Raw genomic sequence first — 144,179 nt, 5'->3', positions numbered from 1 at the left:
TTGGACTTTGCCCCATTCACCACCACTCTCTGGGCTCGGCCATCCAGCCACTTTTTAACCCATTGAAGAGTCCACCCACCCAAGCCCCGGGCAGCCAGTTTGTCTAGGAGGATGCTGTGGGAGACAGTGTCGAATGCCTTACTGAAGTCTAGATAGACTACATCCACAGCCCTGCCCTCATCTACTAAGCGGGTCACTTGGTCATAGAAGGAGACCAGGTTGGTCAAGCAGGACCTGCCTTTCATAAATCCATGTTGGCTGGCCCCAATGCCCCGGTTGTCCTGCATGTGCCGTGTAATGGCACTCAGGATGATCTGTTCCATCACCTTGCCTGGCACCGAGGTCAGGCTGACAGGCCTATAGTTCCCTGGATCATCCTTCCAACCCTTCTTGTAGATGAGTGTTACATTTGCTAATTTCCAGTCAGCTGGAACTTCTCCAGTTAACCAGGACTGCCGGTAGATAATCGAGAGTGGTTTGGCAAGTTCATTTGCCAGTTCCTTCATTACTCTGGGGTGAATCCCATCTGAGCCCATAGTCTTGTGGGTGTCCAACTGGCACAGCAGGTCACTAACCGTCTCCTCCTGGATTACGGGGGGTTCACACAGCCCCCCACCCCTAACTTCAGGCTCTGGGGGCCGAGTCTCCTGAGGACAGCCGGTCTTAACATTAAAAACCGAGGTAAAGTAGGCATTGAGCACCTCTGCCTTTTCCTCATCCCCTGACACTACACTACCCTCCTCATTCAGCGAGTGGTGGAGGCTCTCCTTGACCCTCCTTTTGCTGTTGATGTATTTGTAGAAACTTTTTTTGTTATCTTTGACTGTAGCAGCCAAATCAAACTCTAACTGAGCTTTGGCCCTTCTAATTTTCTCCCTACACGATCTGACAACACCCCTGTAGACCTCCCAAGTTACCCGACCCTTCTTCCAAAGTAAATAGGCTCTCTTTTTTTCCTTAAGTTCTAGCCTAAGTTCTCTGTTTAACCAGGCCAGTCTTTTCCCCCGACGTCTTGTCTTCCTCCACACCGGGACAGCCTGCTCCTGAATATTTAGCAATTCCCTTTTGAAGCATGTCCAGCCTTCCTGGACTCCTTTGCCCTTCAGGACCGACTCCCAAGGGACTCTGTCCACCAACCTCTTAAACAGGCTAAAGTCTGCCCACCGGAAATCTAAGGCAGAAGTTCTGCTCTTGCCGCTCCTTACTTCCCCCACTATTGAACACTAACATTTCATCATCACTATTCCCAAGATGGCCACTGACCCTCACATCTCCCACTAGTCCTCTGTTCACAAACAACAGGTCAAGTAGGGCCCCTCCTCTAGTGGGCTCATTTACCACTTGCATGAGGAAGTTGTCCTCCACACATTCGAGGAACCTCCTACAAAACCCAGAACGGGATGCACAAGAAGAGGCTGTACTCTGTGTCCTGATCCCAACATCCACACAAATACAGCTCAGTCCTGCAGGATGCTACCAGATGGAGACTATGGTAATTTTAAAGAAAAAAAATACAAATACCATTCTGCAAGGTGGGGGGTGTGCGTTTAAGTTTGCATTTGGCAGAGCAACAGACCTTCTCTATCTACAATACACCACCTAGAGTGGCACTCCACAAAAATAAGCCTTTGCTTCTACCTCCCCCACTGCCCACTCTTTTTACTGGAGCTCAGAGCTTGCACAGGGTTTTGGGCGGTGGAACCATCCACCTCCTGTAGCATCCAGAAGAGGAGAATAATTTTTCCAACAGAAAGAGGAAATTCAAGGAAGTTGACAGGAACGAGGACAGAGCAGTGAGGTCCCAACATCCATCATTTCATGGAAAAGACAAAAGACTGGTCAGTAACTGCCAGTGGGTGGGGCAGCAGCTTTAAGCCATACTTTAAAGAAAATGTCCGACTTCACCCTAGTACTGTGCAGGACATACCACTCCAAGCCCCACGCTCACCCAGCTAACCCAGTGTTTTCCTTGGTTGTCCCACCCCAATGCTGACCAGGTCTGGTCCTGTTCAACCATTCATAACATCTCTGTTGGTCTAAAATAGAAAGCAAAGGTCTTCTGTTACCAACTCTTCCAGCATAAGCTTTCACAGTGGATCACATCCATCTGCATTCACACAGACACTCATTTCTGTAATCTGATAGAGGCATTTTTCTCCCAAAGCTAAAACATAAAAAACAAAACAGCATGAAGAAAGATTATTTCTATAACTAAACACTCTGGAGTGTCTCAGATGTTACACTCAGTACCTGGCAAGACAGGTAGGCTGCATCCAAAGTTGTCCTGACACCAGGCCCACCACAATGACTTCAAGCTCAAATTTCCCAGCCATTTTCACCACTTGGCCCTTGGGTCCAGCTGTGCCCCTCTCCTGCATGCACTCCATCCAGGCCACCAAGGAAAGCATCAGCAATGGTCATCCTTACCTGGTTGGCCCCTGCTGAGACCCTTGACACAGCAAGACAATGCCAGATTGCAGCCTGCACCCCACATCCTCACCCTGCAGCCCCCACAAAGCACCTCACAGAATCACAGAATCACAGAATGTTAGGGATTGGAAGGGACCTCGAAAGATCATCTAGTCCAATCCCCCTGCCGGGGCAGGATTGCCTAGACCTCCTCAGGCATGATGCTCAGCCTCCCAACATAGAGGATGGTGCCACTGTTGCAAGCCCATGGTTTGTCACCTCTGGGGCACACTGGATTCAGAGGACACTTGTGCACTTGTTTTGTGTATGGACAGAGTAGAGGATGTGCAGAATACAGTTCAGGCAGACCACTGGCAACAGCCATGTCTGTAAGGACACTGCAGGTATGATACTTTATGTAGTCAAAAAAAGAGGGAGCAATTCCACAGGACTAAGGGCAGTGGTGTGGGGAAAAGAAGTGCATCGCTGCCTTGGGCAGAAGGTGCTTCAAGAAGTCCTCAGCAGTGAGGTCCCATGCAGCTTTGCTTGGCCAAGTTTAATTTCTGTCCTTGTGAAAACAGTGTCAACTCTTACTAGGAAAACAAAGGGGAAGGAGCACTGTAGCATCCTCTTGGTCAGGTATACCAGTAATGAGCAGCCTTCCTGCAAGGACAATCTGTGAGACCCCATCAAGGAAGGCCCTCTGGCACTGACAGCCTGCAGTGACAAATCACTAGCTCATCTGTATCTCCTGTGCTCAGCCACAGGCCACCTCCCTGGCACTGTACACTGTACTGTCCAAAATGTGGGAAGGCAAGAACTTAATATAAGAAAGAAAAACCTGGTCAGCCTGATTAGGAAATATTTCTTAACACAGTAAAATGAGCTGCTGGCAAAAAAGACCATGAAAAAAAAAGAGTCACTCAGAGATTGGTATGAGTCAAAAGCAGACAAGAAAGAACACCTGCCTCGGGTTTTAGTGCAGAGTCAGCCTATATGTCAAAAAAGGTTGGGGTCCTGAACTCTGTATTACAATGTCTGTGACCTTCCACTGCTCTGAGACATGAAAGATCACAAGAGCTCATGTCACAGCCAGTTCCTTCCAAGGGCATTCAGACAACTGCTGGATACCCACATTGACCTGAGGATTATCACACCTGAGCACCACAGAGCCTCCATCACTCTAAACCCCACAAGCACCCAAAACCCCTGTGCAGAAACAAGACAGTCTTGTCAATCTCTCACATATTCTTTCATGCCCAGTGTGACAGTCACAGAATCACAGAATCACAGAATCACAGAATGTTAGGGATTGGAAGGGACCTCGAAAGATCATCTAGTCCAATCCCCCTGCCGGAGCAGGATTACCTAGACCATATCACACAGGAACGCGTCCAGGTGGGTTTTGAATGTCTCCAGAGAAGGAGACTCCACAACCTCTCTGGGCAGCCTGTTCCAGTGTTCAGTCACCCTCACCGTAAAGAAGTTTTTCCTCAAATTTAAGTGGAACCTCCTGTGTTCCAGCTTGCACCCATTGCCCCTTGTCCTGTCAAGGGATGTCACTGAGAAGAGCCTGGCTCCATCCTCATGACACTTGCCCTTTACATATTTATAAACATTAATGAGGTCACCCCTCAGCCTCCTCTTCTCCAAGCTAAAGAGACCCAGCTCCCTCAGCCTCTCCTCAGAAGGGAGATGTTCCACTCCCTTAATCATCTTCGTGGCTCTGCGCTGGACTCTCTCTAGCAGTTGCCTGTCCTTCTTGAACTGAGGGGCCCAGAACTGGACACAATATTCCAGATGCGGCCTCACCAGGGCAGAGTAGAGGGGGAGGAGAACCTCTCTCGACCTGCTGACCACACCTCTTCTAATACAGCCCAGGACGCCATTGGCCTTCTTGGCCACAAGGGCACACTGCTGGCTCATGGTCATCCTGTTGTCCACTAGGACCCCCAGGTCCCTTTCCCCTACGCTGCTCTCCAACAGCTCTGCCCCCAACTTGTACTGGTACATGGGGTTGTTCTTGCCCAGATGCAGGACTCTACACTTGCCCTTATTATATTTCATTAAATTTCTCCCCGCCCAACTCTCCAGCCTGTCCAGGTCCCTCTGAATGGCTGCGCAGCCTTCCGGCGTGTCAGCCACTCCTCCCAGTTTTGTGTCATCAGCGAACTTGCTGACAGCGCACTCTAATCCCTCATCCAAGTCATTAATGAATATATTGAATAGAACTGGTCCCAGTACCGACCCTTGCGGGACTCCGCTAGACACAGACCTCCAACTGGACTCTGTCCCATTGACCACCACTCTCTGGCTTCTTTCCTTCAGCCAGTTCACAATCCACCTCACTACCCGATCATCCAGACCACACTTCCCCAGTTTAGCTGCGAGGATGCTGTGGGAGACCGTGTCAAACGCTTTACTGAAATCAAGATAGACCACATCCACAGCTTTACCATCATCTATCCACCGGGTAACATCCTCATAAAAGGCTATCAAGTTGGTTGAGCATGACTTCCCATTGGTGAAGCCATGCTGAGTGCCCCTAATGATCCCCCTATCCTTGATGTGCCTAGAGACAGCACCAAGAACAAGTTGTTCCATCACCTTTCCAGGGATGGAGGTGAGGCTGACCGGTCTATAGTTACCCGGGTCCTCCTTCTTGCCCTTTTTGAAGACTGGAGTGACATTCGCTTTCCTCCAGTCCTCAGGCACCTCTCCCGTTGCCCACGACTTAGCAAAGATGATGGACAGTGGCCTAGCAATGACTTCCGCCAGCTCCCTCAGCACCCGCGGATGCATCCCATCAGGGCCCATGGATTTATGGACGTCCAGTGGTCCCTGACCCAGCCCTCATCAACCAAGACAGTCATGTGGCTGGGTCTATCTGACAGGTCGTGCTGCACTTCTCACCATGTTCAGCATTAATCCAGCCCTCTGACTGTACTCAGAGACTATGGGTATGGCAAAGGGGGTTACCTGCATGGATGCCCCTAGCCAGCTTCTGCAGCTTTATTAAAAGAGAAAGCATTGCTGCCTTCAAATATGAAATTGCCCAAACAAAATCCAACTGTGGGTCTCCAGTGGTATAACTGTACAGGGTTACTTTATGACTAGAAGTGTAAACACAGTGTCTGATTCAAAGATTTTTCAGTTTAGGTGAGGCACGCTGAGATGCCTTCATTCATACATGACGCTTCATGGTAAGACAGAGACAGGAGCTGGGGGTCTGATATGACAACAGGGAAAAGCTCATCTCCACCAGTGGCTTCTAACCACAGAGTCCACAGCCACTTTTTCCTTCCTTCTCTACATTGGGAACCTTCTGTGAGGTGGTAAGGGCATTATACCAGTGTGGTGGAAGGTATACTTTGAGCTGCAAGGCTTTCAAGGTGCATGAAGAAACCCAGCTGTCTGAGCAGGTGAGGTTTGCAAAGCTGGGATTTGCAGAAATAATCTGTTAGGAAAAGCAGAAAAAGGAAAATGCTTTCTACTTTTAATCTGAACCTGTATGAAATGGAAACACTGGGACACAATGACCCAGATTCATAAAAGATCACAAAGGAGCAGGAAGGCGATTTCAGTTATTCCTTTTCCTGATAAGGTACACCTCTGAATCCAAGCACAGCCCTTCTCATCACAAAAGAGCACTTTGCCTGGGAGAGAGGGCTACTGAGAGCAGATCTGGGACAACATGGGTCAGTGTTGGAGACTAGTTACAACCAAACATGTTCATCACGCTGGCCGTTGAAAATCACCTTGAAATTCCCAAAACAATTGTTAAAAACCCACCTGCTGAAATCTCCTCTTTCACCTCTCCTGGAGGCCATTCCTACTCCTCTTCCCATCACCTGCCCTTCATCTTCATGCCATGAGTTTGGCAGTAGGATGCAGCCTGGCTTTTCCATCCAGTCCTGCTGTGTGTCATTGCGATGATCCCTCCAGGGGAGAACCAGCTCCAAACTCAGACAAACGCGGCTTGATTCAGTTGCCCACACAGAAGCACCAATTGTCATTTTTACATGCCCTGAGCTATGTGGAGCATCCCTATGGGGCTGCTATGTATGGTTCAAGACCAAACAGAGGCACGTGCCCTTCTGCAGTGGCAGAGCAAGGCCAGAGATGAGACTCCAAGGAACTCCAGTGGCACTAGGTGCTCATGTTTAGGTGGGTGAATCACATCACACATCGGCATTGCTTATAATAGGTGGTTAGGTTCCCAGCCACATGTAGGCAGATGCATTTAAGCCCCTGAATCCAGAGACAATTCCAACCTTCTCTGAGCACCCCAGTTTCCCCATCTATACAGATGGGATGATGACACTCTTTATGTAGCACCTTGGAGAAGGAGATGAAAAAGATGTTATCATCAGACTGAAACAAAAGTAATCTCAGTGTGGGTTGTCTCACTTTCTTCACCGGGTTTCCCTCCTTCTACCTTGTATCTGAGGAACACAGCAGGTCCCCTCTGTGTGCACAGGTCTGCTCCAAAGCCCTCCGGACAGTTAAAGGTGTCTCATGCAAACAAAGGTGATTTTCTTGAGCAAGATCATAAAGAACTGTCCTATTTACCATGTGTGTAGGAGAAATGTTATGATCCCCTGCATAAACTGCAACAGCAAAGATTTCATTCAGGTTTTTTTTTCTCACAGTATGACATTGTTCTTGTATGTTGCTGCTAAACTGTGAGCTGATGAGACTACGAGATGACAACGAAGCTTCACTGAATTTCAGCACTACAAAATGGATTTCCTATTGCTGGCTTCTCGGCTGCTACCCTCCTGTGGCACGTCTTCACCAAATGCTACACTTTTAGACATCTAATGCTAAAAATCCTTATTTTCTTCCTAAATCTTGGTTTCTTCCATTATATTTCTGTTTACTAAGGGGAGCTGCCTTACACACTTGAAAAGCAGTAGAAGAACCACACAAAGGGGTAGCTGTTTCTTCCATGTTATCTCCAAGCTGGACCTCTGAGCTGCTCACCATTGCCTCCATTACCCACATTCACCCTCATTTTCCTCCTGAACTGGGAGAAAAACTCATTTTACTGCTATCAGTCTCACCCTCCCAGTAGAGTGGAAGATTTCTCTGTGTGTCCATATTTTCTGTGTTCATCTAGTTGCAGTCAAGGAGCACCCTGCTTTTTTGAGTAAGGACTCAGATAACAAACTTTTTCCTTCGGGCAATGGTTTAAAGTTCACAGCAGAGTAGATCTCCCCCTAGCCTGAAATTAGAACATCTCTGAGCTAGAAGCAACTTTTTTAAGAGTAAAAGAAACTTTCTTTTGCTACTTTTTGAAAAATATATTTTTTTTCCTGACATTTTTTGTCCAGTTGTATCAGCTCTTTGTAATTCTTAAAGCTTTGCAGCTTGCTAAGCCTAGGAGTCCCCTTTCTGGCTCTGCATGAAAGCAGATATAGATATGGACAGCTCCAAAGTAGTGTTTCTGGGTAACGCTTTTGCCTAGACATTTTCCACCCCAGAGGAAAATGTTTCTAAGGAAGGAGTGTTACAGCAAGAGACACAAACTGTGATGTCTGGAATGAAACGTTACATTTTATTAACCTCAAACATAAAGCCTCCCTGTGCTGGCAAGGAAATTATACCATTCTAACCAAAAGGAGTTTTTAATAATTGTTGTCAGAGAAGCAGTAGCTGTAGGAAGGTGAAATAATCTCCCAGTAAAACTCTACTGGTGTTAATAAATTGTAAATGAGATACTGTGAGCACCTGCCCATCGTTGTAAATTGTTTCCTTTTGAAACAGTCTGGACCTTCTTCCTCTGAGTAAAAAGATAATGAGACTTGATGTTACAGTCCTATTAAAAGAAAAAGTAGGATCTAGTAGAATAATTGCATGAAACTGGAGACAAACGTCATGGCAATGGCCACGAAGTGGGAAGCTGGGAGGTGCTGTCAGGGGGCTACAGGTCACCTTGGCAAGAAAAGACCTCACGGTTTGGTGATGTGATACTGCGCTGGGATGAAATGAGGCTCCTCCATCAGCAAACCATTCATACAGCAGAAACGGGAGAGCTTGAAGACTTGCACGGGGCACAGGGAACAGGCTTGGGGGCAGGAATCAGCCATCTCAGGAGCAAAGCAATTAAACATCCCGCTGAACGGATGGGCAGGGAGTGCTGCGAACAGGCAGCCAAAGTGCAATGCTGCCAAAGGCTGGGGACTTCACAGGCAAATGAGTGATTTGAATTATACTGCTGGGTTATTACTCAGCCACGTTTCCAGTTTCACTTAAAAGTACATTGCTGCAGGTTCTTTGCTAGTGCCCTGCAGTAGTCCAAAAACAAAAAGGCAAACAAGATATTCAGCTGAGTCAAAAAATAGCAGAAAAATCTAATTCTCTTTATACAACCTGATGCACACCCTCACCTCAAACACTGTTCTTTTCCAGCTCTGCTCTTGCAGAGAATGCAGCAGAAAGGAGAGCAACTGGGGACAAGCAATGCAAATGCTTAATGGCACGTAGGAAAAGAGCTGAGAGGATCGGGACGGCTGGGTTAGGGAGAAGACAGTGTGTACACAACATGATGTAGTTGAAATGATGACTCAGACTCGAGCAGGTAAATTTATCCCCAGAGTGCCATAAACTGGAAGAAGGGAATGTCTGATGACATTTATGGAGCACATCTGAGGAATGGGCTTCTAGTGGCACAAAGCAAAATTAGATAAAGTTAAATATCCTGGGAGAAACAGCTCATCAGGATTTTCGTATGCTATCAACCACACTTATATTAAATTATAAAAGTAAAAATAGAAGGATAGAAGATAAAAATAGAAATAAATTAGAAGGAATTAAAAGTTAAAATAAATAATAAAATAAAAATAGAAGAAAAGAAATCTTACCCATTTAGGGTACAAACCTCTCTCAGGATGGAAAGATTAGGCAGAAAACAGTGTATTGAGTAATTATTTCCACGTTTTCCAATAATGGGTTTCAGTGATAAAATTAAGGACAATTTTTCTTCAAGAAGAAAGTAATTACAACATGCAGGGTCAGTACTATTAACATACACCATCAAGCTTGGCTGTAGAAGACAATGCTGGGTAGTTAGCTGTGGTGCCATTTGAGGTGTGGCTTTCAGTAGTCATTCTGTACTGTCTGAGCCTCGCTGTGTACAGCCCTTTTTTACACAAAAGCAGCCATATGCAGGATACCTGCACAGCCATGGAAAAGAACCCCTCATCCAAGGTGATTCCTTCAATTGCAATGAGATGTGCTGAAAACAACTGCTCTGCTCTGCTATCTGGAAGCTCAGCAAGAGCAAATCTGCCCACACTCCTCCTTCCCCAGGGCACCAGGACTCCTAAAGACCTCACACTCCTGCCCCTGCATATTGCAGTTGCTTCTCACATAGTGACAGCACTGCCCATCCTATGGACAGAACAATGTCCATCAGCCTTGTCATTGCTGTGTTTCTGAGCTGTGACCTGTGTCACCGTACTTCCATCCACAGATGCAGCGGATGAGCGGCATCGTTCCTTAGGTTCCTTAGGACCCTTTTGGATGGGGCCACTTCAGAGAGCCACCAGACTGCAATTAACAGTAGCAACGATAATACTAAGAAAGCTAAAAGCAATTGTCATTGGAAATACAGCCTATCAGTATATCAAAGTGCAAGCAGCAACACTCATCAAAGCAACAAGCCATCACGATACTGATGCATAATGAGCTGCTGCTTATGACTCAGCCACAGACTGATGGATGGCTCTCAGCCCATTAGAAAATATGAAGTTAAAAGTGTTTTCTTACATAAAAACAGGAGATCTGTGCTAATGGAGTTTATCTCACAGTCACGATGGCCTGAGAGTACACATTTTCTGCAGTTAATCAGATGAGCAAATCAGAGTCACCCAGTGCCTTGTGACAGACCAGGCACACTATGCAGATCCAGACCTGCTCTGGGTATTGGACATCCCAAAGTCCCCTGATGGCTCACTCTACATTTTGAGACTAGTTCCAACCCAAAATCAAGCAGAACTTGATCCAGATTTGGACTGAATACTCCTCTCTCACTGAATACTCCTCACTCAGCCTTTGAAGATGTTCAGATCCAAGGTTCTGGTTCAGGTCCATTTGGGAGAAAAAATGAGGAAGGATTTCTTGAGAGCTGCTATTAGAGGAACCGGCAGCAAGACTGGCAGGATCCTTCTGCTGTCACCAAGCTTTGACAAGCTGGCAGGAAGCAAGCGTAGCTGTGATCAAATGACAAAACAGAGAAGCTCCTTTTATCTTTTAATCACTGAATTTTGTATTATAGGCCCGAAAGACACCAAAAGAACAGTTCCTCTCTGAAGTCCACTGCTTTAACTGATCATGCAGCTTTGTGCCAGTAGAGGCTGCAATAGGGAGAAAAGTCCCTTCCCATCCCACCCCAGCAACCCTGTGCCACGGGACTTTCAGGAATCGATGGTGTATGAATGTTTGGAAGCCAACTGCCTTGGTTGGAACCCCCAAGCTTAATGTTTCTGAGACAGGGAGATCAACACACTGGGAGTTGCTTTCTGAGGCTCTGTTGTGAGAGTTAATTCCAGCCCCAGGAGCAGGATGGTCTTTCCACCAGGGTCTGCCTTTCTTCATTGGGAGCCACCAGCTTGGCTGTGCAGCTGTTTGTGCGGCTCTTCAGGGGCTGCACAGGCTTTCTGAGCTCCAATGCTCTTCCCCTCATCCTGGCCTGCTCCTCCCCAGCCTTCATGTCTTCTCTCATCTGCCCACCTCCCAGATCCTCCTCCACTCTCCCAGTTCCTATCCCTCTGACACACACCCCACCCAAGCTGCTGCTTTTTGAGGGCCCTTCTCTCAGTAGCATGGAAAAAAACACAGATTTGTGGGCAGCAGAGCAGCTAGCCTGGCTCCTGGCTCCTGTCCTTAATTGCTGCTGCCATTTATCTACCTTTGCTGCACTGCACAACCATGCAACCACACCATAAAATCCCTTCTACAAATAAGGGTACCAAGGTTTGACAGTCTGCACATGTGTGAAAAGTTGGGTGAGTTGTTCTCTGCCATTGCGTTCTGGGCTCCCATTCCACAACTTAGACAGTTTAGTCTTAACTCCCAAGTAGCTCCATAGCCTGGCTCATGCTTCTGTTTCCTCTTCTTGTCTTTTAGATAATCTAATCACGGCCTCTTGGCAATCTCCTCTCTCTCTGTCCTACATCTCCAGGTTGTTGAGTAGTTAATTGTTACGCCAGAGGCTTCAAAATCTGCTTCTTGCTGCATTAACCTCTGTGGCATCTCCTGCTTTCGTCACCTACAGAGACAGTGCAGAGTCCCAGGGGCTGAAACCAGCGTCACCTTTTCTAGTTCAACCATGAAGAGAGGCACTGCAGTGCACAGAGGAGCACTTCTCTTTGAGCTTACCTGCCTTTTCAGAGCTGCTGCATACTGCATTAAGTGCAACAAAATGTATAAATTGAAGTCTAGCTTGACCTTATTTTTTCCCTTTCAGGTGATCTAGCCTTCTCCTTGCCAGTGCTCCCCTCCCTCTCCTATCTCTTCCTCTGCCTTGTCTTTTTAGATGTAAATACTTTGGGGATTGAGACTTGCCGTCAAGATGTGTCTGATCTTAACAAGGCTCTTGAGACATACTTGTGATTAAACCGTGCATCAATCTGAGAAAATCATATAGTTTCTCACAAATGCTAAATAAAAAAGGGTCAGGGGGACAGCTCAAACACCAGACCCTGGACCCTCGCCACTGCTCATCTATTGCCTCTAACCCTGGCCCTGTTTTGGACTATCTCTGTTGTCTCCAAAACATAACTCCTGTAGACGGCCACTAAAATTTTGAGTCTGTTTTATAACCTGGTTCTTTCTCACAATGCCAATTACTCAGCCAGTGTGTCCTTCCAGGAGCCATGAGCAAGAATTCGCAGGAGGGATAGGCAAGTTACAGGTCTAGGCTTAAACAAACAGATTATATTCATTTAAATTTGTATGCAAATGGTTGGGGAAGACTCCAGGCAAAACCTCTACATGGAAGCAGACACTCGCAAAGTGGCTATTACAATGACAAGACATTTCTTACTCCAGCAGAGCTCCTCCTTCAGCACAACTCTTTCTGTGATGTGCTGTGTTTGTTACCAGACAGTGGTGACACTGCTTTGAAGCTCCTGCCTTCAAACACAGGCGGCTGCTGTCTGAGGGAGATAATGGCACAAATCAGATCACATTTGATTACAGTACCTACCTTTAGCTCACTGCACAGGCTACTAAAATCAGAAGGATTAGGTCATAAACTTTCCATCACGGTATCCATGTAATATCAGAAAGCTGCCTTCAGGTAAATGCACAAACATCTGCCGGTAACCCCATACTTCAGAAGGCTGTGGCAAACCTCTTATTTGCTCTGAAGAACTTAGAAACTCTGGATTAGTAACAGCATGGTGATATCTATTTTAACAGTCTGTAGAAAATATTCTGCAATTTGGATGAGAAAGAGAAGGTGAAAGTCTCTGCGTATCTCAAAGGCACAAATAATACAGCAGATTGATCAGCTCATGAGCAATAATTTCCAAAAATCACCAAAAGTGCCAAGGCAGATTAATCAGTTTTGTTTCACTCAGAGATGTTTCAGAAAGAACTTGATGTGAAGGCAACCATGTGAAGCCAGCAAGACTTCCAGGAGCCTAGGAGAAAAATGGAGTGGTTTTTTTCAGGATGGGAAGGGAAAAGAGGACACGTCATATTTATGCTCTATATGTCTCCATGTTACTTGACTACATAACAGATTCAGTGATGTGAGGTGGAAATTTTAGTATGGGCCTCTCCCAGGAGGTTCCTGTCTGTTTTGGCAACATGTGCAACACATTGCCAATGAAGTGTCCCCCACACTAATCTCATCGCTTTGTTTCCTTGAGTAACACTGACCATTCCTGGAGGCTTTTGCACTTACAGAGGCATTTCTGAATTACCCATAGCTGGACCATCTGGGCTGCACGTTATCCATGCCATGAATGCCAAGCCAGGGTACACTGAAGAGTATATATTAGCTCAGACATTGCTCCACAGAAATAAAGGCTGGTTTTGGTGATCTGCTTCCTTGTGGTGCACTGTTGGCATTAATACACCTGTTGGACCCAAGCTGGTCTCACACAGGGCTCCTTGGCTTTTGAAACGGGATCATGGTGCAGACAGCCTAGGTGGAGTCAGCTGTTGGCTGTAACACATGCTTGCATGTCAGATCCAACACCTCTGGAGCATTGGGCTCATCTCCAAAGCTCTTCCTGACCTCCGAGGTCTCCAATGGTCACTAAGACCACCAAAGGTACATTTTGCAGATGTTTCAGAGCTCAAAATACAAGGTCGAGAGCTTGCAGGAGAGTGTGAATGTTGATGCCTTTCTTCCAGCATGACATTAAGTAAGAAACAATGCAAAATCACATTCTGCATTGTTTCTTACTCAATGCATACATGTTATACTGGACTATTACCATGATTCATTTCCTTTGTCACCTCTTCCTCTCTCATTTGATGTATTTTATTTTGTGCTACACAGTGGCATGTAGCAAGCATAAAAAGCCCCCCATGAACACAGGCTGACTGATTAGGTGGAAGAAGAAGGTTATTACAAGGACTCGTAGAAATTTAGGCTGTAACTGCTGTGTTGATGGCTCCTGTCTCTGCAAAACAGTATGGACAATAATAAGGAATAAATAAATGTAGCTGCTAAACAAGATGGGCAGTTCAGAATTGTTTGTGTCCCACAAAAATAAATGAAATTGTTTGGAAACAGCGTGAAGAGATATGATGGAAGACAGCTAATGAACTATGAGCTACTTCTTAAATAGCTTACTGGACTCCTTCAGCTCTGGCAGCAAATTCAGCTGCCAGACTGAGCTAAAAAGGCAAGCTGAACTGCTTAGAAATAGCTATGATTAATGTCAAGTGGGATTTTATCTAGTCGTCAGGGCAAGGGAAAGAGAGGCAGAACGACAGCTTTATGCTTCCTATTCTGCCTGACAAATTTGGTGGCCTTCTACGATGGGGTTACAGCGCTGGTGGATAGGGGAAGAGCAACTGATGTCATCTACCTGGACTCGTGCAAAGCATTTTACACTGTCCTGCATGACATCCTTGCCTCTAAACTGGAGAGACATGGACTTGATGGATGGACCACTCGGTGGATAAGATATTGGCTGGATGGTCACACTCAAAGAGTTGCAGTCAATGGCTCGATGTCCAAGTGGACACCAGTGAGGAGTGGTGTTCCTCAGGGGTCGGTATTGGGACTGGTGCTGTTTAACATCTTTGTCAGTGACACGGACAGTGGGATTGAGTGCGCCCTCAGCAAGTTTGCCGACGACACCAAGCTGTGCGGTGTGGTCGACACACTGGAGGGAAGGGATGCCATCCAGAGGGACCTTGACAGGCTTGAGAAGGGGGCCCGTGAGAACCACATGAAGTTCAACAAGGCCAAGTGCAAGGTCCTGCATGTGGGTTGGGGCAATCCCAAGCACAAATACAGGCTGAGCGGAGAATGGATTGAGAGCAGCCCTGAGGAGAAGGTCTTGGGGGTGATGGTTGATGAGAAGCTCAACATGAGCCAGCAATGTGTGCTTGCAGCCCAGAAGGCCAACCGGATCCTGGGCTGCATCACAAGCAGCGTGGCCAGCAGGTCGAGGGAGGGGATTCTGCCCCTCTACTCCGCTCTCGTGAGACCCCACCTGCAGTGCTGCATCCAGCTCTGGGGCCCCCAACATAAGAAGGACTTGAAGCTGTTGGAGTGAGTCCAGAGGAGGGCCACAAAGATGATCAGGGGGCTGGAGCACTTCTCCTATGAAGACAGGCTGAGAGAGTTGGGGCTGTTCAGCCTGGAGAAGAGAAGGCTCCAGGGAGACCTCCTAGCAGCCTTCCAGTACCTGAAGGGCCTCCAGGAAAGCGGGAGAGGGGCTTTTTACAAGGGCTTGTAGTGATAGGATGAGGGGTCATGGTTTTAAACTGAAAGATGGTAGATTTACATGAGATGTTAGGAAGAAATTCTTTACTGTGAGGGTGGTGAGACACTGGCACAGGTTGCCCAGAGAAGCTGTGGCTACCCCCTCCCTGGCAGTGTTTAAGACCAGGTTGGATGAGTCGTTGAGCAACCTGATCTAATGGAAGGTGTCCCTGCCCGTGGCAGGGAGGTTGGAACTAGATGATCTTTAAGGTCATTTCCAACCCAAACCATCCTACGATTTTATGATTCTATGATGAATTGCTGTGCGAAAATTGAAAGGTATGCACCGGCAGAGCTATCTTGGCACAGCCAGTCCTGGAGACAAGCAAGATTTCCTTCTGGCTCACCTTAATGAAGGATTCAGTCATGAACACAGAAATCCAAAAGCTTGGTGACTGTATTCAGCAAAGATGTAGACCTCCAGACTTACTAAAGAACCACCGTGAGCTTGTGAAGTCTAAGGAGAAGGCAGAGCTCACTAGGAGTGTGAGCTCACTGTCCATCAGTCTCCAGTACGTGATAAGGTACAGACTATCAGCTATCATGTGCTAATCATCTCTGTAATTATTAAGTCAGGGTGAATGCTCCTAATGCTTTCTTCCTGAGGGGCAATTTCTCTACAGCTACCTGAAAGTAGGTTGTAGTGAGGCAGGTGTCAGTCTCTTCTCCCATGTCTGTGGCATGTAACAAATGATAGGATGAGAGGAAATGGCCTCAAGTTGCACCAGGGGAGGTTTAGACTGGATAGCAGGAAAAATTTCTTCACTGAAAGGGTTATCAAGCATTGGAACAGGTTGCCCAGGGAAGTGGTGGAGTCACCATCCCTGGAGGTATTTAAAAGCCGTGTAGATGTGGTGCTTAGGGATATGGTTTAGTGGTGGACTTGGTAGTGCTGGGTTAATGGTTGGACTTGATGATCTTAAAGGTCCTTTCCAACCAAAACGATTCTATGATAATTATCTCTTGGACCTGGCTTGTTGTTTACACAAATAGTTTTATTTTTGGTAAGAAAAGGACTAACCTGTTTTGTGCTTAAAAAAATGACATGTGCCATTCAGCATGCTAAGCACGAGCCCTGGAACGCAACAAATTTATGATTTACATAGATGTCTCTTATTTATTCAAAGTTAGTCACTGGCTGTGCAAAAATGTAGCTCAGAATCCACTTTTTTTTCAAATAATTCTTATAATTGGATTATTCCCTGTGTGAATTACTCACTAAAAGGCTCCCTCCCTTGCATGAGAGTACATTTTTATTCTGCTTACTGCCAGTGAATAAGCCTCAGGAAAATGTATGAATCTTAAAGAGAGTGAAAGAAAATGAAAAAGAAGCTCTAGCCAGCTATTTTGGATCCAGAATTCAAACAGCCTGAATTCCAAGAATGTATGGATCCAGGATTTTTATGCGTGCTTATATTTGTTGTAGGCAGTATTCCTTTATCTGAAAAAGAATAGAGGCAATTTGGACTAGAAAATGCCTTCTTGGAAACTATTTTTGAAATGACCCTTAAGGAAGAGCGAATTCTTGCTGTGCAATTTGCAAGGTAAGTGCATTTGAAGCAATCCACTGATAAAGCAGCATGATGAGAGGTGGCAGTGAGTGATTGACTTCACACTAGCCCGCAATGTCAGAAGCAGCTCAGGTAACTATAAATATATAATTCTAGAAAAATAAATATAAGACAGAATTATTTTGTAGAGACGCCATTGTTTCTCCAGTTGTGCACATGCACACAAAACTAAGAAATACTTGGAAAGAGAGTCAGGAGAGGAGAACCCCTCCAGGGGAGAACTGTTCTGAGCAAACTTGCCCAAGCCATCTCACTTTGGCCAAGGTGGGAGCAGTCAATGAAGAGATCACAAGAGACCAACAAAAATAAGGGCTGGTGCATGTGGCTTCACATGTCCCAGCTCACTACATCACTACAACGGGTTGGCTCCAGCCATACAGTAGCTCTTGGGAGAGAGTAACCTCACAACTGGGCAGGCGACACTGGTTACAAGGGCTATCAAAAATGGTGCAAGGTTTACTGATCACATCTCATGTGGGAAACAGGTAGGCTCCACTTGTGGAAGGTTTCTGTAAGGAATCAGCAGGGTCATTGCTGCTTCCCTCTGGCAGGGAGGGAGTGCTGCTGCTCTCTGGCTGCCGCAGCAGGATGGCACCAGAACAGGAGGAGACCGACTCATGCCACTCTCTTAAAACCAGAAAGGCACTTATCTAAACTCAAGTTTCGATGAGGAGTGACTTTGGGTATTTGGGGATTTGTTTAGCTATATACCACTTGCCTGGTGAGTTCCTTTAAGTGTTACTCATGCCACTGGGTGATCTGCAGAGGTGTCACAGCCCACAACCACATCTAAAGAGTTGGGACACAGGATGGTCACCCTTCACAGAGGGAAGCTGTGGCTACCACTTGTCTGCTATTATATAAGAAGACTGTGATTTGACATGTTTGGCTTTCATACCTTGCTCACAAGGTCACACTTCCTTCTGAGTCACTGAATTTCTGGAGCTGATTGATTTTTCTAAAGTGCAGCCTTGCACTAAGCAAGTCGGTTTGATTTTGTTTATTTTGAACTTTTTGCCTATTTGGGAGTTGCCTCCATTCAAGCTGAAGCCCGGTGACCTTTAAAAACACCCCATGCTATGCAGAATGAGATCCTTGTTTTTCCTCTCAATGCCTTAGTGGAGACAATCCCACATCATTTTTTCCACAGTGTCATTGCTGGTCTAAGCATACTGTGACCCTGACTCCTCATTCATGTCTCCAAGGCACCCCTTCATTTGTGTCAATACGTCGAGTAAGGGCTGTCTGGGAAATCCAGCCAGTGAGCTGAACTCCCACCACTGAAGTTTTGTGGCCCCACAAAAAATTGTGAGCACAATGCAGAGGTAAGGGTGGGGAAAGCAGCTCCGCCAGCTTGCACGGCAGCTCAGAAATCTGTAGCAGCAATAGATCCTGAGAGATCAGAAGCTCTTTTCATGCTTTTCAGGAATACCATCCTATGCTGGACGGTGTGTGCCACACCTAACTGTAACACCACCATCTCATCAAACAGCTGGGCCCTACTGAATCTAAATTTTAAATCCACCAAGAGATGTGCTGCTGAGTTACCACCTTATTAAGTCTAAAGTGTTTGTCAAGTTTCTGTCTCTGGAAGCTAAAAGATTACCAAGTCTACAATTCCTTGGAGTTTCAGCCCAACATAGGAGGTATGAGGGTAACAGACAGACCTGTGCACCAAATGGAGCTATGCAGTATGCCACAGACATGGAAAAAAAAATCCCCTATGTCCAAAAGAATAAAGAAGTTCTATGCAGACAGTCCCAAAATTGTCATACAAGTTAGAGGAACCTTTCTGTTTGACTAATTTCCAGAATTAGAAAGCAAAGCTCTGATTCCACCCTGGAGGATTTGTTCAAAAGACAGAGAATGTCAAAATCAAACTGATTTACTAGGTAGGAGATTAATGGGTAAAGACCACGGATAACAGATAGGGGAGTTCATCGATCAGACAAGGGGAAAAAAATACACTGCTGAAGGAATCCTTTCTTGTGCTGAGGACAGGAAGAAAGACAGACCTTGCAGCTATTATTCGCTCCTTTAAGTACAAATACTGCAGTGTCAAGATATGTGAGCAGGGTAGTTTTCAGCCACGGGCCTCTCCAGAGAACTGAAAGCTGTTTTAGGAGATGACTCTCAAACTCCTCCTTGTTTGTCTAACACAACAGAATACAGAACAAATAGAGCCATGCAAATTTTAACAGAAGACTAATTCTATACAGCACCTTATAGTCCTGTGTGTGCAACAGCAACTTTCTCTTACAAATTCCTACTTTCAAACTCTTTCTGTGATCGTTTTTTTTATTTTTTACCACCTATGACTTGGTAGATTTGTGTGTGCTGATTTGCCCTTGTGTGTACATACATGTGTATATACATACACACATATTTATAGAGGAAAACTTCACATTCATCACGCATGTACTGTGATGGAATAGTAACAAGTACATCATATTCCTGGAAACCACTTCCAAACACGTATACGAATGACAAGAATGTGACTGGGAGTAGTCGGCATGGATTTAGAAAGAGGAAGTCATGCTTGACAAATCTGACAGCCTTCTGTGATGAAAGGACTAGCTTGGTGGATGGGGAGAAGGAGTTGCCAATGTTCAATCTTGACTTTAGTTAGACTTTCAACACTGTCTCTCATAACATCCTCAGACAAACAGGTGAAGTACAGGCTAGATAATTGGATGGTGAGGTGGACTGAAAACTGGCTAAACAACTGGGCTCAGAGGGTTCTGATCAGCAGCACAAAGTCCAGTTGGAGGCCAGTCACTAGTGGTGTACCCCAGGGATTGGCACTGGGATAATAGAATCATAGAATCATAGAATGGTTTGGGTGGGAAGGGACCTTAAAGATCATCTAGTTCTAACCCCTGCCGTGGGCAGGGACACCTTCCACTAGACCAGGTTGCTCCAAGCCCCATCCAACCTGACCTTGAACACTTCCAGGGAGGGGGCATCCACAGCATCTCTGAGCAAATAATACTGTTTAACACCTTCATCAACGACCTGGATGATGGGACAGGCTGCACTCTGAGCAAGTTTGCAGATGATAAAGAGGGAGGAGTTGTTGATAACACCAACAGTTGCACTGCCATCCATAGAGGGACCTTGGCAGGCTGGGGAAATGCAACAGAAATCTCACAGTTTAACACAGGGAAACAGGAAGTCCTGTCCCTGGGGTGGGATAGTCCCAGGCACCAGTACATGCTGGGGGCCAACTGGCTGGAAAGCACAACACTTCTGAAAGGTGACTAAATATTATGCCCATAGTAAAGACAGAAAAGCTGAAGAAGAGCAAGGACAGCAAAAGGGCACCTGGAGACTCCAAAACAGGACAAGTCTTGATTCTCCTGCTTTAATTTCCTTCCATTAACTGGATATCAAAGAGACTTCTGTTTTTTCTTTAAATGTGTTATCTAATCAGTTAAAGAATGACAGCGACTGCTCAAAAATTCTAAAACAGACTGGTAGGAACGAGAGGGTGACATGACCTGAATTTCTGCTGAATTTATTGGTCTCTCAAAGGGCCTTAATCTAGCATTGCCTCTCTTGCCATTAATTGGACTTTTGCTATTGACTCTGTTCTGACCAGGCTACTTTAATTAGGAAAATCATCTTTTATTCTTTCCTTTCCTATAGATGAAGACTGGGATATATCAGAAGGGATATTTCACAAGGACACAGAAAGCATTCAAATTAATAATTTTATTTCTGTTAAGGAGAATAACTGCTTTTGAACTGGATTGGTGTAATATACAAGACAGGTATGACAACATTTGTCTCTGCTTTCTAAGGTATCGAGTTACTTCAGAGATTGCTATTATGGCTTAGATTAGAGAAACATTAACAGAGCTCAAACCATCCAAATGGCTGATTTCTTTTTGATACAACAATTGATTTTTCTTGAACTATCAAGAGTCCAGTTGCAGTTTGCATTTTCCTAATTTTGTTTGCACCTCAGAGGTAGCTGTAGCAAATCATTGAGGAGTTTGCTGGATGAAAATCTATCTTAAACACAAAAAAATCAGCATAGCAGACTTTCAGTGACATAAAATATACACAAATCCAAACACTTGACTTGTACTGGTGGAGGGACCCATATCACAAGTGTCTTTGAAAATCTCCCAGAGTTTGCTGTATTTGCTGGTGTAAATCCAGAATTTACAGGGTGTCTTCTACTTGCTGCATATTTGAGTGAGCAGTACGAACAAGCAGCAGAATAATAACCTTCATAGATGGCTTTAACTGCTCTCCTGTTGTGGTCCTCTGAGCTTTGTTTGTTATGATTCGCATGTTTTCCCATTTGCTTCGCTCTTGGATTCCCAGGAGAATCCACATTCCTCTATGAAAAAGCACAATGCACTAGAACCCGGGGGCAATGCTAGGTTAGCCATTACATTCACATCTTTGCCAGTATACGGAATTTACTGGTTTGCGTAATGCTTCCCCTAAAGCCCTTGAAGCCTGATGCTGCTCTGAGTCGCAGAGGGCTCGGCAGGCACAGAAGGGCTGGGCTTTGCTAACTCAGCCTTCGGAACGCAGGACTCAAGTGGTCCTTCAAACCATGAAGCAGATGCTTAAAAAAGGAGGCAATGAAAGAAGAAATAGCTACCCGAGCCAGACAGAAGCACTTCCTCTACAAAGGAAGGCGTCATTTATATTGGAAAGCGGCCTGGTGGAAAAGGACCTGGGGGTATTGGTAGACAGCTGGCTGAATATGAGCCAGCAGTGTGCCCAGGTGGCCAAGAAGGCCAACAGCATCCTGGCTTGTATCAGAAATAGTGTGGCCAGCAGGACTAGGGAAGTGATTGTCCCCCTGTACTCGGCACTGATGAGGCCGCACTTTGAATACTGTGTTCAGGTTTGGGCCCCTCACTACAAGACAGACATTGAGGTGCTGGAGCGAGTCCAAAGGAGGACAACAAAGCTGGTGAAGGGTCTAGAGGGTATGTCCTATGAGGAGAAGCTGGGGGAACTGGGGTGTTTAGCCTGGAGAAAAGGAGGCTCAGGGGAGACCTTATCGCTCTCTACAACTACCTGAAAGGAGGCTGTAGCGGGGAGGAGGTCAGCCTCTTCTCCCAGGCAACTAGCAACAGCACTAGAGGACATAGCCTCAAGCTGTGCCAGGGGAGGTTTAGATTGGATTTCAGGAAAAATTTCTTCACAGAAAGGGTTATTAGGCATTGGAATGTGCTACCCAAGGAGGTGTTGGAGTCACCATCCCTGAAGGTGTTTAAGAGAAGACCAGATGTGGCACTTAGTGCCATGGTCTAGCTGACACAGTGGTGTTAGGTCAAAGGTTGGACTCAATGATCCCAGAGGTCTCTTCCAACCTAGTTTATTCTGTGATTCTGTGATAACCAGGTCAGACCTGGCAGCTAAAGGTTGCAAAAGGGAGGGACTGTTTTTCTATGGATCTTCGGATCATCCAACATTTTGGTTCCTGGTCTGACTAGGTCTTTTATGGTCATAAAACGCTGTAGCTGTATTGTGAGAATTTGTATGAACATGTCACCACATTAAATGGTATTGTGTTTTTATGTATTTCTATTCTGAATGCAGTTGACTTGTGAAAAGGCTTAAGAGTCCTTTAGGGACTTATCCTTGTTGATTTTGCAGAGAAATACAATGAGAGATTTCATACAACTCTTTTGAGTGCAGCTTTTTCTCAATACTGTGATATGGTCAATTAATTTTTAAAGCAGTCACTAATAGAGCTTGCCTGTAAACTCGATGTTAGTCTTAGGAGAATAAATAGTGACAGAGTTTTTTCAATTAACCCAAGAGCAGAATAGCAACGAGTGTATCAGTATTTGCTGTTGTATTCCACGTCCTCTGATGTCTGAATCATTCTTCTGCTTTTCAGTTTGGATGTCTGCAGAAGATTTCCAAGCACTCCCTGCTCCAGATAATAAACAGAATATTAGCTCGGAAGGAAAAGTTGGATTTTCTTCAAAGTCCCATGTCTGCTCTGTTGTGCTATTAAGCTCTCCTTTCGGTTTTCAAAGACATAGTCACTAATGGATATTATTACCTGCTGACATTTCTGAGTAAGAAGAATTTTTTAGTATAAAAGCGTTATTACAGTAAATGCAGGAAAGTATACTGATTAACATTATCTTCAGTAGATTCGAGAAGTAAAGGTGCTGGTAAGAAAGCTACCAAGTAATTTAGCCAATCCTCAATACTATTCCCACTAGTATTACTGTCTAATTAGGGGCCTATCAGTTCCGAAGAAATAAAAAGACCCTAATTCTGATCTTGAACATGCATTTTTGAATTGGCATAATTCTATAAATCTCCTTGTTATCCCTTACTTAGTGTACACCAGCATCAAGTAAATTAGGAGAATGTTATCTGCTGTGTCTCATGTTGTATGGCGAAGACTGTTAAATTGCAGAGAAGAAGGTGAAGGAAATATATCTCTAGACACTATTTAGCTGGTGGTGCATCTGTTGCATGCACTACAATGAATACAGTAGATATTATTGAAACTACACAGTGGACAGGTTCATTATAAACCATTATAGCCATTAGTATACAAGTATTATGCAACTTTTGTGCCAAAAGTGTTTTAAACGCTTGTGTAATTGGAAAAAAACACATACATCCCTTTATGAAAAGTTCATGACAGCAATTTCAGAGCACACAAGAAAAACACGAACAGAAACCTAAGCAGCCAATCTCAATACCAAAGGTCTGGCCAAACATTGCCAGGACAGGTCCTAGGGTCTTAATCTAGACTTAGACATCCACAGTATCAATATCTGTATCTGAAATACTTCCCATATGCTCCCTTTTTACTCTACAGGGAGAAACAGTCACTTGTAAGTTGTGACACATCTGGCATATTTTCAGTACCTATTTTAGAATAGCTGAAGTGCCCATTACTCTCCCATTGATTACTAAAGCAGATTAGATGATGAGATCATATGTGTAGGTGTCTCCCATTTGGTCAGATGAGGCCCATCTTTTAATATTATTTTTTAAAGGGGAATGTGGAGAAGTAACAGTAGTGAACTTGTTTGAATCTATAACAGTAACTCATTACTATGGGGAGCAGTCTAAGTTGTCCTTCACCAGGAAACATCAGTCATAACATTTCTCTGTACAAATACAAAGAATTTTGTGGACAGTCTGTTCCACCAACCCACCATTTGACTTCTCCAGGCATACATATCTGCTGCCTCACTTATAATATACAGCTGGCAAGATGCTAATATGAGATGCAAGGGAGGTTTGCTGCATCTTCCTTGATTCTGTTCCAGGGTCAAGAATAGCCAAGACCAAAGAATTACAAATCCTAAAACAGTTCAGAAATGCAATTCAGTGGGTAAGAGTCATAGTATTTTGATGGCCACCATATAAAACTGCTGAGTAGCCTCAAACATCCAACCCAACCACCTCTTACACTGTCCTGGAGATAATGGATGTAGGAAGAAGTCCTGCATCACTGACAACATAAGGTTTAATATCTTGTGATTCTACTGGACTAGAAAAACAAGATTCCAGCTCTCCAGCAGGGAACTGATCAATTCCTTCTAACACTTCGACACTAAAAACGTGGCATTGTAGATGTAATTTCTATTTTAGGCCTTTTTTCATGGGTTTCTAAAATGTGTTAGTTATAAATTATCACTCCCTCAATGGCTTACACAGTTAGACCCAGGGTAGTTAAGGCAATCATATCACCAGCAGAGGACAAAATCTTATAACTTCTAGAATTTTGTGTAGCCTTTTCTTGTCCAAATATATGGCACAGTGTGACGTGTTCAGAGCGATCCCAGAGTCTCATCTCTTCTCCCTACTCTCCAGCTAAGAGTTAGAGATGAGAAATGACGAGGGAAAACTTTTGCCCCAGATTTGGCACCAGATCAGCAATCTACAGCCTGGCCCTTGCAGCGCTGTTGAAGAGCAGCCAGCAACCCCAAAGAATGGTAAGCTCAGCACCCTCAGAGCAGTCCTGTTCTCGCTAACAATGTTCACCACTTGCTAGGAATGGTGCTCCCTTGTTTTAACCAAGTCCCTATATTTTATTCAGAGAAGATTTAGGGTAAAAAGACAACTTATTCTATTAACCAGAAGATTAAAATGGATTAAAATCATGATAATTGGAAGAGTTATACAGGAAAAGTCCTGTGTGACCCACCCTGGATGGTTCTTAGATAGATAGATGTCTTGTTTTTATAGTTATCTGGATCTCTCTTGTCCTGGGGATACTGTGAGGTAGAGACCAAGATCTCCAACTGCTTAATTTCTTAGCAGGGGTCTCAAACTTCTATTAATTTTTCCATTCTAAAAAGTCCCAGCCATTGATTTTCCAGAAAAAAAGACAACGTGGGAGTATGTAACATAGGCGATTAGTTCTTTTCCTCACCATCATTTTGATCTTTTGCAGCTTTGTGAGGAAAAAATGGTATAAAATTGCTTTTCAAGGAATGTATCAGTCTATACCTACCTGAAGCTGAGAATGGAATGCTTCAGTTCAGTGCCAGTTCCTACTTTCATCTCCATCTACTACATAATTAACCCAAGGGTGGGAGGAAAGATTGAGAATAATATGGAGCTGATTCACCTTCTACATGCACTAGCGAAAACAGAGAGTATTACTGCATGCATCAGTGGAATTAAAGAAGAAATTAGTCCAAGATGACTCGTAAACAGATCCAGTCAGACATGACTGTTGCACAAATGGGAATGCATAAATTAAGGTTTGCCAAAGGTTACCAGTAATTTATAGTTTCGCCTTTTTGGAAGCTCCCAGCACGACGCTATTTACTTGCATTGTTTATTGAACGAGTGTGCTTAACAGGGCAGCCACAGTATCTAAATGCTACATTGCCTCTCAAATATATCTTGATCGATGAGCAAGTCTGAGATGTCATAGGCCAAACACTGTCTTTGAAGTTGGAAAACATCTATTGATTTATGCTTGCCTGAAGAGCTGTCATAGGGAACATGGAAGAAAGAATAATTGTCATAACATGCCTAATATTGAAATGTGATGTGTTTCTTTTTCATCATTTTGAAAACAGAGTAAACTGAATGATTCTTGATGACAAAGCGTTTAAATATGGATAGACTTTTTTGACATGAGTGTGTGGAAATAACCGATGACTTTGATTTAAAGAACACTGTAAATAAGTAAAAGAACTAAAAGAAAGAACTAAAAGAAATGCAAAATAAATACGTTTGCATCCCTTTGATCCCTGGTAGTCACTGTGGAATTCCACAGTTCTGCCCTGTGTGGGGTGCTGATTAAGAGAGTAGCTCTAATTATTCCTTGAATATGAAGCCATATCATGTTGGAATGCGACTTTTTTTATAGCTTAGGAGATTTGCAAATCAAAATCATTATCTTATCAGGATCTGGACGGAAGACCTATTTAGTGGAAGCAGATGGCATTCTTCCCTCACACCTACAAATGCCTCAGCTTTGGTCTGAGGAGGCCCTGTGCTTTCTTAAAGATAAGGAGAAACAAATTGTGATCATTTGTTAGCCCCATCAAGTCATGATGATCAGCCCTCTTCCAACTTGAGCAACACATTGACTGTATTTCAGCAGGATGTGAGGTCTGCCTCTGAATTTCCCTCCTGATCTCTATTTACGGTCTTCAAACACCTCCTTCCCTCCTCTCATTTGCCATATTCTTGACTTGATGGCCTTCAAGCCATAAGGTTGTAGGCTTTTCTTGGCTGCCTCATTGTTTGCTTTGACTTCACTTAAGTATGAACTCCACCACCACTAGAGCTGACTTCACACTGAACTCTCTCACTCCATCCTTATTTTCTGATTCCTGTAACATCAAATTTCAATACTTTCTCCTTATCTAGAGTCACACTTTGGGACAAATTGGTTCTCTACCGCAGTGATCTCATCTCCTATCTGGAACATGAGTTTTACATTTCATGTACAGCTGAAAAGATCCATATGTGAAGACACTTAACTTGCAGCTATCCGGAGCAGACGATAAGATGGAGAGCATCAGTAAGCCATTGTGGGGCAGCATGAGAATAAACAAGAGGAAGCAGATACCTTTGTCAAAGTAAATGAAGCTCCTTCACCCAAGTGAGAGGAAGGAGAGCTGGCAGTACCCCAGCTACATGGAAGTTCCTTGCCTATGCAGCCAAATTAAACCCTGTAGTAAGGTTTTCCAGAGCATAACTTTTTGCCTGAAGAGACTGCATGTCCATCATCCCACAACCTCTCTGCTGCACAGTTCAGGAACCTTCACTGCTCCTGTCACAGCTGCTGCCACATTACTGAACACATCAGTAGCAAATGGAAAAAAAAAATGATGTGCTGCTTTATGGAAAGTCTGTTGCCTTGTGCTAGATAAGGGCATGTCTTTGATGTGCTCATCTTCTCTGTCTCTTCTTTAATAGCAGGATAAACATGCTGCTGGAAACACTGTCATAAATATTGTTAGGGAACAAGAGCTTATGTCATGTTGAGCTGAATGTTTTCAGTCACATAAACACCAGAAGGAAAACTTATCTCAGGGCAAAGAATTGAATTCAACCCTGACACACAATGGCAACTCAATTAGTTAATGAGTTTTTAAGGTATTTAGATAATGACAGAAAAACTCAATTTCTACTATACTCAGTAGTACTGAGTTGGGTTCTCGAGAACACTATTTGCCATCAGTCTACATATTTAGACATTTAAACACTTTTTTTCTTTTAACTGTCCCTTACTTGCCCCAGCTCATGGTCTTTCTACAGCTACTTAATGCCTTCTTTGCCTCAGTCTTTAGTATTAAAGCAGTTAGTTCTCTGGGTACCCAGCCCCCTGAGCTAGAAGACAGGGACGGGGAGCAGAATAAAGCCCCCATAATCCAAGGGGTTGGTGACCCGCTACACCACTTAGACACACACAAGTCTACGGGGCCAGATGGGATCCACCCAAGGCTACTGAGAGAGCTGGCGGAAGTGCTCACCAGGCCACTTTCCATCACTTATCACCAGTCCTGGCTAACCGGGGAGGTCCCAAGCGACTAGAAATTAGTGAAAGTGACGCCCATCTACAAGGGGCAGAAGGAGGATCCGGGGAACTACAGGCCTGTCAGTCTGACCTCAGTGCTGGGGAAGATTATGGAGCAGATCATCCTGAGTGCCATCACGCCACATGTACAGGACAACCAGGCGATCAGGCCCAGTCAGCATGGCTTTATGAAAGGCAGGTCCTGCTTGACTAACCTGATCTCCTTCTATGACAAGGTGACCCACTTTGTGGATGAGGGAAAGGCTGTGGATGTTGTGTACCTGGACTTTAGTAAAGCCTTTGACACTGTTTCTCACAGCATTCTCCTGAAATAACTGGCTGCTCAGGGCTTCGATGGGCGTATGCTTCGCTGGGTAAAAAACTGGCTGGATGGCTGGGCCCAAAGAGTTGTCATGAATGGAGTAAATTCCAGTTGGCAGCTGGTCACAAGTGGTGTTCCGCAGGGCTCAGTATTGGGGCCAGTTCTCTTTAATATTTTTATCAATGATCTGGATGAGGGGATCGAGTGCACTCTCAGTAAGTTTGCAGATGACACCAAGCTGGGTGGGAGTGTTGATCTTCTGAAGGGTAGGAAGGCTCTGCAGAGGGATCTGGACAGGCTGCATCGATGGACCAAGGCCAAGTGTATGAGGTTCAACAAGGCTCAGTGTTGGGTCCTTACACTTGGGTCACAGTAACCCCATGCACTTCTACAGGCTTGGAGAAGAGTAGCTGGAAAGCTGCCTGGTGGGAAAGGACCTGGGGATGTTGGTCAATGGCCAGCTGAGTATGAGCCAGCAGTGTGCCTAGGTGGCCAAGAAGGCCACCAGCATCCTGGATTGTATCAGCAATAGTGTGGCCAGCAGGACTAGGGCAGGGATCGCCCCTCTGTACTCAGCACTGGTGAGGCCACACCTTGAATCCTGTGTTCAGTTTTGGGCCCCTCACTACAAGAAAGACATTGAGGTGCTGGAGCGAGTCCAAAGAAGGGCAACGAAGCTGGTGAAGGGTCTGGAGAACAAGTCTTATGAGGAGCAGCTGAGGGAACTGGGGTTGTTTAGCCTGGAGAAAAGGAGGCTCAGGGGAGACCTTATCCCTCTCTACAACTGCCTGAAAGGTAGTTGTAGCAGGGCAGGTGTTGGTCTCTTCTCCCAGGTAAGAAGTGATAGGACGAGACGAAATGGCCTCAAGTTGCACTAGGGGAGGTTTAGATTGGATAGCAGGAAAAATGTCTTCACAGAAAGGGTTATCAAGCATTGGAACAGGCTGCCCAGGGCAGTGGTGCAGTCGCCATCCCTGGAGGGATTTAAAAGACGTGTAGAAGTGGTGCTTAGGGACATGGTTTAGTGGTGGATTTGGCAGTGCTGGGTTAACAGTGTGACTTGATGATCTTAAAGGTCCTTTCTAACCTAAATGATTCTATGATTCTATGATTCTATGTGAATGTAAGGGCTAACCTAGCATTGCCCCCGGATGCCCGCAAGGTGTGCATGCAAGGCCAGCTCCCTCTGCCAGCAACCTCCACTCTTGAATACTTGCTCCTGAGCAAGAGGCAGGAAGGGCAGAGCCCTGACATCCTCTCTGGGGACTTCGTCTTCCATTGGCCTGTTCCCTATAACCAGAGTAGAGCTGCACGTTTCAAAAAGCCGATTTTAAGACTGACAGTGAAGTTTTAACCCACCTGAAATGAAGGTAACAGAAAATGTGAAACCAGGGGGCTATTTATTTGTAGCACAGTCAAATTTAATCATGCATGATACATCCCCGCTGACATGGATGTTTCTCATTGTAGGTAAGATTTAGAGGACTCTGCTCTAATCTTTAAATTAAATGTGATTTTTTATACCGGAACAGAATTATCCTATTAAATACATCCAATGAAAGCATAAGCCAACCACATGCCATACACATCTGTTTAAACTCTCATCCATCAGTCATGTCCAGGAGGCACAAGGAGTTCTTTGCCAGCTAATTACAGACCACATATCACTCTGGAATTACTCATCTACCAATTTTAAATAACGAATGAACTCTGAGAAAATTGTGAGCAACCAGCACCTAAAACCAGTAAAAAGTCCACTGAATAAATCATTCCTGATTAATTTCTTGCTCAGCACTACTATAGTGCCAGGGATGAGTAGATGGAAATTGGAAGTAATTAGTGAGGAACTTCAGGATAAAAGATTTTTTACATGAAACCCATTTTGAAGTTTCTTAACCACAGGTCTATGCAGAATGCTGTGCAAGAACTTTGATTTTTATTGCATTCTAATGTGATTTTAAAGCTCATTAAAGCAACTCCTTTTGTGCTGCCAGCAACGAAAGCCTTAATGTTAAGAGTCCCCTGGAGTCCCCAGTACAGATAAGTGCTGTTGTTTCTCGCTAAGCTCAGCCTCTTGAGCTACCAGCTCACAGAATAAAACAGAAGCTTGCTGCCAGCAGCAACCTGGAAGCCAGATTTCTAGATAATGCACTTGTAGCAAAGTCATGGCCCTTTCTGTACAAAAACGCTTTGGTCACAGAAAATAAGCAGCTGCGTGTCGCATGCTGTCCAGGGTGCAACACAGAATATGTGCTGAGCGTTTCTCAAAATCACTTTTTCCATCTTTTATTTACCAAGAGTTCAGATGAGAAACATCCAGGTAATGTTACAGTTGCTTAGATATTTGCAATGCAATGATGACTGCATTTTTTAAAAGCCATAATTAACTTTCAAATACAATTCCTCTCTTAAAAAAAAAAAATCTCTTGGAGCCTCTGTACTTGATCAATGACTCCACATCAAATTTGTCCAATTTGCAAGTAATATCAATTGGGTCTTATTCCTAACTGACAGCATATTCAGTAGAGGATCAGGAAGTCAAGTTGGTTGGGTTTTATTGACTTGCAAATCACCCACTAGTAATAACGATTTTGTGATAAAATTTAAAATTCTCCCGTAGCATATGAATTTTCCATGGAAATTAACAGAATTAAAGTTTAGGACTCCTTTTACCAATTTAAAATATGTCAGTACAGGTGGACAGATCTGTTGAGTCAGCAAGGGTGTGGGTTAGGGTTTCTTTATCTGTAAGTGCACGAAAATGAACAATTGCAAATTTATTTATTGAATAAACTGTTGTCCAAATAACAATTCTGCACTTCAGTTAAAACATATTATGAATGCCTAAAAAATACATTCAGCTAAAATTTAAGGAGAGAATTTTCACAGGTGAAGTTGTAAACCCTTACAGCTCTTGTTCTCAATGAAAATTAGGTACCTGCACTGACTTATCCCGTAATGCTGTAAAACATTTCATCTTGCCTTTACTATTAGACCTGGCAACCAGTACTACTCTTTTAACCTTTCTGGGCGCAAAGGAGTGCTTGATTCAGCAAGAACCATAAATGGAAGCAACAAGATCTTTCTTTAACTGCACATGCTGCAAAATGGACAAGGTGCCCTTACTGCAAAAGTGGGAATTATTTTAACTTTCACCTCAGGCAAACGATGTGATGTAAGCACCTCTGTGATGTGCAAACAACCTGGCTACCCTGGCAGGGTTAGCCATGCTGCATGGGCTCTGGTCTGGTCTCAGAGTCAGGACATGTCTGCTTATTTCCAGGCATTCTGTATGGGTAAAGTCCACGTAGGCTGTGGGCAATGCAACAACGTCAGCTGCACATGTTGGCACAGTCCCAGGCTTGCTTTTGACAGTGGCCAGCTAGCCCTTGACCTCAAAAAGACATTCTCATGCAGTTTCTTGATCAGCTCATATAAGAGAAACCACTTTGGATTTTGCCCTAGGAGGGGAGCACATAGGAGACAACAGGTCTGTCATAGTTAGAAGAAGCCTGAAGTCCCCAGCGGAGGCCTTATCACAGTGCTGCTGGTGTGGAGAATCTCTTTAACAGCATTTCCCCTAAAAAACTAGTGGACCTCTTCAAGGACATGAATAGCTGGTGAAAGCTGTGAGGATTTATTGGCTGTGCACAGCAGTGAGGAGATAGTTTGAAGAATGGCTTTGGAGTGTCCTTCCCTGCCCATCATACCAGATTCCTGTAATTTATAGGTGACTGTAAAGACCATGATGCCCTGGATCCTGGACTTTTGATTGACTCCAGCCCATGCTAGCATGTGTCAAGACAACCCTCATATTGTTTCACTGTATATTGTGCTACCAGGCAATCCCCAGGAGCTGGATTTGGGAGCACTCTGTCACCAGAGCCACCCCATGAAGGACCCTTTGTTTAACACATAGTCTTCAACAGGCACCTAGAGTGCAGTGCAACAGCAGGGACATTTTCCCTTCTCAGAGTTGCTCTTGAAGTCTCTAGAAATGTTCAGGGCAGACCAAAGCACTCCTTTTCCCACCAGTTATTGGACAATAAACTTGCTATTGCTCCCTGATAACTCTTCAGGGTTATGTTCCTGAGCGTTGGAAAGAGGCATTTAGATGTCTTCCAAGTGAAAAGATACTCCAGTCAAATTTTCATAAACGCAAATGTCAACGTTCCAGTAGTGAGCAATATTGCATAATGACTATCCCCACTGTAAAGCTAAAGTGAGAAACAGTTTACAACCAGCGTTAGTGTTGTCTTTCCCTAAATCATCTTACAATTCCCAACAGAGCAGTTCTTGTTATGAATGTATTGAAGAGATGCAGCTCATCTGGTCTGTTTGGATTGTGAAGTTCCCCAGGTGCACAGAGCTCTGCATACGTGCCGTCTCAGTAGTTTGGGACCTACTTCTACTCAAGCCAGACCCAAAAAATAGGCGAAGGAGCACACAGACCCCTAAGAGGCCTGATCAGATCAGCACGTGCTCTCTCTAACCCCGCAAGAACCTGCTCCTAAAGTACAGGTGTAAGTGCTTAAAACACAAGAGGGAAGAGGCAAATTCAGTGTCTTGCTTACATTGTGTATAGCAGTCTTGTGTTACTGCATTCACCCAGGACGCGGTGAGAGACCCCAAAATGCCTACCCTGATTAGGCTGGGAAAACCACTCTCTCATGAGGTGCATTTTTTGAGTCCCTTTGGCTGCCCTGAACACAGATCTGCTACATCCTGTGCAACCTCATTAACCCTTCAGCTGTGCTAAGAAAGGTCATCAATATCTCTTCTTTAACAAGACTAGTTCTTTTCCCGTTACTGATTATGGAGGTATACATCGCACGCATGAAACTTTGGCAGAACAGAAATAAATGTGAGACCTTGAACATAAGTGCGTAATGAGAAAGCGTATATTTTTCTTATTTGACTAATAGGACCATTAGAGTTAATAACAGCATTACTGTAGACTGTAATACGTTAGGGTTTAAAATGTCTCTATACTAAATCACAACAGTATTTTAGATTAAGATGTGCTCTCCAGACAGTAGATCTTACAACTGCTTGCACTTGTGACTGGTGCTAAGGACTGTAACAAAGGATGAATGTAAGTATCCTAATAGCTACTGCAATACGATATTCAGAGAACAGACTACATTATACAAAGGAGTATATAACTATTGCCTGTATCGTACAAATTTATATGGAAAATGTATGGTTTAGGGACAAAACCAATATTCTTAAAAGCTTAGAAGGAGAGAACTGATTGCCCAAGATGAGATCTCTGATATCTGTCGTTTGGGAGTGTGAGTATAACAACTGCAAGGATTTTCCTTGGTTAATGTACTTACTTGATGCTAGTGCTAAACCTGTACCTAGTTTCTGCTGTGCACGTGCCTATTTTTTCTATATTGCCATACGACTGCTGAGGACAAACCTAATTTAAGAAAAACATTATCCTATAACTTATCTATTAGCTACTAATTTCTAACAAAGTGGTCAAGAAGAAAAGGAAAGTAAGCCTCTGTAGTACTGCCTAGACTTCGTTCATTATGGGAGAAGAAATATGACTAATATTTCAATCTCCTGTCCTGTTGAATCTGATTGTTCTTACTCAGTGTCTTGCTTCTATAATATATGAGATAGGCTAATCTGTTTATCACTGCTGAAGGATCATCCCTGTAATAACTCTTACATTGAAAGTCATTTATATGCACAGATATCTCAGTGTGCCTTCCCAATAACTCCTGGGCTATGGCCAACACACAAATATATAAGCTTCCCTTGCTCATTTTGGCTGCCAACAAAGAAAAACAGCAGCAATGACCATTTAGAAAGAACTTGTTTTCACATATGCTGTAAAGTTTGTGGTCTGAGGGAATCAATAAAAACCTCCTTGCACCCTTTTATATTTGCAGGACTAGGGCAGGATTTTTTGGTTGGTTATTTCACTGTCTTTGTTCTCTCTCTGCTATTAAACCCTTCAATTTCCAGCATGTCCCAGAGTCTCAGCTCAAGTGGGATCCTAAGCTAACATGGAGGTGACCTGAATAGATCAGAAACAGTTGTCTGGAGAAAAAGCAGTTATCTTTTTTTTTAAGAAAAAGAAAAACCAGAAAGACATCTATGTGCACAAATCTTCACAATGACTTTGGTAAACAAAGCATCTAAAGCTCCACATGTGGTCTCAAAACTATGTCATTTCAAGAGCAACAGAGACTTGGTGAAGCTCCTCACACAACTGGACTGCTGCCATGGGCGGACACAAGCTCTTCAGAAAGGATGGCAAAGGTTGGTGATCTTTACAACATCAACCATTGAGCCAAGGAAATTCGTTTCACATCTATAGGCTTTTCCTAGAGTCAAGGCATAAGTTGAATAGTAATACGACGGTTATACATCAATAAATGCGATTTGCCATTATGTCTAACTCTGACTGTATGTGTATAATGAGTATTTCAATTATGCAGCAACTGGAACTTGAGCCTTTTGTGTGTGTATATCAGCACACCAATTTAATGGTGTTTAGCGTAGATGCTTCCAGCTTATGAGAAATATAGACATTTGCAAGGGGACAGTTACAGTCACAGTTAAAGTTACGGCTGGTAGATGAACCATAGCTACTCTTGCATTGAAATTCTCAACGCAAACTGTATTAGCAGTATATATAAGTAGGGGTTGCACAGAATATATCCTTCTCTCCTTTATTTGCATTTAATCAGCATTCCTATGGATGATTTAAATCATGTCACACTTACAGCTTCATAATGTGAAAAAAATCTAGCTTTTACATTGGAAAACAGAACATAACTTTATATTCTGCAGGATGAAACCTTCCAGTCAATGTTTACAGAGGCTGCTGAGCTGCTCATGCTGAAAACTGCTGGGCGAACTAATGAGGATACCGGCTGATCTTAGAGTTGCTCCTTGAAAGCCCTTGATGCAATCAGTACCTAGGCTTAAGCTGTGTTTTACTCCACGGTCTCTAGCAGTGGTGATGGCTACAAGCTGCACCTATATTAAATAAGCAGAAAGTACGGTGTATGTTGTCACATTGTCTCCACAGGCTCAAAGGAGGCAGGGAGAGCCTGCAGACCCCATCTCCAGCTTTATTCCGAGAGTACACAATGAAAATTGTGTAAATGTCACTTTTGTAATCCTACAATTATAGACCAGATGTGCACTCAGTTAATTTACTGAAGGCTGAAAACTCTTATAAATTACAGCATCCAGTGGCTCCAAAGAAGTTAAAAGAAGAGGGGGCAGTGGGACACAGGGAAGAGAGTCATCTTCTGCAGTAGAAGCCAGGCTGTTGTGCTGGGATGTCTGAGGACAGCCTTGCTATCCTTTCTGATATGCACCTTACGTTGGCACCTCAAAGCCAAGCACTCTGATCCTGTGGTCAAGTCTTCTGAGCAGAACAGTGTAAAATGATTATTTCATGCGAAAACATATGGTTTACTGTTTTCAGATCTATTCAGAAATGAAGTCCAAATGTTCTATACGGCCAAATATTCAGATACAAAGCCCTTGAGCCTTCCTGTCCCTTTTGCACGGTTTAAGATTTTTTGTGTGATTATTTATCCTGATATAAAGTAGATCTGAGAAAACTAGTCTCACAGGAATGGGGGAGAGCTCTCATTTGGTAACGCTTTCTATTCCAACAGAAAAAAATAGACCCTCTGTTCAAGGAGCATGTGTTTTTCTCCTCCCACACATAGTAACACCTGCATCGGAATTGTTTATGACTGGATATTACTGATCCTTACCAAGTCGACATTCAAAGTGCATTTGTCCCAAAGCTGGCATTGGAAAAAAGATGCAACACATGTTCCCTACTGCAAAATGCTGGTCTTTCCCATTTCAGGAGCCGCACACCGTTATGCCACAAATTATCTCATCAAGTGTGAGACTAACCACTGCTGAGCTCATTCATTCTGCACAGCACCCATCTCAGAGTCAGCCTGGAGCAGCCACCGCCCAGGTTCAGACATCCCAAAATGAGACAATTAGAAGGCACCAGCATATTTTCAGGGAAGAGCAACTGCATACTCACATCAGGTGGTTAAAATTAGCCAGACTTAAGGCTTTTGAAATCGGAAAAGGAAAAGGAAAAGGAAAAGGAAAAGGAAAAGGAAAAGGAAAAGGAAAAGGAGGAAAAATAAAAGGGAAAGGGAAAGGGAAAGGGAAAGGGAAAGGGAAAGGGAAAGGGAAAGGGAAAGGGAAAAGTGGAAAAGGAAGAGGAAGAGGAAGAGGAAGAGGAAAAGGAAAAGGAAAAGGAAAAGGAAAAGGAGGAAAAGGGAAAGGGAAACGTCAAAGAAACAGAAAAGGAAAAGGAAAAAGGAAAAGGAAAAGGAGGAAAAGGAAAAGGAGGAAAAGGAAAAGGAGGAAAAGGAAAAGGAGGAAAAGGAAAAGGGAAAGGGAAAAGGGGAAAGGGGAAAGGGAAAGGGAAGGAAAAGGGAAAGGGAAAGGGAAAGGGAAAGGGAAAGGGAAAGGGAAAGGGAAAGGGAAAGGGAAAGGGAAAGGGAAAAGAAAAGGAAAAGGGAAAGGGAAAGGGAAAGGGAAAGGGAAAGGGAAAGGAAAAAAGAAAAAAAAGGAAGGAAAAGGAAGGATTCTTGCTGCACTTTTTACTAAAGACAAGGGCACACAGGTGGTGTAGTCACCAACTAAGAACTGCCTGCAGGCTCCTCCGTCACAGTGAGCTGGCTGCGTCAGGGATTCCTGCAGCACAACACACGCTGTAGGTGCAGCACAGTGCCAGCCACAGCCCTCCACACCCAGGGGAGCTCCTCCATTCACGCCAGCTTGCTTTAAACGTGAAGGCAAAACCTGACATCCCCAGGACAGACTTGCTCTTCAGTCCTCCCCACAAGTACCACTGCATGGACTACCTACATCACTGTGCTGGTTCTGGCTGGGATAGAGTTAATTTTCTTCACAGTAGCTAGTATGGGGCTGTGTTTTGGATTTGTGCTGAAAAGAGTGTTGATAACACAGGGATGTTTTCATTATCACTGAGCAGTGCTTACACAGAGCCAAGGCCTTCTCTGCTCCTCACACCACCCCACCAGCAAGCAGGCTGGGGGTGCACAAGGAGCTGGGAGGGGACACAGCTGGGACAGCTGACCCCAACTGACCACAGGGATATCCCATACCATATGGCATCATGCTCAGCATACAAAGCTGGGGGCAGAAGGAAGGGGAGGATGTTCAGACCGTGCTGCCAGTGCTCATTCATCTTTTACAGGTTTCTGTCTCCTTCATACTGGAGCGTTCACTTGCGGGAACATTTTCCTTTTTCTCTTGTGGGGTGGAAGGACTGTTTAACTGTGTCTGCTCTGGCATACAGAAACATGCCCCTGTGCAGCTTGTAGCTCTGCTACCAGACTTCCTTGAGCAGACTGGCATGAAATGTTTTGGTCAGATAGTTTAACTGTCATAAATTACAAATGCAGATAGTCTCAGCTACTAAAAATGTCAAGTCCTGTTTCCACTTTTTTTTTTTTTTAATGGAACATTTGGAATTTTCTGTTACAGAAACAAAGTTTTGAGACCTATGTTTTACCTAAAGGTAGTTTTTCAACTGTTAAAAAAGAAAATGAACTGTTCCAATTGACATGAAATCTGTTTGGCTTTACTGGTGGATTTTTTTTTTTACCAAAATGAATTAACTTTAGTGTTTTTCACTCAGGCCATGAATACAAAAAATCATCTGTTTCCACAATTCTGCCCCTCAGGACAATGAGAATGGTTTCCTTCTATAGCAGGAACTGACCACCAAATTTTCACACTCCAGTTAACTCCTACCAGAGTTAAATGAAAATTGATTTTTCTCTCGCTCCACTGCCTTGCCATGTTACTCTCCTGGATTTGCTCAGCAGCATAAAGCAGCTGTTCAAATTTAGTTGCTATTGGTGAGTTAGGAAATTGTTTTATGATGCAACACTTACAGTTCTGCCTGCAGAGTTGTTCTGATTCAAGCTAGTTGCCTACCTGGCCTTCGTATCTGCAAAGCCAGAACACGCGTATTTGGTCTTTGGTTGATATAAACTGAAATAACATCAGGTCTGTTTGTCAAGCAGACAGGGCTCTGCTGATAGGTACCAGCTACCAAGATCTCCTAGGCTAGGAAACACTTCGGGAAGTGTTTTCTGATACATTCATGAAGAAATGGAAGGTTTTAACCAATTTTGCCCATGTTGCATCTGCTATTCATACTTATTATCTGTGCCTAACACAGGCGTAACTGAAGAAATGTTTGGCTCTAAGACAGCACTAGGAAGTTCACCACATCCTTTTGAATTTCTCACTGTCTCCTAAAGCTGCCTCCTTGCTGCTGATGGTCAGACTCACAGCTGATCTGTCTGTGTGGCTGTTCTGCCCCAGGACCAGGCAGCGGCCGCCCTGTCCAGCCTCACAAATGCACCCCTAGAAATAGCAATGTCCACATGCCTCTCCAGTGCCCCCGGTGTGTCAAAGGCTTCCTGAAGAAGGTAGGTGATAATTTCAGACTACAAAAGGAGAAGCCCTTCCTTTCCTCCAAAAAGGAGAAAGTAGAGAAGAACGAAGCTAAAACCACTAACTCTATATTTCTTCCCATCACCAATCTAATTCCAAGGAAGGAAAAGGTCATGGCTTTAAGCTAGTAAAAACTGTAGTAGGTTCTGCTTACACATCTACCATTGAGTAATGTGATTCTTGGCCCTGATGGATAAAATCCCACTGACCCAAAGGGAAAATAGCATCCTCAGTTAAGACACCAGTCCTGGTTTTAACACATTTCAGTTCAAGACACATGGCTGTGTCTAATTCACAGAATCACAGAATCACAGAATGGTTGGGGTTGGAAAGGACCTCTGGAGATCATCTAGTCCAACTCCCTGCCAAAGCAGGTTCCCCTAGAGCATGTTGCACAGGGTCATGTCCAGGCGGGTTTTGAATATCTCCAGAGAAGGAGACTCCACAACCTCTCTGGGCAGCCTGTGCCAGTGCTCTGTCACCCTCAAAGTAAAGAAGTTTTTCCTCATTTTCAGATGGAACTTCCCATGTTTTAGTTTGTGCCTGTTGCCCCTAGTCCTGTCTCTGGGCACCACTGAGAAGAGTCTGGCCCCATCCTCTTGACACCCACCCTTAAGGTATTTGAAAGCATTGATAAGATCCCCCCTCAGTCTTCTCTTCTCCAGGCTAAACAGACCCATCTCCCTCAGCCTCTCCTCAGAAGAGAGATGCTCCAGTCCTCTGAGCCTCTTTGTAGCCCTCCACTGGACTCTCTCCAGTAGTTCCCTGTCTTTCTTGAACTGGGGGGCCCAGAACTGCACACAGTTACTCCAGGTGTGGCCTCACTAGGGCTATGTAGAGGGGGAGGATAACTTCCCTCGACCTGCTGGCCACACTCTTCCTAATGCACCCCAGGATACCATTGGCCTTCCTGGCCACAAGGGCACATTGCTGGCTCATGGTGAACTTCTTGTCCACCAGAACTCCCAGGTCCTCCTCTGCAGAGCTGCTTTCCAGCAGGTCATCTCCCAACCTGTACTGCTGCATGGGGTTATTCCTCCCTAGGTGCAGGACCCTACACTTGCCTTTGTTGAACTTTATGAGGTTCCTCTCCGCCCAGCCCTCTAGGCTGTCCAGGTCTCGCTGAATGGCAGCACAGCCTTCTGGTGTATCAGCCACTCCTCCCAGTTTTGTGTCATCAGCAAGCTTGATAGCTTGAGCCCATGATCTTTCAATCCAAACTATTTCCATATGAAATCCACTCTCAGGTATCAGTTTCAACACATTCTGGAAAATAAAAGGTTTAGCCTCATCTACTGGCTAGTGAAAGTCCATGCACATCCTTCTCCATTGTTTAGGTGCCCATAAGTGCCTTAGGCATTATGTGAGACACAGGCTGCCGACCTACCGTATACAAAGCAGACAGCATGGTGCGTGAAGATGCACCCTGTATTTTATCTTGCTCTCCAGGTGCTTCCGAGGACAAAAGGAATTGTTCAACTTCTCCATCGGTGTCCACTGTCTGTAAACGCAGCCTTTAGCTCCCCAAGGGAGAAAGTTGGCAGATGGGAGGGAAATATCCCATGCACTGCCAGCTGGGTACAATTCTGATTTAGGACTTACTTACATTCTAAGACCCAGACTAACCTTTTCCTGAGCAAGTATCTTGTCTGGCTACAGAGGGAGATAATTTCAGCTGGAACTTCTGTAACACAAACAATTAGTAACAAAATGCTAACTCTGTATCAGGAACATGAGAACGGCCATTGAAAAGATTTCTTTTCAGCTGAATCATACACACACACACGTAACTTTTCTGTTTTTCAAAGAAGCAATGTGCAAACAACTAAAGGTATTTCAAAGGCATTTGAAATAAATAAAAAGGATTTGCCTTGGTTGAAAGCAGGTTCATAGAATAGCAGCCTGAAATCCCTGGAAGTCTAGGACCTCTTCCTCTCACCTTTGTAAATGTGAGTGACTCATGTGAGCATTCAGAATACGCTTTGCTCCAACCTCTCTTTCAAATCACGATCATTTTGTTCAGAGTCAATGACAGGAGAAGCCCACCTTCTCTCCAGAGGGCTAATGTAAACTTGCAACAGTGGTTGTTCTTCTTAATTGTTTTCTTCATGCTAAATTACACGAGTCTGCAAAGTAGACAGGAACATTAAAACTCTGAGATGGAGACGAGGCATTAGATTTAATCCATTCCCATATGCAATTTCTGTACTGTATATTTCCTAAGTGATTCAATGTCAGGTGATGAGCTTTACTTGTCAGGTTATTTGGGTCTCATCACCAGGAAATTTGTTATAGAAGTTTAATTTTCCATTCTGTAACTAAATCTTATTACTCCTTAATTTAATCCTGTTACAACCAGGACTGTTACTGCTAGCCATGTCCACACATCAGCACTGAGATGAAGAGTTACTTTAAAATGTGGAAACAAATAATTTTATTACAACTCCCAGAGCAGCACAATTTCTAGGTGGGGTCTGTTCCAGCGGGTGGTTCATCTCATGCATGGAGGGGATGGCACACTAACACTAGTCTACCTATGCCAGCTAATTGGTGTTCATCAATTAGGATTGTATAAGTAATTTTCCTGAGCATACAGGAGAGACTAGACCTGGCACAAAACATCTACAATCATAGCTAGCAAAATAAAGTAAAATTACTTCTTTGCACTCCTTCTGGATATTACAGAAATTCCCCATGGGCTTGTCTTAGCTCTGAGGTATGATCTTGGGTTAATAGTTTTGATTAAAGCAAAGGAGGAAAAGAAAAGGGGAATCAGAACAGAAATATCTCTAATCAAAACAATCCTTTCTTCAGCTTTATTTCAGTGTTCTGTATAATTTGTTTCCAACTGCTATTGAAACAGAGGTTGGCTGCTTTTCAATAGCAAAGCTTAAATATATATATTGTGTGTATATAGACACACACGCATAAATATTTATTACACACAGATTATTAAAACTGAAAAACCAAGCATGTGCAAGTATCTTAATGCCAGATTTAAGGTTACCCATGCTCATGTTGTAAACTCATATGACTCAGTTGTAAATCACATGATCACACAATATTTTCCTGAAGACCTCTGTTCATTCAGTGCTTAAGTATATACCTCTGTGGCTCACAGAAGTGTGGGTTAATCCCCCACTTGCAGAACTGTGATGAACTTGCAGCCTCTTCTAGTCTCTTCATTATACAATATAGAGATAATGGAGAAAGCAAAGGGTTTGACCCAAGCTAATGCCCTGCCAAAATTCCCATGTTGCTTCAAGGTGTGGGAGTACCAGAGCTGCCCGCTCAGCAAGACCTGAACCATTCTGCCTTAAGTTTTCAAATTCAGCCACAAACAGAATTTCTAATTTGGAAAATTTCAGCCTAAATGATTAAACTGTAGTCAGGAAAAAGATTTTATACCAGAAAGTGACCAGACCCTGTCACTGGAGCCAGAAGGCCTCTGTGCTGTTCTTGTCTTTGCCACTGAGCAACTACAGACCTCTGAGCCCTTGTTTCCTCAGTTCTTCTCTCCATAAATGGTACAGGCAGGCAGCATTTCCACTCTTCTCCTGACAAAAGGCCTCATCTGTTGTACAGAGCGGTGCTCTCTCCTTCCCTGTGTTCTGATTTTACCATGAAGGAGTCTGAATTCCACCTCAAGCCCTCCCCAAGTCAGCTTTCCGTTGGTATCCCTTTATTTCATCTTTTTGCTCTTTAGATCTTGAGCATCATTTCTGCTCTCATAGTCTTAGGCTAGAACTGATGATCTACCAAACGTTTATTCAGAAGGAATTCTTCTGCCACATCAAACCTGGAAGGTTTATCACTGAATCATAGAATGGTTTGGGTTGCAAGGGACTTTTAAAGGTCATCTAGTCCAACCCCCCTGCTATGGGCAGGGACATCTTTCACTAGATCAGGTTGCTCAAAGCCCCATTCAACCTCACCTTGAACACCTTCAATGATGAACACCTTGAACACCTAAGTTTTAATTAGAATTGTCTGTTGTGGTGGGAGAGAGTTCAGTTCCACGTGTCCCCTGTAGATACTGAGAAGCATTTCATTTCTGAGGAAGGGAATAGAGATATCTTAAGGGAGTCTGAAACTCTGATTCAGCTCCAAGCTTGCGCTGGTGGCTAGGAGGCCTGCTTCTTCATGGTTGGATGTGTTCCTCATGTCCTTGCACATACATAGATGGTGTTGATATGGAATTTTTTGCACAGCTTTCTCAAAGTAACCACTTAATGTACTCTGTAAATTGAGACCGCAGTTACCATGTGCTTCATAGCTTCAAGGTCTTCTTCACAACTCCAAAAACTATATTGTTGCATTTTAGAAGGAGCTGAGATTGCAAACACATCATACAACTCCAAGAACCAGAAAGGGCAGATGGCTGCATTTGAGTTTTTAACGCTCAAGCTTTAATTTGGCCTGGAGAGGGAAGCTGAAATAGCCAAAACTTGGTTATTAAAATGACTTATCATGAGCTCCCATAAATCTTATCCCTTATTGGGACAAACCTATTAGCCCTAACATGAGAAACAGCGGAACAACCTGATCAGGGAGATGGCTTACATGTTTTGCATATCTGTTACCTAAAGTCAGCAAAACTGTCGAAGAAGAGCATTATAACCTTAAATTGGATTGATTGCTGGGGAATCAGCATAACATTGGAGCGATGAACTTCGGCTCCTTTAGTAGAATAAAACCCAAGGCTATAGTATTTGCTTATTCACCCCCATTTACAATCACTGCAGTAAACCAACCTGGAGGTCACCGTTGAAGAAAGCCTTTGCTTGCACTGTTTGCGTGCTCTTGGCCAGGAACAAAAGACTTTTTATTCACACACTGTAACAAAGCAGGAGCCAAATTTCCTGTTGGGGAAAATGATCAGAACTTGAATGATATCAGCAGAGATTTGGTTCCAACTGAATTTCAACTAGCTAAAGTATTTTGGAGACTGCCACCAAATGAGTTTAATAGTTTTGCAGTAAAACCACTCCTAATTTATAGCCACACTAATGGGAACCAAATTTACCTAACAGTGTGTGTGTTCGCATCATAAAGTCATCAACTCCATAATTCAGTTCTCTACTGAGTAAGACTGACTCCTGGGGACTGAAGGTCAGGCGTGGGCTCTCTTATTTTGGTGGTTTAGACACTTCACGTTTAATTAACGTTTGCGTAAGATGACAGAGTTCTTCAGTGTAAAATGCTGTACCTGGAACAGGGGAGAAAAACGACCTCATTTAACTCTGTTATGCAATGGCACATACGACTCACTGCAGTCATTTCTGAAGGTCTGTGGCATTTTGCAGTTGGCTGTCGCATATCTAACCATTACGGCATTGCTGAGAAGACAAATGTCCTTACAGGCAAATGTAGTTAACAGAACGGTGGGTTGCAGGGCAGATGGAAGAAATGAGCATCTAGAAATGAGCAGCTGCTACAGCAACACGTCTCCCTTGACACAGCCTCGCCAATTCAGGATGACTGTACCCTCTGCGTGTTGAGGGAGCTCTAAATGGCGATCTCTCACATCTCCACTTGTCTTGAAGCAAGCAGTGTACCTTTCCAAAGCTCATCTGTTAAATTTTTTAAGATCCCAGCTGGATTTACATTAACTTGCAAAGAAATACATTTGCTCTGTTTCCAGGCTCATAAATACTTGACCGCTTTGTGAAAAGCTCTTAGTCCTGGTATAATCTATTCAAGCAAGAAGATCTGTGAAAACAATGGTCTGCAAGGTGTTCCCATGACACAGGGTGCTGCGGTTAAGTGGGTGCTGTTTGTTCCTATGGGGAAATGCATCGACGTCTATGTGGTTGCAAAACATTGAAAGTGCACTGTGTAATCCGAGGCAAAGTATTTCGGACTCCATCAGAATTTCCTAGCAACTTCAGGAGCCATGAGACACTGTCTTCCTGGGAGCTCTCAGCCATTTCTACAATAACTTGTAAATAAGGTCACAGTGACTTTTATGAACTTCTTTATGACCTTGTGCCGTCTTCTCCAGTACATCTGGGTCCGTCAGGATCTTGGCTAGACAGGTGTACTGGGTCTGGCTGGGATGGAGTTAACTTTCTTCCTAACAGCCCATATGGAGCTATGCTTTGGATTTGGGGCTGAAATCATGTTGATAACAGACCAATGTTTTGACTGTTGATGAATAGAGCTTGCACAGCATCAAGGCTTTCTCTGTTTCCTACTCTGCCCATCCCACCAAGTTGGCTGGGGGTGGGCAAGGGGCTGCAAGGAGACCCAGCCAGGACAGCTGACTTCACCTGATCAAAGGGATATTCCATACCATACCATGTCATGCTCAGCAATAAAAGCTCAGGGAAAGGAGGAGGAAGGGGGAATGCTCATGGTTATGGCATTTGTTCTCCCAAGCAAATGTTACGAATGTTGAGGTCCTCCTTACCAGGAAGTGGCTAAACATTTGCCAGCGAATGGGAAGTAGTGAATAAATTCCTTTTTCTCTTTGCTTTGCCTGTGCATGCAGCTTTTGCTCTCCCCATTAAACTGTTATTACCTTAAACCACAAGTCTCCTCACCTTCCTTCTGTTTTCTGCCCATCACATGAGAGAGGGGAGTGAGTGAGCAGATGGGTAGGTGTCTGGCTGCTAGCCAGGGTCAACCCACAACAGCGTTTTTCAAGCACAGCATGGGGCTCAAGATAACAACAGTTTTGATTTGAGTGTGCTACAGAATCATAGAATCATTTTGGTTGGAAAGGACCTTTAAGATCATCGAGTCCAACCATTAACCCAACACTGCCAAGTCCACCACTAAACCATTCTTTTAAATCCTTCCAGGGATGGTGACTCCACCACTGCCCTGGGCAGCCTGTTCCAAGGCTTGACAACCCTTTCTGTGAAGACATTTTTCCTGATATCCAATCTAAACCTCCCCTGGTGCAACTTGAGGCTGTTTCCTCTCGTCCTATCGCTTGTTACTTAGGAGAAGAGACTGACACCCACCTCGCTACAACCTCCTTTCAGGTAGTTGTAGACAGCGAAAAGGTCTCCCCTCAGCCTCCTTTTCTCCAGGCTAAACAACCCCAGTTCCCTCAGCCGCCCCTCATAAGACTTGTGCTCTTGACCCTTCACCAGCTTCGAATATAACTATGAACATATATATTTGTAACTATAACTATATATATATAACTATAACTATAACTGAATATAACAACTATAAGCAGTTATAGTTGCTAACTGGCAGGGTCCTGTGCCGGTGATGGAGCTTGCTTGCTTTACTGTACATTAGAGTGCAGGTCTCGTCAGTGGCTGCTTTCGCTGTTTGCTGTGGTGCTATCACGCCACTGTGCCTGTACACACTTCGATAAAAGCAGTGGCCATGCACCAGGGCTGGCATATGGCCCTGGCATTGATGGTGTTCCTGTGCTACGGGAGATACCTTGAGGACAGCGTGAGGGACTACACCTCCCTCTGCTCCTCCAGAATGGACGTGTCCAGCTCTGCTGCATGGGCTCCCAAGTTTCTAGTACATCCTTATATATGTTGTTTGACCATATTATCTAATATTGTTGGCTTGTTGTTGAGTGTGTGGAACCTGGCTTGGTCCTGGTGTAAGAGTAAACAACTTGTTGGTGAGGTGACAGAGAAATGTGTCCCAAGGCAATCAATCACAGGTGGCAGGGTGTGTGGGAGGATTGGGGCAGGTGCCTAGGGCAGTTATCACCTCCAATCGCCCGCAATTTTACACCTGAACAGGCATATAATCCTGATGAATTGGCACACCACTTGAAGGAAGGGTGCCTCGCCTAACCCAGCGAGACCCAGTGACTTCTAGAAATGTTTTGGGGCTTGGCCGGTGCCTACTGAGCCTCTGTCCAGCAGCATCAGAGGAAGCAGGATGAGGAAGTGACAAAATCACCAAGGAGAGGGGAAACACTTGGGCTCTAAACTCCCAGGTTTTAAAGAAGCTGCGAGATCTGTGGAAAAACTTCAGCCACAAGTCCGGTGACCAGATTGCTGTGTGGTTGCTCCAGTGTTGGGATACTGGGGTCCACTGTCAGCAGTTAGATGGCAGGCAAGCCAGGCAGCTGGGATCCCTAAGTAGGGACACTGGCATTAACAAAGTGATTGGAAAGGGAACTGGAACCCACAGCCTTTGGATGTGGTTCCTGTTGACAGTGAAAGCCAATTACATCCTCAAGGATGATCTGGTATGCTGCCTGGGCAAGTGGACCACCACTGAGGAAGATATCCAACACTTGATGGAACTAGTGATGGTGGAGGCAGTCTATAGCAAGTTGGAAACAACCAGGTCGACAAAGACCTGGACGCCATCCAATGCACCCAGTCCATGTGGCAGAAGGTGGTACGTAACTCATCAGTGTCGTATGCCAACACCCTGGTGCTGATGCACTGGCTGGACTATGAGCTACTATCTGTGGAGTGATTGTCCCAAGGGCTCCAGGGGTTCAAAGAGAATCTCCCCTCCTACCCCCACCATGGGCCTATGTTTTGGCTCTCAGGGGTGCCCCATGGAGTCACCTTCCCCCTGCCAGAGGGAAAGGGGGTGCCAGGTGCACATCATGCCACCCTGTGGTTCCTCCTGCACAACCATGAAGAAGTGGAACAACGTGTCCACCTCAAATCTAGAAGCCCACATACATGCACTGCAGGGAAGACTGCCGCTAAGAAGCACCCATCCAAGAAGGCTGACACTCCAGTTGCCACCAAGATAGTGGAAGACAGCAATGCCTCAGATGCAGAAGAAGGGCTGAGAACACCTCTCCTGCTGGCCTTGGTGAAGTAACTTGTGGTCTGAAACCACAGGACTCATACAGATAGTGAATACTCCAACGAGGAATATAGGGTCCCTATCTCTGGCCAGGCAGAGGAAAGGGACAACCAGATTTACTGGACAGTGTGGATTTGATGGCCTGGCACACGGGATCCACAGGAGTAGAAGGCTCTGGTGGACACTGGTGCACAGTGTACCCTAATGCCATCAGAGTACAAGGGAGGAGAACCCATCTGGATTTTTGGAGTGACCTGGACTGGGAACGTAAGGGTGAGCTATTCATAGCTCAGTGAGCCCATGAAGCATCAGGACATTTAGGGAGAAAGGCAACATATACATGGGTTCATCACCGAGGGGTGGACCTGACCACTGAAGCTATCACACCAGTGGTAGACAGCAGCGCTATGGAGGGCAGAGAGAAGATAATTCAGAAAGACAGGCAAGAGGAGCATCAGGCAACCCAGCACTGAAGTCTTCTTTCCCTAACTAATTGCCATACTAGAATTTTATTGCCTTCAGCCACATGCAGAATCTACACGCTGAGTTTTCACAATGGTGAGATGCTGACACAGGGTTTGGGCTTCTCAGTACCGTGGGAATACAAAGAACAAGCAATAACTTCTGGTGATGCAAGTCAGCATGGCTTCATTGACTACAGCAACCTCATTGACTTAGATGAGACTTAATCAAATACATCTGTGATCATGTATTTTATTTCACTATCCTATTTTTTCCTTCCCCATTGGGATCTCAGACATTGTTATTCAAGACACTGACAGGGATGAAAGTCAACAGAATGACATTAATACCAACCACAGCTTCAAAGTCTGTTTGTCCACTGCCCGTACTCCATCTAAATTAAATTTGGTAAGATTTATCCGAGTCTAATATAACTAAATTAATCATGCAGAGCATTGACCTATCCTCCCACAGGATAGGTGCCCCACCCTGCATATTTATTTCAAAAGTAATCTAATTTGCTGGAAATGGGCTTATCTAGGTGAAAAGCAGACTGTGACAGGTACCACGGAAGGAAGAAAGCTTTCCAGAAAGCACGGCTCAGTGAATTCCTTTACATGAGGAATATAAAATCTGTTTTGTTGTTGTTGTTGGCTCCGCACTGGAATTATTCACCCGCTCCCTGCTCTATGTCTCAATATATTTCTGAAGCACAGTGAAGCTCCTAAGCCCCAATCAGTTCAAAACTGAGTGGAATGCACCAGCCCTTTTCTCTGGATTTTCCACAAAGAGGTTAAGGAACTCTGGAGAGCTGCCAGGTAACAACATCCTGCCTGCAAGGTACCTCTGGTAAATGAGAGTGAAACTGTGTCAGATGTTTGCTAGCAAAATGCTGAAGCACGATAGCCCGTTCAGTAGCCGGCAGTGGTACAGCTTGCCTTTGTAACACAAAAGAGAGCCAGAGCACGACAGCTTGACCTGAGTAGTGATGGGAAAAGAGACTTAGACTGTGGAGGTCTCATGTTCCTAAATATATACAATCACCTCCAGTGCTGAAATTATTAGAGGGCAATAATATGATGAATAGCAAGTGTCTTCTAGACACCAGCTGTTTTCTGTCCCACTCCAGGCTGTTGGATTTCACTCACCTTTGCCTCCCCAGCTGTATCTTGTACTTTGGTTTTGTCTCAGCAGTGTGGTGAGGGAGGTGTCAGAGCCAGTTCAACCTCCTGTGTCAAACCCGCAACAATACTCCCCACTTACCCCATGAGGTGTAGGAGAGCAGGGTTGAGGGGGGACGGGGTATGGAGCTGCACATGGGGGCCGGGATGATGGATGGTCCCACCACCAGGTAAAGGAGAGTTGGGAGAGGATGAGGGATTTGTGCTGCACTCAAGACATTTGGCCACTTCATACCATGGCAAATTTCACAGGGTGAGTCCCAGACAGATTTTTCGCATGTTAAAGCAACCTTTTCCAAAAGTTCCCGTCTGGCCTCTTTGCCCCAAGGCTCACAGAATCATAGAATCGTTTTGGTTGGAAAGGACCTTTAAGATCATCAAGTCCAACCATTAACCCAGCACTGCCAAGTCCACCACTAAACCATGCCCCTAACCACCACATCTACACAGCTTTTAAATACCTGCAGGGATGGTGACTCAACCACTGCCCTGGACAGCCTGTTCCAATGCTTGACAACCCTTTCAGTGAAGACATTTTTCCCGATATCCAATCTAAACCTCTCCTGGTGCAACTTGAGGCCATTTCCTCTCGCCCTATCGCTTGTTACTTGGGAGAAGAGACCGACCCACACCTTGCTACAACCTCCTTTCAGGTAGTTGTAGACAGCAATAAGGTCTCCCCTCAGCCTCCTTTTCTCCAGAATAAACAACCCCAGTTCCCTCAGCCGCTCCTCATAAGGCTTGTGCTCCAGACCCTTCACCAGCTTTGTTGACCTTCTTTGGACTCGCTCCAGCACCTCAATGTCTTTCTTGTAGTGAGGGGCCCAAAACTGAACACAGGATTCGAGGTGCAGCCTCACCAGTGCTGAGTACAGGGGGACAATCACTTCCCTAGTCCTGCTGGCCACACTAGTTCTGACACAAGCCAGGATGCTGTTGGCCTTCTTGGCCACCTGGGCACACTGCTGGCTCATATTCAGCCGGCCATCGAACAACACCCCCAGGTCCTTTTCCACCAGGGAGCTTTCCAGCCACTCTTCCCCAAGCCTGTAGCATTGCATGGGGTTGTTGTGATCCAAGTGCAGGACCCGACACTTGGCCTTGTTGAACCTCATACACTTGGCCTTGGCCTATCGATCCAGCCAGTCCAGATCCCTCTGCAGAGCCTTCCTACCCTCCAGCAGATCAACACTCCTGCCCAGCTTGGTGTCATCTGAGAACTTACTGAGAGTGCACTCAATCACCTCATCCTGATCATTGATAAAGATATTGAACAGAACTGGCCCCAACACTGAGCCTTGGGGAACACCACTTATCACCAGCTGCCAACTGGATTTAACTCCATTCACCACAATTCTTTGGGCCCAGCCATCCAGCCAGTTTTTTACCCAGTGAAGAGTACGCCCATCCAAGCCATGAGCAGTCAGTTTCTCCAGGAGAATGCTGTGGGAAATGGTGTCAAAGGCTTTACTAAAGTCCAGGTACACAACATTCACAGCCTTTCCCTATGCAGGAAGCGGGTCAGCGGTGCTGCAACACTTGGTGGTGGTGTGATGCTCCCTTTTTCCAGTTCCAGGTCTAAGGTGGAGTTCTGAAGGACTCAAGGAGACAGGCATCACCTACCACCGCTACTGAAGTTCCCTGTCTCCTTGATTATCCTTTTCCATGCTGGTTCACTTAGAAGCAGGACTGCTACAAAACTATCCAAATGACCAGAAAGTGCTCCAGAGAAGCAGGGTGGGCACCACAAAAAGGCAATACTGGAATTACCTTTTGGCAGAGAACATGATTCTTCCAGAAGTCAACAAAAGCTGTGTGACCAGTATCTGACCACCAGAAGCTGACAAATGGCTGACAGCAAGAGAATTGACTAACAAGGGATGGATTCTAAGCATCCATGGAAATAAAATCTACGTGAGGCCCCTGACCATTACCCCATGGCTTTGAAAGGGAGGTATGGTGTATGGCATGTAAACAATCACTTGGACACTTTTACCACGTTAAACTTCTCATTCTCTTATACTTTGTTCCATTTGTTGAGATTAAATAGCATTTTGCTTTGCTGTAGCTGTTTGTACTCAGTTTGACACTGGTCACAGACCCCAGAAGAGGTTTGCAAGGGCTGAATTTGGGGACCTGTGCTCACTAACACAGCCAGTACAGAGATTGCCATAGCCCAGACCTCATCTAGGGGTGGGAGACTCAGAAATATTCAGAGATGGGAGAGTAGAGAGAAAGGGTATTCAATACTCCACGTCTCTGAAAATCCAGCGGCAGTTTAGGTTTCTAAATGCAGTTCAGGGGATATCTAGCTTTGAAAATATTTGGTTTACCTAAACTCAAGAAAGGAACTTGCTAGTGATTCAGTGGGAAAATCAACCCTAGGCTGGGAAAGATCTCAAAGAAAACAGAGAGAAAAAAAGGAGGCAGGTGTGCTCATTGTTTGCTGAGGGAGCGGACTCAGGACAGATGGTCCTTTCCAGCTCCACATACCAATGACTAGATAGCACCACCATCGACAATGCTAAACCCTTGACCTGTATCCTGAAGTCAAGGGAGACAACAGGGAGCTCCCATGAAGGATGCCAGACAGTAAAATATGTGTAAATACAGTAAAATACTGTATGAAAACGAGGAGGGAAGATTAAACAATTCATTGTCTTGTCTCATTAGTTTCCCTCTTTCCAACCACCTCATTGATTTCAACATTTTTCTATCGGGGGTCCACACCTGCTTGCCCTCCTTATTTTCATCTGTTTGAAAGAAGTGCCTTCTACCCTACAGCATCATCACAGAGTAGGGCAGCACAAAGCAAACCCTGCTGCAGGCCCTCATCCAGATGGATGAACAGACAATATAGAGATGTGTTACTTGTGTGCATGCAAAAGCTGTAGCACGGCTGGCTGAGAGCAGAGGAATAGCTGCCCTCCACCACATTTGTATAAATGACAATAAATCAGAGTGGAAGGGTGAGCTGATCAGAATACACAGTCCCATCATCAGACCCTGTCTGGCTGTAGGCTGCTGCCCTCCTATGGCAAGCTGGGACAGCCACCCTTCTCTCCAGAGCAGCTCTGTATTACTAAGATGAACAGAGTTCAGTTGCTGGTAGAGCCTGCCAGAAATTACAGCTTCCAAACACCCCATTTGCCAGCTCACTGTCTGTCTGAAGTAGAAAATCAGCACCCTGAAGCACTCAGCCTTTCTGATCTGCGAGGGAGCCCTTTGCGGTTGGGAAGGACTGCGTGCTGCTCGAGGAGCAATTGCCATCCTGAGCCTGCGTGTGACATTGTTAGTGCTGAACAATGATGTCCCCGCAGAGAGGGCACGGATTCGGGGCTCTTCACCCTTAGTGACAGCTTTTTGTTGCTGTTGTTGGTGGGTTTTTTCTAATGTCTGTATCTTGGCAACACAGGAGTTGTTGACTTGGAAACTCAGTGCTTTAAATAAGAGCAGGCTTGTTCGAGTGTTTCTGCTGCATCCTGCATCTGTTACCATGGCAGGACTGTGAAGTTAAACCTCAGCACAGGTACCAGGCGTTTGCTCTCCTGTGACTGCCCCTCCAGTGAGTTCCTTGGCTGCTTGCTTTCTTTATCACCCTGGTTCAGACAACTGCCGCTGGTAGCAGTGCTTCTTCCCCCAGATATCCCGTACACATCTTCCTGCCACCTTCATTCTCATACTAGAAGTCCTCCAAATTGAAGTCATGCCCTGAAAGAGGAAATGCCTCTGAATTAATTAAGATTCCCCCAACTGGCTCTTACAAACAGCAGGAAACAAGGCAGGACCAAAGCTCCACGTAAGCAAGTCCACTGAAGCAACAGCCCCTTCCACTGAATGGCGACAAGCTGTTCATGAAAGCTGAAGCCAACGTGGCAGCAGAAGGGACCTTCAAGTAACTGAAAATCAAAGAGTTTTTATCACCCAGGAGACTCTTCTGCTCTGAAAGCCTGAATTTTTGTGTGCTCAGCTTAAAGCATTGCAGCGTACTGGCTGCGAGAGAAGCAGGCCTCTGGGAGGAGCTCAGAGGGGTGAGTTCAGACATCCCACAGCTGCTGGTGACTGCTGAAAAATGCATCTTTTTTACTCTCCGATGTCTTACATCATGGTTCTCAAACTTTACTATTTGTTAGACCTTTTTCTAAAAAGTACCACTAGCAATCTTCTTTTTCGGTCTGCACTTTTATTTTAAGATGTAACTTCAGCATCCCTGCGACTTCTACAGTGAAACAGATGCCTGAGAGAGCCTAAAGTATTTTATTGTAACTAGCACAAACTGAAAAGCAAGAATTTAATTTTGCAGAAATATTCTGAGGCTGTGAAATCTGCATTTTGCTCTGATAGGGAGTAAAATGAAAACAGGTTGCAGTTTGAAAGCTTCAGAGTTCAAAATCACAAGGATCCAGAATTATATTTCATTTTTCAGAACTGGAGCCAGGGCTGGTTTTGCATTTAAAGTCAGTGATATCTGGACATAGGCAAAGCCAGGCTTCGAGAGGTTCACCTGTGGCAGGTGTCTGAGGCTAGAGTAAGTTCAGGACAGAGAATAAGGGGAAAGCAGGCTAAGTCAGGAGCAGTTCACATCATCCAAATACAGCTGGGAGAAAATTGAGCCCCTTAGACTCTGCACAGTCCTCTGTATCACAAATCTAACTCTGTATACAGACACAAAAATCCATAGGTAAGAGAAATTCAGGGCTGTTTTCTCTTCCCAAAGTCCATCTTGGGATTGCGTACGTGCAGTGAATGCTCAGCCCTCATGTCATTAGATCCTGCATTTTTGGTCAATAGGTTTGCAGTCTTCACAGCTGAATTTGCCTGTTCACACTGTTTGCATGGATGCTCCACGCCTGCACTTAAACAGATCTGAGTTGCTCTGAATTCTGTATGGCCTATTGTAGGCACCCTGCTTTTTCTCTGGACTCTGACTGCTCAGAAATCATTCTGTCCTGAAGGCAAGCAACGTCAGGGCTCTTACAAGGAAGGTCTTTGACAAGCTCTCCTGTGCTTGGCTACATTAAGAAGTCTCTCTTACTCAAACTTCGGTTTAAGCACTCTCTGGGGAATGCTCAAGGCACTGGGCACACCGTCCTCGAGTCCCATGTACACCTCAAGGACGCTCCATCAGGCTGACAACATACACAAGCGGGCCCCACGGCTGTCTAGCTGCTGCTCCACAGCGCAGAACAGACACAGCCACCACACCTTCAAGAGCGGTTTCAGCCACATTCGTTATGACAAACCTCCCCAGGGTGCACACGCTGTCCGGCAGCAAAGTGAGGTGTCCTTTATCCTAATTTGCAGTGCGATACCCAGGATGTTTTTCCATTTCAGGGCTGTGTTAGAGCACTGCTTATCTCTGAGCCCTTGGAAGTTTTTTTTGTGGGAGGACGAGACCTCCAACTAACGCACGGGTCAACAAGCCTGGATCTCTCTCCCTGCCCAAGTGTGGATGTCTCTTTGGTAAGAATCACGCCTCCAACTGTCAGATGATACCCAGGTGAAGTGAATTATTAACATAGCATGCTTATAGTTGACTAGTCTTAGGATATTTAGCGCTGATGCAGTAAGTGTATTTACCAACGGCAATCTTGAACTTGCTATTTCTGTCGCCTTAATAAAACACTTATGTTTTCAACTTTGTGAACCTCTCTCAGTGAAAGCCCTGGACAAGGCTCTGAAACAGGCAAACGCTGATGCTGGTAGGTGGCTGCACACATAATCCTTCAGATATAAACCATTGACCAAGTCTGGGACTAGGAGTGGGTCCAGCTGCATCTGGACTCCTCTCTGAGAAGGAGTTTAGAAAGCAAGGGCATCCTTTCTGAACCTCGTGACTCAACAGGAGGGCTTTCCCCAGCCACCTTACAGGCTCGTTACCCCTTTTAACACGACACCAGCCCTCTGACACAGGCCTCTCTCTGGACATCCCTTCACTGTACGTTTTCCAAGCAAGAGCAGTCTGCAGTTCTTTTTCCTATCTCCTCCCCTACCCACTGTGCTTTGTGGGTGTTTTAACTCTGCTTGTTCATCCTGGCTCTCAACAGACATCAACACCTTTTACAAAGGCTGTAGCACCAGAGACCAGACCACTTGCTGCCATCACTAGCCTAAAATCCCAACCAACCCAGACTAATTTACTATGGCTGATTTCATAGAATCATAGAATGGTTTGGGTTGGAAGGGACCTTAAAGATCATCTAGTTCCAGCCCCCCTGCCACAGGCAGGGACACCTTCCACTAGACCAGGTTGCTCAAAGCCTCATCCAACCTGGCCTTAAACACTGCCAGGGAGGGGGCAGCCACAGCTTCTCTGAGCAACTTGTGCCAGAGAATTTCTTCCTAATGTCTCATGTAAATCTACCCTCTTTCCGTTTGAAACCATTCCCCCTCGTCCTATCACTCCATGCCCTTTGTAAAAAGTCCCTCTCCAGCTTTCCTCTAGGCCCCCTTCAGGTACTGGAAGGCTGCTAGAAGGTCTCCCCGAAGCCTTCTCTTCTCCAGGCTGAACACCACCAGCTCTCTCAGCCTGTCTTCATAGGAGAGGTGCTTCAGCCCTCTGATCATCTTCGTGGCCTCCTCTGGACTCGCTCCAACAGCTCCATGTCCTTCTTATGTTGGGGGCCCCAGAGCTGGACGCAGCACTGCAGGAGGGGTCTCATGAGAGCGGAGTAAAGGGGCAGAATCCCCTCCCTCGACCTGCTGGCCACGCTGCTTGTGATGCAGCCCAGGACACGGTTGGCCTTCTGGGCTGCAAGCGCACATTGCCGGCTCATGTTGAGCTTCTCATCAACCATCACCCCCAAGTCCTTCTCCTCAGGGCTGCTCTCAGTCCATTCTCCACCCAGCCTGTATTTGTGCTTGGGATTGCCCCGACCCACACACAGGACCTTTTTGCTACAGACCAGCCCCTTGCACATCCCCAAGCCGTCGCCAAGCTACGTTAAACGCCTGCGGTGTGAAGCAGCCCGGCTGCTGACAGCACTTTGAGCTCCGAAATGATGAGGATTAACCCGAGCCCACGCAGTGAGCGCGAACACTGCGGCCAGGCCGCTGCCTCGCCGGCAGAGGTCGCTGCGTACGCATGCGCAACCGGCGCTGTCGCTCCTCCCCGCCGCACGGCGGCGCAGCGGCGCCGACCTCAAGCCGGGCGCGTTCCCTGCGGCCCAGGACTACAGTACCCAGCATGCCCCGCGGGACGTGACCTGGGAGGGCTCATGGCCGCGCTTGCGCAGTGGTAACGGTGGGCGGTGGCGGGCGGCGCGGGCCGGAAGCGGCGCGCTCGTGCCGCCATGAGGGGCGCCGGGCGCGGCGCTTCGCTGCTCGGCTGGGGCGGCGGCTGCCGGGCGGGCCCGCTCCCGCTCCCGCTCCGGGCCCTGCTGCCGCCGGTCCCTCGGAGAGGTGAGAGGCGCCGGAGGGCCGTGCGCGGCCCCTAGGCCCGGTGGGAGCGGCGGGTCAGCCGGCAGCCCCTCCGCCGGGCCGTGCTGGGCGCCGCGCACAGGGCAGGCAGGCGGCTGCCAGCCCCTCCGGGCGGCCAGGAGCGAACTTGGGTTACGCTGGAGGATGCCCAGGGCGTTGGGCGGGCTGGGAGCGATCGTGGGGGCCTATCCCCAGGGGCGGTGTGTGAGGGAGCACAAAACGCCTTCCTTTGGGGCCGTTTGTCCAGTTCTGGGCCCCCCAGTTCAGGAAAGACCAGGAACTACTGGAGAGAGTCCAGCGGAGGGATATGAAGATGATCAGAGGACTGGAGCATCTCTCCTGCGAGGAGAGGCTGAGGGAGCTGGGTCTGTTTAGCCTGGAGATGAGAAGACTGAGGGGGGATCTTCCAGAATCATAGAATCGTTTTGGTTGGAAAGGACCTTTAAGATCATCAAGTCCAACCGTTAACCCAGCACTGCCAAGTCCACCACTAGACCATGTCCTTAAGCACCACATCTACACAGCTTTTAAATGCCTCCAGGGATGGTGACTCCACCACTTCCCTGGACAGCCTGTTCCAATGCTTGACAACCCTTCTGGTGAAGAAATTTTTCCTGATATCCAATCTAAACCTCCCCTGGTGCAACTTGAGGCTGTTTCCTCTCATCCTATCACTTGTTACCTGGGAGAAGAGACCAACACCCACCTCGCTACACCCTCCTTTCAGGTAGTTGTATACAGCGATAAGGTCTCCCCTCAGCCTCCTTTTCTCCAGACTAAACAACCCCAGTTCCCTTGGCCGCTCCTCATTAGACTTGTTCTCCAGACCCTTCACCAGCTTCGTTGCTCTTCTTTGGACTCACTCCAGCACCTCAATGTCTTCCTTGTAGTGAGGGGCCCAAAACTGAACACGGTATTCAAGGTGTGGCCTCACCAGTGCCAAGTACAGGGGGAAAATCATTATCAATGCTTACAAATACGTTAAGGGCGGGTGTCAAGAGGATGTGACCAGATTCTTCTCAGTGGTGCCCAGTGACAGGACAAGGGGCACTTTCCTGGTGAACCAACAAATTAATTCTGAACGTTTGATTTGCGTAACGTTCTAAAAAAAATCTTTCGCTCTGTCTTTACATGTGGGACTTGCCTTGCTGGAAAGGCTAGTGATAGAAGAAAGTGTAAAAAAAATGTGATGGAGGGATTCTGTGAAGAATCAAATGAGTGCTGTTAGCTGTAACCAGCAGAAATTGGCAGTGTGTTAGAACTGCACACGTTTTAAAAGTAGGAACGTGATTTAGATTATGTTTCTCAAATATTACAAAACAATTAGTTGTGGTGGTTTTATTTGTAGTGGATCAGGATGCACGGCTTCCTAGTTATACAAGAGTACTTAGGGTCGATACATGGGTCCTAGATAGTACAGATTTTGAATGGAAAAGGGATTGATGCTTTTTGTGCTGTAACCAAGCTGTCAAAAGGACACAGGGTTTTTTGCAACATCCATGCAGCTTTGCTATGATGACAGAAATTAAAATTAGCATATTGCATGGTAAACCAATCAGGTTAAGTTTAAAGCACATGTTGTCACTTCCAGGTTTTGCTGCCACGCTCCTTAGGAAGTCATATGATGTCAGAAGGGTTGAAATCACTCCCCTGGAGCAGAGGAAGGTAACTTTTGATACTCATGCTCTCGTGCAGGATCTGGAAGCCCATGGTAAGTGATATCTGATAAATAATTCAAAGGAAAACTTTAAGTACTGTAGCTCTGGGTGCTCTCAGTTTTCCCGAAGTACCAATACTTGGTGTTATAAAATGTTTTGGCAGCCCCTCGAGGAGGCTGGTGGAGGAGAGGCATCTGACACTGATGCCTCTGTAACGGTACAAATAAACTGTTACATTGGATTTACCTTGTTTGTATCTGTAGGCAAGTTTATATGGTGTCTTGCAGCCGAGGAACATAATACATTTAACAAAGGTAAAGTAACAACAACAGTTAAAGAAGTGTTTTCAGCAAAAATGAAGCTTTAATAGACATCCCTTCTACTAGTCTGCTAATAGTAACTTAAGGTTTTTTTCTAACTAGAGATGTTTGCAGCAGCATAGTGCCGTGATACATTCTTAATACCTGCGCTTTTATTTTGTGAGTGTAGCTGTCTGAAGCCAGATGAAAGGTCCATCTAGCCCAGGGTTCTGTCTCCTGACAGCAGCTGTGAGTCAGTGCTGGCAGAAAAGTGTTAAAACGAGGCAGATGTATGTGACACATCCTCTTGTGCTTTCTAAGCCTCCAGTTTTTTTCACCCCGGAGGTATTTTGGGTCAGGTATGAGTTTTAGTAACCTTCAGTGGAATTCTTTTCACAAGTTTATTCAGTCCCTGAACCACTGTAAACTGATGAGTACCCAAAACATCCTTTCTCATGGTGTTTCAGGCATTCACTCCTTTTATTTATGCAGAACCTGGCTTCCACGAGGTTAATTTGATGCCTGCTCAGCTCTTTTGTGGGAAGAGCGAATGAACATTTGATCTTTCATGTCACTCCTGATTATGTTAACTTCTGTCATACTCCCCCATCGTTCTTTTCCAAACAGAAGGATACAAGTTTGCTGATTTTCCCTTCTGCAGTAGCTTTTCCATATGTTTGATCATTCATGATGTCCTTCTGTGAATCTTTTCCGCTTATATCACATCCTGTACCCCTCCTTCAGAGGGGAAGGAACAGAGCTGCTGGCACAATTTGACAACTGAATGTCCCCTGGATTTGAACAGTGACATAATGTTGCATCTATTTTGTTCTCTGCTCCTTTTCTTGGTAATTCCTAAGGGTTTGGTTTGCTTTTTTGATCCCTACTAAGCATTGAGCTGATTCTTCATCAGACTAGTAACTATCTTTTTAAAATCTCAAGATCTTTCTCCTAAGTGACAGTAGGAACTTTATCCAATCTTAGGTTAGGATTTTTTCCACTATTTGAGTCTAATAATAGTATGTGTTAGTAGTTAGAAGACTCCTAATAGTCCACTAACAATGTTTATTTTTTTCATGCATGTCAGACTTGTCAGCCTTTAGTTCCCTACGTCTCTTCTGGAATGGTTTTTAAAAACTGGCATTCTATTTGCCATTTTCCAGCCCTCGGGTAAGCAAGGTGGCCTGTGAGATATTACTTGTCCCCAGGACTGATTCAGCTATTTCTTCTTCAAGTTCCTTTAGAACTCGTGGGGTGAAGTCTGTCTGGTGCTGGTACGCTGTGGTATTATTCAGTTTCATTTGTTCCATAACTTCTACAAATACTTCAGTGCTACAGTGACAGGGCTCTATAGGTAAAACCTATACATACTTCAGAAGTGAGGCGTTTAGTTTTTCTCCGACTTGCTTCAGGCAGTTTTTAGGCTCCGCTCTCTTGCTTATATGAATTTCTCCACATGTTCTCAACTTCCATGCAACAAGGACAGTTCCTGCTACAGAGGAAGAATGGGGAATTGGCAAAAACCTGAGTGACCCTGAAAATTCAGAGGAACTGGAGCAATACTGTCACACCTCTTAGGGGAAGGAAACTCTCATAAAACATGCTGAGCTTTTTTAGTAATGTAAACCGATGGTGCAGCTTGACAGTACCAGTATTTTAGAAGGGAGCAGTGGTGTATATCTATAAATAGTTTGCCTTGAACGCATTTTTCAACAAAAAGTTAATTGATCCCACTGTATAAAATGGGCCAATTGAAATACAACACGTCAGTGAGACTGCTGGAAAGAAATCTTTAGGGCAAAAGCTCTCAGCATGAGATCAGATATGGCTAAAATGACAGATGGTTTTTTTCCACTATTCACCACACATCATCTTTAGCGCTTCAAAATTGCACCAAGCCATGGACAAATGTAATTTGTATCATCAGAAAGCAAAAATCCCAGTTTGAATTCATTCTGCAGGCAATAGATGCAGCAGTTTTAAAATCAGTTTTGCATGTGTTCATATCTGTGTGGAACAATTTCAATATATGCAGAATTACCTTTTAATTTTATTATTCTATAGGATGCATGCTTTGTAGCTCAAGGTAAGTTTGGTTTTAACAGAATTTGCAAAAGTTCATTATGAAGTAAAATTTTGCTGTATTATTTTTATAATGCATGAACAGTTAATGTACAGAAATCTGGTCCTCCTGCCCACTGCACACACAGACTATTTCAGTAGTTAATGTGCTTCAGGTTTTTGTAGCATTAAGTCTGTGGTTTTTCTAGTTAAAATTCACAGTGACTGGCTCTTCGCGAGCAGTTTTTGGTAATTGCGTGACTTCCCGTTTGCCACTGTAGTTAGGTACAGCACTCGAGCGTCCCGGTTTGTTATGCACCTCTTGCTCTTCTCTTCATCAAGAAAGCTGGAGAGGGACTTTTTACAAGGGCATGTAGTGATAGGATGAGGTGGAATGGTTTTAAACTGGAAGAGGGTAGATTTAGATTAGATATTAGGAAGAAATTCTTTACTGTGAGGGTGGTGAGACACTGGCACAGGTTGCCCAGAGAAGCTGTGGATGCCCCCTCCCTGGCAGTGTTCAAGGCCAGGTTGGATGGGGCTTTGAGCAACCTGGTCTAGTGGAAGGTGTCCCTGCTCATAGTAGGGGGGTTGGAACTAGATGATCTTTAAGTTCCCTTCCAACCCAAACCATTCTGTGATTCTAATATTACCTTATCTTGTCATCTTTCAACTGTCTTTTAGGGTTTGGGAAGGAGCAAGCGGAGACCATCGTATCGGCATTAATAACCCTGTCGAATGTCAGCTTAGACACAGTCTATAAGGATATGGTTACACAGGCTCAGCAGGTAAAAAGTAATCTATGGTGTACGCATTGTGTAAGTATAATGGATCATATTTGCATATTTAAAAGACAAGTGAGCAGCTCTCTGTAGTACCATAAGCACCTCACTGAGATAGGTTTTCCTAAGTTTCAAGGTAGCATGAAGAATAGTAACATCTTACACCTTTCATCTCACAGGAGCGTTTTCCAAATGCAGCCACAATATGTAAATGTAATGCAGAGGTGGCTTCATTTGCTGCTGAAAAGCTCTGAGGTGAAACCAAACTTTTAACTGCTTCATAATGGTTGAGGGCTCAAGAGAGCTTCAAGGAGGCGTTCCTGAGACATAACAAAACCACTTAAAATATCAAAAAATTGTCAGTGTTTTTCTCAGACTTCAGTAAAGATGTCAACTCTGTTCTGCAATAGACTGTATTTATTTTACTTTCCTATTCATAAACTAAAAACTACTCTTAAAACTATTTAATTATTTTATTCTGCATTTCAGTCTCTGAAGCTACATGTATAGTAAAAGCTGAACACGGTTAAGGTGTGGGCTCAGACACCACCACATGGTCGTCCAGTATTCAACAGTCACTGCGACACCTTGGCTTGATCCTGACCTGTGCCAGCTCTCTGTGTCCTTGATCTGGGCACAATTTATGTGAAAGTATCAGAACTGTTCCCACCAGGCGGGGTGGACAGAGCCATCCTGGTTTAGGAGGAAGAGATTTTAGCCGTCTGGACATAATCTGTGGTGTGTCATGTGCCCTTGGGGACAGCACGTGGGCTTTGAATTATTTAGCAGGTGGTGTAAACCCAGCTGGAACACCTCAGCCTGCGCTCAGGGAAAGCATCGAGGTATCTCCTTGACTTAGATATTCAGGCTCGTGTTTGTGGACATCTCTGGAGGCAGTGAATCAGTTCAGTAGCACGACTGTTTTTTCTGCTGATAATAGAGGTGGTGACAAGTTTTGTTTTAACAAATTGTCAAAATAAAAAGAACTTTAGTTTTTCTTGTAAGCTAAACATCTGGGCCAGGATAATAAAGCTCTGATGCACAGTAATGGTTTTAATAATTACTCAGGAAGGCTGTGCAAGCCAAAATTACGTGCCATTCTTCTTCAATGAGTTAATGCAATTATGCATTCATTGCTATTTTATTTAAGCTGCTGAGCCTTACTTCCAACAGATTTTTATCTCACTGGCATTTATTCTTAATAAAAGTTATGTAACTTTTTTCTATAAATCTCAGAAGACCAGAACTTTTGTGTGTCTGTTTTTTTCACCAAAATGGAAATCTTTTTTTTTTTGGAGATCTTATTATACCTAAAGAAAGTCAGGTTCCCGAATATAATCTGCATGGAATTGTGTTAGGCAGAAACACTGGGCTTTATAGCGTGGTCAGGGTTGAGGCTGAATGTTTTAAGATGCGATGAGGCAAATTAGCTCCTCAGTGTAAATGCAAGTGAAGTTCATTACTCAGACTTCAGTGGAAGTTGGGTCAGGGCATATTTTAATGAATTTAGTTTAACGTAGCATCTGAGAAATACTGTTTGCTTGTAGGCTGGATGAGAGCTCTTCATTTTGCTGGCTCTCAGCTTCAGAAGCAGAATCCCATAGAGTTATTGTCATTTTCCATGCTAAATAGTAGGGTAACTTCCTCACGCCAGCTAAAGGATTGCTTTTGAGATTCTAAAATACAAAGCTTCTTATTTATTTTCCACATTTTTTTTTTACTCTGTAGTTTATAAATAGCAGTTGAATTCTGAATTTGTTAGTCCAAACACCAGGAAGGCTTTTTTTCCTTGCTTTTCAGCAATGTTTTACTAGTGTCCCTCAGACTTGAACGCTGAGAGGACAGCGTGATAGCCGTATCATAAGTCTTTGGCTTGTGATGACTTTGTGGGCAAAAAATGGAAGCACTTCCTTAGGAACTGGATTCAAACAACAATTCATGCTTCACAGGATACTGAATGTTCATTGAAAAGCAAAGAGAACAAAGGACTCACCTGAAGTTTTGGGTCTATTTCATTTCGTAGCTACTTGGACTAATACCTCTGGCTTTTTTGCTTAAATTCAGAGTTAAGTGTATTAAAGCAAGAGAAAAAGCACAAACCCCAAACCTCTTGAGTCTTTCAAGCAAATTGCAGCCATAAACTTCTGCATTTCTGTCACTTTCTCGTTGGAGAGTCTCCCTGGTTTTGTGTTTTGCAGTAGCTAATTTCATCATTTCAGACCTAAAAAATCTTTACTTTACTTGCCAGAAAGTGTGCAATTTAATCATTGATATGTTTTGTTGCTTCTGAGGAAATAACTTTACAGCAGATAATGGCACATTTGGACTCCATTCGAAAAGATATGGTCATCCTGGAGAAAAGTGAATTTGCAAACTTGAGAGCAGAGAATGAGGTACAAGTAAATACTTTTACTTAAGCACTTAAATTGTAATATACAACTTTTTGTGGAACAAAAAAGTAATTATGGATACTTTTATCAGAGTTGAAGTGTTTGTAGATTACAACTTCTGTGATCACATAAAAATTTATTACCCGTGGTAAGACTTGCTCAATTTGTCTGTAAAGAAAAAAAACTCTACACATCTTAGAATCATCTTCTGTAATTTTATTTAAGGGTCAGTCTGGTAGAGTCTTGTCACCATTAACCATACAATGCAGGGAGAGCAGTCAGCCATTTCTTTGCAACAATTTAATTAAACTGGTGATTGAGACGCGTTTTGGTTTTGCTTGATGGCATTTTGGTATTTTTCTGCTGCCTTTAGTCTCAGAATAATATCATCATCGTTACAAAATAAGCCCTTTATTTTGAGTAAAATTCCCAGCAGGTTATATATGGCTGTACAGATTGAACACACCAGTTAGGATGTTTAATCGAGAACAAATTGCCCCATTGGGAGAAAAATTATGGAAGAATAATTGCATGTGTGCAGTGGTAGTGCTTACATGACTGATTAACTTGGTCAGCCGTTTTCTGAATTTCTAAAAGCTTTTTTTTTCTCCTCTGCACTTAGAAAATGAAAATTGAGTTAGATCAAGTTAAACAGCAGCTAATGGTAAGTAAACAGCAAGTACCTACACACTCCTATTAGGGAAAGTAAATAGTTATTTTCATAATCTTTATTTGCTTTAAAGAATGAAACTGGTAAAATCCGAGCTGACAGCAAGCTGGACATAAACCTGGAAAGGAGCAGAGTGACGGATATGGTAAGCTGCTCTACAAAGATGCCCGTCAGTTCTGTGTCTTGTTTTCCGTTACTACAATTGTAATTTATCTTTTATCCACAGTTTACAGATCAGGAGAGGAAACTGATGGAAGCAACTACAGAGTTTCATAAAAAAGTAAGTCTTGAACAAAGCTCATTTTATATGGAGCAGGATACAGTTACGCGTTGCATGTTATGTAAACCCCAAACTTTCGTGGAAGATGATAGTAGATTTTTGAATGTGGTAAAGCAAAAGGCTGGGCTGTGTCCCTCATGTCTGTTGTAGGTGTCCATTGCCTACGTCTGTGGGATGTGCAGTAGGCACTGTGCAGGCAGAAGGAGATGTACAAGCCTTGTCTCTCGCTTCCTGAGTATCTTATGTGCAGGCTGTTGTAGGTGGGATGTGCACTGTCATTCTGCCCTTCCCAGTATTAACAGATGAGCTGATCAGCTGTACCAGAGGGATGGTTCGGGCGCCTGCAGCTAAGCAAGTATTTCAAGGGCTGGAAGTCCTCAAAGCTGCTAGCGGGCGCTGAAAACTAAGAGGCCAAAGATGGACATGTCCCATCTTCAGTGTCTCCTCCCTTTTCTGGATATGGCTTGGGAATGCTCCAACCTTTGTTTTGCAAAAATTTCGGGATACTCTCTATGCGCTGTAGGATGCGTCCTTTAGGGACAAAAATCTGTATGATCTGAGTTTTTCTCTGTCTGCCTTCGATATTCTTCCTGGATTGTATTAAATGCTGTTCTGTGTCTTCTAAGGTCTCCTACCATTTAAGTATTTTACTTCAGTGATTGGTTGTAAATTTGTTTCTCTTTCTTGTTGCTGGTAGCATGGTATTCTTGTTTGGTTTTGCAAAGATGAAAGGGCTAGAGATCATTGTCAAATATATGCTGTCTTTTAATGTTTTAGGATTCAAGTACCAAAGGTGTTATCTCAGAAATCAGTAATAAAATTGACACTGAAATAGCTTCCTTAAAAACACTGATGGAATCAAATAAACTCGGTACCATACGTTATTTGGCAGGTATGTGATAAGCGAGGAGGTGAGTACCAGTGTTGTATTTTGGATGTATAAAATTTTATTCAAGAATATATGGGAAGTGAATTCAAGAAGTCAGTTGTGTAGCAGCAGATGACTGGGGTTGGGTGGGGGAGATCCCCCCACAACAGGAAGAAATGTGACACAGAACTCAGAAGAGGTGGGAGCATGCAGATGCTGCTGCAGTTGGACTAGGATTGCACCCAGAACTGGGATTAGGAGGAACATGGACATGACTTAAAAAAAAAAACAAACCACAAACTAAATGCCTTATGTAGCCTGACAGTCCAGCAGCCATTTCTGTGGCAGAGTTGCTCCAAAAGTTCTCCTGAGCTTACTTAAGTTACCCTGAAAGTTTGCTGATATTCAGGACTAGTCTGAGAGTGACCAGTTCTGCCTCCCGTTCAGTCCTCCACAGACACACAGTTGCAGTGCGGCAGTCCGGGTACTTTCCCCTGCCAAGCAGAACAAATTTCAGTGTGATCTGAGATTGTCTTCTCAATATATACATAACCAGGGAAATTTTTATTGTGTTGGAGCTGGATAAAGAGAGAGTAACGCATTGCATTTGGAAGTGAGAACAAGTTCAAATGGAAACATAATTAGCTTTATCCTAACACTGATTGAAACAGCAGCTTAACAAATACGAAAGACAACTCCTCAGGCTTCAGAGGCGCTGCCTGGATATCCTGGTGTTGTGTCAGGTGTGTGTATTGGTAGTTCATTGTCATTTTGTTCAGTGAAAAATCATTTTAATTACGTCTGATGCAAGAGCTGGTACAGCCATCTCTCCTGTAATACAGTTTCCAATAGATGGGTGACAACAATAGAAATTACTGTAGCCTGTTGTAGTTATTGGAACTACTGGAGAGAGTCCAGCAGAGGGCTACAAAGATGCTCAGAGGACTGGAGCATCTCTCTTATGAGGAGAGGCTGAGGGAGCTGGGTCTGTTTAGCCTGGAGAAGAGAAGACTGAGGGGGGATCTTTTCAATGCTTACAAATACCTTAAGGGCAAGTGACAAGAGGATGGGGCCAGACTCTTCTCAGTGGTGCCCAGTGACAGGACAAGGGGCAACGGGCACAAACTGAAACATGGGAAGTTCCATCTGAATATGAGGAAAAACTTCTTTACTTTGAGGGTACTAGAGCACTGGAACAGGCTGCCCAGGGAGGCTGTGGAGTCTCCTTCTCTGGAGATATTCAAAACCCACCCGGACACGGCCCTGTGCAACGTGCTCTGGGGGAACCTGCTTTGGCAGGGGGTTGGTCTAGATGTTCTCCGGAGGTCCCTTCCAACCCCAACCATTCTGTGATTCTATTGAGACATGTCCCTGAAAACACAGTTCCTCAGGCTGCTGAATGTGACCTCCCATCTCCCGACCTGGGCAGCGCTACTGCACGGGATATGACATCGAAGACAAGCTGTTGTCTTCTAAAATTGTTCTATCGCACCTGTAGCAGTTCAGGAAGCTGAGGAGGCGCTGCTCTAGAGTTGGTATCATCCTTCCATCTGTTTGCAGTTCATTTCCTGTATGTGGAAGGTGATAGAATTTATCATTCAGCTAATTATTTCCTTTCTTTTGTTTTTTTTTAACAGCTTCGGTATTCACTTGCTTAGCAATAGCACTGGGATTTTACAGGTTCTGGAAATAGATCGAAATGGAATGACTGCATCAAATACAGACGGAGAAAAGGCCACCCAGGCAGCATCAGTTTGACAATCATGTTTGCACTGTAGATAACCTTGGTACCTTTTTGTTTTGATATTCTTAGTGTGCACTAAAAATGTTTTCTGAATATGTAACACTAAAGATCAAAGTAATTGGGGGGGGGGGGGGAAGTAGGCAAATAGTAGTATTTCATTGTCCCCTATTGAATACTGTATTTATTTCAAAGGACTTCTTATGCTAAATCTGAAAGTGTTTCCTAATTTGTTTTAGAATTAATTTTGTTTTCTTTTGGAATATTCTCAAAGGAACATTCTCACTCTCAGCTCCTCTCGAAATGGAAATATTCAACATTTGATAGGCCCTTGAAACGGGAATACTACTCCCGAGTTAGTATTCCCAATATGGGAATAGTAATGCCAGATTCCAACAGACCTGCTCTGATCCAAGTAAATTAATCCTCAATATCGGATCTGGATTTTTGCCTTCAGTCTGTTCCTCTCTTTTCTGGCAGATTGAAGCCTGGCCCTTTGGGTTTTTTTAATTTATATATAAACACACACTCCAAGGCCTTTACTAAAGAATCCTTGTTTTTCTTGAAAACTGGTTTACATAAATTTAAAATCTCATGTAGAACTAAAATGTCTCCATAGATTTATTTTTTTTTAGTATCTTGCAATTTCCATAACCCCAGAGGTCAACAGAATGGGAGAACTTCTTTCTTTGTCTTTCCAAGGGGAAATGCCTCCGCTCTCAGCAGCTGTGTACAGCCCTGGGGCAGATAAGTGCTCTTAACTCCTCCCTTCAAGTAATGCAGAGAATTTCCAATAAACCCTGACACATTTTCTGGGTGTAGGATCTGGCTTATTACACAGAAATACTCAGTATCTCAGTGGTGCCTGTGTGGTGGTAGTCATCCTCCTCCCATCTCTACACTGCTCCGGACTGTTCTGTTATCCTGTGGGACACACTGACTCTCCTCACTTCTGGTGATGACCCCTCTACCTTCTGCAAGGACTTCACAACTCTTGCTGCAGAGGGTGGATGCCTTCCAAAACTGAAGCAGTTACACCTTGTTGAGTACAAATGCATATGCTTGGTTTGATTCTTTTAATAAAATTCTAATTTAAAAGAAATCTTACTGGATTAAACTTTTGAGTAGGCCCTTTATGGGCTACAGAGCATGTAGTACTGATTAGCAGCAATTTTTTTTATTGCAGTTTTATTCTGTTTGCAGTTGAACTTGCTGCTATTCTGCCAGTTCTTATATTCTGTGCATTAAATTATTTATCTTCATTTAAGAAAACAAATAAATTTCTTTTATTTGCTGTCTGACCGAGAGACTTGAATACAGGTTACAGGCTGTGAACAGGCACAGTGCTATTGTACCACAGGCACAGTGCTGTTATACTGGGAGTTGAGGCTGCTTTTCTGTTGTCTCTGTGTTTGTCAAATAGGCCTGGGTGCTGGCAGCAGGATCTCAGCAGGCGGCCGGCAGCCACTCGTGTCTCTTGTAGCTGTTGTGCGTATAAATCAATCTTGTAAGCTGTAACCATTGCTGAGGTTCTCTGAATCGTAGAATTGTTTTGGATGGAAGAGACCTTTAAAATCATCAAGTCCAACTGTTAACCTAACACTGCCAACACCACCGCTAAACCATGTCCCTAAGCACCACATCTACACGGCTTTTAAATCCCTCCAGAGATGGTGACTCCACCACTTCCCTGGGCAGCCTGTTTCAAGGCTTGACAACCCTTTCCGTGAAGACATTTTTCCTGATATCCAACCTAAACCTCCTCTGGCACAACTTGAGGCCATTTCCTCTCATCCCATCAGTTGTTACTTGGGAAAAGAGACTGACACCCACCTCGCTACACCCTCCTTTCAGGTAGTTGCAGAGAACGTTAAAGGTCTTCCCTCAGCCTCCTTTTCTGTAGACTAAACAACCCCAGTTCGCTCAGCTGGTCCTCATAAGACTTGTGCTCCAGACCCTTCACCAGCTTCGTTGCCCTTCTTCAGATGCGGAATGACTCAGGTTGATCTTTTGCGCTGTTCCTACATGAGAATTTAGCACCAACAGTGATATAGGAGATGATAGCTCATCTACTGCAGCTTCTCACCACCATCATCCCCTACACACTGAAGTGGGCTCTACAGACTGGATTTGTGTTCTGTAGCTCTGATGTAAGGCTTCTGCTGTTAGTCAGCATGCCTCTCCCTCAAAATGGATTGACTGCACACAAAAACAAATAATTGATTTTTTTTTCAGATTTTTTTTTCAGACCTTTGAAATTCTCAGAGATTTAAGTTTCCTTTGGTAACTAAGGAGAGGGCAGATCAGGATTCAAGCACTAGCAAATTAACCTCATAATTCAAGGATTTCTTTCTGAAATCAAAACTCTCAAAATAGGCACAATGAGGGTTCCAAAGGGAAAAGAATTTCACAACAGCACACAGATGAGAGAAAAATCTTTATATGTGAAGTCATGAAATGTTTTTTAGGCACGGAAGGAAGGCCAGGATTGCCGTCTCTAACCACAACATGCCCCATAACCTACTGAACTCTTCAGCCCTGAGTTCTACTCGGAGGCCCACTGCTGCAGTTCATCTGGCACCTCATGAAGGAGTTGCTTCCTGGCTTATTTAAGAATGACCTGAAGATGAAAATCAAGGGGGCTGGCACCTGCCTGCACCTGAGACGTACTTCTCCCAGACACTGTATTCTGGTTCCACACTGAAGGTCCTAGCTGATTATTAAGGTGGGTTTTTTTTTCCCCTCCTCCTAAGGTGCTAGTAAAACGGGGGTACTGTTCTCAGACCTAGGAGGGCCTACGGCATTGCTGCAGTTAACTTTTGAAATGTCACGTTACAATTTGCAAAGCTGTTGCTAAACTACTACCTGGACAGGAAGAGAAGTCTTTCTGCTTTTTTTGAAAGTAAAAAACGCTGTTGCTGTGATTTAAAAATATTTTCTGTCCCAGAGAACTAAAAAAATAGTTCAATGAAGTGCAGAAAATCACCACTCGTCTGTGGAGCTGGGTATGCAAACGCTTTGCATTGTCTAGACTATGGCCATTCCACCTCCTCGCTCTGCCTGCCCCTCAGCGGGGGTTCACTCCTCAGCGCAGTCTCACAAACACTCCTCCAGGGCTGCAAGCTGGTGTTTTCTTTACTTTCTTTTTCTCTTTGCAAGGCTTGGAGATGGTCTCAGCTTCCTGAAACAAAGGACATCACAGCCATTAAATAACAATCAATCACTTAAACCTGCTACCTCATAAGACAGGATTTAAAAACATACAGCTGTAAGTAACCCCAGAATGTTGTGTTCAGACTGAAGCAGAGGGCAGAGCATCGTCCCAGGGCACGGGATGACAGTCACAGCAGGGTAAGATTTGAAGGCCCCTTGGTTGTAGCATTCAGAGCAGAAGTTTTTGAAAACAAACCTGCCTCAATAGAAGTTGTCTCCAGTCCCAGCTAATAAACCTAATGCCCAACTGGAGTTTGTAGGTTGCTACTGGTGAAAAAACTTAATACAGCCACTCTTCTACCCTAGAAATGGGGCACCCTACACCTGGAGTTTTAAACCTGCCAAAGGAGTAGAATGGGTAATGTCTTAAAGTGAGCTGTGGAAGCAGAAAGTGGCTTTTATTTCAAAGGTGGAGCCACCTGGCTGGCCCGAAGGTCTCAGCTGCATGGAAAAGATCAGTCCCAAGGATACAGTGGGATGCAAAAAGATGTAGGAGCATCACAGCACGTATATGGTGGCAGGGAAAGCTGGCACAGGCTAAAGGAAAGGGGAAAGGCCCAGGAGGGCAGGAATGGTTCAGAACCAATCCTGCAAGAGAGGGCAAGAGGAAGAAAGCGGGGAAGGGGGATAGTGGGAGGTGGAAAGAACTGTGCAATGCGGTCATGCCAGACCACGTTGCGTTGCTCAGGCACACGCGGGCATGTGAGAACATGAGGTATGAAGCCAGCACCCTGGGCAAGTGTGTGACACAGGGACCTGAAGGCCTGGCTGCTTTGAGTTGCAGCAATTGAATGCCATCAGCATGCCATGAACACGCAGCCCTGCCCCGTCAGCCTGGGGTCAGGTGATGGCAACAGACGGACTAAAATACTGGGACGGAAATTCCTCTGCTCCGAGGACGTGCAGTGCAGTCCACAGCTCCTGCTCCCAGCTGCCTGGGGGTGACATCACCTCTGCTCTCAAGGGGCCTGCAATGCCCTAGACATTTCAGTGGCCAAATCCACGCACAAAAGTGAGCTCTAAACGCTTGTTTCCTGCTCAGAGCATCCATCAAGCATTCTTCCCCATCACACTTAGAAAATGACCATTATCTAGTTGGGACACTCCAAGCACCTGGGCCTCATTCAAACCTGGCTGAAGAAGGCCATAACATTACCCCTTTCATCCAGCAACGCAATCTGGCCTCCAAGAACTATGTCAATGTTTCCTGTGGAGCACAGGCCAGCTCCCCACTCCTGCATGATTACCCTAATAATGAGCTTATAAAACTGTTTTCTCTCACTCCCTCTGGACCAGTGAATATTGCAATGCAGTGGTCCCACTGCAGAGCTGCCAGCAGGGGAATGAATACAGCTCAGTCTCAGAAAAGCAGACATCCTGCTGGTTAGAACATCCCCCCGCAGCATGGGTCTTCTCGGTTCCTCTAGGCAGAGGAAGGAGCTAAATCCGAGTCACCCACATTGTCAGTGACTAGAGTCTTTGCCTGACTTCTATACTGGTTATAGCAGGGCCCTACACACACAGCCAAGGTGGTGCAATGGTCGAGGAAGTTAAAAGTGAAGCACCAAGAACAGCAACGAACAGCCCAGGCTGGCAGGGCCAAGGGCCTTTTCCACGGGCTGTACCCTTGGAAGAACCAGCAGTGTTACTGCACACCAGTTCCCACAACCCAGAGCAGGAGGAATTCAGGTGCCTCACCCAAGGCTGCTGATGGGCTGGATGGCAAAGAGCTGAAAAACAGGGTCTTGACTGTCACATCCATTTGTGGGAGTTATGTGGCAGGGCAAGGTCTGAAATGCCAGCTCTCCTGTCCCCAGAGTTAGCATGTGAACTTCTGATCTACCCTCTAGATCTTATTTTTAAAAAAGCTACAGTTTTTCTGTCTTTGCCTGCTAAGCCAATCAATAGCTCCTATCTGCATCTTCTTTCCTGTCAGCTGGCGTGATAATTATGATGATTGTTGTAGAAATTTTCACATAATTGTTGTAGAAGTTCTCATGAATTAAGCAAATAAGAATCAATAGAGATGAAATAGAATTAAGAATAGAATAATAAATATATCTGAATAAACACAGGTGGCTTTTCACAATCCATGAATATTGTTCTCAAAGCTCCTTTGTATAATCCTGACCTATGACTGAACAAATCATCAGTCAAGCTCAATGAGTAGCTAAGCAGAAGTAGGCCTAGAAGTATTAATTTCTGATGATTCTAGTAAAAAGGATGTAATGTTAACCTTTTTGACCTTAAAAGAATATAGAATACTTAGAAATAAGAATTAGTAGAAATAAGGTTCTAAATAGACTTTAGCTATTTTAGGTTAATACTTAGGAGACGCTGGCAGTGGAAACCAGACTCCGGTCAACCCGGATCAAGATGGGACGCTGATCACAGCAAGAACATCAAGGATGGGGTGTTGACTGAAGCCAAAGTGGAACCAGAAGATAAAAATCAGCTGACCAATGGAGAAGAATGGACTTCTGTGGACTCTTGACAAATGAAGAAAGAGGAATTGAAATAGTTAGTGGAATTTTAACAGAAGCTCGTGAGAAGTTTGTGATGTAACTACTTATTAGTTTCTACATAAACTGATAGTGAATTTGAGTCAGGGACCATTCACCGTGGTGGTGGTCCAACTCTGAGTCGCTTCAATAAAGAATCAGCAAACCTGGAGACCCGGACTCTGACAGTTTTCTTTAACAATGATAGCAGATGACACACGAGAACACTCACTGAAATCAGCCACTGCACACAGCAGTACAGTACTGTACTACAGTTCTCCACCAACTCACTTCCCAGTCTGGTGTGAAAGGGAGGAAAACAAACCAGTTCTGAGAGAGAGTTCTGAAGCAAAAGAAATACCCTACAACATGTGCTGCCATTGCTACAAACCGTGCCTGCTGGGGGTGAGGGGCTGGCACGTCGGGTTGACACCAGAAAGGCGGCCTGGTTAGAAGGGAAAAATTACTGAACGGAAGAAACTGCCTGCTGGAAAATACTGACAGAGAATGTATCTGCCAGGTTTGGAACTGTGAGCCTGGGAACCAGAAACATCCTTGAAAAGTGCAGCTGGCCTCTTTGAAGTACAGCTGTGGTACCTAGAAACCAGAGGCATCCTGGGATACCACCGGTAAGTGCAAAAACAAGGGACTGTAAAGGCAACTTATCGTCTGAAATGGTGGAAAATAGTCTGGAAAAATAAAAAATGGGCTGATGATAGAAACCTCATCATCTATTGGCTGTTACAGGTGAAAAGCAGAAAATCAGAAATATCAGCAGCTATTGGCTGCTTGCAGTGGTGGTGTCCTCCACCCTCTTACGTCTCTATGCTATAAAAAGGGCTTTATTTTTAATCCAAAGATCGAGCCTCTCTCTCTGACAACTTCCCATGCAGCACATACTTTTCCTTTCCTAAACAGGCTGAATTCTCCTTACAAACATTCTATGAGATCTCGGACTCTCACCAGGAACACCTGGCTGACTCCAGACTCTGTGATACGGATCATCTCTGAAGTGAGACTTGTTATTTTCTTGGTCCCTCTCTGGGCCCACTTTTGGGGTTCAGTTTGTCCTCCCCTCCTTTGAGGATGGTTGGGTCCCCCTCTGGGGTCAGGTTGTCCCCCCCTCTGGGATGGTATGGCCCCTTCTGAAATCTGTCTAATTCACTTCATACGAATATTATATGCGTGGCCAGCAGGTCGAGGGAGGGGATTCTGCCCCTCTGCTCCGCTCTCATGAGACCCCACCTGCAGTGCTGCGTCCAGCTCTGGGGCCCCCACATAAGAAGGACATGGAGCTGTTGGAGCGAGTCCAGAGGGCCACGAAGATGATGAGAGGGCTGGAGCACCTCTCCTATGAAGACAGGCTGAGAGAGTTGGAGCTGTTCAGCCTGGAGAAGGCTCCAGGGAGACCTCACAGCAGCCTTCAGTACCTGAAGGGCCCTACAGGAAAGCGGGAGAGGGACTTTTTACAAAGGCATGTAGTGATCGGACAAGAGGGAATGGTTTTAAACTGAAAGAGGGAAGATTTAGATGAGATGTTAGGAAGAAATCCTTGACTGTGAGGGTGGTGAGACACTGGCCCAGGTTGCCCAGAGAAGCTGTGGATGCCCCCTCCCTGGCAGTGTTTAAGGCCAGGTTGGATGGGGCTTTGAGCAGCCTGGTCTAGTGGAAGGTGTCCCTGCCCATGGCAGGGGGGTTGGAACTAGATGACCTTTAAGGTCCCTTCCGACCCAAATCATTCTGTGATTCTATGATTCTATATATCCTTACAGGTAATCAATCATAAGTATGTCAGCTGTTATATTGTTGGTAATTTTGCTTCACTAATGCTAAAGTTGTAGTAACCTCTCATAGTACACACCTACTTGGTTATTGCTTTAATATTGATTGTTACCATACTATTGATTGATACTATATTATTGGTTGCTAATAGTATTTTGTAATAGCTTGACACATATATATATATATATTTATATTTGCTTTATTTATCATAGGTGGTTTGTGGTATTATACTTGCTGGTCACGATTTCTGTGGTATTTGTGGGACTCTGTAATAAAGTAGAGAAACTTAGAGGATAAAAGCCTGTGTGTCCTTGTGTATTACAGAATTCTACAAACCCACGGTTGCGATCCCTACACACCCACAGGCCACGTAACCCTTCAGGTGGTGACAACACCTCTCCTGAAGCACCAGTCCAGTCTCAGATACCAGCTACTGGCCAAGATGAACTGTCAGTCACTGCATAAGCAGCGTGGAAGTACTCAGGGATCAGTCCATTCCCTTTTGTTAATACGAAGATGAAGAATATCGATGCGAAACTGACGTCCTTTCACGGCAGAAGCACTGTCAGGACACAACAAAAGCTGCTGCTCATTTCAATGTCCCAACTAAAGGCTGCTAGCACATTTACTCCAGTATTTTCTAGCACCGTGCCTGGGAATCTTAGCAAGAACAAACATGCAGAAGCAACGGGCAGTAGCCTCTGTCCCACCCACCGGGAGAGTTCATGTGGCACTCACCAAGGGCAGAGGAGGGGGGACGTGGGTTTTCTCCAGGCTTTCTCTGAGGTGGCTTATCTCAGCACGGCACTCATCCAGCTGGCTCTCCAGCTTCTCCCGCCTGACTCGCTCATATTCCAGCTGGGCCTCCAGCTCCTTCACAGCCCTACCAAAAGCAAAGGAGACAAGCAGAGCATCAAGCGCATCCAAAGCCGCCATAGCTACTCCGCGTGGTCCTGAGCCTTTGCTAAGGAAGAGGTTAGTCACAGCAGAAAGCAGTGCAGTACTCCTCAAGCCAACCGTGCTGGTGTGAGCTACAGTGTGCTCCTGGCTCAAGCCCCTCTGTAACAGCTCTGAACAACTGTTTTTCCTTCTTCTTCGCTGTCAGCTGTGCTCAGCACAATCCGACCACGAGATGGAGACGTCCTCCCACACACCGAGCCAGAGGCTAGGGTCTGTAGGCTGTAAGCCAGGTCCATCTCCAGCTGCGGAAGTGCCCAAGGAGCAAAAAGGTTAGTATGAAACAGAGAAAAAGCATAAAACTGGGATTCTGGAGGGGTCAGGGGTGGCTTTTGTGTTTACATCTGGTTCCTCTACATCCTTCCTATTCATTGGCTTAGCCACAGATGAGAAATACTCAAATGACAGCCTGCATGGGCAAACTGAAGCACTGGCTGATACACAGTTGCACAAGATCTCATCGGTCACACCCACAACAGCTCCTAAATTAATTGAGATTCCTGGAACTGTTTAGTTGAGACATAATTCACACATATTCTTATTATAACAGCAATTGACCTCAGCAACTGAATCATCTGGAGTTGAGCTGGTTCTCCCCTGCATCAGGATGAATTAGCACTGCTACAAAGACGGAAGATTGCTAAAAGGAAAAGGGAGACGTCTGCCCTGTGGATTCAAACAGCAAGAGCTACCGCATTGCCCCGACTGAACTACTCCTGCCTCACGCAGCCCAAACCTACCAGGCAGCACCAGCCTTACTGACTCTGTAAGAATGGCCTGTGCTTATGCAGGGAAATCAGTGCTCGAGGGACGACAGGCTGACTTCTTGCATGCTTCAGATTAATGAGACACAGCTCCAAAACTGTGTGGCACACATACAGTGGTAATTTTTCCATGCAATGCAGCCTGGTCAAAGCACGGTGCAGTGGTTCACACCAGGCTCCTTACAGCCAGAAAACCTGGACTAAAGCAGAAATCCTCAAAATCTACTACAGTGGCCTTCCTGAGTGGCAATTCCTGCTTTTCATCTCGCAAAATGGTGTTGTCATGAAATATTTTCAAATAATCTGGTTTTCTGGCATATGATACAAGCACATTGGAGTTTATCCACAGGTAGGTACCCTGAGAAGGGTATGTAGGTACGCTGAGAAGCGGTATTTCCATTTCAGAAGGCCAGTGTGGAGCTAGGGATACTCTCTGGTCTCCATAGATGAGAGGGACCCTTCAGAGATCCTCACTATTTTTCTAGTTTATCTGCACATGCCACGGAAAGCAAAATCCCTTAAAGAGCCTTATCGGAGCCCTCTGATAGACACTGCTAGCTTTTGAGTAGCTGCTGTATCCAAAATGAACTCTAATTTCTGCCATTAGTCAACAGTGACTTTTCCATCATTGCTCTTACCTTCTAATCAACATCTGAGCTGGTCACCTTACTCCTTCAAAGCCAGGAGAGATGCTCCTATAGAAGTGAATCTCATCCTGAAGTAATTATGCCCTGAAAGTGCCTACATGTCTCAAAGGAGTCGAAAAAGGAGTTCAAAGTAACTAACTTGGATGCAGATATCTACACTTCAGACATATCAAGTTAAGTAAGATGGACTTTCAGCCTGGGCTGAGTCAAAGGGTCATCTGGAACCAAAGAAACCCCGACCTCAGTTTCTTGGCTCATATATGGTTGTAAAACAAACTACTCACTTAATTCCAGTCTGTGACATTTATTACCTGCTCCAGATCTACAGAGACTGGTAAGTCCGCTGTCTTCCGGATGGCATACAAGCCAGAGTCTCCTCTCAGTGACCAAAGACAGACATTGGTTTGGGGTGGCCCAAGCACATAACGGACTTGGTTATCTACAGAGCCTGAGAACACTGGGTAGCCAAATCTTTGACAGGAGGAGGTAGAGCCAGGGCTGTCTTTTGGATGCTGCAGTATTGTTTAAGCTCTAAATCTTTGATAGGCAGAAGGGCTTTTCTTTGAAACTTAGACAGTCTGCCCATCAAATCACCTGACCAATCTAACAGAACCATTTAATTTAATAGGGACCCTGAGAATTAGACAGACATTATGAAAAGTGCTTCACGTGCAAGGGCAGGTTTGCTGAGATTTCTTTTTTCTGTGGTCTGGATATAAGCTAATGCTTTCTTGAACATAGAAATATATTGCCCTTGACACAGAAATGTAGCAGGTCATTGAATAATTTCTGCTGTATACGCACTTCCATCCAAGCCATGTTAAGACTAATGCCTTTTTTCAGATTTACTAAAGTGCACACATGTACTAAAGTGCACACAGGGAACTGCTAGAGAGAGTCCAGCGCAGAGCCACGAAGATGATTAAGGGGGTTGAACATCTCCCTTATGAGGAGAGGCTGAGGGAGCTGGGTCTCTTTAGCTTGGAGAAGAGGAGACTGAGGGGTGACCTCATGAATGTTTATAAATATGTAAAGGGCAAGTGTCATGAGGATGGAGCCAGGCTCTTCTCAGTGACATCCGTTGACAGGACAAGGGGCAATGGGTGCAAGTTGGAACACAGGAGGTTCCACATAAATATGAGGAAAAACTTCTTTACGGTGAGGGTGACCGAACACTGGAACAGGCTGCCCAGAGAGGTTGTGGAGTCTCCTTCTCTGGAGACATTCAAAACCCACCTGGACGCGTTCCTGTGTGATACGGTGTAGGCAATCCTGCTCCGGCAGGGGGATTGGACTAGATGATCTTTCGAGGTCCCTTCCAATCCCTAACATTCTGTGATTCTGTGATTTGGCATCCTCAATGCAAACAAAACAGCCAGGACTTATCAGACCTACTGCACATATGCTGCAGGAAAACCTGAAGGCAGAACAGATAATCTTGCACAAGCACAAGAAGTGTGGACCCATCAAACTTCTGTGTTGTGCTGTGGGGCTGATCCTGGTAGTAGAAGTCTACAAATGGTCAGACAAATTGCTGAAGTCCATTTCCTTTTGGCCTGGCTGAAGTTGGTAAGTGGAAAAGACAGAATGGCCAAAGCAATCTGAGTGTAAGTTAGCCTTAAAGAAGGGTTTACAACAGGCCTCACAGAGTTAAACATTAGCAAGGCAAGTTAACCTTACTTCTCAGCTTCCCTTTCTTCTTTTTTCATCTTCTTCTCCTCTTCAGTGATTCCTCCCAGCTGTCTGTAGTTGCTGTAGGCAATTTCTAGAAGTTGCTGAAGTTCTTGAATCTTGTGATAGGCCCTTACTGTAAGACAGAGTTCTCCAGGTAGGTAAAATGCATGGAGAAGACAGTCATGCTGGAATCCAGTAGTCTGGAAAAGAGCCTCACAAACACAGAGCAGAAATCACGCTGCTCAGCAAACACCTGACACCCACGCAGCAAACAGATCTCACAAACAAGCAGCAATCCAATATGGTTTCACCAACACGGATTAAAACAGCGTAACAATAATGTTCTAATTGCCCTCTGCTATGCTTTCTAATTTTCCACCATTTGTTTCAATGCTCAGTGGTACAGGTATCCTGTCAACTATCTCATCTTACAACAAAACAGTCACAGCAGTTGGCAGAAACTGTAACTAGGACTATAATGTCTTGAGACCATTTTTTTCCAATAAGGAGCGATGGAAAGACAGTGCTTACTGCGTGCGTTCCTTTTCTCTGCTTTATCCAGGGTTAAATCCTCTTTGCTATCTGTACTCCCTTCCACACCATGTCTTTCAAAAAACTTTGTGTTGTTTGCATCTAGTTCTTCATCACTAGAGTTACTGTCTCCAGTTCTTCGTGTCAAAAGTTCCACAGCTGCCAGCTGGGCAAATCTGCACAGAGAAGAGTTAACCGACACTGAAATATCCCCATGATCAGGAAAAATGCAGCCATGCTCCCTGCGTGTGATAGAAACTCTCTGAAACTCTTCATGTTCCCATTTATCAGAGGGGGTTGCAGGATTAAAGGAAGCACTGGTACACAAACCACAAGCAGCTAATCTGCTTTTTGTAATATTCTGATGGCATGAGCTCTGCCTCAACGGAATCTTATGACAATGACTCCCACAGCAGAGGTACCTTTTCCTTTGCAGGTTTTCTTAATTGAATCTTATCAGAAACTGTACTATTTTTATTAATGCAAATATCAGCTGGCCTTCGCTAGTTCTCATTTACTTTGTACAGCTGGAGCACACTGGCTCATAACTTCCCTTTTGCAGATCAGCTAGTTTTCATCTTTTATGTCTGATCTCGCTCAAAAAAAATTAAGTGAAAATTAAAACTTTTTACAGCTACAATACAGCTTTGCTTATCACTCAGAGCTGGAATTCATGGGCCAGATCGTTCTTGCTCCATTACTAAAAATCAGGAGTAATTCCAATAAAGCTGACATGATATCGATATACAAATAGTCAGTAAATAAATGACAGAGCTATTGGATATATACTGCTACCTCTTGGCTACATCCTTTGGAGTGTCTCCAGCGTCATTTGTAATGTCACAGTCAGCTCCCATTTCAATCAACCACTGTAAGCAATGGATATGCCCCTGTCCAGCAGCTAAGGGAAGGAAGGTGCACACAAGTCAGTTATATACAACTGAAGTGTTTCAAACCTAAAATGTGCCCCTTTTGTCATTATTTGACATGCCAGAGGTGGGGTTCACTAAGACGCTACAGAGGAGATAGATAGATACTATTTCAAGAGAAGCCTGTATTTCAAGACGCTCAAGTCCCATGGGTACACGCAGTTTTGGGGAAGATCATGCAATGTGGTTTTGTGACTCTAGTTCCAGAAATTTACTGGCAACTCTTCCTGAACATGAGTTAAACTAAACTTGCTCAGTCTTATGCACAGAGTGTGAGACACACAAATAACTGCTGCCTCACACTCTCTTGCAGTAAGAAGGCCTGTATGTCATAGATTTGCAGCAAAGCACTGTCACCTGTCTCTAGCTCTGGGCTCCTGTATATCAGACACAGCTGGTTGCCCCGATCTGTGGTGTGTGGTGCTGTCTCATGGAATAGGAGAGAAGCCCAGGCTTTGTGCTGGAGCTACAGGTACGTCATTTCTTGGGCCAGACACTCAACGCAACACTTCCCAGCTGCAGCCTAACACAACAGCTTTGCCTAGTCATAGGATCTGGCATGGCTACTGCTCATACCACATGGTGCCAGGAATGATGTCTCACATATGGAAGACGGTATTTGGCATGTCTAGCTGAAACCTGTAAGCTGTTTTTCTCAAGGAAGAATAAATCCATTTCTTGACAGCACCCCTTTGGCTGTTTGCCATATCTGTTTTCTTACTGAGATAAGGAAATGAAATTACAACCAGCCATAGTATTTCCCCATAACACCAAAACTGCATGTAGAGATTGGGGATGAAACAACTGTAGGTTAGCACCATTCCAAGAAAAGAGGGTGGGAAAGAATGTAGAAAACACTTTTCAAATCACTACATACCAACTTTTATAATTAGAGCTTTAATTATGTTTTTAAAAATTCTACCTTTTATATTTAATCAAAAAGAAATGTGGGAAATAATACTGTTAAAAGCATATTACAAGAATCCCTCCCTCGTTCTTTCCTCTCCTATTTCTTCTTTCAGACATTACTGTGAAACCCCCAAACACAAGAGGGACATTTTTCTGTAATGCCAGCCCTCCACTACATATCAAGGTGATACCAGAAGTTTACCTTCCTTTCACAGTGTACTACCGAATGACTTTGTTGTGGTTTTTACAACCCATCTCCACAGTACTGGTATGTTCAGAAAATACAGGCCCAGGCCACAACAGAGATCATTCCTACAATGTTTCTAAAAGTCACATCTCGCCTGATAAAAAAAACTAGCTAGTTTTCAGTTTAGATGTTGTTTTCTCTTTAATATAAACTCTTCTTTCTTGACTTCAGCTTGGTTATTTTGTTTTTAAAGTGACACCTACACACACATACATCACCAAATATGTTTTTCAGGGTTGCCCTTTCGAGCCCTCAGGAAATGAGTTGCTGTTTTTTATGAAGTTTATCTGATGAGCAGCCACTTGAAAAACTAAGTAAACAAGTCAGCAACAAACAGTAACAAGCTGAAACACAGATCATAATTACTGACCTTTGTGCATGAGAGTGGATCCCTTATCATCCCGCTCATTAATATTGATTACTCCACTTCTCACCAATCTTCTAAGCACTAACAAGTCCCCTTTGAAAGCAGCACCATGGGCTGGGAAAGCTAAAACTGAAAATGAAATGCAAATGTTTCTAAACAGATACCAGTAATTCCATTAAACATGCTCATATTTGTCTCTTATGGCTTGCCTCTCTCATAGCAACTTATGCATGGGCACTTCATAGCTGTAGTTAGCAAGGTTAATACACCCTTAAACATGTAAATGCAGCTGCATAACTAGCACTGTTCATCACAGACTTGACTAAACATGTCTTGGGTTATGGCTACAGGCATCTTATACAGTTAAGAGATTAATTTCATAAACCTGAAATAACAAGTCTATCTTTGTTTTACAGCTGATGTTGTATTAGTGGTGATGACTGGAGTCAGTTGCCTATTTTGAATTCCATAGTCCAACCAAATATATAGACTATTTCACTTCTCCTTGCTTAAAAACTACCCATACAGACAATTTGATTTTTCTAGTTATTTTTTTATAGACAGGGAGTACTGACATATATACATACATGTATAATGAAAAAAGACTAGCAGATAAGGACAGTAAGTGCCTGGAAAAAGTAGAGGTGAAGGTGCAGTTCTCATATCCTTGCTCTGCTGAACGTTCTCTTTACAGACCTTGCCACACTTGCGTCCTTCAGCTGTTCTGACTGCAGTGGTATTGCTGGTCCCACTGAACCTTCATTTCAGTGGGACATTTTCAGGCTAAGCTGCTATTCAATGTAAGTAAAGGAATCTGAGCAGGCAAATCTGAAAACTTGTGAAAATTATACAACTCTTCTGAATGTCTACTGGAGTCTAAGAAGAATATGGATAACTCGGTATTCATAGTGCAATATAGTGTGACAAGTTTTTATTTATAATGGGTAAACCCAAGACATTTATAAAATCACACTGAATATCCCAGTCTTTAGCTATCAGCAAGTGTAACAAGTATTGAAAGGAGGAGCTCTTCCTTATATTGGTAATTTAAATGCTCATACAAGTTTTCAGAATCAAGCATTTCTATAGAATTACAATGCCTATTTTAACAGTATCTTGATTCATACTCACCTTCCTGTGTCTCTGGATGCTCCCCCTCTTTTTCCACACCATCAATATATTGCAGAATATTATCTTTATAGAACCGTTCAGCCAAGTCCCTTGGAGTATCTCCTTGGTCATTCCTGGCTTTCAGTGTGTGCATGACACTGGCCATTTTACTGACCAAGAACTTAAAGCAATGCAAGTGTCCTTCCATTGCTGCCAGGTGAGCTATAGCACAAGGTGAAACAAAGCATGTTAGAGCAGAGCTCTGCTGCCCACCAAGAAAGCAGTGCTCCCACTACCAGTTAGATCTAGCTCATCTACCAGCACTGCAGCCATCCAACACTGCACAACCAGTGGGAGCAGCCTCAGTTGGATAAGGGATGCTCAGCTCCTATCCAGGACAGAGTTCAGCTCTATGCAAAGGAGGTAAGAGAGTCAAGGACAGGATCTCTGGATATGAGGAGCAGCTGAGGGAACGGGGGTTGTTTAGTCTGGGGAAAAGGAGGCTGAGGGGAGACCTTATCGCTCTCTACAACTACCTGAAAGGAGGTTGTAGCAAGACGTGGGTAGGTCTCTTCTCCCAAGTAACAAGTGATAGCACGAGAAAAAATGGCCTCAAGTTGTGCCAGGGGAGGTTTAGATTGGATATCAGGAAGAATTTCTTCACCAAAAGGGTTATCAAGCATTGGAACAGGCTGCCCAGGGAAGTGGTGGAGTCACCATCCCTGGAGGAATTTAAAAGCCGTGTAGATGTGGTGCTTAGGGACATGGTTTAGTGGTGGACTTGGCAGTGCTGGGTTAATGGTTGGACTTGATGATCTTAAGGACCTTTTCCAATCAAAATTATTCTATGAATCTATCTGTAAAGAGGATTCCCTGGCAGAGCTGATTGCAGGCACCAGCACAACACTGCCAAGAGACTACTGAGCACTAGCTAGGAGAGTGTGCTGCTGGAGTGTCATTTTCCCCATGAACACAAATCTCATTCCTCAGCAGCTGTCTGATTTCGCTGTCCTAGGAATGCTCATTACAGAGGGCCAGCAAGGGGTGCCCTTGATTAGGAGTTAAGGCCCTTTCTGCTTTAGTTTCTGCTTTAGGTGCACCTCTGCTGTGCACCACAAACAAGTTGCATCACACCCTGTTACCCCACCTATAAAATGAGGACAGTGACATTCACATTAGCAGGTAAAGCATTTGAAGGTACATCCCATGACAGAGGCTTCCATTCATAGTACTGTTATTACACATTTTTTCCTTCAACTGTTGCAGACAGTTGCTGGAGCTGCTCCACCTCACCACAGCAGTGCTGCTTCCCTGCGGAGGGGGGCAAGTGTTTCCTCCCCTGTCCTTCAGGTTATGCTGAGGTTTAGTTATTTAATACTACTAGAATTCTGGGCCTATAACAAAGTAAAAGGTATAAAACACATGCTCATTATTTTGAAATGAGTAGTATTCTCTAGTCCCATTAATGGGAAGAAGTTGCCAAATAAATGCTTATTCTGTGTTACCACTCCATGAAAATGCTCTGTAAAAGATGGCTGATGTTCTACAGGCAAAAGGATTAGTTTGTCTCCAGGTAAGAATCTCATTATCTTCATAGTTAATAAATAAGGTACCCAGGGCCAAAAATAACCATGTCATTTAAGTTAATTTTTGGCACATGCAAGTTCTCTATTGCAAACCATCCACAGCTTTCCAGAGCACGACTGCTCTAAAAGGTGATGGATGTTGGTTTTATGGCAGATAACAACACTTAGGTACAGACGATTGCTAAAATTTAATGTGACAGAATCTGAGCTTCACTGAAATCAGGGCAGTTTTTCCCGTTGTCTTAGTTTTATTCAGTGAGTTAGTTACTCAGGGAGAAGTGAAAAGAACAGGCAGCTTCTGAAAAGTAAGTACTGATTACTAGGCAGCTGGTGAAAAACTGACCAACCCTTATGAATCCACTGTCAGCTACCTAAAATCTCAGGGATAAAACTTCACCATTTGGGATGGAACTTTTTTTTTTTAAATCACGACTGTCCTGTGCAGAAAATGGTCAGAAAAGCTCAACGTTTTCTGCAAAGATGGCAAGGGGAAACTACCTTAAGGAGTTGTATTCTGTCTGTGTCTCTTTGTACAGTTTCAGTGAGATGCTGTGGAAGACACATAAAGGAATTTTTCACAGGTGGCTTTTAACCTGTGTGTTTCTTAGTAGGTAGTGCCTGACATATAACTGCCATACCGTCCTCAGGCATGCCGAGCACCTGCAGTTGAGACTAAAGCCAGAGAGTACTGTAATGTTAACACAAAATATGCAGCTTAATGCTGAGAACTTTGAAAAACCTTGTCTCAGGCATCACAAATAGGCAGTGGGTAGTTGCTATCCCAACTTCTGTTTCATCTCGCCTTTTATAAAATCAGGCTAACGCTATTCACTCTTCTCAAAGCAAGGAGTGAAAGAACAGCGTCTGTGAAAAACACAGATGTTGCACTACAATTAAATTAATATTATATTTAGAACAGGTTTAACTAGTGAGCAATAAAACAAGCACAGATATGGCCAAAAACTGAATAGAGAGAAAACAAAATGCTGAATTAATAAGCATAGCCTATTGTGTACGTTAAATGAGCCACAGTTCTTTCAAAAAATAGCATGCTATAGGTAATTAAAGCCTCTGCTGCAACACACACATGCAAAAGGTGCAGCCAGTTTTTAAGTTTTAGGTGTATGGCACTGCAAGCTCAGTAAATTTCTTTCGGTGTACTCTTCGGAAAAATTATAGCACTGTCCAGCTAATCTTGAAGCTCAAGTATATGAAGACAATTTAAGTTCACTTCGCTGTTTCAGAAACTGAGGAAAAGCTGGTCTGTACAGCACACCACTTCTGTTGATCTTTTACTAGCAATGTTCCAAAGCATTTTCTTTCCTTTGGATGATAATATGATCAAATGAAACAGAACAAAGGCTGGAAGATCAAGCTTCTGTAGATGTCAAAATAACAACACAAGTTTCTACCAACCAATATATACAGAGCATTTAGGTAGAACTGTGCTGGTATTTGCCATCTCTCCATAGAAGTCTGTTAGCAAGGAAGTGTTCCCAAATGCAAATAAAGCCACCAGGCTGCCTAACATCATGATCCCTCACTGCTAGTACACCAGATGTCCTGCTGGGATGCAAGAGCCTCACATCCTTTAACAAGACTCAGGTTTGCAAAACAGAACATAGATATCAGTTTAGTGGTGATTAACAGAGGGTAAAAGATTTTAAGAAGGGATTTTAAAAGGTAACTCTAAACAAGTTATATATTTTTAAAAAAAAGCTATTTGGAACAAATTATGTGACAAACCATAAGAAGGAAAATGCTAAAAAGAAAAGGGTGCAACGAGAACACAGGGTATGAACAATACCATTCAGCTTACAGAGGATATTGAGGCAGTGGCGTGGTAGGCAGAAGGACAGTTGCAGAAACTATGCAGAGCAAAGAATAAACACAGCCCATTTTTTGTGCTAAAGTGACTACGCTCATGATTATGAAAAGAGTACAGATTACAGATAACACAGAACACTGATATTCCAGAACTCAAGATGAAGAAATCACAGGTAAATAAGAACAAGGGTTTTACCCAATCAGTTAAGAAACAGTGGGATACAATAAACTACATATCACAGAATCACAGAATCAATCAGGTTGGAAGAGACCTCTGGGATCATCAAGTCCAACCATTGCCCTGACACCACCATGTAAACTAGACCAGGGCACTAAGTGCCATGTCCAGTCTTTTCTTGAACACATCCAGAGATGGTGACTCCACCACCTCCCTGGGCAGCCCGTTCCAATGTCTAATAACCCTTTCTGAGAAGAAATTCTTCCTAATGTCCAACCTGAACCTCCCCTGGTGAAGCTTGAGCCTGTGTCCTCTTGTCCTATCGCTAGTTGCCTGGGAGAAGAGGCCAACTCCCACTCCGCTACAACCTCCCTTCAGGTAGTTGTAGACTGCAATAAGGTCACCTCGGAGCCTTCTCTTCTCCAGGCTACACAACCCCAGCTCCCTCAGCCGTTCCTCGTAGGTCAGACCCTCCAGACCCTTCACCAGCTTGGTCGCCCTCCTCTGGACTCGCTCCAACACCTCAACATCTTTCTTGAAGTGCGGGGCCCAGAACTGGACACAGTACTCAAGGTGCGGCCTCACCAGTGCCAAGTAGAGAGGGACGATCACTTCCCTAGACCGGCTGGCTACACTATTCCTAACAGAGGCCAGGATGCCATATGAACGTGCCAGAATCCCATCACACTGGCACAGGCGCTAAAGCGTGGCACAAATTCAAAGAGGAGCATACAGCAGCTGAAGCTGCCTCCTGCTCCACCTGCCCTTCTCCTCCTGTGACCTCCATTGGCACACGCTCTCCATCACACACACAGGAGATGCTGCCCACCTACACAGTGCTCTCGACCAGGCTCAGCCTGCTCCCTGTTCCACCACCCATGAGCTCTGACCCTTGCCAACAGCAGCAGGAGGTGAATAGGATACTGTCACCAACAGATAAATACTTTGAATTTTATAAATTTCCCCATCACTATAAAAATGGAATAACTCTGTTGATTGCATGGAATCAAATAGCAAATGCTGTGGTGTGCATTACTTACAATTTGCTACAATTATTGTATCACACAACAACTGTAAACCGAAGGTTAAAAACATGTATGATTTATCCTGATATACCTGGGAGGTTTCCATTGTTATCCACATCATCTATACATGCTCCCCATCTAACAAGAAGCTGCAAACAGCCCAAGCGACCATGAAAAGCAGCATAATGAACAGGCTTCCAGTCATTCCTGTCTGAAACATTTACATTCTAAAACGAAAGCAGCAGGTTAATTCGCTCATTTATGAATCTGAGACACAAGACAAATTTTATAAATAGGAATCAGCTGTTCATTGTGTTAAAATACTGAAATTAAATCAAATAGCGTTTTTCAAAGTTCATACCACGTAGGCAGTTCCCATTCCAAGAGTACTTTTCACAGGCTCTTGGCTTTATTTAAATAACAACACATATAAAAGGAGCATTTTTTTATATAGTTCTGTCACTGCACTGGTCATTATTCCTTAAATAAGCACCTGAATTTTGTTTTTAAGTTTATGTCTCCTTTACTATAGAAGATTTGTACAATTGCAAAAAAGCACAACCACCACAGCACCTGATCTTCATTTAATGACATCCTCAGTGGAATGTGGTTTACTCACATTACTGATTCTCTCCAGATTATTGGATCATTTCCCTAATGCATCTTACAATAAAAAAATGGAAATTTACCCTAAAAATAAATTCACCAACAAGAACATACCAATAGTAATTAATCTACAGTCCTAAATCTCAGTTTAAGCTAGGGAGAGTTCTGTTTGGAAAAAAGATACCAGACTTTGTGGACAAAAGTCTCTCACCACTCCACTTCGCAGTACAGTTTGTAAGGTGTAAGACTGCCCATGGGCTGCAGCCAAGTGGGACGGAGTGCACCCACGATCATCTCGAGCTTCTGCGTTTGCTCCATTTATTAACAAAGCCTAAAAAGTGCAAAGCAGGAGTTCAGTTCACAAGCTGAAAAAGCAAACATTGCCTAGCAGGATGACCGGAGATGATCAGCAGGATAACTCTGGGCTGACCTCAAGGCAATGACACTACACAAAATAAATCTGTTTGCACAGATAGCGCAAATGAGTGCACTGGCTTTAACAAGAGTGACTGGATTCCAGACGTAAAGGCATCAAGATGAGATACTCATCGCTCCCTTAGGAGCTCTCTCAGCTGATCTTCATAATGAACTTGTCCAGACTGAAGGTTTGCCCTACTTACTTTTGCTTGAGAGTGAATATTTATACGTACCTGCATGCAAGCATCCTGACCTCGGATAGCTGCAAGGTGAGCTGCTGTCCAGCCTCCGACAGTGACGTGTGTTGTATCAGCTCCGTGCCAGAGCAACCAGTGAAGGCACTGCTCAACCAAAACCAACAGCTTTTGTTTAACTATTCGTATCATGTATCTGAGGCACATTTTAACTATAATTTATCACTCAATGTTCCATTTCAAAACAGTATCGGAATACTTCATTATGGAAGTATGACACCCCAAAGTAGGAGAGTCAAATGAATGGCAGAATTTAGAGGCAGAAAAGGGTGGGTAAGCAATCTGGTTTTAGGGTTGACAACATGCAGCATTTTCTTGACAGTTTCTGTGCATTCCAGCAACAGCACTGCACTTATTACTTCTTGAGTTTAGCAATAACTTTACATTCTTTCCTTTGGGACACGAATTTTTACATGGTTATTCATGGCCTTGTTGCTTCAAGGTTAGATTGCTGTAAAGATTGTACAAGGTGGTTGCAACAAGAAGGTGAATGTTGCGCTGAATACAGCAGCTCAGTCCTCCTGGAAGTTCAAAATATTCATGCAAGCACCTGATGCTTTCTCCATCAATATACAATGTTTTCATTTATTAAAATAAAATGTATTAGGACTGTTTCTGTAGAGAATGAGGCATGGGACAGGACACTGGTAAATAGAATGAACATGCTTTCATGTCACTTCTCACCTGTTTCAATCACCTGCAGAACACTTTACACATCTTACAGGATTTTCTAGGTGTTCCAAGAGAAGGGAAAAATACATTAAGGACAAAAGAAGGTCAGGAGGCTGGAAGGGAGATCATAGGGCACACTTTGCTCAGAGTAAGAAGATCACTGATTTTGTAAAATTGGGCAACTGTTGACTGTATAAACTGCTTGGGGCTTCAGAAAAGCAAAATGAAAACCTAAAATCCTGTACTTCTGCTCTCGGTGAATCTATTTAATGACAAAAACAGGCAAAGATTATCAATTTAGCTTGATCAAAGCTAGCAATTTTGTGTCCAGCCTCTCCTAAAGAAGACAACATTAACCTATAAAAACCTTGCTGTGTCTGAACACTAACATAATGCTTTACCTCCAGACTTCCAGAGTGTGCAGCACAGTGCAACGGTGTGAATTTGTGGACTAAATCCACCTCATTAATACCAGCTCCACTTTTTATCATCGACGCAAGCTGTTCTACATCACCAGCTTTCACTGCCTCATGTACACTAGTATAATTTTGCTTCTTCTTGACAGCTAGTGAGGAATAATAAAAGGGCATTAGCCAGTTCAGCAACATTTAAAAGATAGGAAATAAGTGATGAATCAAAGAAACATCATCGTGTCAGCTTCACAAGAACCAACCCAAATGTTGGGAGTAACCTATGAGATTGAGATTCCTATCAGCAGGAATTCTAAATCACTTCAGTTTGTCAGAAACAGAGCAATGTGCAAAAACCTGAGACAGCCATGCCCCCTCCTGCCCCAGAAAAGGGCCCAAAAGAGTAAGATCCAGAAGAAAGATGACAAGAAGCACAGCAAGGCCAGGAAGCAAAGCTACTCCATCTATGTATGTAAATGTTGGAGCGGGTCCACTCCAGCCCTGGCTCTCTTCTGAAACTGCAGGCATCACAAACTCTTTCATTCACCACATTTTCAAGTACGACACCAGGGAGGCTTCGCACTTGGGCAAACAAGCTCTCAGCCATCACCTCCCAGGTGCTCCACGTGTCCATGCTCCTGCTGCCGCCACCTAAGGACTTGGCACAGTGCTGCAAACCACACTGGAGGGCACCAGAGCCTTCACTAAGTGAGCATACCATGCAGTTGCTCTTGACTGAGCTACAAGGATCAGCTTCAGGACAAGCTGATGTCAAAATTAAAGCTGCCGTAGAATAACAGTCCTTTATACATCATGTTGGCAATCCTGCACTGCTCTCTTGCCGCAACCACAGCATTGCTCTGTCACAGATCACTGTTAGCAGCCTGCTATTTTGCTCCTACCAAAGTCAATAACATTTTCATTGACTTCAGTGGCACAGAATCAAACTCTACATGTAGAAGCAGTGGGGTCAGAACAAAAACATCCGTCACCAGGCCATGGGATCAAATAACCTGTGTTCTCCTTCAGGCCTTTCCACTGATTAAATATGTGACTGGAAACAATGGGAGTTACATATCCAAACCCCCTTGCAACATCTTGATATCTTGCCAAAACTTGTAAACAGAAATAAGTGATGTAAGTAGAACTAACGGCTGAGGGGGCTAACTTCAGAGAGCCAAGCATAAGAGGAACCTGAAACAATTAGTAGTCACCTTCTAGAGTAGTCATCATTCCAGTACCAAAATGCACTAACACTGTTTCCTAAGATTTCACGCTGTTAGAAGTCTTGAAGAGGCGGGCTGCTGTTTTGCAAGTCAAGCAAGCATGAAAATGTAAGTCTTAAGGTGTTAGTGCCTCAGCTTCTCCGCCTGTGGAGAAGAAATGGTAGTAGTAGTTAAAATTGTTGCACAATATAAAAAATATTAAAGAATATAAATGAGATATTGCATGAACATGTTTGTGATATATATGAAAAAGCCCTAAATACGATTAAAAACAGCCTTTGCAGTTTACCAGTGCCTATTTTCATGTAATCTGTAGCATGATAGTAGTGCTCAGGCAGATGTGGGGTTGCCACAGAGAAGACGAGAGGGCTGAAGCCGTTTCAATAATCCAGGCTGAGAGTAACACACCCTATGCTGTAACACACCACTTGATCTTGTGGCTGTTTATCCTCCACTTCCACCTCCCCCAGCTCAGCCGGCTGTATCGCTGCCCTGCACAAAGTGGCTTCAGGTAGGAACTGGGACTCCATCCTCCAAAATACTGTGTGAACCAACAGCAGCATAGAAACACAGAAGGGTTGGAAGGGACATCAGGAGGTCAGCTAGTTCATGTTTCCAAAGAATATTTAAGTATGTTTTGTGGTTTGAGTTGTTTTTTTAAACAGACAATATCACCAGGACACAATTTTCCCACAAGGGAGCCATTTCTCATTATACCAAGTGAGGGTTACAGACTTCAGCACAATTACACAGACTTACATCACAGGAAGATCTGGCCAATTACACTACTTGCCAAAGCACTAATGTGTTTAACACATTGTTCCAGTGCAGCAAGTTCAAGGTAATCCATTTTTTTTTTTTATCCAGAAGAAAAGCAAACCACAAGGCCCACCAGCAGAGTGAATTTCGATTCCCCTATCCCTCTGGAGACCTACAACTGTATGGAGATCGATGCCAAGTGCTACTGCATGGCGTCTTGGCGCAGGCCACCACGAACAAGCCAAAGGCAGCTTCCCTGGGACCAAAGTTCAGTGAACAGCTGTTACCATGAATTCTGTATAAAATATGTTGATTCTGAAAGTGAAGGATAGTTACCGTAATTTTAGTGCAGTTGTTTTAATTGAAACTGTTATCAAATGCTCATCGGACATTCAAAGAGAAAATTCCTTTCTACAAAGAATTAACTAAGCATTTTGAGATGAGTACCCGCCTGAAAATCATTAAAGAAATAAAGAATACAACTCAGAATGGGGGCAAGAGACAATTTTAGGTTTTTAAATACTTCTGTAACACAAAAAAAACAACAATCCTATACAGCACGTCCTGGCCGCAGCTCCAGGGGACGAGGGGAGGCTGAGACTGGGAAGGGCAGGCCCGGCCGGCCCAGGCTGGGGGGGAAGCGCCGCCTTTATGCCGCCTTCCCCGCATGTTTGGGGAATATTGGGCCATCTGGGTATTTTGTGGGGGTTCCGGCGGAGCCCCGGGTCACAGACTGGGGATTTCGGGCAAAATAAAATCAGCGGAGCCGGAGCTGCGAGAGCGCGGCCGCGGGCGGGCCCCGTCCCGCTCCCCGCCATGGCGCCGCCGCCCCGCCGGGCTTCCCCCTCACGGCCCCGACGGGAGAGGCGCCCCGCAGCCACCGCCCGCTGCCGCCACGGCGGTGCTTGGGGGGGGCGGCCGAGGCTGCCTCCAGCCTTGAGGGAAGGAAAAGGGGAAGGAGGAGCGCGGGCGAAGCGGTCTCACCGGCCGGAGAGGGAGGCGGCGCGGTGGCGGCCGTTGGCATGCCTCCCGCCAGCAGGGGCTGGGAGCCCGCCTCGCTCGCCGGGGGCCCGCCTCGCTGGCCAGGAGTCCGCCTCGCTCGCCGGGGGCCCGCCTCGCTGGCCGCATCCTCCTCCTCCCCGCGCTTCCCCGGGGCTCGCCGTCCTCACAGGGAGGAGGCAGCGGCGGCGGGAGGAAGATGGCGGGCAGGGCGGGAGTGGCGGCGTGTGCCCGGCGGGGGCGGGGGGCGGCCATGGCGCCTCGGTGGGCGAGGGGGGAGCGCGGGGCCGGGGCGGCGGGGTCCGCTCCCCCTCGGGCAGGGAGGGCTGCCCGGCGTGTCTGGAGGTCGGGTTCAGCCGTATGAGCTGCAGTACAGCTGCCTGTGGACGGCTGTAGCGCACGAGGGGTGGGAGAGCGGGAAAAGGGCGGCACGGGGCAGCTCCCATTGCCGGGTGGTGCTTTTCGGCACCTGTTTGGCAGCCCGGGGCCAGCGCCTTCACGGCGTTCCTCAGGGAGAAGTGTAACGAATCAGTATCCTCATCTCTGAAACCACCAGTGATGTATTGACCATGAGGTATTTAACCTGTGTCTGCTCTCTCTACCGGATAATCCGGCTCCAGTCCCGGTTTCTATACGTTTAACCCTCCCTCGCTGCACTAAGAGGGTCGCAGGGTACAAGGAGGGTGGGTTTTGCCCTGCAGTTACTTAGTGCTGCTCCTCACCCCCCTTAGCCAAAACCATTTGGTGCCCTGGAGGGAAGCCGGGTTCCTTCCATCAGGTGAAAAAAGCTCCTTGTGTTCCCAGGGTCCTGCTTCCAGGCAGGATGAACCCTTCCCACAGATTTACAGGTGTGCATTGATAATTACACGGACCAAGTAAGGTCCATTTAGAGCTTAACTACCCTTGTCATTAGAAAGTTGACATAAATCCTCTTGCTGCAACTTACAGGTCTCTTTTTGTTCTATCCCTAGTAGACAGAGTAATTTGTTCCCTTTCTCTAACAGCCTTCTACATATTTAAAGACATCACATCCCTGGCCAGTATCCTCTGAATTTAGATTTGTGTGATTTAAGTGACGTTTACAGTATTCCAGGACACAAAGTGTCAACTGGGCCAAGCCTACATCCCTGTTCCAGGAAGAAGTTGCAACAAGTAACCCAGGAGTAACTTACCGCAGCACAGCCAGCAGCGATGCACACCACCATGTGGGCTGACATCCCCCACCAATCTCATATTTTTGTTCCTCTAGACTTTCTCTAATTGAAAGATATTTTTAAGGTTGGTATCTAGAACAGGGCACACACACAACTATAGCAACAATCCTAATACAAGAGCCAAGGAATGATTCACATCTTAAAAACTGCTCGAAGCCTGGCTGTGAAGATGGGAAGAAGTGTTCCAGCCAACAGCAAAATCATCTTCACAGCTGCTTATTTCTACTTATATCAGTGAATTCTGATCTCCCAAGTATCCTCACTGCAAGAATAATATGCTAGGACTGTGACATTGCTCTTTGACTTTTAAGTGCTTATGTCTTGCTCCCAATAGCTTTAAAAATATGCACTATACACATGGCAGAGGGAACAAAACATTAAATGCATATTTGTCCTAAAACACACAACTACATTATTTATTTCCAATCCCACAACCACGCCAGCCACACAAACTCATTACTGAAAGGAAAAGACTCACACTCAAATATATGCTTAATTTTATTTATTACATTTAAGAAATATTAACATCTCAGGATATCTGGTTTACCATCCAAGTCCAGTCATAAGCAACAAAAAAAAAAAGTTAATCATGTTTCAAATGAGCATTCTTACATTCACTCCCCCCTGTAATGTAAAGAAAAGCTTGTTCAACTGTATTAAATTCTTATGTGTTTGACTAATGGAAAAAAAAAAAATCATTAAAAATGTCTTAACTACCAGGCATCCTGGTTTGTTAATTGTTTGTTGGCACTTGTGTTCACTATCAAGCACTCCAGCTGGTTTGTTAAATTTTCCCCTTCTCCCCAGAACTGTCTTTTTGGGGTTTTTTGGATTTTTTTGTGGTTTTTTTTTTTTTTTTTTTTTTTAATATCTGGATATGTAAGTTTGTTCAAATAAGTTTAAAAAGAAAAGAAATCTAGGGTTGTCTGTCTGAGAAGTTCCTGCACTGCTTCCGTTGATAACCCACCTATGGGATAACTGAAGGAAGTTACTTGCTTTCATTCTTCTGAATCTTATTGAGCAAAAGTTCTTTTTAATTCCATTTAAACTGAAAAAAGTACAGAAATGCTGTCTTCATTTGATGGTGTGCATAAACATTACACTCCATATATAGCAAAAATATCTTTTATTTATAATTTACATTTCCACAAGTGAAAATTGTACATTTTTACATACACTGTTTCACTCCGTTAAACTTTCACGCATCTACAGAACTTTCACACAATGACACCTGAAACTGTGCAGGCAATAAGAAATTCAAATACAAAAATGTATTTATTAACAAAACAGTAGTTGAGGCCCTGCCTCAGTTGAACATTTTTATTTCATTTAAAAAGTATTTGCCTTCCAGAGTTAACACAGCAGCTCTTCTGTAAAAAAACATTCATACCTCAGTTTGTTTAAACAGAGTCATCAGGTTCTGTTTTAATATCTGTAGATGCAGGTGTGCTCTCTTCTGCACAGGCAGTAGGGGTGTCATCAGGTTCTTCTTTGACTTTAGGTGAGTCACAGGACTCCTGTGTTTCCTGTTTAACAATACTCAACATTATATTTAGTGGATTTTCTACAGGAGTCTTGCTGGGAGATGGCGTGCAATCAAATGATGATGTCTGCAAAGAGAAAGGCAATGTAGCATTAACACACATGAAAATAACCATTTTTAGCTTCTTAGCCCTTTTTACTCTTTTTCAAAATGCAAACACATTGATAGTCAGGCACTCATAATCCAACCTTCTATTTGATCAAGATCCTAGGAAAACAAATTTATTCTTTAATAGCACTACTTCTTCACAATTACTTTGAAAAGGTGTCATCCAAGCAGGGGTGAAATGCTTAACACATTACCATATACTATTCCCTGCTATCCCCAGGGGAACTGGAACTCTCAAAGCCTTAAAAATGTAACACACACCAGCACCCATTTACTCCATTTTTGCAAATTCCTACGATTACACGTTACTCAACAAGAAATGCATGATTGTTTTTCAAACCGTGGTTTCGCTTCAGTCGTGTATGACACACAAGCTGTCACGGTACATCACAACAAGAAACACATCTTAGCTAATTCTGGATGATGAACTTGCCATGCCCAAGGCCTTCGAGTCTTTGTCTAGTCATAGGCAAGAGAAACAGGTAGCACATTCTGAACACATCTGCCTCCTGCAAAGTCAGAGATCAAGCAAACCAACCAAAAGCAAAATGCTTCAAAAAATACGAAGAAGGATTCACTTACATTTTGGTAATCTTCATAGCAAGATGGATGGTAAATCTGAAAAAGAATTGTTATGCGTTTAAATAAACCATGGCTGGATCACTGGTTATGAATAGAACAGTGTCAATTACACATATCACACAATTGGCCTAGAAAAATGGTATGAGCAGGCCAAGTATGGTAGATAAAACTGGGAAAATATTTGAGGTATTTTACTCAGGAAAAGTTATCATACAGAAGCCTGCTAAGTGTTGGGAATTATCTGGGTACAGCTGCACACAGAAATAACTGAACCAGTGTCTACACTCATATATAGAGACATTCACTTTCCTAAGGCTAGTAAGCCTGTACTAATGATAGCAGGACTTCATGCACTTCCACAGGTTGAGATATTTACGTTCTTGGAAGCCAGGAGAACTACCGTGGGAACCCTTCAGGAGAGAAAGAGCACTTGGCCCTCCCCCTTTTTTTGCTGTAATTCTTCAGGTTTTTTACTATAAGTAAGTATCACAGGTAAATAAGATCAGATTACCTTTTCATCTACTCTGATGGCATTCTTCAGGTGCCACTCTTCCTCTTCCTCGTCCCAATATTGTTCAAATTGCTCTTGGCAAATTTCACAGCTCTGAAAAGTTATTGGAGTAACAGAGATAAATGACGTTATTGCAACAATTCACTGAACACATGAACTTCCAAGAACCTAGTAACAGTCAAACAAGGTTATTTTAAATTAAGATAAATACATTAAGACTACAACATGATCTTTCCTCCACACTTTAAAAATAACTTCAGAAAACTTTAATTAAAAATTACTTGAGTACAGTTTGCAGACTGAGCAACGATCATCTGGCCTTGAAGACTGCTGTCACTTTAGAAACGTTAAGGTTTGCCCTTTTAGCTAGGAACTCTCCGCAAAACACTTTGTAACAATCTAATGCTGTTTTACTGTCACATCAGGCAATCCAGCACAGCGATTTCATTCATTTTATTTAGGGCATTATCTTCACTCTTCCCCTTAACCTGGAGTCTCAAAAAGGCAGAATTTTTAGATCAAGTATTAACACTTTTAGTACTTCTGTGCAAAGTAATCAACTCAAGAGTACAAAGCACAAAAGGTACTTTTTAAAATTAAAACAAAGGCCTTCATGGCTGGATAGCTAGTTTCTTAATGGCTTAGTATGTAAAACTAAATTGTAATTCTACCAACATTTGTATTTGATTACTACACTAATTCATCTACCAAAATACAGATCTAGTGGTTACTTTTAAGTTTCAGACACTTCTTTGTCCTAATGCCTATCTTCTATTGAAAAAGAAATTTCTGTGTCAAAGTATCAAAACCCCAGTAAACCCCATTATTATTTGAACACCAAAGGACCATTTCCAGTTCACCTGCTCTATTTTCTTTCTATGGAAGCATTCAGTAAATTAACACACTTTCTCCATTTCAGTTTTGCTAAAACGATGCAATGCCAGTGGGTGTAGATTTTTTTTTTGAACTACAGGTGATTTATATGACTGTCTGCCACTGGGAAACAACCATTACATACACAAACACACCACCAATGAAGTGGCTGTACAGAGGGCCAAGAACAAGACTTCGGTCTATACACAGCCCACTGTATGAAAGAATGCATTAAACTTTGAAGAATTATATCATTCTCAATATCTGGGCTAATAAAGGCAAGCTGAAACTTACCTCAACTGCTCCAGCTGGTCCTGCAGGGACACTCTGGAACTCCTTCTCTTTTGCAGCTTCTTGTGTCTTCAACACAACCTCTTCATGAGCTTTTTCAAAGAACTGGCTCTTTGCACGCTCCTCTAGATCGGCTATTTCTTCAAATTCAATCCAGTCCTAAGGAAAAAGTTTTCATTCACACTCAGAAACTGAAAATAGCCAGAAAGGTTTAAAAAATAAATCTGAGACGAAAAAAAAAGATCCCATAAGTACCATATTTAATAAATCTTACTTCATTAAAACTGAAAATGCTCCTCACATGCAGCATTAGCACAGTGCACGCTTTCTCACAATGCTACACTTCAAAAAAAGCTTTTTCCAGAACAACCACTATCCTTCAATTTCCATTCCATTCTCAGTGTGATCAAAACAGTACCAACAGCTTCAAACTGCTTATTGTTCATCATATAATTGCCTTTTGTGCTTTCACAGGCATTTACGAAAACTACTTGAAATATCTAAGACATCATTGTTTACTAAAGCCCAACTCCTGTGATGATGTAATTTTCAACTGCAATCCTACAGCACATAAAATAAGCAGAACACAGAATCCGGCCTGTCATTTATCACAACACATACTGCACTACTTACTGTTAAACTGTAGTACCACCTTCTGTGTGTGATTTTTCTGCTAACATCTTTTTCTGTTCGGTTCTGACGATAATGCCAATCTAAATGATCCGCATAAACATCTGTCTGTGAAGTAGTGAACCTCATTCCACATGAGTAACACTGAATTCCAGTGTACAGTCGATTTATAACACTATCATAACGCCTACAAAAAGGGGAAAAAAAAAAAAGTCTTACCATTTCTTTGAAAAGAAAGAGTTAAGAAGTTTCTCAGTAAGCTGCTTCATATACCCACAAAAGTAGAGGAGAAGCATGAATCTACTGGAAGGTTAAAGCACATAATACAGCTAAATTCTTCCAGATTTTCACAACTGAAACATTCAAATAACAAACCATGAGCTCATATTAACTATTCATGAGAAACACGCTCGTGTTTCGTTTCACGCCTACCAGCTTCATCACCTAATAGTGCATAAAATGGTAACGCCTGCATTTGGCTCAGCTTTGCAACCTGCCACAAAGGTGGTAAAATTAGTAGTAACAAAGCAAGAAACACTGACTTCAACACATATCACAACCTTGCTGATTAAGTAACAACATGCAACTTGTGTAAAGACTATTTTCTCAGGTTAATTTTCCCTCTTTTTCCTCCCTCAAATTCTCCAAGGCTAACATCCAAAACTGCAGGTCCTATTAGTCACAAAGCGACCATCAAAAATTGCAGGTCCTCTTACTCACGAAGTGACACACAAAGCTCTCAGCTGTCTTGGATTAACTATCTAGATAGCACTGTGGCTTTATTCTTACTGCACCATAAACTCATTCTACTATACGCACTGTCTAAGTTCTTCAACTGTGAAGTTAGTGAGGTCTGGAACGTTTTGATCCTCATTCTGGTCATCATCTTCCTCTTCAGCAGCTGGTTGGGCTGATGTTTCCTTTGCTTCTAGAAAGCATAAAGATAACATTTTATCAAAATTTCAGTACATTATCAGAAAGAAATGACATGCTCCTGAAAGTTATTTCTATTCCAATATTAATAAATACAAACTGACTATGCTAAAATACAAGTGTGCAATAGCAAAGTCAGTCATCTGCTAATGCCATTTAAAAAAGCATACAAGACACTAAGTTACTCAGAATTTCTATTTAGGAGAACAGTGTTTCACCTCAGTCTGGCATTAAAACTCTGTCTTCAGAGCCACAGAAATAGTTCAGAAGCTGACAAGGATCTGATTATAATCAAGAACAAGCTACCAAGGCACAGCACCAAAGACAAAACTGACTGCTCTGGATAGCTGAAGTGTAAAAATTAAACAAGATACTAAGAATTTACTCTATCACATGCACTAAATTCCTTCTCAAAAACAAAGTTGAGTTTAAAAAAAACCATGCAGGAGTTCACGGAAGTTCTTATACTTATCTTTACACTTCAGCTGTGGATAAACTGAGTAGGTAGAACATAATAATCTACATACGTGCTGAAGTGGAATCAGTTTTTGACAGTTTGAGGATCCCTGTTTTCAGCAGTTTAGCAAACAATTCATTGACATCAACCTGGCCAAGGTGGTTATCAGGATATGAATGTGGAACAGCTCCTGGGGAAAAACATTGACATTCAAGGAGACAAAATTAGCATCAGAAGTTTACTTTACTTCTATCAGCATATTTCACAACATACTTTTCCTCCTGCCTCTTGTTTCTTCTATTTTCTATTTCAAATTATTTATTAACTCTCTCTGCTTTATGTCTAGTCCTTGGCTCATTTCTTCCTTTGCAACAGCTTCCTTCATAATGCATTCTGCAGTGCTATCTATGCTGGCTTCCCATACACAGACTTCTACTGGACAGTTTACGAAAATGTAGTATTTTCCTTGTTGCATGCTTGAATATTTCACCAGGCCCAATCTACTTCATCACCTACTTTAACTATTCTTGACTTTTTAGAAGCTTTTCATTACTAACCATTCACATACTGGGAATGTTTACACACCCTGGGCAAACACAAACCAGACCTACAGACTGGTACCTTCCAGCAAAGCAGACCAAAATATATTTTTTAGCACAGCTACATACCAAAACTACATGGTTAATGAAAACGAATGAAAGCCTTCACTGTTTGAGGGAAACCCCTGAAGAGATGAAGGTACTGCAAAAACCACACCTATGGCCACCTCACTGAGGAAGCTTCCCTTAGTCCACACAGACCTAAGTACACCAGGACATTACAAAAGGGTAATTTTTGTGGCCACTAACAAACAGAACAACCCAAAAGAAATAAAAGAAAGTTAATTATTTTGTTACACACCTGCAGGGTTCTGAACAAAACTTCCAGGATTTGGCAAGTACTGTTGACCTTGGCCATAAGGCCCTGCTTGAGCAGACATGAGAGAAACCTATGGAAGTAAACATTTAAGTGTTTTTGTGTATAATAATGCAATTATAAACCTTCTTTTTAAATTTTATCATTAACTTACAGACATTTATCAATATAATTTTATATATATTAAACTCCCTCTAGGAGTATTGGTATTAAAAGGTCCGCAAATGACTACATAACCTTTCCCTCTAGAAAAATTTCAGAACACATACTCATTATGCCTAACATTTAAATTAAAAAATAAACAAAACACCTTTTCTTCTGCCCATCGAGCCTTCAATCACATTTTCCAAACACCCTACTTCCTGTTAAATTGATCCTGATCACCAAAACAGAGCTCATCACAAAGAAATTCGAGAAACTGGTAAATGTCTATTAACAAATGCCATGATTAATTCTTATCTAAGAACTGAAAGAGCATCCACTATACGAAACACATCCTGAAAGCGGATTTTTCAGCAAACCAGCTTCAGTAAGTTTCAGACAGAAAAACAGTTTTTATAACGTACTTGCAATAAAAATGGGGGGCTTTTTTTCCTAATTGAATGCTTTCTGGATATGAAAAAAAAAGTTTATAAATTGTTTAAAATTTATCCCATTAGAGGTTAGCAGGACACGCTACCTGCTTCCATACAATCAGTTAACTCTTCATGTTCAATTATTATCCCCCAAATGAAAAATGCCCTCTAAAATCTTTCATCTATTGAAAGAAATGACATCATTTTCTGTGATGTACGGTATCAGTTTCCCCTTTTGAAGAGAGCATTTCCAACAGGCAACACCAAACACAACTGAACTCAAAGCACGCTGGTGTGAAGATAATTTTAGAACACCGTAGCTCAACAACGTCCGTATCTTTCTCAACACCCCCAGGTTACGGGTATCTCTTTAGAACTGGCCTGTCACCAGTACTAACAGCTGCAAAAAGACAACAGAATTATTTTGGTCCATTCTAGTTCTACACGTCTTAGAAAACTTAATCACAAATGTTCACTTACATCATCTTCCATGCTTTACATAGAATTTGCTTTGGTGCAAGGTTAATGAAACCACCACAGGCTTCCAACTACCCAGTTTTGTTTTGAAGTTAAAAATACTAATTTCACTGTCCTATTCTCAGCTACGAAGTGATTGTAAAGATCCACTATTTCAATTCCTCCGAACAGATTCTTAAAAAGCAGCAATGCACGTCCTTCTGGAATTACCTAGAAACTACTGGAGGAGGATGACTTTTCTAGCTTGAAACTGGCTCTCAGTCTGCCAGCTCTTGAGAAAACTCTTCACTTTTTAGAGGAAGAAAACCTGCTAACTCTACACAAAAACACCTCTGCAGGCAAACGATTTAATGCCATCAGTTCTTACCTGATTACCTCCCAGTGGCATATTATTGAAGTTCCCATACTGAGGACCCTGCAGACTTTTTTCATCCAAGTAATGTCCTGCTGCTCTCAAGGGGAAATTCTGTGCTCCTGGGCCAGCTGGCCCATTGAAATTTGGTCCAGGCGAACCATCAAATAGATCATGTCTCTGGAACTGCATCCCATGAGATGGTCCATTGAAGCCGTGGCCGGGATGTTCGACAAACGGACCGCCTTGTCCGTATGGTGACATTTCTAGTCTTGAGGCAGGATGGTTAGCTACATTTTCGAAACGTGCACCTTGAAGGCCAAGGGGCAAGTCAAATCTAGAGGCTGGCTGGTGAGGTCCATCAAATCTTTGAGGTATGGCTGTATCAAATCGTGGTTGTGCCTGTTGACCAGGCGCCCTTTCAAATCTTGGACCAGGCTGTCCATGAATTCCATCAAATCTTTGCAAAAGAGATAACTGTCCAGGCTGACCATCAAATCCAGCTGCGTGACAACCATCAAATCTCGGACCAGCCCGAACCAGAGGACCATCAAATCGAAGTCCACCAGCTCCCTGGTGTATCGGTCCATCAATCAACCTAGGACCTACACCTGGCTGACCATGTGGTCCTTCCAATCTGAGCCCACCAGCTGATGGTCCATGTGGCCCCTCGAATCTGAGCCCACCAGCTGATGGTCCATGTGGCCCCAGAGGCTGACCATGTGGCCCCTCAAATCTGAGGCCACCTCCAGGTTGACCATGTGGCCCCAATGGCTGTAAATGTGGCCCCTCAAACCTGAGGCCACCCCCTGGTTGACCATGAGGCCCCAAGGGCTGACCATGGGGTCCCTCAAACCTGAGACCAGCCCCTGGTTGACCTCGAGGCCCCAGAGGTTGACCATGAGGTCCCTCAAACCTGAGACCACCTGAAAGCTGACCACGGGGACCCTCGAACCTGAGGCCAACTCCAGGTCCTTCAAATCTAGGACCACCTACAGGCTGCCCTGCAGGCCCCTCGAACCGCAAAGGCCCACCTATCTGCCCAAGAGGTCCCTCAAACCTCAGTGGACCTCCACCACCAACCTGTCCTGGAGGTCCTTCAAATCTCAGGGCACCTGCCAGTTGCCCTGGTGGCCCATCAAATCTTAGGGCTCCAGCTCCCCCTGCTCCTGCCAGTGGTCCATCAAACTGAGATGCACCTGCCACCACCAAAGGCCCCTCAAATCTCATAGCAGCCTGTCCAGGTGGCCCATCAATTCTGGAACTTGAACCAGCAGCAGGACCATCAACAAAAGGGCTTCCTTGTCCATCTACCCCAACCCTTGCAGCAGCCGGTCTAGGTGAGCCATCAAATAGAGGTCTGTCTTCCATTAGTGCACTTATCCTCTGCTTTGCTTCAATGCCTCCAAATCTTGATCCCGGACTTTCCGGAAATGGTGCTTTCTCTGGATCTTCATACCTAGGTCTTTTGAAACGTTCACTGAATGGTGATCTTGGCTCCTCTCGAGCACCTAAAAAAAACCAGAACAAACCAGATAACCACTCACTAAAATGTTGCCAATTACTTCAAGCTGCGAAATAAAACAAAAACACATACCAGCTTGCCCAAGAAGTTGTCTTTCTTCACGATTATCAAATCTGCAGACTGCGTCACCATCTATTTTCTGGAACTCTGTTGTGCTTTTCCCCTGTTGTCTGAGAGCATCTCTAAATTCATCTGATTCTCCCCAGCTGTCATAAGGATCAAAGTTCTTAGAACCTCTTGCTCCTTTAGTAGCATTTTGTTCCTCAAGTCTTCGCCGACTCTCAAGCGGTGAGAGGTTATCAGCAAAAGGTCTATTAGTGCCACTTACAGGAGAGTGTCTCCTTGATCTTTCTCCAAATGGTTCTTTTCTGTCAATCTGTACTCCACGCTTGGCTTTTGCTTGCTCACATTCTATTCCAGAAAGCAATGCATCAGGCAAATGATAATCCAAAATATCATCAGGATCCAATAGATCAAGCCTTGACAATGAATGCTGAACTTGTGTTCTTTTCAGTTTAGCCTTATGTTCGTAATATGTTAACTCTGCATCCGATAGAAGAGGTTTCCTTTTCAAACCACATTTTTCCTCTGTAGGGCTATCCCAGACACTACATCTGTGCTTTCCTTCCTGATACTGGAACAGCTGTCGGATCTGATGAGCTACCATGAGGAACTCATCTTGTGTTATTTCACCAGATGTTAAGCGTTCATTGGCCTGTAATATAAAGTTAAAAAGTTTAGACTTCTAAAAAGAAAACAAAAGCAAACTATACCCAGGACACTTCTATGAAGACAGATTTATTAATATTACCTTCTTAAGTAATTCCCTCTTGCTTGCAGATGTCAGTTCTTTGGGAATCTGTAAATTAGCATCCACACTTAACCGGTGCTGCTGCTTTGGTGCTCGGGGTGACAAAATTCCTTTACCAGCAGGCCAGTTCTCCCGGTGTCTTTGGTGCAGGGATTTACCAAGTGCTTGGTGTTCTTCATTCTGCTGTGAGCTGAAAGCAAGAATACATTTTACAGAACAAATTACTTCTTTATTCAGGATATAACTGTTACATTCCTATTAGAACTGATCATGGTAAAACATTGCTATCACTTCAGAATCTAAGTATGCATTATTTCCATATCTCACTAGTAGAAATAAGTTAAACTTATCAATTTTATCAATCTGAACCTTGCCTCCCAAAGCTGACTATACTGAAGCCAGCAGTAGAACTTCCACTAACCTCAAAGAGAAGTTTTTTAAAAGATAGTAACTTACTTTTTATTTTCTTCCCAACCAGATTTCCACCTCTTGCCTGATTTGGATCCTTGCCAGTTTTCTGCATTCTCCTTTGGATCAGGAGCAGCTTTTGTAGAATGCTGGCCTGCTGTTTCTTGGGGCCTGTCTTCTTGGGCTTTTTTCACTCTCCTCGGATCTCGCACCTCTTGTTTAACATTTCGCTTATTAGAATTTCTTTCATCTCTTGCTGCTTGTGTGCCTTCTTCAACATGAGACTGTTTAGCGCCTATCTGACGTATCTTTCCAATTTTAGGAGTTGATGAAGTGGGAGATAAACTCCTAAGTCTTCTTTTGGGTGACCTCCTCTCTCGTCTTTTTGGAGAATGTGTAGATGGTGACCGTGCCTTAGGAGAGCGTGATCGTGACCGTTTGCTACTACTTGATCTCCCTTGCTTTCCACCCTGTTTTTCTGAGTCCTCTGTAGTCGTGTCTTGTTTCTGAACAGCACCATTAATTACTTTATTTCTGCTGCCTGCTGGTCTGTGTTCACATGTCTTATGTTCCTCTTTTTCTTTTTTCTCTATATTTCTCCTCTTTTCTTTCAGCTCTTCCTCTTTGCCTTCTGACTTATCTTGAAGATGTCTTTTCAGTCTTGGATCCCGCTTACTAATTTCAGATACTTTTGTGCTTTCACATTCCTGGGTTTTAGTATCTTTAGTATTGGGTAGCTTATTTTTCAAAGGGGATGGTGATTTAGATTTTGCTTCTGACTGGTCAAGTTCTTTCTTCTGTGTTTTGTCACTTGCTTTCAGTTTTTCTTGCTTTGTTGAGTTTTGTTTTTCAGCCTGTGTTCTGTTTGCCTTGGTATCAGACTGACTGGTTGCGTTCGATGGAAATTCTTTCCTATGAGACTGATCTTTAGCATGAGAAGAATGTTGAGCCATCCTATTAAGTCGAGGGTCCCTATTTACTATTTTGATATCATGAAGTGGAGGACTTGGGGATGGTTTGTTTTTTTCGGATTGCACAGCAGTCTGATGAGGTGGTTTAACTGTCATATGAGGTGCGGGAGACATGTGTTGCTTGGAAGGTGCTGGAACTGAAGCTATAGTAGATGATCCTTGCTGAACACTAAGAGATACAGCCTGAAATAGGAAAAAATCCAGCATTAATCTGCATGACACAACTCCTATCCCGAGATGCTCATATTCTGTCTTGAAACCAAAACTATAAATAAAATGTCTTGAAAGTTATGAGGTTCAGCCATTTAACTGAGAATGACCCATTAATTGCTAATTACAAGCATTAAAATAATGCAATACCGTTACAGAAGATCATATTCAAATATAATGCAAAATCAGTACTACAAAGTCAATACTGCAAAATATGTAACTTAGGGACATGTTCTCATCACAGTGTTTGTTCTTCTAGATATTCCACATGCTGAAGGCAACTAAGCTGCCAAGCATCTGATATAATTTTCATATTTCTACGCTTCAAAGACGCTTTATTCTGGTATCATCAACTGTCAACACAGCAAGACTTTCAATTACAAATGTAAAACAACACAGCTTCACCGCCATCTTCAGATGGTGGCATCAAATCAACCTGACCTGATGCAGAAACTGACTTTATTTCCAACTATCGGGCTTCCTTGTTCTGTAAGAACAAATATATTTGAAAAAGCCTGGCTTGCTGTGAGCATCAAGAGGTGGAAGACGAGGATCACAGGCAGGCATCATTTTGGAAAGTTAAAAGCAAAAAACCAAGAAATTCACTTTTGTAACCTCTATTTTGAGTGTAATTCTTAAGGTTTTTAGGTAACAAATACTGTTCAGGAACCCTAGATCAACTTGCACTGCTCTAGTCCTACAATAGCTACGCTTGCCTAACATGAGTTAAAAATAACATACTGCAGTTACCAGTATAGCTAAGCACTGTTCAAAGGAAAGTGAGACCCAACTATACAAGTTTCACCAACCATCCTACTCACCAACTGTGCTTTAGTCTGTTCCAGCTCCAGCTCTAATTTTTTTTGCTGAAGTTCTAACAATTGCTTTTGCTTTGCAAGCAATTGCTGCCTTATCAGTTGCTCCTGTGTCAAATTCTTTTGTATTTCAGGAACAGCTGGAGGAGTAGAGGCACCAGAAGTGACAGCAGAGGTAGGTGAAGTAGATTCCTCTGGCTAAAAACAGAATAAAAAAAGTTACATTTAAAGTTCTGATGGAAACAACTAACTTCATCTCCTTTAACTGTTACCATGATCCAGTACCGGGACTTAAGTTTGTATAGCTGTTATAAATTGCATTTTTAAAGCAAAATATAACTAAAACAACTTCAAATGTTTGCCCCACTAGAATTTGCCTGCTGTGACAGATGTACATCACTTAATATAAATTCATCAACATTCCAAAATCTAGAATACAGTTTTGAAATATAAAAACCAAACCCATCAAATATTCTGAATTGGGAAATTCCTCTTACCTGTCTACAAAGGTCTGATACTTCATTCCTAATATACCAAATTGCCAAAAAAACAGCATACAAACAATGAAAGCTACACGTATTACCATCTGTTCATGAAGTAGACATAAAAACTTACCGATTTATTTAAAAACTTAGGATTCACATGGATGCTAGAAGTATTCACATTTGGGGGCAGAGGTTTAATTGGCCAAGCAGGATCTAATGAGTTGACTCTGACATCAAGTGCATATAGTTTCTTCAAAGGAAAAATATCATCCCATGTGGAGCGTAATTTAAATAAACTTTTCCTAGTATTTTCATCCACCTAAAACAATAAAACAATTCTATGGCTTGTTAAGTTAATATAAAACGATTTCTTAAACTTTTCTGTAGAGCTTAAGATTTCATTCATTTTCTATTTCTACCAACAGTTTGCCATTTTAACACATTGACCTTGCTATATGGAATTTGTAAGCAGTGCGGATTACACATCTATAACAACGAAATCAGTAACAGAAGCTCAAATGTGGAATTGCTGTTTCAAGGCCATTTGAAGGTTTTATTGTGTATTACCATTCTCTGAGAATTTTCTTTCAACTTTTCCATTACCAAAATTCTCATTTTACTTGCCCAATTTCTGTGGAAAAAATACAGTAACAAAAATATTGAAAGGCAACAGCCTCTGAGACAATACATTATTCAAGTGTTTGTGCTGATGGAGTATAACAATGACAAACAAGTCCAGAAACAACAAACTTTGAACAGAAAGGTGTTTTGCTCAGCTGTTTAGTCACTGAAGATTTTTTTCCCAACAAATGGAACAAAAGGGGTACTAGCTAAAATGAAGTCGATTATATTTCAGTTCAGCTGCAAAATCAGATTCATCTGTGAGCCACAAACCAAGTGTACTTGTAGGACCAGTGCCCATTTTATCTCTTCACAAACAATTCGTTTGGATTATCTCATGACAGGTAAGTTAGGCATTTATAGTAAAGCAAAATTTAGTTGAGTAATTCAATTAAACAAAACATGAAAAACATTTGAGGACAAAATACATGCAGCTGTCCTGACGTCAACATCCCAATTCAATCATTATGTATTGACTATATAAATGGTTTTTGCTGCAGTTTTATTTTTAAGATACTACAGCAAGACACAGAATAGTCTGGAAAGTTTGGAGGTTCTTTCAGAGAGGATCAGGAACTTCAACAAAAATAATTCATACTTAGCTATTTAGGGGATGCCTCTATATCATTTTCAATGAGAGGGTATGAAGTTCACTGCAAAAGGTGCAAATATGGCTGAGCAAAAGTTTCTGACTTTATCAAGTGTGCAAAGATAGTGACCATTTACTGATAAAATTTGTAACAATGTCAGTGCTGGAATTCTACTTGCATCTTTTAACATGACCAATTAAGCTATTAGAAGTGACTGTCACTTTACACATTTAATTAATACACATCAATTAAATTGTTCTAGTTAGCTTAGTAGACAGTTAACCTAAAAAACTCTGAAAATTAGTTATTATCCAGAGCTTCAGCTGCAACATTAAATGCAACTCAGTAAAAGCACATTCACAATTTAATAAAGAAAAAACAAATGTCTACCTACCTATCTACTCTACACACAGGAGTTTAAGTCTTCTATGGTCATTATTACAATCTATTCCTTATTTCATCATGCATTTTACATCTGAAAACCATCTATAAAGCATACTGGGACCTCAGATCCTCATTGATATGCAATGATAGATAAATACGCAAAAGCTCCATTCATCTCATTCATATGAGATGTCACTTTCTTACAGCATACAAGAAACCACAGAAGTTAACCCTTCATTTCTGATCCAACTTAAACCCATTCAAGTCTGGCCTTTCAAAAACTGGACTTTGATTTGCCTTTCTCACTAAGGAATATGCACAATTACTTCACTGGGTTTAAAGATTAAGAGCAAAAATTAAAACATATGGCAGCAGTTTTCAATGTTGAATGAAATTAAAACACGTATTTGTAATGTAATACAGCAATACATTCTAAGAACCTTTCCCTCCCGTAGCATTGTTTTCAAATCACAGACCACCAGGAGAGAATCAGGTGTCAGTGCTTTTCACTCTTCATAGCTTAAGCACTCATTTTGCACATCACAAATTAAGTGTATCAGACAAATCTAACTACAGGAGAAAGAAGCTCTGAGAAATCCACAAGAAACTGATTCTCAGTCTGTTCTTGGCATAAAGGCTATTTACTATCTTAAAAATAAACCAACAATTCATAATTAATTGGTCCATACATTACAAGAAGTCCATCCAGGTAAGTAATCGGTAACAAAAATACTGTTAGTAAAATCTTGCCTGGATAGAAAAATTACAGACATTTATGAACCAAATTAAGTAAGACTGCATCTTTCAGTTAACATGTAACTTACATGACTGATAGCAGCAGGAATAATCTTTCACAGTATAGATACAGTACTGAGATTTATAAAAAACAATCAACTTGTATAGGTCACCAACCAAGAAAACCCAAAACTGAAAGCATGTATTTATTTTACCAGGAACAGATTTTGCTTAGAATACAGAACTTTTCTGAAAGTGTATATACCTTTTCAAATACACAAATAAATGTTGCAACTAGGTTTTTAGTAAATGCAGTAAGATACTCTCTTCCCACATTCTTGACAATGGAATCCATAAGGTACATAACAGGGAGCTTCTCTGATGCAGGAGCCTGGAGTAATAAGAAGAAACTGAGAAGTTTAGTACAACAAAAACATATTTAAACTTTTCAAATAAAGGGATTACCAATCCCAGAAATACAGACCTCTCTTTTTGGTTGCCACTACAAACACCAAGGGATTTGGCTTGGGATTTTTTTGTTTATACAAAAACTTAAATCTGGAGTTCAAAGTATAACGCAGTGGGTCTATCACACCACACAAAAAAAAGGAACATCCTAGGTTATTTTGTTTGTGTATCAAAGCTTTGGAAAAAGGCAAAAAAAAGAAGAAAAAAGAAGCCCACAAGACAGTATTGCTGCTAGTGTACTGAGCGTAACCTTTCAAAACCCACTTGAGAAAGTAACTTTAAATTAGCAGGAAACCATCGTTAGCACTTCATGGAACTTCTGAAAAATAGTTTATAATTCAAACCTCCTCAACGCTTGTTTTTCTGGATTTCACAGAATACAAATCAAGACTTCTGGCAAACAGCCCAGGTTAGTGAACTTCTGTAGCTGCACATTATTACGTCGAGTATCACAGTCTTTTCATAAACTACACGCAGAACAGGTCACAACTATTTCACTGTAATCCAAACGGACAGAGCAACGAGTCCCACTCTCTCTTTGCACTTGTAGATAGTGACAGTTCAGATTTCCAAAGTGCACACAAAAATGCACAGTCGGAACAAAGTTCAAAATCCAGACAAAACTCAGTCATCCAGTCGACCAGGTAAATGCACAGACAAGCTCAGGAAGGGCAACCAGGATTTTCACAGAAGGGAGTCTTCAAACTCTGGACACATCTTTGCTACAAGAGGAGGCTTGTTTTTTGTTGCTTGTTTCTTGGTTGTTTTTTGGTTTTTGTTTTTGTTTTTTCTTTTTAAAATCCATTTTCAAAACTTGTAGCAAGTTTGTGCGATAGAAGTGTGGTGACGCTGGACCTACAGTGACTTCTAATGTACACAAGGCACTACTGGCCCAAATCAAGGTGACTTTAATGCCCACCATTGGCTTTCACAAAGCAGAAAGCACAGCAAAGTTCCAGAAAACATCAGCAAGTACACAGACTTGTTGAAGAGGACAACATGAAAGACACCACCACAAGCCATGTGTTGACCATGATCCCCTTAGAAGAACAACCACTCGTAATAAGTCCCATTCACCATCTGGTAAGTTCAGGATAAAACCAGAATAACTTCACTCACTGCTCATTTTAAACAGGATAGGCTACTGGGTTAATTTAACGACACCTTACTTCGCTGCCCCATTGTCCAGAGAAGCGTGTGGAAAAGCTCTTTACAATTTTAGATTTAATTTCTCCCCTTTAAGGTGTTTCACAGAAGGGCACTGAGTCAACAATACTTTTATACAGGTGAATCGCAATGTTTCCTTGCCCTTAAATGTGTCTTTATTTACCATGACCTGAAAGTTAATATTGCAGAGGGCAGAATTCCTTGTTAGTTTGGGGCGGGGGGGCGGGGGGGAGGTGTCACTGACTTTGAAAAAAGTAAAAACAGGAAGGTGGTGCATTTCGTACAGAAAGACAGAATGCAGTTAGGTTAGCCAAAACTAATTGCAGCACATTAAAAGCCTGTCTTACACTACAACGTAATACCGAGCTGTAAACAAGCTAAGACGCAATGGTGTTAGAATAAAGGCATTTCTCTAGTCTCAGCAATCAAAGACTGGGGATCTACAGCCACCTAATATTAAAATGCCTGTGGAATACTGGTTTCTTCTTTAAAGCCATCTGCAAAATGGCACATTAAAAACACTAAGTTCTGAATGCCTTCCGTTATCAAAAAATGACACCACTTCTGACTTTTAAAGTCAGCTGTTAGGGAAACAAAGAGCTGCCTCAGAAGTACCTATGCCCAAGAGCTACTGACTCAGTATGTTATATTCTTCCATTTCACCGATGTATGGAAGTGGCTCACTACAGTCAGCTAAGCTTCAAGTTTGAGACGCTGGGGAATCGTTTTGCAGCCAAGGCACTGTCAGAAGTTTAACTGTCACTTTGATTATGCATCAGACTGTTACAAGTAATCATACATGGAAGCACCGTAATCTAGTAAGGAAGCCTACTGCAAACTACAGCACAGAATTAGAAGCTTAGCAGCGTACCCTACCTCAAATATAAGCTACTCAGGTGTCACATTTTAAGAACTATGACTTAAAATATGGTTGGAATATTTAAGTCTTCTCTTCTGGAAATGTTTATTATGTCAAGGTATCTAGCACATATTCCATTAACCACAAAAGGGAATCCCAGACTTGAATGTATTTTGTTTTCAGGCATTCTCTACAGTACCCCCTAGAAAGAAAGACGCCCACTCGACACTAACCAAAAGGCAGGGACGCGCCGCATCACCACCAGAACACAGAAGAACACTAACTCTGAGCTCCTCAGCATAATACTAATGACTTCATCACAGAATTCCCACTGTTCCTCCAAATAACATAGGAAAGCTATTGTTGGAAATGTGTGGCTCTTTTTTATTAGTTTCCTAAAACATTTCAAGTTTAAAATAATATCTGGCAATCAAACCCCAAGTCACAAACTTGTGCAAAAATTTGTTTAAAAAAACCCGACCTTGTATACAAAATGGGTCTTGGAAACAAATTCTGCACTATACAATGGTAAATAAAAAGACAAATACATATTTCACACTTTTTATTTACAATTTTTTCAATATCAGTCACACATTTCATAACCATTTATTAAATTGTAAAGCAGACCACTCAAGTTTTACACTAAACAAACTGTCTCCAGGCAACACTTTTAAAAAGTGGCTTAGTAAAGGAGATCACTTTCCCAGAAACAACTAAAAACTTGCCTTGAATAAACCACAGTTACAAACAGTAACTAGGCAAAACTAACCATTGATACAGTATTTAAGACATGTTTTAAAAAAACCCCACACTTCAGGGCAGGCTCTAAATCACCCAGAAATGAAAAAAAAAAAAAAATGACAGCATTGATATTTATCACAAATCATTTTATACACATCCACTGCCCTTTAGGAGATATAATGGTGAGATCTATTCGATTATGAGGTCACCTCCCCAAGGAATGGCAAAACTCAGCCACTGGCAGCATTTAAAACTAGACTGGAAGAGGTCTGTGGAACACTAAAAAGCCATCCTGCATTGATAGAAAGATAGATTAAATAACTTAAGAGATCGTTCCCTCCCCGTATTAGAGAGTACAATTCTCACCATTATAAACCACGACTTAAAAAGCCAAAGGAAAAAAGCCTTTGAACACCTGACATCAGAGGGAGCAAGGGAAACAACGGGGGAGGGGTGACTGGCACAAACAGGGAGCAGGAATTGAAAGAAGAACCCTTTTCTATTACTAAATGCTGCTGTTAAAAAGGTGCTGTAAACCCCCATCCATGTGCTGTGGCTGACTGATGTCAGCAACTGCCTGGGTTGGGCTCAGAGGGAGCCTCCTCTTTCCCTTCTTTTTATATCATGTGCCTTTCAGACGCCATGTTAGGATCCTACAGGCTGCTGCAGTTTCTACAGTAAGGGAGAATTTCTTCTTCCCCATCCCTCAACCAAAAAACTTCTCTAGCCAAAATAAATTACATACACACACAACACTAGCACTACTCAGATCACCTGAAATCCAAACAGATTATCCCAAGCCCACAGAATTTTCTCTAATCAAGCAGAGCAAAACAACCCCCATCACCACCACACACACTTCTCTATCCGGAGCAGATGACCACCTTTCACCTACAAACTTTTCTATAAGATAAGGGTGCCCAACCCCCACCCCCCCACCCCAAATTAATATCTCACAGGAACTGCACTAAGAAAACAGCCTTATCTTAACTGACACTTAAAAGTCATTATATATTTAGCCCTTCAGAACTGCTCAATTTACATACTATAAACTTATTTTCATTCTTTTAAACTACCCAAAAAAACCCACAACCCTCCACAAAATCTCCCAGTCAGGCCCTCAGTCATTATATTTAGCCCTTCAGAAGTGGACAATTTACATACTATAAACTTAAGCTTATTTTCATTCTTTTAAACTACCCAAAAAAACCCACAACCCTCCACAAAATCTCCCCATCAGGCCCTCTCTAATGATCACAATATGCATCTACTGTCGAGATCGCTAAATGAAAGGGTTTGGACACTGAACACTGGCTCCATGTAGGGGGAAAACCCAGCTGCAAGGGCGAGGTGCTGCTGCCCAGTCACTGCCAGGCCGCCATGTTGTGTCTGGTATTTACACGGGGCTTCAATCGCAAGCCACGCTGCCCTCCCACTGCTTTTTGAGGGGGGCGAGTCCCAAACCCTCCCCCTACTACCAACAGGGTAGTGTGGGGGCTGTTCCCCTCCCTCGAGTCCCCTGCTCCCTATGGGGTGGAGAATAGAAGAAGCAGCAGCCTTAAGCTTTTAGCCAGGAAAGGAGGAGCCCCCGACGTCTCGCCCCGTGCTCCCTAATCCCACCTAAGCCACCCTTCCCTCCGCCTGCTTCCCCCTGAGCGACCCCAGTCTCCTGGCCCTCTTCCCCACCCCGAGTCCCCGGCACCCTCCAGCTCCGTCGAAATCCTGCCTTCCCTGCTCGCCCCGTAATTAGCCAAGCTCTACGTCCCCTGAGCCCCTCTGCCTCGCCGTCCCCTCCCAGCCCAGCTATACCGCCCCCCCACTGGCCTCCTCACCCCATCCGTCCCATTGCCCGCCCCGAGCCTCGCCCTCTCTCTCGCCCCGTTTCCCGTCTCTCAGGCCCTCTCACCCCCCCGCTTCACTGTCTCTCCCTGTCCCCTCTACCCTCCTCCTCAGCCCGCCGCTGCCCGTCTCCCCTCCACGCCCCTCCTTCCTCCTAGCCCCCGAGGCCGCCCTAGCCCGCTGCCCCGGCCGGTCCCCCCAGCAGTAGAGGTAGGAGTAGTAGTCGGGGGAATATAAAAACCTTGGCGATTTGCGCCTCGATCAGGGACACGATGTCCTTGGCGAAGGGCACGTTCTCCTCGGCCAGGATGGTCAGCATGTTGATGTGCGGCTTGCTGTTGAACGTAAGGTCTTCCAGCGACGACTGGTAATCGCGGCACGCGTCCTCCCGGGCCTCGCTGCTACCAGCGCTGCTCTCTGGGGCCGACATGCTTCTCCGACCGGGGCCCGCACCAGGACCCGACCCACCGACCGAGAGCCCCCTCCCCGCGATCCCCTTGCCGCCGCCGCCGAGCGATGCCGCCCCCCCCGCCGCTGCCGCTGGGCTTCCTCTACCGCATCCTCCGGGCTGCGGCTCCCGCTGGGCTGTGGTGCTGCCGTCGGTTACTGCCGCTGCTGCTCCTTCAGCCGCCGCCGACTCAGTCTCAACGCTCACAAAATGGCGGCGGCGGCCCGCGAACCTCTTCCTCCAACCGTTGCGTCATGTGAAATTGTTCTCGGGAGAGGGGCCGGCACCTTGGAAAGCCCCTTTTGTTCCCTCTCTGCGCCCTGATTGGCTGGCCGCCCCGTCTGCTCAGCCCGCGATTGGCTCAGCCGTCACAACGGCGGCCGCTGATGGGCTAGAACCGCCCCTCCTCTCCTCTGATTGGCTCCTGCGCTAAAGCCCCGCTCTCGCCCACTTGCAATTGGTTGCGTTTCCTACTCCCCGGCTCCTGACCCGCTGTGCCTCTTCCTACCGCCTTCCCCGACTGCCCTCAGCTCGGATTGGTTGCCCTGCGCAACCCCGCCTTCCCGCCGAGCCCTCAACTGCGACTGCGCGGTCCCGCCCCACCCCCAGCTCGCTATTGGACAAGCCGTTGGCGTGGCACCGCTGTTGCCCCGCCCCTCGCTCGCTATTGGGTCAGCCGTTGGTGTGGCAACGCCGTTGCCCCACCGCCGCCGGGCGGGCCCGCGGCTTGGGGCCTGGCGTGCGGACCGCGGCCTCGCTGCGGCCTCACCGCCTCACACAGCCCCAGCACCCCCCGGGGAACGGCCCCTTGGCACCGGGAGAGCGGGGAGCAGTGTCTGCCGGCAGTCCCGTACCAGAGAAACCGCTCGCTCCAGGCAAGCGACTCGTACCGGTACAGGCCGCAGCGCTCGCGTAGGCCTGTCAGTGAAATGCGGCCTTGTCCCCTTCAGGGGTGGTTGTGCCGCAGGAGCCGGGAGAGCCGGTGTGAGCCGGAGGGGCCAGCACACAGCTTGGTGCCAGTTCGTCCAGGACGCAGAATTTTCCCTACCCGACAGGAATTCATTTGCCTCTGCAGCGGCAGGAGGCAGCAACCTTGGCTTCCCTGCTTCTCTGATCCCCATCTGTCTTGCACCTTTTAACTGATCACCCCTCACACCAGTATTTTTAGGTCTAAACAGAGAAAGGAGCAGCATTTTTCCTAGTAGGAGAGAGCTAGTATAGTCGGAAGTGACAAAACCTGCTCTTGGTCATGAGATTTGCCCAAAGGTGCCTCTTTGAAGTTAAACTTGCTTGCAAAGCATTTTAAGGTCTAGCCATTCCTTGCCCCCACCACCACCACCACTGCATATTACTTATTAACTGTGGAGAACTGTCGGCATTTGAAAGCAGACCATGGGTGAATGCTTCATTAAAATACACTTTGAAAAACACATTCTGTGAGTAATTTTTTAAGTGCAAATTCTGCAAATAGAGCACAAAGACAGCAAAAATGGAGACCTGGCAAGTTTCTGGTAAAAACTGCGGTTTGCCATTTTATCTGGATAAAAATGTATTTTAGTTTCTATGTTCATATTTGTATTCCCTTTCTGAAAAATGTGACTTTCAAAAGAGGGAAGAGGGGACAGGAAATGCAACAGCATCTTTTATTTGCTCGTTGAATTGTATGTTCATGTTTGTTCCTGTAAGCCTCGAAATGGCGTACTTTGTACACAGCACTTTGCCTTTACAGTACGTCACCACAAGATAAGAAAATGAAACTAAAGTTTCTGTCTAGGGCCGACCGAAGCTGGGACTGCAAGACTTTTTCTCAGTGTAAATATTAGCCAGCTATTTGAAGACACACTGTCCATGAAGAATATTAATTATGTACTGGGAATCAAGCCATAATGTAAACCCAGTTTATTTGGCAAAAACAGGACATATTCTTCTGCTCCGAGGGGAGAAGCGTGGGGGTGGGGAAATCTAGCTCCTCCCAAAACGACTATATTTGTAAGTTGGAATGCTCGTTCGTACTAATTACAGGAGCAAAACCAATAATACGAGCAAAACGGCCTTGATGAGGATGTCATGTGGTCCCAGGCCACCCTCAAAACCAGATTTGCTGTTTACTAATCAGCAAAGGACCGAGCCTGATGCGAGGCGAAGCAGTTTGCTACCCTCCAGAGCACACCCGGCTCCCCGAGAATGAGTCCACCCTACGTGCCTGAGCAGATCCAGTATTTTAGTATATTACTAGTTTGTCTTTACTAGTCTTCATCTGAAGCCAGCAGTACCTCAGCAAGGTCTACAGGCTGTTGTTGCCCGTGAGGCCCCTGTGATGATGAGTTGTGGGAGCGCTCCACGCTCTCAGCAGTTCTTGAAGCAGCTCATTAAGAGCGGCACAGAAATGCCCGTTGAGTCCGTCCTTGGGCTCTCTAATGAGAAGCTGTTTATTATTACAGGTACTATGTCGTACCAGCAACACATGCAGAGTGTGGACTTATCTATGCCTGCAAAAGCACGCTTCATACGTGTGTTCTTGAAACCACCTCCTATCGAAAGCATCGCCTTGCTGAAATCATTAGTTAGAAATGCTGCTGGTGCAGCTGTGTCCCACCGCTTCTTATCCCAGTCGACACAGCTGTCAGTTTGTTTTTTTAAGAGATGCAGTTATGGGTTCTGCTGGTATAACACCCACTGAAAAGCCTCTAGACTAGACCTACATGTAACACACTTGACTGGAGAATCACCAGCAACTGATAATTAAAGAAGTTTTGCTGGATAGCTGTGAAATTATAGTACTACATGAGAAAATATATCAAGGTAAGAAGTCTTTCAAGAAAGAATTTATTGCATTCCAAAACATCTGTAGTTGTACTTGAAAATACTCATACTTGTGTTTATGCTTGAGCTGAATTTTCTTGGGAAGTTTAATAAAATTCCTTGAAACTGTTTTATAGCTAGTGAAGGATAGGAAAAAAAGGATCTTTAGGCACCCAGAAATGTTCTTGCTGCTTTTCATTCTGGAAAAGAAAAAAAACCCCCACATTAATTGAAAATGCATCCTTTTGATATGTTTGGAAAAGAAAAACACAGACACTAAAGAAGCAAACACAGGGTAGATTTTTAAATATTGGTTTAATGAGATGTAAATTACCCCTCTGCATATGAGCTGAAGTCCTTTGTTCTCCAGCCGAGATTCACTTAAGGAAGCAGACAGTGTTTCTCTGTAGTTCCTCCCAAAGGGCAGAAAGCTTTATGCTCTAATCAAGCCTCGGAAGCAGCTCTGCTGTCACCAGCCTCGCACTCTTCAGTAGCTGATTTGTAGAATAGCCTCGACTGGAAAGTTTGCCAGCGTAGCTACAGCAGAAGAGCTGGTAAACCCTCCTAGAGACGGGATCCGATTTAAATTACTTTCGTAACGATGTATTGCTTATATCAGAACAGCAAAGGATGTTTTGCCATTGAAACTACGTCTGCAGGTTTTCGCCAGCAAAGCTGTATTGATTGGCGAATGTTGTTGGAGTCCTGGCATTGCTAAATCAGCAAAACTTTTAAATATAAACCCAGCCTCCCTCGTCTGCCAGTCAGATCACTCCTTGTCTAGGTTACAGAGGTCTCCTGCACCTTCTCTCACTTTTATTCACATTTAAAGTTGTACCTTGGTGACCTCTGACCAAATAACCTTAAGCCTTTTATAACTGGATTATCTCCCGTTTAGAGCTAAGCACCCAGGTTACTCCAAGTGCGGAGAGCCTAGTTTTGTTCCTAAGGTCAGAATGTAGAAAACATTGGAATTACAGACTCGGGAAAGCACAAAAAATTGCAGTTTACTCTTCCAGTGTCTGGTGGCGAATAGGGCTGAATTGGAGATGCATGACGAAGGAACCACCTCCTAACATTTCTGTACTTACAAAATTCTGCATATTGTGACTTTTCTAATATGGTTTGGGCTTCAGAGCCTCAGAAATTCTTAAGACAAGCTGAATGTATTTAGTAAAAGATCATCTGAAGGTTGATAATTAGGAAAAATTCAAATACTGACATACTGAAAAATATGTTTAGTATGTCTAGACAAATGTTCTAACCTATATTGCCCTTCAAAGCTTTGCAAGATAGTCCTGACAGCTTGTAATCTCCGTAGCATTTTCATTGTGATGGGTTCATCTTCACAAGAAGGTAGACAGACTGCAAACGGCAACGAGCCAGGATCAAAGGCTCAGGATAGATAGGGAAGAAACTGTTGAATCCACATATTCCTGCCTTTGTCAATCTACAGTAAATACCATGGCATAAAAACCAGATCTCTGAAATATTATGGACAATATTATCAATCCCAGTATTTACCATGGCATAAAAACCAGATCTCTGAAATATTATGGACAATATTATCAATCCCAGTATTTGGTCTGTGGATATAACACCCGAAGATGTGACAGTAGGCTTTTGGGAACCACGTCTTTATTTACACTGACTCTAACCGGCTGCGCTGCCAGTAAGAGCCTGACCGCAGCAGCTTGTGGTCCTGGTGTGAAAGACTTGGTGAGTTCCCACAATGGCTTGTGCAATCTTTCGAAACCCCGTGTTGTCACAGCTGGATTGATACCGGGACCCGAGTTGACATGCCACCAACTCACTTTCTGAAATGACATCTTGGTGGGTCTCGGGAGATTGAAAGACTCAAAACCCAGATATATTTTACTCTGACGCTTCTGTGTCATCTTCAGCTACCCCAGCAGATGTTTATTGCTGTTCTGTGCTACCTGTGACTGGGCAATGTTTTGCTGGGCAAGGTTCTGGGTTGCTACAGAAACTGTCTGTGCAGATCTATTCAATCAAGCAAAGCTCTAGTGACGAGACTTATGCTTTCAGCAGGAACATAAATAATTCATGTTTGCTGGCCTGCGCTCTGTGCCTTCTCTACAAGCAGGCTGGCGGCTCCAAGGACACTGGCTGTGATTAGCTGGAACTTCTACCTCAGAGAGTTAAAGGTGTGTTTACTTAAGTATATTATATTATCAAAATTTGCTTCAGAGCCTAATTTTTTTGAAGAAGGGCAACACCAGCAAGCCTCTCTGTCGATCGTTTTTCAGACAGATAACGGGAGAGACTCTTCGTTTAACTAAACCCGCTCCTATCACATCGCATCACACCCCACCAGTTGTCCCTCGCTGCAGTACAGCCGCCAAGGAGGCAGCTGGCTTTCTGACTGATAAAGCACGCAGTCACGTAGCACCGTGGAATTAACCTGGACAAGATCCCCGGTGTTTCAGATTTGCCTGGCCGTCCCTACCCCAGGGTAGCAGCAGCCAAGAGATCACTGGGTAACCATAGCGGTGAAGGGCTCACAACATTTAGGCTCTGTTTATGCATGGTGCTGGAACTGCTCATTAAAACTTGATGTTAAGCTGTGTAACTACTAAAATACCTCTTCTATACACGAATTCATGAGGATTCCTTCAGTACAAGTTGTAAGCCCTTCTCACTCTGACTTTTCCCATCTATGCAATCTGTCAGTCCAGTATTTAATCCATCCCACTCTCAACCACGCTTCTGCGGTTCGGATCTGGGAGTTCAACTTTTTCTTCTTGTCCTGGTTTCATTGGGATTTTGCTCCAGTTTGTGGCCGGACCATGGTGATCAAGGCCCTTAGCAGTTAAACACAGGGCAGCTGGCCCAGGCTGGCCCACAGGTGTATTCTATATCATTAACAATCAAGTTCACTATAAAAGGGAGGGCTTGGGAGGAAGAGAGGGGGCTGGTTTTGTTCTCCTCTCTTTTTCTCATTGCTAAGGATTGCTATTCCTGGAGCAACTTGCTGCAACTTTGTAGCTAAGTATAATTTTGTGTGCTTTGTATTAGTATTTATGTTGGTTTGTTTATTTTATTAAATCTGTTTAATTTTAACCTGACTCTCTCTCCTTTTTCTAATTCCCTTCCTTGGCTGAGGAAGGGCCATTGAGAGAGAGAAAAATTGTTATTGTTTAGCCCTGGGTGGGGGCTAAACGTAGACACTTCTGCAACAACATCCACTTTTACAACTCTTCAATGACTGTGGGGTGAATGTCAATGAGCGTGGGATAGATGTCCAAGAATATGGGATAGATGGGACAATCTGCAGCAGTGTTTGGGCAAGCCAAGCTCTTGTCCACCTTTAGCAAGTCACTTGCCTGAGAACTTTGTGAGTAAATTCCACGTAGTTAAATAGTATTTAGGTTGTATTTGTGTTTAATGTGACTGTAGCTAGCTTGGCCTCTGCTCAAGTCATGGACTGACCTTTGCGCTATGTTACAGCGTGGTCTGGCAAGAAGCACGCTGTATGGTATGTAATCCATGTAAAAATAAAGTCCTTTAGTGCTTACATGTTATTTGTCTTCTTTAGTGGTCAGCTGCATCTGCTGGAGGTTGTGGGTGCCAGGTCATTGTGCTGGGAGCTGCCACCTGAATTACAGCCCCTCCTGCCTCCCCTGCCCTGATCACAGCTGCATCTGTCTGTGGGATATTCTGTATTTTGGTGCTTCTGTGCCTTGCAGCAGCTTACTAAATGTTTTTGAAGTGGTGTGGGAGGATGTATCTGCTTTTCCTAGATCCCTTTTTAGAAATGTTTCTAGCCTGCCAACTCTGTGGAGTAAATAATAGAGACTGTAAAACTTTAGGCTTCTGCTTGTGGTCTCCACTCCAAAACGTGACAACACGTGGATCCACATCAGGGTAAAGACCTATTCCAGCCATATCCATGCAACACCATTTCTGCCACAGAAAGCAGTTGCAGGGCATGATGGGTGATGGAAGGTGTGTTGTGATCCATTTTACTTCACAGATCCTTTTTGGGAAAAACAGCTGCTCACCAGCTCCTCCTCAGCTTGTATCTGTGTGCCTGGTCATTCATGCTGAAGTGTATGACTTTGTGTTGGTCCCCATTGAGTTTCTCTCCTCAGAACATCAGTCTGGTTGTCAAGTTTGTTTTGAATTTGAATCCTGTTCTCCATTATAACTGTGGCCTTCACAGTTTTGCACTATCAGCAAATTTCATGCATGTTTTTTCTATTCCATCACCTGCACGGTTAGTGAAAACATTGAACAAACTAGGACAGACCCCTGTAGCCACCTTTCTGCATTGAAAATTTATGAAACCAGATTTGTACGAACCCTGCAGGAATTTCAGCTAGTTTGTTTACGAGAACGCGCCACGAGACAAAAATTTCACTGAAGTCCAGATCTGATATCACCTGCTTTCTGCTTATTTATGAGTCTTGTTAGCTTATCATAGAAAGAAATTTGATTGGAATTTCTACCTGATGAATCCATGGTAGATGCTACTCCTCTCCTTGTTATTTGCCAAATGCTTACAAAGAACTTTTTATCCACTCCAAATTGAAGGAACTAGTCTTTAATTTGTTAGTTCCAAAGACCAAACCCATCAGATCTTGCTTCTTCTTGATGGTTATTACATTAACCCACAAGAAATGCTGGAAGTGATTTACATAATGAATTTACAGCCTGCACAACTGCATGCCCACAGCGAGCAAGGATCTGACTAGCAGAGAAGCATCTGATCTTTGCACTAACACCATAAAAATCAATTGGAAAAAAAAAAGGTAATGTGAACACCAAGGTCTGAAAAGGAAGAGCTGTTCCTTTATGCCTTCAGGAAGGCAGACCTGAGAGGGACCACTGCAGGGCATCACTCTGTTCTGCCAGTGAATCACGGATAAATATTTTCGGAGTACAGTTACACAACCAGCTTTGCCCCAACCCTATAGAAGTTTCAGCTGCTTTGCTTGTGGGACTGTTATGTGAGACAAAAGCCCTACTGAAGTGGACACCTGTACTGCTTTTTTTCCTTCTCCAAGTGGCTTCTTACCCATACAAGGATTTCTATGGGTTTGATAAGATTTTTTTTTTGGATAAATTTACATTGCCAATTGCTAATGTCTTTGTTACCCACTGTGCAAAAAAAAATAAATTGAAATGTTGGCAAAGATTTGCAAGGGTTTTTAAAATATATATGTATTTGTTTTGTTTTGGTTTTTTTTAAATTAAAAGCAAAGCTTCAAATTTTCTTTAACAAAAGCACACTGTCCACCAGAAAAGGCACGGTTTGACTGAGATGCAAAGTAGTTTACCCTGAAGTCAGTAGATAAGAAGGGTGGTGGTCTGTCTTTCTGGCTTTTCGGTTAGATTAGAAGGAAGCTCCAGGAACTGAATTTGATGCTTCTCCTCTGAGCATTTTTCTGGGAAGAAACGTTGTGATTCTTGGCTAAAAATCTCTTCTCGCTTGCCTGGAAGTGTCAATTTTGGGGGTTCGGCTTACAATACTAGAGCAATGACAGCTTCTTATTGTGGTGAAAAAATCTTTTTGTGTACTGTATTGCAAAAGGTTTCCAGCATTTCTCTTGACAAGAGCAAATCTGGGCTCAGGATGGCATTTTAACTCTTACTTGACGCAGCTGTGTGCCAGCAATGGTAACACTCAGGGAACCTTGAGTAGGGGCCAAAACAGGCACCTGCTCTTTTCCCACTCCCATGCTGGATGGCTTGTGCTGCTGTGCATCTCCCTACCAACACATCTCTTCCCTCTCTAATTTTCAGTCTGGACAAGAAAACCTATGCATGGGTCAGAAAACAAATTATTTTTGCAGTGAACTGAGCTTTTGTGGTCATTAAATAAAACTGTTGCTATCTTAACTGCATAAACACTTCCAAGAAACCCCCCTCTCCTTATCCCACCCTCGAGAGCCCTCCTGTATAAAAGAATATAAAACCCCATAAAGAGCCATAGTGGGTCGGGCTCTGTGGCCACTTACACCGCAGTAACCATACAGAGGGTGGGAGCACTGCAGCATTATCAGCACGTTATCTCTTTTTATATGGAATCTTCCCTTATTCTCCAAACAGGATTTTCCTGTTACTGTGTGTGGGCTGGAAGGTTTAACTGCAGTCTGACTCTTCCTACTGCTATGATTGAAATTGTCTCCTGGGAATCTTTATGGATATTGGGTAAGGAGGCACAAACCTGCTCGGTAGGGTAGTATCAGCACTCTGCAAACCCAGACTTTCTAGGGGACAGCTGTCATCACCACGAAACAGCCAGGCAAGCAACTGCCCCCCTCAACCCTTTACATCAAGGAACAGTTTTTGACTTAAGCCTATTTTGTCTCTTGTAAGAAGATTAAAAGAACTAAAGAGAAACCAAGTGACCTGTCTAGTCCATTTAATGTTAAGCATATGACACATAGCTTCATGTTACACAGGCCCAAATAAGCAGAAGGACATGATGATACACCTTTTATGCTGCTCTTGAGGACTTCCAAGCTGGAATGCCCTGCCTGCATCCATCTCCAGAGGATCCCCAAAGCTATGTAGTTGCATACACGTGCTGCCATCCACAGTTCTTGGAAAAACAGTCCTATTTTGGTTGTAGCAGACTAATTCTTTCGATATATGAAGAGGAGAACTACCCCGGCTGTGCTGCAAAGGTTTTGAGGAGGTGGAAGGTGCCTGGAGGGTGGGTGGGATGGGGCATGTGAAGCCATGGCCCCCCGTAGACCCTGTCTGAGGGCTCCTGCACAAGGGCCAGGAGAACCAGCACTTCGTTTATCAGTGGTCTGAGTAGATCCCACTCATCACATCAATGCAATGGTGGCACGTTGGTGTAGGGGACATGGAGGGAACAAAGAATATGGCCTTGAAAGAGGAGCCCTGTGGTAGATCTGTGCCTGACAGCCTGCTCTCCAAGGCAGAGATATCGTTTTTCAGAGACATCATGCAAGACAAAATGATAAAAGCACGATGACTTCTTCACACGCTGGTGGTGCCTAAAGCCCTCGCCTTTCCAGCTGAGCCCCAGTAAGGCCGACCTGAAGTGTAGTCTTTTTAAGGACTCCATAGACACTACAGCAAAACCATTCACTGGCTGACCTAAGCGGGGATGTTTAAAGAAGTACTCACAATGTTCTTCTTCAAGACCATCATAAAAGTCCTGGGCTAATTCCCAAGCGCTTTTACAATCCATTTGTCTGCATTGCTAACAGGGAAAATACTCCAACTGCAGTTTATCTGCACGCTGTAGGAACATAGAGCTGCCTAATATCCCTGTGTGTTTGCAGCACTGTGTTTGTCCAAAAAGTATTTACAGTAAATATTGTCAATCATAAACAATCAGTAATGAATTACCAAACTGTTCTCTTTACGTTGGGAGCACCTGGTATATTGGGATATACTGGGAGAATCACTGCTTGGAGGTGTGCCAAGTGAGAGAGGAATTGGGACGGGTTCCTAGCTTGGCTTTGAGCTGGATGTATATGAGACAATACCCTGTTTGGGTAGCTTGGCATCATTTTAAATGTATTTAGACAAAGGGTGATAGTCGTGTATTTCAGTGTCTAATTAACCACTTCGGTGCTGTGAAAGGAGCCAGAATCTAGCCCCATAATAAAACCGACCCTCGATAATCCACATCTGTACATATATATGCTCTATATTTTATATGATTTAGGGTGCAATTTCAGTTAAGTCAATAAATTAGCAGATTCAAATCATCCAGTCACAAAGTTAATATGACAGATGACCAGAATACATACATACCGCTGAGCTGGTGAACTGCAGCAGAACTCAGCAGTAAGCAGGCACATTAGTAGGTTGCTCAAATAAAATCTTTAATTTAGAGTCTCTCTATCTGCTTTTTCTTCCTGGTAGCAGAAATTCTGCCTTCTCCTTTTGCCCTTTCCCCCCATCGCTGCTTCAGTGACAGGAATAAGGAAGTACACAGGTCCCTATTTGTTTCGCTCACACTACGTGAAACTGCAAAAATTACACACTAGCACATAAATAAGTAGAGAGGCAGCAAATATGCTTTGTTCAGGCTCTGCATGTTATAAAGGGCTCCACAAGCATTGAAAAGGGAAAAATCAGACTGATAGAGCCCAAGAAGTTAGCTCTGCTGAGGTGCTTTATGAGTCTTTCTCCTTTATCTTGCCCTTACATTGCTCTTTACCTCTGTCCTCAGCTTGTGTCAGTGTGTATGATCAGGAGAGCAACTTGATGCTGCCCGGCCAAAGTTTAGCAACGGGTTTAAATTCAAATCACAATGTTTTGCAATTTACTTTTGCCTTGTGTGCAAATCGATGCACTAAGCATAGTGCAGCGGAACGCCACTTTTGGCAATTAACTAAGGAATTCATATTATAATCCTGCAAGACACCTAAAGGCAGGCAAAGTCATTTTGAAGGTAATAAACATAGATAATGATATTAGCACTCTGGTACAGTCATCAGATCTTTGAGGTGGACCTACCTCCAGTTTTCCCTTGCAACAAATATCCCAAAACACAAAGCTCTTAAGTCCAGAAATCAGATTTTATTAAAAAGTAATGGAATACTTTTTTATTTTTTTAAATAGAAAACACTTGAAGTGAGGCAGAACAGAAAGTTTCTGAATTAACTCTTGTAGAACAGGTTCTTTCTTTCAGAGGCCTCTCTCTGTCCCATCCTAGTCTTTAGATGGTTCATCCAACTCATCGTGCTTAACTGCACCAAAGAAAAGCATCTCGTCACCTTCCACGAATCCAACCACGGCTGCAGCATCCAAGACAAGACAAAGGCAGCCTTCCTCCCATGTGTTTTATTATGTATCATAGAATCGTCTTTGTTGGAGAGGCCCTTAAAGATCATCGAGTTCAACCATTAACCCAACACTGCCAAGTCCACCACTAAACCATGTCCCTAAGCACCACATCTACTCATCTTTTAAATACCTGCAGGGATGGTGACTCCACCACTTCCCTGGACAGCCTGTTCCAATGCTTGACAACCCTTTCTGTGAAGAAATTTTTCCTGATATCCAATCTAAATCTCCCCTGGTGCAACTTGAGGCTGTTTCTTCTCGTCCTATCGCTTGTTACCTGTGAAAAGAGACCAACACCCACCCCACTACAGCTTCCCTTCAGGTAGTTGCATACAGCGATAAGGTCTCCCCTCAGCCTCCTTTTCTCCACACTAAACAACCCGAGTTCCCTCATCCGCTCCTCATCAGACTTGTGCTCCAGACCCTTCACCACCTTCGTTGCCCTTCTCTGGACTCTCTCCAGCACCTCAATGTCTTGTAGTGAGGGGCCCAAAACTGAACACAGAATTCAAGGTGTGGCCTCACCAGTGCCGAGTACAGGGGGACAATCACTTCCCTAGTCCTGCTGGCCACACAATTTCTGCTACAAGCCAGGATGCTGTTGGCCTTCTTGGCCACCTGGGCACACTGCTGGCTCATATTCAGCCAGCCATCGACCAACTCCCCCAGGTCCTTTTCCTCCAGGCACCTTTCCAGCCACTATACCTAGGAACATGATACCTAGTAAAAATGAGCAGAACAGGTGCTGCCCCTGCAGCCTGGAAAAGGAGGCCCAATGGCCGTGGCTGTTCTGCCTGGCAGCAGTCGGCTAGATGCCCTCTATAATTGCCTACTTTCTCTTGCTTCCAACCAGTCGTGTATCCAGGCATTACAGTATATCCAGCGTATCCAGTTCATTACAGGAGAATATATTGGGCAGTTTTGTGTCTTGTGTTGACTTATGCAGGTGAATGAAGGCACGCTAGCAAATCCATAGTGCTTAAGCATATTTATAGTCTATTAACAGCTACATCCTTAGTATTGCAAGATGGAGAACTATCACGGTCTTTGTTATCGGGGCTGTTACAGCCTGTGTAATGTAAGGGATGTAGGTCGTCGCTTTGGAGACAGATGCAAGAGGCTGGTGACTTCACACAAGAGCTGCTGTTTGCCTCCAGAGTTTGTGCCCCAGGTTGCGGTCTGTTGTAGTAAACAGATCTTGTGTCCCATGTACCGGTTGCACAGAAAGGGTGAATGCACAAACGTGAATCTCACAAAGCACATTACTTACCTAGTTTACTTACAATTTCACCAAACTGATTAAAAACAAAGCAACGCTCTGTATTTTACATGACTTAGGCTGCAATTTCAGTTAAGTCAATAAATTAGCAGATTCAAATTATCTGTTATCATGTTAACATGGCAGATAACCAGAGTACATAATGAAAGAAACAATTCTTTTTTTAACCTTATCTTAGAATTTAGTGAAGGTCTAGTTTTCTTTTAACCAGAACAACCCAGGTACTATTTAGCTAATAGTTTATTGACATAGTTAACATGTTACTGGAGGCCCCTGTCATTACTGGGCATAGGTGGCTGTTGAATATTAAGTGTACATTTTGGTCTTAGGCTAATTAAATGATCTGAGCAGACAAGAACTGTGCATGTTATACAGTTATACAAATGCCTGCGCTACATCTTCTTTAAATCCACATGTTAATACATGTTAGCAGTTTGATGTTGTTCTTTGCCATCACTATGCAATAACACAGAATCTTTTCGAAGATGTAACCTGTAGATAGATGATGGTCGATTCATCTTCAACAGCAGTTTTTCAAATAACACTAGCTTTCTCACTGAGAACATACCAGTGACAGAGTGCTTTCCATTTTTAGCAACTATAAAATATACAGTTCACCCTCCTCCTCTCTGACTGTGGCTTAATGACACAATAAATCCAACATTAGGGTCTCCAGTATCCGACCAGATATGCCCTAACCCACTATCCAAGGTGCAAATCCAGATTTCACTCATATTGTCAGCTCAAATTTCTTTTAAAGTTGTGTTAATTTTGTACTGACACACTTAATGCAATTACAGCTACTGTCTCTGCCATTGTCATGTTATGTCAGACCAAATATCAGCTACTAGCTGTTATAAAACTCGTATGAACTCCATATCACAGATACTTAATAATTCAATGGAAATATGGTCACGTGCCCACACCTAACTGGAACCAAACCTGTATGCTTGGGGATCCACTGGTGCACAGATCCAGTCATAAAAATGATGGCAGCAGCCTCACACATGCAGTGCACGCACACTAAAAATAAGACATGCTTTCACTGAGAAAAAGTTAAAAAGTTCAAGCAGCTGTTTAATTTCTTAGGATCTCTCTCCTTAAAGTCACTCCAGGATTTTACCAAATTAGATGTTCTTCCATAAGGGTGAAAGGCAGAGTGCATAAGGGTCTTGGCTGAGAAAACTTAGCCCTGGATTCTGGCTGAAACTGCAAATGCAAGACCTACCTCCTAATAAATTTTGTTTGATAAAAATAATTAACATTCCTTCAGCACAGTATCTCCTTACATCCCTTCTTTTCTTGTCAATCACTGTCATGTTCACAGCATTTTTAAAGCACTCCAGATTTTTACTGTGAAGGAACAGAAGAAATAATAAGAGCTCATAGTTCATCTTATTGGCTTTTGAGCTAAAAAACACAAGGGTGTTTGGCATTTTATAAGAGGACATTCCACTTACTAATTGTTTAGACAATTCGTTTTCTTGTTCCAATTATCAAGGGGCTTTTATAAAGTCTCCCATGTTTTTCTCTTTGTGTGTGTGAGTGAATATTCAAGCTTGGGAAGACATAGTGTGCTATTAATTTTGGTTGTTGTGTTTCAGGAAGAGTGAGGAGAAGAAGTGGCATCATCACTGCTTTAAGTCAGTTCTTGGACTCCTGGCTACTTGTGTTCAGTTAGATTTCTGAAAGAGACAATCCCTCTGTGCACTGCTTAGCACCTCCACTGCTTTAAGATTGATCTTTGTGAATTAAAAAAATGGCATTTTTCATACACGCAGGCTTTGCACCATTGATTTTCTTGGAAGACTGACATGTCTGGCCTGAGCCACCCATGACCCGTCAGCAGAAAGGCAGTGAGTGATATTTTTGTGTGCTGTTGTACCAATACGTACTTCCTTCCTTTGTCTTAGAAGCTGCAGCATGCGTTGATTCAGTTGAAAAGAAGATCCTGTAATAACTGCAATGACTTCTAATCATTACGGTCCCAGCTGGTGTTAATGCTTGTCTTAGCTCAACTCAATACTGGAGTTTAAGTAGCATGTGCATAGATATTCTTACTATAGTAAATCTCTTTCCCTTGGCTTCTCACAAGACGAAACATGTTAGTGCTGCTGCAAAACATCTGCAGGAAAGAGCAGAGCTTGTTTTGCTGATAAGAAGCTGCTTTTTGAAACAGAAGTAGCCCCTCCTCCGAGCGTGCGCTCTCTTCAAACATGTCACAATTTCCCTGTTGCTAAAGTCAATCCTGTCAATTCGTTCCTTGTTGATTTTGGCAGAAAGTTCATCCAAATCAAGTAGGTGGTGACAAATTCCTGCTCTAAGAAAGTAAGATCCCACCGGGATCGACTGCTTTACTAGTAGCTGTAGATAGGGGATACAGACAGCTTTCTGTTTCTTGAGTGGAAGCTGGGCCTAATTCTCGACTGTGAAGGTGATGAGACACTGGCCCAGGTTGCCCAGAGAAGCTGTGGATGCCCCCTCCCTGGCAGTGTTCAAGGCCAGGCTGGATGGGGCTTTGAGCAACCTGGTCTAGTGGAAGATGTCCCTGCCCATGGCAGGGGGGTTGGAACTAGATGATCTTTAAGGTCCCTTCCAACTCAAATCATTCTATGATTCTAGTTCAAGTAAAAACTGTTGTCCAGTATCATCAATCCATCCTAGGGGACAGACAGCAAACAACGAGCCAGTACAGGGAAGGCTGAAGGGTTAGAGATGACTCAACATTTCACTGCATCATTGCAAACAGGAAGAGGCTATTTCATAAATCATGGGTCATTTCCATAACTTGAAAGCCCATATGTATACTAACAGGTCATTACAGCAAGGAATCACACACAAGGTTTTCCATGTTATTAACCTCAAGCAGAGCGCAAGTGCGGGGCACACATACATCCCACAGAAAGCTCTGTACAGTCTGGAGTAGACTGGAAATTATTCCAGAAGAGCCACTGCATATGCTGGTGTCATGAATACACCTGTGTCTGCAATAACCTTGTCTTATCCTCCTGACCCTATTCCTCTAATCCTTTAATCATTCTCCTGGCATTTCTCTGTGTTCATATAGATCGAACACCCTTCTTTGCACTGTGGACATGGTTTTGGAAACTAGTTCAAAAGGCTTGATCCCTGCAGCAGAGGAGGATGCAAATCCTACTCTTGTGTGTTTGGTATTGCCTGTGTTTTGTGTAAGGGAAAGCCAGAGGTTATCTGCTGTTTGTAACCATTATGGAAGATGCCTCTTCAATCTTTTGCTTGAGTTGGTCACTAGGTTGCTCTGTTTCTGCAGAGAGGAATGTTGTCAGCTCTAGTAGATACTAAGGCCTCATCTGTGCTATACTTCTGAAATAGTTCAAAATTAAGACTGCTGGTACTCAGTTTTTATGAAAATTACAGAACTTTAGATAGGAATCCTGTTTTGAAAACATAGTTTCTGAGTGGTAAATAAACTGAAATCAAGGACAGGAATTTTTGAATTTTTGTTCATAAAAACTACTTAAATATGTGTAGGAGAAATCTCAACAGAACATCTAATACAGAATATTACTCACTATATATTAGAACATGATAAATTTTCCATCGTCACTTACTACTACCTTTTATTATGTACAGCTTCCTAACATCTCCAGTCAACAATAGCCCAAACTACTTATAGTTGTACAATTGCTCCCATGTGGAATTCCACTGATTTCAGAAAAGTTAATGACTATCTATCTACTAATTATGTAAGTAACTGTCACACTTTATGGCATTGGATGTGAAATCAGATCCATAAAATCTATTAAGTGTCTACAGACCCTCAAAGAGGAGGCGGTGTATTACCCAATGTCAGTAACACCAGCCTGCAGACACAGTGTGAGAGATGTATCTCAGCTAGACGTGTAGGTTAGAAGTCTAACTTTGAGCTAGTCTAGCCTCTGCTCCCTCTGTAGTCAACACAAAGGAACAGACATCTCAAGAGACAAATTAGTCTCCCTGGAACACAAGCATGAGAATTGAGCCCATTCCTGCATAAGAGTTACTCCCATAATTAACTGCCTAGTCATTAACTGTCGCACATAGTGGGACTCCACATGAGAATAATTATACATGCACAAATGTTGTTTGGGATCAGGCTCCTGCTAGCTTGTGTCCTGTAAACTTAGATTCCTAAATTGGGATAAGAGGCATTGAAATCAAACCTGAGATGCGTGCAGTCCTCTCCACAGAGCGTAAGCAAAGCCTAAGCACAGACCAGGCATCTGTTAGGTGTCTGAGGTTCAGCAAGATGAATTCCATTCACTATTAGTGTCTCAAGTTTCAATCCCTAATAACTACTAGAACACTGACAACTTATTCACAGAGTTAGTTATTTCAAATACTTTGGTCCTAGGCTGAAGTAGTTCCCAATCAATAGCAACATTATCTCAAACCTGTCTTCCTAAATGTAATTATAATGTTTGGTTATTCCCATCTGGAAGAATAACGTCAAAGCAAAATAAACAGTGAGGAAAAGCTCAAATAAAAATCCTTCTTAAATACTTAATTTCTTATAATTACTACCTAAAGATAAATGGAGGATTAGGAAATAAAGGAAGCACTAAGGCCATCATGCTGAATATTAATATTTAAACATTAAAGCAATGTATAAGCAGTCTTACAGCCACCCTCTACTGGCAGAGCCCCACAAGCACAGTGGACCAGCAGCTAGAGCAGCCTCTCTCATTTCAAAGCTAGCAGGGATCAATACCTCTGACATGCATTTTGCAGCACCATATAGTATTTGGCTACACTGAAGACTTCAGAAGTGTGACCTGAGTGGTGGGGAGCTGGGGAGATAGAGGGATGGAGACCCTCTCTGTGTCTATTAGCATTACAGGGTGCCAGGGGTTCTGCAATGGGGGAATGCTGCCACTCACTTACTTCCCTTACAGCTGCATCCAGCCTACGTTTAAACTTACAGCCACATGCCTAAGAGAGTCTGCGATGGGCGAGAAGATATGAAGAGAAGGATTTATGACTGCTAACATGATCCGTGCCCTTTGCTGCTCTGTAGGCTAAACAGATAGGTTAGTAAACCACAAACCCTGCCTGAGCATCGACTTTATAAGCATGTGGATGCATTAATTTTATTTAAAATAAAATGAAAATCTAATGTTCCTGTTTTGAAAATCAGGGTTCCTTTTATGATTTCTGCTGTTTTCTAAATAACACAAAGACACTTTATGTCTCCGACTTCGACAAGTGAACATGTGCAGTGATGCCACAAAACTGTATATGTAAATGGATATGAGTAGTTAAAACTGATATTACAAGAAGGTTCAAGAAGTTACATTTTATCTACAGATGACTTCCAAGGTAATCCTTATTAAAGTGGGAGTGGTAGTCAGCTACATTTATTAGTGCATTAAAATGGGAGGGAACCCTACAGAAGTACTGTTAAGTGTTTGAATCTCCTCTTTAAAATGTTGTCAACTAGTTTTCCAAGGGGTTTTAGCCATAATACTGTAGGCCTAACATTGTAAGAAGGGCTCGGTTTGCTCAGCCTCCTGAAAAGCTTTTGCACTATTATGTTTTAGTGGTGACTGGTTAGTTCCCAGCAATACCATAGTTCTGCATCTTCACGGGGTATCTGCAAAATGGCACTTCTGTCTTTGAGGTACTTGAGGCAACTGGCTGTAGAGATCTATTTATCCTCAGGTGTCATCAGTTCAGGAAATGAAAGGTGCTACTTTAAATTTTTAAAATGCAAAGGTTAAAAAACATGAAACTCAGCACATGGAGAGCACTTTTCATCTACCTTTTAAGTGTTATTTTCCCCCTCAGAGACAGAAGGAAGACTATCCCCCAGAGATAAGAGATGCCAAAGTAGAGTAACTGCAGCCAGATGTTCACAGATGTCCTCCTGTGCAAAACATAGTCCTGAGGTGTAAATGATTTGCCCACTGGATGTACCAGGAGAGGATCCAGGTCCTCTAAAGTTTGAGCTCAATAACTCTTGTGGTTTATGGCCCAATGTTAACATTTGTTAATCAAATATTCCTGACTTACCTAACGTGGATACATGCAGCTGTAATATAAAATATGAAAGAAATGCCTACTAAGAAATGTCATTTATATGCCTTTGCATAAAAATGGTTGTATTTGTATAAAACGGAGAAATGTAAAGGATTGTAAGCTACATGGAATATGTAGGGTTTCTCTGGGGCTTATTTAGCTGAAACATCTACTAAAAAAATTGGAAATGGGTCAGACTACTTCTTCCCATCAACATCTGCTCTGAAGGACCCGTGGAAAAAGTGTAGAGCCATCTTCACGTTGTGAGCTCGTCAGGGCCTTCTTAGCAGAGGATTTCAAACACTAATGCAAGATTATCACAATAGGGCCATGGAAGAATATTTGATCACGGTGCCACTGAAGGGAAGACCAAGGTGACTTTGTCAAATTTAGCAGAGATCACACACAAGACTCTACAAAGGTGTTTCTTGGACCTTAGCCACATTAATGTCCCCTTTGTTACAGACTGCCTAACGACTGGCAGCTTTTTTCCATAGTCAGCTATGAAAAAAGTTTGTCTGATGGCACGCCAAGACACATCCAGGCCTCCTGTATCTCAAGACTCCTTGTGCTAAAGGGCCATATTAGAGCAGCTGTTTTCAAACAAGAACGGGAATGAGCTTCAGGAAGGAGGACATCGAAGTCATGGGGACAGAAAGGGACAAAGGCAGAAGACAGCACCTCTTGAGACTGGTGTCCCCTCACCTCCTCCACCATAGGGTGCTGCTGTCCCACCACCTAGGCCAGGGGTTGGATGGAGGGCAGCATCTGATCAGGCTCCAGCACCAGCTCTGGAGCTCTTCAGGACATCCCAATAGACAAGAAGGAAAGGAGGGCTCTTTCCTCCAAGCTGCTTTTTTCTTCTTTATGACGAGATGCAGTAGCTGGAATTCTGCAACCACCAGCAGCACCAGCTCCACACAGCTGAACAAATGGGGAATTATCCTAGGGCTTCTCACACACGTTATCAGGGCATAACCTACAGACTGAACACGGAGTGCCATGTACTACGTATGGGTGACAGGGAGATACTACAGGAAAGGAAAAAACCCAAAGTTTGGAAAACCTGTGTGTTGGCACAAAGCCTCCCTTAACACCTATGTATTAGCTAGAAACAAAATGGTGACCAAAACCAAAAGCCATTTGTGGGTGGTGGACATGAGCAAAATGCCTTGCATTCCCTGCTGCGTCACTGACTGCTGAGCAGTATATTCAGGGAAGACTGGGGAAGCCATCCCGTTGCATCCCACAGAAGTGCACATTTCCTGGAGGTTGTGCAGATAAAGCACTACCACAGCACAGGGAAAATTCAGGTGCATGTTTCCTTTGGGAGGAATAAAGACTGACAAATCGACTGTACCCAAGAGGCAGATCCACCCACACCAGAGAGCATGGCTGAATCCCAGGGAGGCAGGCATACTCCAAGCCAAGGATCTTGGCTGTCACGATTGGTACCTAAATTTACCTTCAGATAACCGACTATAGCAAAAGGTTGGGATATTTGAGATACTGTCAAACCCACATGAATGAGGCTGCAACGCCACTCAGAATGAATGGCAGCGACGTTATCCATTCTGGAGAGCCACAACACTTAAAGTGCTGACAGAAACTTGTGAGAGACCCCACACGTACCTGCTTCCATGGCCAAACATGTCACATGCCTCGGTACTCATGACAAGGTTAATCCACAGCCAAATAACCTTCTCAAGGATGAGAGTTTAAAAGACAGACATGATTAGAGATTTCAACAAAACAAGAGGATTCACACAAACCGTATTTGTTGGGGACCAGACTGTCACATTTGATCTGTTCTCAAGAGGCAACAGCTACTCCATCCCAGGAGTCTGTTGGCAACACAGAGCTCCTCCATTTTTCCATGATTCACCTGGCTTATTAATTTATATTTTAGAAATTGTTTGATTTCTAAATTATTAATATATATTTATTAATATATACAACATATAATATATAAATGTATTTAAATTTATACATTTATATACATATATGTATCTATTTCCAGGTATGCCTTTATAAATATATTTACACAATTTATAACTTAAATATATTTAATTATTTATAACGAAGAGTAAGCAAATTCATTTACTTTCATTGGACCAGAGTGCCTACTAAAATAAACTCTCTTTCCTCACTCGTTTCCAGGAGGTGGCATTGGGACAGACATTGCACCAGTCACAATCCGCCCTGGAGACAAGAGGAGCTTTCAGTGGGCAGGAATTTGCAGGAGGCTCAATGGACCTCACCGATACGAGCCGGTAAAGCATGACTGCCCTTCATCCCCAGTGAGATGTAGCACCCCCTTGGCTGTGCAACACCCTCCTGCCAATTCACATGAGGATTGCATCTGCCTCTACATCTCCTCATTTGTTTTTCCAGACAGGTTAACAACAGCAATAATCTAACTCTTAAGGGACACAATTACTATTTCAGTTGACATTCACTAAAGCAGAGAAAGTACAGCGAAGCCACTGCACGTGTCACTTTAAAACAGCTGCCACCACATCACCCTCATGCGAGGGCAACCTTCACCATTATCAGAACGGAGGCAGTAACTCATATTTGCATTGTAAGAGAGTTCATGGTGGTGAAGCTGACTTCAGTCGTATCAGGACCACTGCAAAAATGTTGGCGTGGAAAACTGAGTTTAGGCTTTTCGTGTATCGTATGTGAAGCATTTTAGTGCCTAATTCTCTTTTTGCGGCTCTACTCCGCCATTAAATGTAAAAGGGATATCTGGCTAGGTGTGCAGGGGTAACATACAACTCCCTAAGCGTAAGAAATCAGTTCCATCATAAAACAAATTGGTACCCCCTGTAACGGTCACAGAAGGCAAAATTCAGGGGTAAGCTGCTCCACATTGTACTCTAGCTCTCTTCTCCCATTGAGATTCGTCTGGACTACATCTAGCAATGGCCAGTGCTGCTTACAGACATCAGGGTTTCTCGGGCTGCCGCTACCCTGTGAGAAGCCTGCACGCAGCAGAACATTTGGCTGGGTCCTGAGACCTAAAGCAGAAAGACACGGTTAACAAAAGCATGCATGTGCTCAAGAGACACGCTGCTGCTGCTCCTCCCCCACAAAATAAACTGCATCCTTAGACGCACGGTTTAATGAGTCAAGACGCTTCAGCCACAAGCCCAAGGACTCCCGACTTCTGCTGTGCACCTGCCACCTATTTTTAGTGCCATGTTGCAAATGCTCTAAACCAGCTCACTAACCTGATCCTGGTTTTAGAAAGCCGCACAACTACAAACCTCCCCCGCTTCCACCCTGAGCCACAGACAAGCACACACAGAGCAGGGAGCGTAACGCCCTGATAGCTCACTATGCCACTCCAGATAGCTGTGTTGGCATGAGAGGGAACAGTGTACTGTGGCACAGGAGGGCAAGGGGCAAAAGGTAACACTGTACTCTTTAAACCAGCAATGCCACCACAGCCTCTGCGACTACATTTTCTGAGAGCTCAAAGCAGCAACCTGAGGTAACATGCCTCTTAGGAACACGTGCCCAAAAAGGCTCTACTGGATACAAAACAACTCCGATATGGATGAATCCAGAACCTGAGGGTAAGACAACAGCTCTGCTTTGAGCAGGGTAGCTTAGTCAGCTTTACACCTCTGGGCTGAAAAACCTCTCCTATATTGCAGCATGTCAGACCCATTAAGACATGAAAAATGTATCCTCCTCACCTTGAGAGCCCTAGGTCTTGTTTATGCACAAGAGCAAGGTTCAGAGGAGATTGAGGGTCATGCAACTCAGTAGTGATCGATCCTAGTGTGTCCATTTTTAAGTCTTTGCAAGAGCAGCATAAGGTTGTGCAACAGGAGACCAAGGGCTGTATGAGCAGCCGTTGAACTCATTGTAAGGAAGCAGGCTTGTGTAAACCTGACCTATGTGGACTAGGGCCAAGACATAAAGGTTAGCTCCTTACTAGCAGTCCACTAAATTATATCCTTAGGACACTGCATGCAAATCACTTGACAGAACAGAGCAAGTGAAACCATGCGAGTGGAAACTTGGGCAGGAACCTGAGATACTTACCATCATTCCCCGTTTGTCAGGAAGAGGTATTCGCAGAGAAACAGCAAACAAACCAAACACAAAATAATCAGGTGGTGGAAAAGAGCCAAACAGTGATAATGTACAGAAAGGCTAAAAGTTTGGGTAAACAGCAGAGTCCAAGGCGAGGAAAAGGAGCAATACCAGGGAATTCTGGCACAGGAGATGCCATCAAATGACGCTCTACCCAGGGGTGTGTGCTTTTTCACAGTGCACTGTCACTTATCCAAAAGGAAATGGTTTGTGTGTTAAGGAATGTTCTGACTGTAATACTGTTGTTTAGGTACTCACACTGCCAAATCCACGTATTTTAAGCTGAATCATAGAGGAAACAACATGTAATTTTGTGTCACTGCATCCAAATAGCTGGAGAACCTGAGAACACTAGCGTGCATAATCAGGGAATCCTCCAACATACCCATTTAGTTGCAGGACTTTCTTAGAAAATAAATAATGGTGCATAATTTGACACAAAATTCCAGTTGAAATTAAATTTTTACCTGTGCTTATGGTTTTCACACTCGCCCGCTGTCCAACACTTTGGCTACAACCCCCAAAACAAAACACAGGGACAAGTGTGTCAAGATTGCTGGAACCAAAGGCTCACATTGCCTTTGTCACTGCATTCATCATTCCCTAAAATGTTTTCTTTCCACAAAGATATTTTTAGTGGACTTTTCATTTCAGTAGTTTATGTGACCCTTCAAAAAAACCTCTCCGCTGCATTCTTTTTTTTTTTTTTTTTAAAAAAAGTAAAGTACCATGCTTGACGATTTGTCAGCTCATGGACTACTTCTCTGGCACAGGCACATCAGCTGAATGGTATCAGCGACCAACTCAGGTTTGCCACTCCACAACAAAAACAGACCTGTCCAGGATTAGTGGTAACTGACTGCCACACCTAGCGTACCCTCAGTGTGACACCCCTCCCTGCTTCGTGCAATACAGGGTTTTGCCAAGTCTTGTGCTGGAGGGCAGCGCACCCACAACGTACATCTGGAGCAGCACAGCCCAAGTGCTTTCTTGTTCCAGGTGGATGTGCTCAAGTGCACCCGCTGTGTATATTGAAGCTAGAACACAGGCAACCACAGGATTTACACTCAGCCCTGGAGCCCATCTGAGTCATGTTCGTGTGCCAGTCTCCAACCCGTGGGTGCAGCTTATCTTCAGTGCAGTGCTGCCATTGGCCAGATAGCTCTGCAGGAGTCAGGTGGACCAAGCACAGCTACTATTTTTAGACCAGGAAATACTCTTATTTGATGAAACCTGAAGCCGTGTAGGTGGTTTTGAACTGTGTAGTTGCATATATGCTCCCAAGAGCAATGTGGTCTGCCTACAACCCTACAGTTTTCAATGGTTGTCTTCAGCCACCCCACCTTAACAGATCCATACGCAGCTAAGGAACAGCTGCAGAACATACTCAACTTTGAGTCCCCTCTGTTTAGCATGTTTTCCCCCAGTGCTAGTGTGCCTTCCCAAACAGGAGCTTCCCACAACTGGAGTCTCTTGTACTCAAACCACCTGCAGTTTTTCCAAGGCCTGTCACAGTGCCCTGACCAGCACTTTTAAGTCCCCTATTCCCATCCCCTTCTCCAGTATCCACAATAAAAGTAATTTCCTGTTTCAGCATTAGATGAGCTCTCATTTAAATTCGGGAGTTAAGAGTTGTGGGAAAAACCCCAATTTTTCTCTACTCAAATGAGTTCTCTCAGATACCAGTTCTTATGAACCAAGGGACTCGCAGTAGCCTGCACACCCTTTCCTGTTGTATAACTGCTATTGAACTGCTGCCATGTTTGTTGAAGAACGTGTCCATGCTACCTGAAGAGGTTCTTGACTGCTCTTAGGGTACTCTTCTTGTGCTGAAAGATAAAAAAAGTTAACACTTTAATTTATAATTAGTCACTAGAATTATTTTCACAGCAGCTTTACAAACTTTTTTGGCTATGCAGGAATACTACGGTCTTCCAGAAACTGGTTTAACAGCTGCCTCCCACAATTTCATTGAGAACGCTTAAAAAGGCACAGAAGCCTTCCACTCTTACCTGTTTTTTTCCAAGCTTTCCCTGTTTAAGAACAAAGTAGACAAAGCAATGTATTTTTCTGTATTGTTATCATGAAGGTACTTCAAAACAATACCATGATATAGGACTTACCTATTCTACCCAGCTGAATTCACTCTCACCTTGCAGCTTTGATAACTCTTTGGGACATAGCTCCAGGGGAGACAAACAAAAAACCTTCACGGCAGTTTCTTCAGCCTCCAGAATCTGAGCAGTAACTTTACCATGAAAGAGTTCTCACCCTTCCCCAATAGGCTCTGAAGTAAGCAGTTGGTCAGTCGCACTTCCAGCTCGAATCCTTCCTCCAAAGGGACTGTAGACAACTAAATTTTATAGCCGTGATAATTAAAAAAATGGGATTTTGAAACAAAACTTATGGGGCAAGACTAGCACAGATGGGATCAATCATCCTTAGAAACCATATTTTACTGTTGAGAGTGCACATGAAAATCTTTTCATCCAGCTAATTTGCATATTACAAATTATGTAAGGCGTGACAATTTGCAAGAACTGAGACAACCTCAGCATCCTGCCAGTTCTCCATGCTGCACGGACATGGATGTTGACACCATGACAGCAGAACACCAACCACCTTAAAAATTATGTTATCACACAACATAATGATGAGATACGAAGCCAAGTTTCTACATACGAACTTAGACTGAACTTAGATTAAGCAATTTCTTCTTTGTGCAAAAGCATCACACACTCCTACTTATCCTTATCTTCTGCATCCCTGTGCAGGGTCCTCCAGCCGCTTCTCCTGGTCTTCAGGACACCGGGTGCTTGCTTACCTAAGTCCGCTGTGACCAAAATTACTTTAGTAACAAAGACAACCCATAGTTTCTGCAGTGCAGGATGCTGGCCTGCTAGCCCAAGTATGGACAAACATATCAGCTTTATAGGCTCAGGACCATACAGACACTGGAATAAGTTTTCATTAACAGCATTAAAACAGAGTATACCTGTGTGCCAACGGCAGGCTTTCAATTCTATCATCACCTTAAGCCTTTTCGTATGAAATGCTGAGACAACACTTATTTCTGCAATAGGACTACAAGCTTCTTGTGGATCTTGCAATCAAGACCTGCTGGGTCAGAGGAGACTTGGTCATGAGCTAGCTCTTTCAGGCGAACAGAGTATCCAAGGTTGAGACACGTAACACAAGCTTCATTATTAACATCTCTGACAAGTTGTAATCAGTAAGTATAATCCACACACTGAAAAATATCAGACATCCCCAAACTGATGGCAGTGAACTATACACACACAGAAAACTATTTTGGCTCTTGCATCAGGCGTTCATTTGGGTAGTTTCTGAAGTCAGCTCCTTTGTTCTACACTTCAATCTGCCATAGCAACTCTTAGCTGGGACATCAGCGGCATCTACATCTTCAGATGAAGCAACATGGTATAAACAATGAAATAAAATTATCTGTAAAGCAGGATGCATCCTTGTCTCCTCCCCAGAGCAGCAGCACTGACAAAAGGGGTAAGGGGAGTCAGAGAGGGAATCAATGCAGGGGAAACCAATTGTTTCTAAACCAGTTTAAGTAACAAAGCATACTGTCATTAGGTCAGCAGACTTATCCTGGATGAAGATTTCACATACATTTTCAGCCAGTTATAGAAAAGACAACTAAGCTCTCCTCAGTTATCCCACTGCAATACTTGCCATCACTTCTTGGTATGAGCTGCACAGCAATAAGCATAGGCTTAAAGTCCACAGTGGGCAACTGCTGTGGCAGAAATCATCAAGCTACTGCCCCTTTTTTTCCACCCACAGCACACCTAATCTAAAGGTATTTGTGTAGAGAAGAAACAGAAGAAGAAATAAAAGAGGCTGTACTTGTAATTCAGAATTCTTCAGATGTATTCAACCATTACTGAAAGTTATAGCAGCATCAGAGCATTACACATCCTCCTCTCTTTTTCTTCAGTGATGAATACGGCAAAATTGGATAAGCTGGGGGTGGGGAGAAGCACCTCCTGTCCCAGGACACCACACATTTTACAAACAACTGGTTCAGATTCTTTAACTGGAGGGAGCTGGAATTAAAGAACTGGAAGAAGAGCACACATTGCTGCAGTACCACCAAATCTTGAAAGGCTGCAAGGTTCAGGTTAAGTAATTTCTAATTGTATCACGAACATCTCACAACACCCTCCATCATTCAAGTGTATCCTGGGGTAAACAGATTACTGTACCAGTGTAGTTATTGTGAGGTAATATCCTGAGCAAGTGCATTGTACTTACCTCCAGGAGGAGCCAAAGTATGAAATAAAAACTTGTAACCCTATTTCTCCTGAGCTATACCAGTACTGGACTTTAGCCAAGACTTCCAGCGAGCCTGCGAAACTCTTCATGATTCTTTTCAATGGAGTATCTTCTAGAAGTAATAAAGCACTTTATTTCACAGGAATCAGCTGTAACTAGAAACGGTGTTATTTCACAAACCATGCAACACTTTGAGTGTCCTTCCTCCCAGTTTTGAGCAAAAATCTTCCACATGTTATTTCATGGAACTTCAGTCCTCTTAAGCCCAACAGAGATTTAATTAATCTCCCATTTGGTGAATGGATCATTTCCCATTCCCCGACACACAGACTAGCACAAGCAGGGATGATATTCAGTATAGGAAAGACTACAATCCACTGCTCAAAATCTAACCTACCTCCCACACGCCAGCCAGAAGGTATGCTGAACCTCTGGCAGCACCTAATCAGCTGGCTAAGCCATGCCAACACCAGACAGCAAGCAGAGGTAAGAAAACGGGGAAGCAAGTTAGCTTGGCTGCTCTCATATCACACTGAGAGGTCTTACACCATCTCATCCATTCTCTTAGCTTTTTCAAGGCTGATTTGTGTCTCTTAAGGACATACCGAGGACAGCTGCATTTAGGAAGGAGCAAAGCTACTCCTACTGCTCACACTAAGCCACATTGTTATGACAGCCAAACACTATTAGTGCAGTTACCAGACAGAAGCCATAACCCTTAAAAGAGCCCCAGATCAGCAAGCACAGCCTGTCACCCGGTGTGCGACAAGGGCATGTCCCAGCCTGCTCCCTGCTGAGGGCCTCCCCCACCAAGGCCAGGCCAAGACCTTCACACCGCAGTCAGTACCTCACCCCAGGCTGGGGCCGAGGCCCTTGGCAACACAGCCCCCGCACGGCCCCTCTCCCCGCGGGGCGCAAGGGACACAACCCCGAGGCCACCGCAGCCGTCACCGCAGCCGCCACGGCTTCCTGCGCCGCACACGGCAGCCTCCCCTCCCCACACCAGTACCACACCAGTACCACCCCAGCCCCGGCCCGCCCCGCAGCCGCCTGCCCGCCGGCCCTCACAGCCGCCATCCGAGGCCCCCTTCCACCACCGCCCCCGGCTCCTGCCACAGACCCACCTCAGCGGGCGCCGCTCCCGCGCCGCCGAGGCCCGCCCGCCTCAGGGCCCCGCTGCAAGGGGCGCACGGGCCACCCCTCCGGCCCGCCAAGGGGGCGAGCCCTGGGAAGGCTCCCACCTCGCTCCCGCCATGGAGGGACACTGCCCTACCAAAAGCCGGCGGGCACCGAAGCACAACCGGCCGCTACACGACGTCCTTCGGGGCCCTCCGCAACCCGCCGCGCCCCCTCAGGCACTCCTCGGCCTCCCTCTTCC

General features: G+C 43.9%; 3 protein-coding genes across 3 annotated transcripts; 1 reads left to right on the top strand and 2 right to left on the bottom strand.

Annotated features, from left to right (window-relative positions):
* Positions 1 to 56,459: 56,459 nt before the first annotated feature.
* CCDC90B (coiled-coil domain containing 90B) lies at positions 56,460 to 68,634 on the top strand. Its single transcript, XM_068423297.1, has 9 exons — positions 56,460 to 56,569; positions 58,179 to 58,298; positions 61,290 to 61,393; positions 63,679 to 63,780; positions 64,400 to 64,441; positions 64,521 to 64,592; positions 64,674 to 64,727; positions 65,505 to 65,619; positions 67,233 to 68,634. Exons 1-9 carry the CDS (start codon positions 56,461 to 56,463, stop codon positions 67,286 to 67,288), a joined length of 774 nt encoding a protein of 257 aa, XP_068279398.1. The 5' UTR covers position 56,460; the 3' UTR covers positions 67,289 to 68,634.
* Positions 68,635 to 69,794: 1,160 nt separating this feature from the next.
* ANKRD42 (ankyrin repeat domain 42) lies at positions 69,795 to 91,188 on the bottom strand. The gene is made up of 12 exons (XM_068423284.1): positions 91,157 to 91,188; positions 89,934 to 90,097; positions 88,840 to 88,947; positions 88,401 to 88,520; positions 87,675 to 87,810; positions 82,989 to 83,189; positions 81,861 to 81,986; positions 80,201 to 80,306; positions 79,406 to 79,581; positions 78,881 to 79,007; positions 75,571 to 75,715; positions 69,795 to 70,517 (listed from the first exon to the last, which is right to left on the bottom strand). Exons 1-12 carry the CDS (start codon positions 91,173 to 91,175, stop codon positions 70,422 to 70,424), a joined length of 1,524 nt encoding a protein of 507 aa, XP_068279385.1. The 5' UTR covers positions 91,176 to 91,188; the 3' UTR covers positions 69,795 to 70,421.
* Positions 91,189 to 95,249: 4,061 nt separating this feature from the next.
* On the bottom strand, positions 95,250 to 115,974 carry PCF11 (PCF11 cleavage and polyadenylation factor subunit). Its single transcript, XM_068395624.1, has 16 exons — positions 115,258 to 115,974; positions 110,208 to 110,333; positions 107,743 to 107,931; positions 107,134 to 107,325; positions 105,180 to 106,285; positions 104,724 to 104,913; positions 103,985 to 104,627; positions 102,403 to 103,898; positions 100,969 to 101,056; positions 100,139 to 100,258; positions 99,498 to 99,606; positions 98,682 to 98,865; positions 98,052 to 98,207; positions 96,885 to 96,977; positions 96,374 to 96,409; positions 95,250 to 95,750 (listed from the first exon to the last, which is right to left on the bottom strand). Exons 1-16 carry the CDS (start codon positions 115,444 to 115,446, stop codon positions 95,541 to 95,543), a joined length of 5,127 nt encoding a protein of 1,708 aa, XP_068251725.1. The 5' UTR covers positions 115,447 to 115,974; the 3' UTR covers positions 95,250 to 95,540.
* Between the last annotated feature and the right edge of the window lie 28,205 nt (positions 115,975 to 144,179).

Source organism: Nyctibius grandis, chromosome 2 (genome assembly GCF_013368605.1).
Source record: "Nyctibius grandis isolate bNycGra1 chromosome 2, bNycGra1.pri, whole genome shotgun sequence".
Classification (NCBI taxonomy): domain Eukaryota; kingdom Metazoa; phylum Chordata; class Aves; order Nyctibiiformes; family Nyctibiidae; genus Nyctibius; species Nyctibius grandis.
This window is presented reverse-complemented; position numbering and strand designations above follow the sequence as displayed.

Coding starts and splice junctions, on each gene's coding strand:
- CCDC90B (XM_068423297.1), top strand. CDS start 56,461: ATGAGGGGCGCCGGGCGCGGCGCTTCGCTGCTCGGCTGGGGCGGCGGC. Junction 58,299..61,289: donor GCAGGATCTGGAAGCCCATG/GTAAGTGATATC, acceptor ACTGTCTTTTAG/GGTTTGGGAAGGAGCAAGCG. Junction 64,593..64,673: donor GGAGCAGAGTGACGGATATG/GTAAGCTGCTCT, acceptor TTTTATCCACAG/TTTACAGATCAGGAGAGGAA.
- ANKRD42 (XM_068423284.1), bottom strand. Junction 88,948..89,933: donor CACACTCTGGAAGTCTGGAG/GTAAAGCATTAT, acceptor TTGGTTGAGCAG/TGCCTTCACTGGTTGCTCTG. Junction 70,518..75,570: donor TCCCCCCTCCTCTGCCCTTG/GTGAGTGCCACA, acceptor CCTTTGTTTCAG/GAAGCTGAGACCATCTCCAA.
- PCF11 (XM_068395624.1), bottom strand. CDS start 115,446: ATGTCGGCCCCAGAGAGCAGCGCTGGTAGCAGCGAGGCCCGGGAGGAC. Junction 107,932..110,207: donor TTATTTGTGTATTTGAAAAG/GTATATACACTT, acceptor TTATTGTTTTAG/GTGGATGAAAATACTAGGAA. Junction 96,410..96,884: donor CCATCAGAGTAGATGAAAAG/GTAATCTGATCT, acceptor ATTCTTTTTCAG/ATTTACCATCCATCTTGCTA.